The following is a 144,179-nucleotide window of genomic DNA, read 5'->3' on the forward strand; positions in this document are numbered from 1 at the left end:
TGAGCACCTGTAAAATGTAAGGACAACGGTATGCGAGTTAGAGGAGGGCCTTGCTGTCAGGAGGGTACTTTAGTCAGGGTGCCAAATAAAAAATAATGCAATATATGGAGAAGACACTTAAAAATTGTGATCCGTATCTGGAAGAAAGGCCAGAGGCTGACTGGAGAAGAAAAGGAATGCAGGGAAGGGGATACATGTGTGTATAGATAGGTGGCAAGAAGACACAGACAAGTGGTCCATGAAGGAAGTCCTTTCAGAAGAGATGGCATTTGCTTGGAGTCCAAAAGAATAAGGCAATCGAGGCGCAAAGCAGAGGCAGAAGAGCCTCGCGGGTGGAGGGACTGCATGTGTAGATTGTATGGAGTGTTGGGTGACCTGTAAGAAGTATGTTGCATCAGCAGAGAGTGAGGCAGGCAGAGAGGGGGGTTGGGAGGGAGGTTGAGAGAGATGAGGGACCAGGTCATGTAGACCTCTGTGGCTCGGGGACAGGCAAATGGAATTTTAGTCCAAAGGCAATGAGAAGCCACAGAAGGACTTGAAATGGGACAGTGACGTGACCCAGCACACAGATTCCATCACTTTCTCCTCTTTATTTTTCTACTGGGCTGTGAATGCCTCACCAGCTCCTGCGGTGTCTTATGCAGGGAGGTTCTTACCTGCACGTTCCCAGGCGATCTGGTGCTGCCTCTTCTCCCAGGGTAGAGAGGGACACGCTGGCCCTCCTGAGGCCTGACCAATCTGAGGAAGGTGGCCTCAAAGCTGCTGGTGCATTAAGGGGGAGGCCAGGGCTCTGAGAAATGCCCTTGAAACAGACAGGTGGCCTCCCTCCTCCTCGATCATTGTTTGCCTCACACTGCTGGGTTATTGCACCACATTTCCTAGTACCCTAGTGTTGAGTCTGCTAGCTGTTGGATTTTTTTTTTACTGCTTTATTTGTTTTTGGGTGGGTGGGGGAAAGAGAGAGAGAGAGAGAGAGAGAATGAGCGAGCAGGGGAGGGGCAGAGAGAGAGGGAGACACAGAATCTGAAGCAGGCTCCAGGCTCCCCGCTGTTAGCACAGAACCTGACGTGGGGCACGAACTCATGAACTGTGAGATTATGACCTGAGCTGGCGTTGGATGCTTAACCGACTGAGCTACCCAGACATCCCATCTGTTAGATTTTTTAAAATATATGAATAATTGCATGGTAAGTGCACGGGCATGATGAAAATGGGACCCGCAGCTCCAGGGCGCGGCTGTGGCTCTGAATGAGATTCTCCATGCACAGCCCCATCCGAGGGGACCCCGGGCTGTTTTGTGTTACACATGTGGCATTGGAGGGTACAAAATCTCCAAGGGCTTGGGTTGGTCTACCCTGAGGGAAATCTTGGAAGGTGACGATGGAAATGATTTTCAGTCTGAGGCTAAGAAACAGGTCAAATACCTGAGCCCTCAGATCTTCCTTGAAAGGCTGGGATTCTAACCTGAGGAACATTAAAGAGAGCAAGTAAGTGCGTTTATGCCATTTCAGTGTTCTTCAAACATGTGGATTTAAGCCAGCTGGGTTTGAAATCCATTCAGTTGGTGTTTTTGCCAAGAGTTTTGTGGGTGTAGAGTTTAAAAATAGCTATATACACATAGGATGTCTGTAGGGAAATATGGGCAAATTCTAGGCTGGAAAAAGGTTCCGTGAGCAAGTGCCCTCAATGTTTAGCCCCGAATGTTTGTAAAGACAAGAAACATTTTAGAGGTCAGAGTAACAAGTCTGTGTTACTCTTGGTCCAAACCAGGGTGTGTCTGGATCCAAACGTGGGTGTGGATAGAGTGACTCAGAAATACGTAATGGGGAGAACGAAGGGCCCAGAAATAATAACTGAAATTTAAACAGAGGTGAGGAGGGAGGAACAGAGAAAATTCCATACAAACAGATCAGAAAAGTCAGGGTTTTTCAGTCTGGAAGCATAGAGGCAGATGGGATTGAAAACAGAAAACAAAGTTAAAAATGGCGGAGGTTCTGTGTACATCCAGACTTGCTCAGCATGGCCTCGTGAGTCTTCCTCCTTGCATACAATTCCTTCCTCTCTGGGGGCCCCCCCTGCAGGACATTTGGATTGAATAACCATGAAGTGAACAGCCTGAGGCGGGTCAGGAGCCTTGACTTGGGAATGTGAAAATGGGGATTAATCCTGAATGGCACACCAGCGAGGCCGCTGAAGAGCTGTGACAAACGTGAATGCCTCCCTCATGTGTTTGAATCTTACTTATTCAGGTACTGCTTTGGGCCAAGCACTGGTTTATAATTTGCCTGGGTAGATCAGCCTTGTACCCAAACAACAGCAAGACTACCTGTGATTTGTCCTGAGTTACGGGCGACCGAGTGCTTACACAGAATGGCACCAGAAAGTGCTCTGGCAGCAAGAACCGGTCAGACTTCCTGAGGGAGGCACTGTTCGCACCGGCCTTGGTGGAAGGTAGGGTTTGGGTGTTGGATGGGCGGAGAGTTGGAGGAATAAGCTGAGCTTTGGCATGCGGGTGGGGAAGCACAGGGTATATTTAGTGGAGAGTTAAGAGCCTGTTTGGCCAGAGCATAGAATCGTTAGTGCTAGTATGTACAAGGTGATGGGGGCCAGGTGGTGAGAACCTTGAGGGTGTATCTGGGGAGCGGGTACTTTTGCTTGGTTGGCAAGAAGGGGCCATGGCAGGAGGGTGTGTAAAGCACTTCTCAAAAAAAATTGGCAGGAGTGGGGAGATGTGGGGGCCATGAAACTAGTTGGGAGTCTGTGGCCGTAGACGAGGGCAGTGGTAACACGGTTTATAAAGACACTGGATAGTGGGCGTGGCTCTCAGGCAGCAACATCAGGGGTGCAGAAATACTTTTGTAAATCAAACTGATTTGGACGTGGAGCCATCATCCTGTGTGTCGTAGGGAAGTTCCACTGGAGTTACGATTGAGTGCTGCCCTCCCCCGAATGGGGACATACAGGAGTCCAGGAGGATTAATGGTAGGTGAACTGGGGAAGGGTCTCTGGTCTCTTGTGGTCTTACTGACAACCTTGTCATCCTTGCCGTTCAGCCCCAGAGGCGTTCTTGAAGCCGGTTTCTGTATGGTGTAGACAAATTTCTTGAGAGGCGAAGTATCTGACCGCCCTCACTTTACAGATGAGGAAATGGAGTCATGGAAGGTTACAGAACTTGTCCAGGGCTCCACAGCTAGTAAGGAAGGAGCCAGGATTAGAAGACCCTTGCTCTAATCACTAGTCTACAACACCTGTGTGGCTAGGGTTGGGGGGAAGGAACAGAAGGCACGTAAAACCTGGAGAGGGCGAAGAAGCAGGAATGGGGACAGACGTGATGTGAAAATTGAGAACCCTCAAAGTGGCTGGGTGTCTCTAGTTTTACAATCCTTATTTGTTCATTATAAAATTAATAAATGTTTATCATGGAAAATGTGTCAAGTGCAAAAAAGAAAATGAAACAGAAAAAATACCCCCCATGATGATACTATCCGGAAGCAAAAGCTGTTCTGCTTTGACATACTCCTTGGCAGTCTGTGTTTCTCTGCACTGTTTTACATGGTCAAGGGCAATCTATACACATGTGTTCAGGTTGTTTCCTAGTGGTTTGCTATTACAAATTGTACTATGACCAACAGATGCATAAGGCTTTACTTCTGTCTTGGATAATTTCTTTATCCATCCAGGGATAGAGGCCTGGAAATTGAGTTACAAGGCATGAGCATTTGTAAGGCTACTGAGACCTATTGCCATGCTTCTCTCCAAAAAGGTTGCACCAATTACTGCTAAGAGCCATGTAGAAACATAAATTGAGTATTAAGAACCTTTGCTAACTTGAAAAATGAAAACGACCTCTTGCTGTGCCAGACTTGGCCACTTGATCTCGTTTGTTCCTTAGAATGACCCTATGAAGAAGGCCTTGTTTCTTAAAATATTATTAATCTTGCTGCCTCAGTTTGCTCCTGAGGCGAGTGCCCTATGCCCAGCTCTGATTTCCTCCACTTTATAAATGAAGAAACCAAAGGTGAGAAATGAAGGCGGTTTGTTTTTGTCTCTTTTTAAAATTTTTTTAGAGAGAGTGAGCAGGGGAGAGGAAGAGAGAGACTCTTAAGCAGGCCCCACGCTCAGCCCAGAGCCTGATGCGGGGCTTGATCCCACGACCCTGAGATCATGACTTGAGCTGAAATCAAGAGTTGGACACTCAACCACCTGAGCCACCCCAGTGCCCCGAGAAATGAAGTATTTTGATTCGGGTCACACGGCCAGTATGTCTCAGTGATGACATTCAAATCTGGTTTTTTGGATGTGAATGCTGAAGAGAGAAGAAACCATGAACAGAGCTGAGGACTCATACGGCGGAAGGAGCTGGTCTTGCCTGGTATGTGAGTGTGGTGCTAGTTGGGTGTGGGTCACACTGATTTGGGAACCGGATGTGTCCATGTGGGGTATGTAGCAGGAAGCTGAGAGTTCCGGGCTGGCCCACAGGAAAGAGTGTGACCAGATGTGTGAGAGAGGCAGGGTTTGGCAGACCTAGGGCCCAGCTAGACCCAGAGCAGGACCGTGACCAGGCAGAATTCCTGGGGGTGGTCACATGTGGTTGGGTCACGATCCTGAGCCTGCCTCCACAGCTGCCGCCGGTTCCCTGGATCCAGCAAAGGCACAAAGGTGAAGCTGGACAGGGAATCACTCCTGGGAAGTACGGGGCAGGGCTGTGAGCTCGGACACTGACCAAAGAAGCAAAGGGGTCCCTGTGGGTCCACACAGCCAGCTCAGGTCATAGACCCAGACTGCCACTGAGCTTTATGGCTAAGGAGAATTCCAGAGCTGCTGGCATGGAGTGATTTACTTGTATAGGGCACAGGAGGCTCATTTTGCAGGAAGTGGAACATAACTGTTGGAGTGGACATAGGACCAGGACTCTCCTTGCTCAACAGATCGGCTTCCTCTGTTGAGCTGGGCTGCATTTCCGGTCTTTAAACCACGTCCAAGGGCAGAGGACCTGGCGGTCAATCCGTTCTACCCATTAGTGTTGTGTCCTCTCTGATGAGAGTCAGACACACGGCAGGTGATGAGGAGGGAGGCTGAGGGGACGGGGGGCAGTTCTGGTCGTGGCCGGATGGGGGGCAGGCTCACTGCTGAAGGCAGTGCAAACCCAGGCAGTTGAGGGGCGGTTGGCAAGTCGGAGCAGGTGTGGACGGTTGGAGCCTGTGAGTTGCGTGGAAGTTGGCCAAGCAGCGATGAAGGTGGGGTGGACGGGTGAGCCCCCCACCCCAGGGAGGCCGGGCAGTGAGGCTGGGCCAGCGCATGCAGGGACAGGACAGAGGGGAGCGTTGCAGGTGCCACACGGCCTGCGGCGCCCGAAGGAGAGAAGAGGCGGGAAGGCACAACGGGTTGCACAGGCTTGAGGCGTTGGGGGTTGGCGAAGGGAAGCTCAGCTGGAGATCTGGGAGCAGCAGCGGCGGCAGGTGGGCACAAGCACAAGGTCTGGCTTTGCCGGCAGCGGCTCGAGATGGAGGAGAGACAGAAGGCGGGAAGCTGAGGATGTGATGAAGGACAGGCACTTTCCTGTGGGGGGGGGGAATCGTCCAGAAAGACGGTGGCGAGGGGACAGCGGAACTTGTGTTGTAAAAAGCGCTGGGAAGCCAGCCCTCGCCGTGCTCCCTGCACTAGGGAATGTGAGGAGCCTGGAGCCCCGGGGTCAGAACACGTGCCATCCTGCAGCCCCAGCGTAGGAGGAAAGAACCTCAGCCTTCACTCAGTATGGCTGTGCTGTAGGCATCGCAGGGCTTTTATGCAAATCACACAATTTAAGTCTCCTAATTATCCCCCAAGGTAGGTATTGTTGTCCGTATCTTACAGATGGTGAAACTGAGGCCCAGGAGAGTGAAATAACTTGCCCTCAGCTCACACAGCGGGTGATGGTCAGAATTGGAAGCCAGGCCTGCTGGATGCCAAAATCTGAACACGTAGGTACTTGCACCAGAGGTTAATTCCATCAGAGCGATCAGCGGGACTATAAAATCTAAACATTAATGATGGTAGTAGGGGCGGCTGGTTCTCGGAGGGAGAGACGACATCTCTTCCGTTCAGTCCCGGGTCCCGAGCACCCAGCCTGACACGTAGTAAAAGCTCAGTAAATGCTTGTTGGATGAATAAGTGAATCTCTTCAGAGCAATGAAGAAAGAGGTACGGGGACCTGAATTCGTATCCATTCTCAAGAAGCTCGGGGAGGGATGCTGAGGGGATTTGTAACTTATCAGGAAGGGCTTCCAAGTGCCAGGGAGAGGGGTAGAGAGTGGAGTAGACTTTGGAACCACAGAGCACGGGTGAGGATGCAGAGGGGCCTCCAGAAGATGTGGACTCTCTATGCATGTAGGCAAAAACCATGGGTAGAAGCCTCTGCTTTCTCAGTGGGATGTTGGCCTCATCACCTGCCCTCCATGTGCCAAACTATAGATTTGGTCTCCAGAGTGGAGGAAGCCAGCCTTCAGGCCTTCTGCCCTCTCCCGACAGTGTGGCTGGAGATGTCTAGCAAGGCTCAGTCAACCCATGGTTGTGTCTGCTCCTCCAGATCTTGTAAATTCCATCCTTCAATCAAGAAAGCTATCAACTTGGACCAAACTAGTATCCCTTGAGAGAAAATCACTCCTGGAAATCCCTTTCTAAGTGATTTTTAGAAATCTGTGTTAAGGAAAACTTGGTTCCCATTGAGGAATACCATCAAGGCAACTTAAATTATAATGAATATAAGGCAATGTCACTAGATTTTCAAATCCTATGTGAGAACCAGGCTATTCACGTTTCCCTTTTTGCTTTGGCTTCTGGGAGAGTCATCCACGACAGGTTTTTCTTTCTTTATGGTTGGCATATTTACGGACCCTTTAGCCCTTAGCCCTGCTTTTCTACTTCTATTTGCATTGTCTTCAGTCGTGATTTCAGTTGCTGTGATACCTTGTAGAAATAAAATAAATGCAGAATAATAAGTGGAAATGAAATGCTTTCTTGTTCATCTGGGTGGAGCCGTCTTCAACGAAAAGGGTGGTTGCCGGCCCTCCTGGGCATGGCGGCCAGCAGGTGGCACCAAAGCTTTCCCACAGCCAGCTAGCTAGCGAGATGAGTTGGCCTGAAGGATTTCGTTCATCAGGCCCTTTCTTGGACTGTGCCACACACATGTGGAGTTGCTCCTGTTCCAAAATGCTCTGAGCTTTGTTCTAGAGATTGGGCAAGGCTGACCTCAGGGAGCCTGGCTGGCTTCTTCCAGATGCTCAACTTATAAGACCAGTGTTTCAAATAATGGGGTGGTTGCAGCAATCTCCAACTGGACTAGGCCAGTTGGGGCCTGTGCCTCATCTATCTAAGCATTTTTTCTATACCATCTTAGGCAGCTGGAAGTGGGACCCTCATCACAGATGGAGAGTTCAGAAAGCATGTCATAGGGACCCAGAGAAGGGGCCTTTTCAGTTTCATCAAATAACTCTGGAGACTTCTGTCTGAAATGGATATGTTGATCCTAATTTTGGGCACATAATTGGACAATAGTTATCACATCTCTAGAAAAATTATTAAAGACCAAAGTGTGCCAACATTACCATTGATATTTCTTCCGTTATTCACTCAAATTATGTGATTTAAAGACATTTTGTATCTAGACTTCTATGCCCAGGATTAGAAAACAGCCTTCAGTAAAAGTTGGAAGAGTTTAATTATATAAAAATCTTTAAATTCAGGTTCCTGAACCCTCCTGAATCCATTTTTATAATGTAAAGTCAATTTCTCATGTTATTTTTCTCAAGCCCCTACTGTATCTGATCAATTGTATTTCCAAGGAATTAAAGAGAAACAGAACCCTATAAATCATAAGAGGCATTTGTGTTGAGACCAGAAACACGGAGAGATGCGGTGGGCAGGGAGGGGGAAAGAGGACTATTCAGCTCTCTCCACTGCTCTCCTGAAATCCAGATTTGAGATCATTGACCACAATGGCTCGTTGATAGCATTCTGGGGGTTTGGGAGGGAGGAGCTCTTCACGATTACTTTTATTTGTCCTTAAGAACCTCTTCCAGGAATTCTGAATCTACTTAGGTGTTTCTTACCTGATGAATTGGAGAATTCATTCATCTACACAGACTCCAGCAGGGGGAAAGAAAGACTCCTGTATTTCTCCTGATTTACATGGTTTTCCCAATAAAAGTAAACATTTGGTCTTACTTGGAACGTACTTTACAGCACGGTCCCACTGACTTCCATGTGACCGTTCCCCTGTTCTTGGGTCACAGGGCTCAAAGAACACCCAGGACTATATTCCACTTTGTACACACGTCAGCCATCCGATCACAAAATTATCTTTGGTAGCTCACCAACCCACCCCCCATGGGTGACCCAAGATGATTTCTGTAGGGGCTGGCAGGACATTTAGGAACTACCTAAGAAGCATTTGATCTTTCTAGCCCATACTGGGTGGTATTTAGAGTAGACCACGGTGGGACCATAAGCAGTAATTTGGGGAGTCTTTTTGGAAAAGAGACAAGAGATGGGTTGTCCTAGACCAGGACATGTGGCACCATGCCACACCCCCTGTGCAATGCTGGGGGGAGATAGAAGGTCAACAAGAGATTGGGTTCCATTAAATGACAAAAAACTAGGGCTAAAATCTAGATTTCCTACACCACAGAGCCTAATCCAGGAGGGAAATAATTTGAGACTGCCTCGTGTGTTTCAATTGAACAAATTTATTGAGCACTTACAGTATGCCAGCATCTATCACAACAAAAGTAATGCGGCTCCCCCAGTGGGTGTCAGGAGACTTCCTGGATGAGGAAAATGCTGGTGCACAGCCAGAAGTTGAAGCTGGGGCTTTGTCAACATCTCTCTGTGACATTCTTCTGCACAGGGTATATGGCCACTTCTGACCACAGCCTGGGAGGGAAGGGAGGGGGATGCATGAATGTGTGTGGTGGGCTTCCCTCAGTGCTCCCCTTGTGTTACAGGGGCATCTTGCATTTCCTGCTCTTAAATGGCATCACTGACATCCTTTGGGGTCGCTGAACTGGGTAGACTGGACTGTGCTGAGGGTGGGTCACAAAGAAGGGATCGGACCAGACAGCATCAGGGTTGGGCTCCGAAGCAATCCTGGGGGTGCATGCAAGTATAATAAGGGTACTGGTAGGGGGGAAGCCAGGAGGAGCCAAACTTGGCAGTTGGTCCACTTGTTTATGTCTCATGGACCTTTGCTACGCATGAGCTTGCCTCCTGTTCCTCAGAGGCTGCATCGACACCTCGGAGTTTTCTCTTCCCTAACGTTAACGTGTTGTTTCTCATCCTCAGCTGCCGCGAGTCACATTTCCGGAGGGGAGGTACACAGCTAGTGGCTTTCTAGGAACCATCTCAGCAGAAAGAAGTCCCTCACTGCTCTGAGCCCTGTGGTTCTGTAGTCCCTGGCATGACGTGAGGACCCCACGGCAGCAGAGGGCTGCAGACTGAGAAGCTTTACTGTGGACTGTGCCCGAGATCGTAAATCATCCTCAGTCCAGCACGAGGCTTAGGCCGGTTCTTGTGAAGAAGGCTTTACTGGAACTCAGCCACGCCCATTCACCTACACATCTTCCATGGCGGCTTTCGCACTGTGATGACAGAGTTGAGTAGTTGCAACAGAAACCCAATGGCTGGCAAAACCTAACATGTTCATTACCTAGCCCTTTCTAGAAAAAAGTTTGCTCTCTCCTGGCCCAGAATTATAAGAGATGGTGTTTTTATTTACTTAAAATGGAGCATATTATGATTTGGGAGGCCGGGAATATCCAGGATGTTTGGGACAGGATCTGAGCTTCTCGTTGCAGGGAAGGCAAAGGCTTAACGGCAGCTTGGAGGACAGTGTCGACGAGGATTCTGAGGCGGTGTCTGGACTGGTCTGGGCACTTCCAGAGAGGTGAGAGCTGGGCTACGAGTCATGTAGGCGAGGAGCACCAGATGAGGAAATGAGCAAGGCAAATAAATCCATGCCCTTCTTTCCCAAAGGTGAAAGCACTTGGCACTGCTGAGTTTGGAAGTGTAAACATACCCTCACTGGAGTGAGAAAGGTGACGTTGAACTACCATTCAAGCTTGACAGAGGCAGACAACAGGCAGAAAAGGCTAAGGTTGGGCTAGAGCTCCTGCTTCAGTTAAGGCTTCTATGTACTCATGGGAGGCTAGCAATGAAACAGTGTTCGTCCAGGGCAGCATTTCCTATGAAGCTTCCCATTTGGAGAAGACGGGGGCATTTATTAATCTGTGCAATCGCAATGCCGCTTAAAAAACGTTACAAATTATTTAAGGACGAAAAGATCAGGGTGTGTGACAATGCACGTTTATTGGAGAAAGTGGTATAAAATGTGGCTCCTGTCATTTATATAGAGACGTATATACATAGCCCTTGGACTGTGGGTTTTAAAGTTGAAGAATCTTAACACTACCTACTCCAATGAGCAATTCTTCAGTGATCCAAATAAATCCGGGTAGTGGAGTGGTCCTCCGCAGACTCTCCTTGTTACGGTGAAGGTGTCACTGAAAGGTGGATGCCAGTCTGGTTTTGGGAACTCAAATCACAGAGTCTGTCACTCAGGATAAATCCTTCTAAAATATATTAGCTACCTTCGCATAAATCCATATTTCCCGATGTCGCACGGCATCCAAGTGAGACGCTACCATAGTCTGATATATGTTTACTGTTTTATCAAGCTGAGGTTTTTCACTATTAAGCACTCCCTGGAAATTCTCAGGGCCACTGGTCCCTGGTAATGCAAATATGTACGCAGAATCCAGTAAGCCGTACGTTACGTTATTGTGCACTAATCTCTCCTACAGGTCACTTAGTATCTTTCCCACATTCAACGTTTTGGCTTTAATTGTTTTTCCTTCACAGCATGAAAAATTGCCAAATCAGCTCCGGCTGACTAGGTTTTCTTTTCATTTCAAATAATTATAGGAAGCATTTAAATTGTATTAAGTGCACTAGACCGTATCTCAAAGGGAACGGAGGATTCAAAAAATTTTTACAACAGAAGCTTGAGAATTTATTTGCATAAAAACGCTGGTATTTTTCCACTGAGTGTCTAGAAACCTGCCCCCTCTCAGGTAAGCATGGGCCGTGCGGCCAACGTGTGATGAGCCGGATCCCAGACAGACGGGGGAGCGGGGCTGAGAACGCGGGCGGGGTTCGGGCCCCAGCGGGGCCAGCAGGACCCGAGCCAGTGTGTCTGAAAAACAAGGGCAGAGGGTGTTCAGATGTAGAATTCCTCCATGGCATTGTCCACAGGTCCGGTCAACGCTGGGGGCGGTGGGGCATCCCCGCCGGTCTGCTCGGCGCTGGGAGCAGCACAGGGAGGCTCCGGTGCGGACTCTGTGAGCGAGGAGGGGCCGGAAGCAGTGGGAGCAGCAGCAGCTGTCGCGGAGGAGCTGGCGGGCCCTTTGGTGAAGAAAGGGAGGGAAGCCCAGGAGGTGTCTGTGGTCACCCCGCCCCCAGCGGGCAGTGGTCCGTCTCTGGAACCCCTGGGCTTGGACCAGTGGCCGCCGCATCTTGCAGAGGGGAGGGCTGCTTCCCCGGTGCCGCAGAACCTACTGGGCGCGGAATAAGCAGAGACCACAGAGAGGTCCGAGGAGGACAGGCGGAGGCCCGTGTCCACGTCCGTCTCCTGGGCCCCCTCCAAGTCATCGATGGAGAGGAGGCAGCCATGCCTCCACTCTGACGCCCTGTGCCCCGCGTCACCTGTGTTTGAGAACCACTGTGGCAGGGCCGAGGAGCCTGGGGAGGGGTCTCCCGTGGGCAAACAAAACAAGGACTTGCTTCTCTGGAAAGACCAGGGGAGGCTGGGAGGGCCGCTGGCTCGTTGGGGCCCAGGAGGCAGGCCCGTGGGGCCGGACCCCAGGTGTGACCCTTCCGGCAGGGGCTGCTGGCTGCCGCCAGTTGTGCTGCTCGGGGCCGGGGTGCTCGGCGGAGGCGCGGGATGAGGTCTCTGCTCTGACGGGGGCTGAGTTCTGCCGGGTTTCGGAAACTTCCTGTGCACCCTTTGCGCCTGTAGGGGGAAGAGGGCGCATCAGGTTAGCGGTGGGCGGGACTGTCACGAGACACACTTCCTGGTCACTGGAAAATTCCAGCAGGGTCACGGCCACCAAACAAGACCAGGAATTTCCTTCTCCGAACTCTAACGTGAAGACAGAGGCGGCAGAGCTGGGGAGAGTGTGGCTCACACTTCTCAGCCTGAGGAGCCCTCTCTGAACCTGGGAGGAGATGCAGGCCCTCGCCTTGCAGGGAGTAACTGCTCGCTCAGCGGATTAGCCACAAGAATGAGGGTTGGGCTGCGCACGGAGGAGGGAGATAAGAATTACCAGTAAGTGCAAACAGGATGCTGGGAGCGTGTGTTTCTCTCCAACCAGAGCACCACTATTTGCATGTAACTCATGGGAAGATGAAGGCGATCAGGGTGGGGTAGCACAGAGCATCTCGGCTCAGAAAACACGGGACTTGATTCCAGTACATGTGTGATTGCCAGGACATATCCTAGGGGTGGCCCGTGGCTCAGGGCAGTATATCTGTGAAGAGTGAGGGGCTATCAGGAAATTAGCATTTATTTACTTGCCGTCTGGGGCCACTGATCCTCCACAGACCTTGCCTTCCAGGACCTGGACAGGAAGGGGGGCTGCTGACTACTGCCTGACACCGTGGATGCCCCACAGACCTTGGATAAGCGGTCTCCCTGCCTTTAACACCTCACCCTGTTGTGCTATTCCCCCACCCTCCCTGTGGCGTACCAGGAACCTGCTTCCGTTGCATAGAACTGGGGACTTCTCTTTCCGCTGCACATTCCCACTTGGGTCTGCTTCTCTGAGATTCTCCACCTGGCCTAGCTCAGTGCCCAAGCTTACGGGCCAACGTTACTATACAAAGTTTCCATGAAATAATGGTTTTGGGACTAGCAGGTCTGGGTCTATTAAGTACAGGATCATCTGATTTATGAATCCTTGAGATAAGGATTAGGAGGATGGTTTACTATCAGAGATATTTCCTGGCACCCAGCAGGCTATGAGACACCGGCCCTTCCCTACACAACAAGCACCCTTACCTCCCTATTAAATGGGAACTGAGTCTTCCCACAGCCACTTGGGAAATTCAGTTGAATGTAATATACGTTTATCGTGCATCTGTTACAGCCAAAGGAGGAAGGACTGCGATGAGACTCAGTCTTTGACCACCTGAAACTTACATTTCATTGAAAGGATAGGAGACAAAAAAGAAATTGGTCAGACAAGAACGAGACTGTGATGACGGTCACAATACTAGGGCTATGAGGGCAAGACCATGCCTGCCCAGTAGGAGCAGAGGAGTCTTCAGGGGAGGTGGCCCTCAAGGGGAGCCTTTGAGATGGACAGCTGTTCTCCTGGTGGATGGCATGAGTGGAGAGGAGGCTGTTCTGGAGAGAGGCCAACTCAAACAGAGGCTGACTGTTGGCAGGTAAGCAAGGAACTTGCAGGGGGCACTGAGTAGTTTGCCTTGATTACAGTGCAGGTGCATGAAAAGCAGTGATGGAAGATAAGTTGCGAATGGAGTCTAGTGCCATAGTGGTCAAGGAGACCTTGACTAACTGGGTAAGAAATCTACATACTTTATGTTGAAGTCTTAATTGTTGGAGTTTTTTTGACCAACAAATATATGAATATATGACCATTCCTTTCATCGATTTCTAAGATCTTTGCCTAATTGCAGATATTGCAATCTTTTTTTAAAGTTTTAAAATTTATTTTCAGAGAGAGCATGTGCATGTGGGGGAGGGGCACAGAGGGAGAGAAAGAATCCCAAACAGGATCTGCGCTGATGTGGGGCTTAATACCACGGCCATGAGATCGTGACCTGAGCCAAAATCAAGAGTCAGATGCTTAATGGCTGAGTCACCCAGGGGCCCTGATATCTCTTAATCTTATAAACAGACTCATTGACTCATTCTTTCAATCAACATCAACGAGGGTCTTTTATGCAGGGCTTCCTCACTGGTGTGTTTACACTTTGAATGGGTTATCAAAGGCGAGCTGAGATCTGGATCTCTTTCACCAGCAGCCTGTTGCACTATATAAATATTATTATCATTTTCTATGTGCTCTTTGGTGTGAGAAATGTCTGGAGGGCCAGGCCAGATAATTTTGCGTAAGACATGGTCTTAGCAAACAATTAACAATACAATGTTCAAGTATAATAAAGTGAGCTCTGATGATAAAGTGAATGGCAATATACAAGCCATGTTAAGGCACAAAGGAGGGAGAGGTTGAATAGGGGTGAGGCAGCATGGGGAAAGGTAGAGAAAGCTTGCCTTGGTAAGTCACACTTGGATGAAATCTTAGAAGTGGAAGAAGTGTTTGCCACCTGGAGGGCAATAGGTGAAGCATAGAAGCACACTCAGGCACAAAAGCAGCCTGATCAGAGGCTGGAGGCAGGAACCAAAGCCAAGAGGTGAGCTCTGAGAGGCGAGAGGAGTCTTGTCGTGGTGGGCCCCAAATCATGTGTATGTATAAGGCACCTGCATTTCAAAACCCAAAGGCTTGAAAGCAAGATGGTGGCATGGCCAAATCTGTGGCAGCAGGGTAAAGGAGAAAGGACTGGATGGGGGGGGGGGGGCAAGACTGGTGGCAGAAAGAGCATTTGGAAGATACTGCTGTAGTCTTTCACTTTTTAAGATTCATTTTGGGGCGCCTGGGTGGCACAGTCGGTTAAGCGTCCGACTTCAGCCAGGTCACGATCTCGCGGTCCGTGAGTTCGAGCCCCGCGTCAGGCTCTGGGCTGATGGCTCAGAGCCTGGAGCCTGTTTCCGATTCTGTGTCTCCTTCTCTCTCTGCCCCTCCCCTGTTCATGCTCTGTCTCTCTCTGTCCCAAAAATAAAAATAAACGTTGAAAAAAAAAAATTAAAAAAAAAAAAAAGATTCATTTCAAGTAAGCTGTATTTTCAGTTGCTTGCATGAGTTTCTTAAACATCAGTTCAGATATTCAGGATTTTGTATGGCTTTGCTGTCCACCCTTCCTGATCCTCTCCTTAATTCTCAGTCTCTACATTCTGTAGCGTGGATGTGTACCCTTGTCCTGCCGCTTCTAGTCCTGCCCTCCAGGCTCTGGAGAGCATCCTGAAATTCCCAAATCATTCTGCCAAGGGTGGCTTAAGGAGCTAAAGGTGAAAGCGGCAATTGAGATTTCTGACGGTCTGAAATTATTGACGCTTGAAGAACGTGACGCAGAGTGCTTTTAGTGCAGGTTGTAAGTGGGTTCGGTGTCAGTCTTCTAAAGATAGCGCCCACAAGGCCGTCCTCACCATGCCACTTCAGTTTGCAGCAGCCCCAGCTTTTATGTGCACGAAGGACCTTGCTGAACATGGCAAGAAGACTTGGAGCTGAGCTGCTTCCTGCTGGAGGTATGATCCACTCAGTAGGGCTTGCTGCTCCGTGCTCCGGCATCTCCCGGACTCCCACCCAGCCCTTCTGACTCTGGAAGCGTAAGCATGAAGAGTCCTACCTTTGGGATGGGGACAGGAGCAGCCTCTGAAGGCACAGCTGTGCCCAAGAGGTATCACAGCGAGGTGGCTGTCGGGGAGGCAAACTGATCTTCTTACTCGCTGGAGTTTGGCCAAACAAGAGAAGATAAATCATGAAGCTCTTTACAGAAGGAAGTCCTCGGGGATGAAGGATGCTTTGGGAGGGGAGAGGCGATGTTTATTAAAATGTCTATCAGGGCCAATTCCCCGGGGTGCCCCAGTGTATTTTCTTATTTGGAAATTTTCTTACACATTACTCTATGACTTCCATCTTTGGAGCCTTATTCGAGGAGCACGCTCTTGGGGAGCATGTTTGCATTCTCAATCTGCTTGAAAAAGGGAGCCTCTGAATATTACTTCCTGAGAAGCCAAAGGCCAAGGTTCCCAAGAAAGAAAGTGCTAGGAGACATCTCAATCTTTCCACTGTCAGGGACAGAGTGGTGTTAACTTTGACTTAAAACCAGGAACAAGTGGCAGAGGAGGAACACTTGATGGCGGGTATTGTCATCGCTGTGCTTGTTTAACAAACCTACCTGTGCTCTCTTATTTTTACTCCATTATGAAGGCAGGAATTCAGATAAACGCTAAATTATGCTGCTTTGAAGAGAGGAGGAGGCACCTGGTGTTTGTCACCAGAGGGGGGCCCAGGGGCACCGTGGAAGTGCCAGCTGGGCAGGTGGGGCTCCAACTGGACCGGTGTTGGCTGGTGGTAATGACAGGGTCTGGGGGCAGGGAGCTGCAGGAGGGTGGCCGCGAGCCTCCACACCCCAGCTCTCGGGCTGAGCACACGTGGGATGTGTTTGCAGCACATCTGGTATTCCCTGGTGGTATTCCCCGGCTCTGTACAGAAGAAGCAGGGTCTTGTCTGTCTGAAAGACAAGTCGCGTAGACCAAACACGGAGCTGCTTTCTTGTGTCCTCCTGGCTGCGGTAGCTGTTTCCGGCCTCTCTCGTCTGCTCGTCTAACTTGACCAGGAACACTAGAGGCTGAGAATGAGTCGTTGGAGATGTTTCAGGAAACCCCTCCCCAGGTGATCTTTCCAGAGTTGAAACAATACCCTATGTGCCCTCCTTCCTTGGAAGCCTCTCTCTGCCCTGGCTTTTGTCTCTCAGGACTGCCTTCTGTGACAGCAGCAATGTACCTCGGGGTCACCTTCCTTTCTCTTTGAAGCAGTGCAGGCTAGCTGACTCACTGGAAGCCAGTGGTTCCCCCCTTTGCTATTTATGGAACAGAATGGCATTAGATAAATGAATCTGCTTAAGGCAGCTAGCCAGGAGATCTGATTATGTCTCTGAAATCATCAAAAACTTGAAATTGCAGTAATCAACCCAGAAGCTTCGCATGCAACTTTGAGCATAGACAGTTTGCAGTTAGGGAGGTAGAGGAGTCTGAGCCGAAGCATCTTTTTCAATGATCTGGGTGTCAGTAGGTGCATTCCCTGGCACATGGGTAGATTCCCCAGGGAAGGGGTTTCTGCCCCTGACCCAGTGACCCTGGGCAGTGTCACACCGGAGTTCACGTTCATCCTCACACTTCCTCTTTCTGAGAAAGGTCATTTCTTGTTGTGTCCTTGGCACAAACACAACTACTGTGGCATTGTCTGCTATGTAATGAGCCAGCAATAGAGGTTTTAACCCAGGGACTAATAAAAAAAAAAAAAAAATTAGGGGCAATTCAAGGAAATTGGGCAATGGGTTCACATGAGAAATCAGATTTTTGTTCTAAAGAAAAACACATCTTCCTTCTCCTTTCACTGTCCTTTGGGAAGTTTCCATATAACCACTAAGAGGGATACCCACAGGCAAAGCCCATGTTGTTTGTGCAATTCTTTAAAAAATTTTGATTATTTTACTAAAACAATTCTTATTGAAATATAGTTGACCTATAACATCAGTTCCAGGTGTACAACATAATTTTTCGATGTTTATGTATATTGTGAAATAAGCCTAGTTAATCCATCACCACAGATAGACTTTTTTTTTCCTGTAATGAGAACTTTTAATTTGCTCTCTTAGCAACTTTCAGTATACAGCCCAGTATTGTTAACTACAGTCATCAAGCTGTGTTACATCCCCAGGGCTTATTTGATAATGGAACGTTTACATCTTTTGAACAGCTTCACTCCCCATCTCCCAATTCTGACAATCACCAGTCAGTTCCTTGTATCTATGATTTTTTTTTAATCCACATATAAGTAAGATCATATGGTACCTCTCTTTCTCTGACTTATCTTGCTTAGCATACTGCCTTAGCATAGATAGACCGTATGTTGTCATAAGTGGTGGAATTTCCTTCTTTTTCTATGGCTAAAACAAAATATTTTTCTTTACACGTTCATCTGCTGGTGGGCACATAGGTGGCTTTTGTACCTTGGCTATTTTAAATAATGCTGCAGTGTACGTGGGAGGGTGCGTGCAAATATCTTTTTGCGTTACTGTTTTCATTTTCTTTGGATGAACGCTTATGAGTGGAACTACTGGATCACATGGTAGTTCTATTTTTAGTTTTTGAGGAATCTCCATGATGTTTTCCACAGCGGCTGCAACAATTTACATTCCACAGCCTTTACTCCTCATCCTTGAGAACACGTTGTTTCTTGTCTGTTTGGTAATAGCCGTTCTGATTGGGGTGAGGTGGTAGATAGCGTTTGTGGTTTAGATTTGCATGTCCCTGATGATTAGCGACGTTGAGCACTGTATTATGTACCTGCTGGCCATCTGAAAGCCCCCTATAGAAAAATCTCCATTCAGCATCTCTGCCCATTTTTTAATAAGATTTTTTGTTTGCTACTGAGTCACGTGAATTCTTTATCTGGATATCAACCCCTTACCAGATACATATTTGCACATATTTTCTTCCACTCAGTAGGTTGCCTTTTCATTTTGTTGACGGTTGCTTTTACTCTGCTGGACAGAGGTCTTCTAGGGTGCAGCCTCACTGTTTATTTTTGCTTCTGCTGCCTTTCCTTTTGGTGTCAAATCCAAAAAATCATCACCAAGACCAATGTCAAGCAGCTTACCACCTGTTTTCTTCTAGGGATCTTATTTCAGTTCTTAAGTTCAAGCATTTAATCCATTTCGAGTTTGTGTGTGTGGTATAAAACAGTGGTCCAGTTTCATTCTTCTGCATGTGGCTGTCCAATTTTCCCAGTCCCAGTTGCTGAAGAAACTGTCCTTTCTGCATTGTATATTCTTGGCTCCACTGTTGTAAATTAACCAACCACATAAGTGTGAGTTTATTTCTGGGCTCCTTATTCTGTTCCATGACTCTTTGTGTCTGTTTTCATGCCAATACCATACTGTTTTTATTGTTATAGCTTTGTAATATAGTTTGGAATCAGGAAGTGTGAAGTCCCAGATTTGTTGTTTTCTTACGATTGCTTTGGCTATTCAGGATCCTCTGTGGTTCCATACACATTTTAGGATTATTTGTTCTAGGTGTATGAAAAATACCGTTGAGATTTTGATAAGGATTGCACTGAATACGTAGATTGCTTTAGGCTGTATGGACATTTTTTTTTTTTTTTTTTTTGGCAATACTGATCATTTCCTTCCAAACCATGAGCATGAAATACCTTTCCATAATCTGTGTCTTCTTCAATTTCATCAATGTCTTTGGTTTTCAATGTATAGGTCTCTCAACTTGGTTAAATTCATTTTATGTACTTTATTCTTTTGATGAAATTATAAATGGTATTGTCTTAATTTCTCTTTCTGATAGTTCATTAGTGTATAGAAATGCCACAAATTTGTATATATTGATGTTGCATCCTGCAGTATTACTGAATTCATTAGTTTTAACAGGGCTTTTGTTTTTTTGTTTTTTTGTTTTTTTTAGTATAGGCTTAAGGGTTTTCTATTTATAGTATATCATCCATCACTAGTGACAGTTTTACTTTTTTCTTTGCAATTTGGGTGCCTTTTATTTCTCTGTCTTCATTAACTGATGTAAGACTTGCACTATTATACTGAATACATGTGGGGAGAGTGGGAATCTTTTGTTTCTGGCCTTAGAAGAAAAGTTTTCAGCGTTTTACCACTATGTATGATGTTAGCAGTGGGCTTAACTGTTATATATATACCTTTATGATGTTAAGGTGTGTTTCTTCTATACCCAACCCGTTTTTTTTTTTTTTTTGTAAATGTGGAATTCTGTCAAATGATTTTTCTGCATCTATTGTAATGACCATACAATTTTTATCCTTCATTTTGTTAATGTGGTATATAATACTGATATGCAGATTTTGAACTATCCTTGCATCCCTAGAATAAATCCCCCCTTGATCATGGTGTATAATCCTTTTAATGTATTGTTCAATTCAGTCTGCTAATATTATTTTGTTGAGGATTTTTCCATGTATGTTGATAAGGGATAATGATTTGTAATTTTCTTGTGGCATCTTTGTCTGGTTTTGGTATCAAGGCAATGCTGGCCTCGTAAAATGAGTTTGGAGTGTTCCCTTCTCTCCTATTTTTTGGACGAGTTTGAGAAGGATTGCTATTTCTTCTTTAAATGTTTGGTAGAATTCACCAGTGAAGACATCTGGTCCTGGACTTCTATTGGGAAGTTTTTGATTATTCATTCAGTCTCCTTATTAGTAATTGGTTTGTTCAGATTATCTATTTCTTCATGATTTGGTCTTGGTAGATTTTATGTTTCTGACAATTTATCCATTCTTTCTTTTCTTAAAATTAAAAAAAATGTTAATTTTTGATAGAGTGTGCAAGGGAGGGACGGAGAGAGAGGGGGACACAGGATCTGAGGCAGGCTCTGTGCTGACAGCAGAGAGAAAGCCCAATGCTGGGCTCAAAGTTATGAACTGTGAGGTCATGACCTGAGCCAAAGTTCAATGCTTAACTGGCTGAGCCACCCAGGTGCCCTGGCATATAATTTCTCATAGTAGTCTCCTATGATCCTTTTTTTCTGTGGTACTCAGTTTAACATCTCTTTCATTTGATTTTTTTTTTTTTTTTGAAGGATGTCCTTGTTTTTTTTTGTGATGAGTTGAACTAATGGTTTGTCAATTCTGTTTTAGCTTTTCTTAGGTTCATTGATCTTTTTATTATCTCCTTTCTACTAAATCTGGGTTTTCTTTTTTCTTTTTCTAATTTCTTGAGGTGTAAAGTTAGGTTGTTTATTTGAGCTCATTGTGGTCTCTTGATGTAGGCATTTATCTCTATGAACTTCTGTCACAGAAATGCTTTAGCTGTGTCGCACATTTTAGCATGTGGAATTTCCATTTTAATTTGTCTCATTGACAAATGAGACACTATAAAATCATTATAAAATAACCTTTGTCTCTTATTACAGTCTTCCTTAAAGTCTATTTTGTCTGCTAGAAATATAGCTTACCCCTGCTTTCTTTCCATTTCTATATGTATGGAAAATCTTTATCCCTTTACTTTCTGTCCGGAAGCATCTTGTAGGTAGTATATAGATACATCTTGTATAGAGATATGTTTTTTAAAATCCATTCAGCCATTCTGTCTTTGAGGGGAGAATTTAGTCCATTCACACTTGCTTATTTATTTGCTTATTTATTTATTTTGATAGAGACAGAGAGCAAGGAGGGGAGGGGCAGAGATAGAGGGATACAAAGAATCCCAAGCAGGTTCCATACTGTCAGCATGGAGACCAATGCAGGGCTTGAACTCATGAACCATGAGATCATGACCTGAGCTGAAATCAAGAGTCAGATGCTTAACCAACTGAATCACCCAAGTTCCCCCATTTACATTTAAGGCCATTATGGCCAGGTATGTACTTATTGCCATTTTGTTAAAACTGTTTTCTGTTTTATAATCCCTTTCTTTTCTTGATCTCTTCCTTTATGACTTAATGATTTTCTGCAGTGGTGTGTTTAGATTCCTTTCTCTTTATCTTGTGTGTATATACTACAGGCTTTTGCTTTGGGGTACCATGAGGCTTACAAAAAAACAACTTATATACTGTAGTTTATTTTAATGTAAAACAACTTAAGTTTGAACACATCCTAAAGCTCTAAATATTTATGCTCTACCCCAACATTTTGTTTTGATGCCATAATTTATATCATTTTATCCTGTATATCCAATAGCAAATTACTGTAGTTATAGTTATTCCTACAACTTTTGTCTTTTAACCTCCATACTAGCATCATAAATGATGAACCCATCACCTTTACAAAATTAGATTTTTCTGAATTTTACATATATTTACTTTTAGCAGTGAGATTTATACTTTTTTGTTTTCCTGTTACTCATTAACATCTTTTTGTTTCAACTAAAAGTAGTCCCCTCAACATTTCTTGTAAGACTGCTTTAGTGGTAATGAACTCTAGCTTTTGGTTGTGTGAAAAACTTTCTCTTCTTCAACTGAAGGACAGCTTCACCCAGTATTCTTGGTTGGCAGTTTTTTTCTTTTCCTTTCAGCACTTTGAGTGTATCATTCCACACGCTTCTGGCCTGCAAAGTTGCTGCTGACAAATCCAGTGATGGTCTTACAGGGGTTCCCTTGTATGTAAGAAGTTGTTTTTTCTGCTTTTAAGATTCTCTCCTTAACTTTTAACACTTTAATTATAATGTGTCTTACATGGGTGTCTTTGGGTTCATCTTCTTTGAAACTCTCTGGACTTCTTGGATATGGATGTTTGTTTCCTTTCCCAGATCAGGAATGTTTTCATCCATTATTTTGTCAGATTTTCTGCTCCTTTTTCACTTCTCCATCTGGGGACCCTTATAATATGAATGTTAGTTAGCTTCATAGTGTCCCATAAGTTCCTTAAGCTATCTTCACTCTTGTTCTTATTTTTTTCTGTTTGCTGGTCTAATTGGAGGAATTCCAAAGCCCTGTCTTGAAGTTTACTGATCCTTTCTTCTGCTTCATCTAGTCTGTTGTTGAACCCATCCAGTGCATTTTTCAGTTCAATAATTGTTCTTCAGCTCTATGACTTCTTATGTGGTACTTTCTTATATTTTCTTTTTGTTGAACTTCTCCCTTTGTTCATTCATTTTCTCCTGAGCTCAGTGAGCATCTTCATCAGGTAAATAACTTATCTCTGTTTCATTAAGGTCTTTTTCTGAGATTTCATCTTGTTATTTCGTTTGGGACATGTTCTTTTGTTCATTTTCTTTGATTTTCTGTGTTGGTTGTGTTAGAGAAAAGAGCCACACTTCCCAGTCTGAAGGACTGGGATCATGTACGAGATGAAACTATTATTCATCCTTGCTCTAGCTCTTTATCTCAAAAACTTTGTGTTTGTCCAAGCAGCCCATTTTATTCCTAATTGCTCCAAACAATTGAGGGCGCTCTAAGACCTGTGAGTATCCCAGAGGGAGGATCTCAGTCAGCACCTAGATTCAGGCTGATGGAAAGCAAGAACCTCAAGCAGCACATTTGAAAGTATGCAAATATACCTCTTTCAGCAGAAGACTGGGTGACAGGCATTATTGTCTGCTCCCTCTGCACTGAGCTCTGGGATGACAGCCAGTTAAGAACCATTTCTTTGTTTGCTACCATCCCACTGAATCTGGGAACACAAGCCCTGCTGGACACCAGAGCCAAGCTATCAAGGAATGTTTTCTCAGGGTGGCAGTCACAAAACCTAGGGCACCACAAAATATAAAAGCTCCTTTCGTGGAGACACTGGCAAACTTGGGCCAGGAAGAGGAAAAGTGTGAAGATGGAGAGCACAAGGATGGTGCCCTCCCAGTCTCTGGAGAGGACTGTAGTCAGCTCCTATACAAGTGTTTAAATAAAAGCATGCCCCACAGGCCATAGCTATAAAGATATGCTAATAAGCTTATTTAAAGAGTATTTCAGTCTGATGCTTCTTTGCTGTGCCCTGACGTATAGCTGGTTAAGAACTCTTTTTCAGTTTGTTAAAATCCTGTGGAACCCATGAAAGTAAGACCCCCTGGACACTAGAGCAAGCAGCCAAGGAGTGTCTCCTGGATGACAGCTGCAAAAATCAGGGCACTGTCTAGCCCTTTAAGAACTATTTCTCAGGGCGCCTGGGGCTCGGTCAGTTAAGCATCTGACTCTCGGTTTTGGCTTAGGTCATGATCTCATGGTTTTGTGAGTTCAAGCCCCGAGTCAGGCTCTGCATTGATAGTGCAGAGCCTGCTTGGGATTCTACCTCTCTCTGCCCCTCCCCTACTCACACTGTCTCTGCCTTTCTCAAAATAAGTAAACTTTATTTTTTTTAATAAAAAATTAAAAAAAAAATAAAAAAGAACTATTTCCCAGATCACTATAGCCTTGTGGGTCTCATGGACATGAGGCCCATGGTTTTCAAAGCTAGATGTTTTAGGGACTTATCTCCCAGGTTCAGGTCTTAGAAGCTGTAGAACCACAAGAGGAGTTCAAAGCCTTTACTCCACAGGGAGAGATTATGAGTTGTGAGATCCCTCTTGATGGTGGGTTACCTTGCCAGGGCTGAGATTCATTGTGAGACTGTGTCTCAGTCTCTCTGACCAATTTTTTTTTTTTAATTGAAGTAGAGTTGGCACAGCACATTACGTTAGTTACAGGTACACAACACAGTGATTCAACAAGTCTGTATGTTACACCATGCTCACCTCAACTGTAGCTACCAACTGTCACCATAAGACACTATGACAATAACATTGACTGTGTTCCCTATGCTGCGCCTTTCATCCACAGGACCTACTCATTCACTAACAGGAAGCCTGTATCTCCCACTCCCCTCCCCTCTGGCAACCATCAGTTCTCTGTATTAATGGGTCTGTTTCTGTTTTTTCTTTCATTTTAGTTCACTTAGCATAATACCTTCTAGGTCCATCCATGTTGTTACAAATGGCAATCTTATCCTTTCTTATAGCTAATATTCCATTGTGTGTATGTATGCATTTATGTATATGCGCGCACACACACGTATCTTCTTTATCCATTCATCTATCAGTGGACACTTGGGTTGCTTCCATATCTTGGCTAATGCTACACTAAACATAGGGGTGCATATATCTTTTTGAATTAGTGTGTTTGTTTCCTTTGGCTAAATACCTAGTAGTGGAATTACTGGATCATAGGGTATTGGCTTTTAATTTTTTGAGGCACTTCCATACTGTTTTCCACAGTGGCTGTACCAATTTACATTCCCAACAGCAGTGCATCAAGGTTCCCTTTTCTCCATATTCCTGCCAACGGTTCTTTCTTATCATTTTGAAACTAGCTATTCTGATAGGTGTTGATATTTCATTGTGGTTTTGATTTGCATTTCCCTGATGATTAGTGATGCTGAGCATCCTTTCATGTGTCCGTTGGCCATCTTTATGTTTTCTTTGGAGAAATGTCTATTCCGATCCTCTGCCCATTTTTTAATCGGATTATTTTTCTGATGTTGAGTTGTGTAAGTTCTTTGTATATTTTGGATATTAACTGCTTATCAGATATATCATTTGAAAATATCTTTTCTGAGTAGGTTGCCTTTTCATTTTGTTGACAGTTTCCTTTGCTGTGGAAAAGCTTTTAATTTTTGGTGTAGGCCCAGTAGTTTTATTTTTGCTTTTACGAGACATATCTAGAAAAATGTTGCCAAGGCCCATGTTCAGTAGATTACTGCCTATGTTTCTTCCAGAAGCTTTATGGTTTCAGGTCTCACATCTAAGTTCTTAATCCATTTGGAGTTTATTTTTGTGAGTGGTGTAAGAAAGCTGTCTAGTTTTATTCTTTTGCATGTAGCTGTCCAGTTTTCCCAGCACCATCTGTTGAAGAGACTGTCTTTGTTGTATATTCTTGCCTCTCTTGTTGAGATTAATTGACCATATTAATGTGGGCTTATTTCTGGGCTCTCTATTCTGTTCCATTGATCTGTCATTTTTGTGCCAGTACCATCCTGTTTTGATCACTATAGCTTTGTAGTATATCTTGACATCAAGGATTGTGATACCTCCAGCTTTGTTCCTTCCCAAGATTGCTTTGGTCATTCAGGGTCTTTGTGATCCCATACAAATATTGGGATCATTTTTTCTGGTTTTGTGAAAAATCCTATTGGTATTTTGATCGGGGTTGCACTGTATTTGCAGATTGCTTTGGGTAGTATGGACATTTTAACAATATTTTTCTAATCCATGAGCATGGAATAGCTTTCCATTTGTTTGTCTTCAGTTTCTTTCACCAATGTTTTGTAGTTTTCAGAGTGTAGGTCTTTCAGCTCCTTGGATTAGTTTACTGGTACGTATGTATTCTTTTTTTTTTTTTAATTTTTTTTAACGTTTATTTATTTTTGAGACAGAGAGAGACAGAGCATGAACGGGGGAGGGGCAGAGAGAGAGGGAGACACAGAATCGGAAGCAGGCTCCAGGCTCTGAGCCACCAGCCCAGAGCCCGACGCGGGGCTCGAACTCGTGGACCGCGAGATAGTGACCTGAGCTGAAGTCGGACGCTTAACCGACTGAGCCACCCAGGCGCCCCTGTGTGTATTCTTTTTTAATGAAGTTATAAATAGAATTGTTTTCTTAGTTTTTCTGCTACTTTGTTATTAGTGTATAGAAACACAACCAGTTTCTGTGTATTCATTTTGTATCCTACAAACTCATTTAATTCATTTATCACTTCTAATAGTTCCTTTGGTGGAATCTTTAGGGTTTTCCACATATATAGTATCATGTCATCGGCAAGCAAGTAGTGACAGTTTAACTTCTTCCTTACCAGTCTGGATAACCTTTATTTCTTTTTCTTATTGCTGTGGCTAGGACTTTCAGTTCTATTTTAAATGAAAGTGGCAAGACTGGACATCCTTGTCTTGCTCCTGATCTCAGAGGAAAAGCTCTCAGGTTTTCATGAGTAGCAGGTTAGCTGTGAGCTTGTCATATACGGCTTTTATTATGTTGAGGTATGTTTCCTCTAAACTCCCTACTTTGTTGAGTTTTATTATGAATGAATGTTGAATTTTGTCAGATGTCTTTTCTGCATCTATTGAGATGATCATATGATTTTTATTCTTAGTTTTGTTAATGTGGGTATCGTGTTGATTGATATGCTAATATCAAAGCATGCATGCATCCTGGAATGAATCCCACTTAAGGTGAATGCTCTATCCTTCTAATGTACTACTGAATGCAGTGTGCTAGCATTTTGTTGAGGATTTTTACATCTGTGCTTATCAGGGATACTGGCCTATAGCTTTATTTTTTTCATAGTGTCCCTGTCTGGTTTTGGTATCAGGACAATACTGGCCCTAAAGAACATGTTTGGAAGCTTTTCTTCCTCTTCTATTTTTTTTTTTTTTTTTTGGAATAGCTCGTGAATAGGTATTGACTCTTCTTAAAGTGTTTAGTAGATTCACCTGTGAATCCATCTGGTACTGGACTTTTGTTTGTTGGGAGTGTTTTGATTACCAATTCAATTTTGTTACTAGTAATTGGTCTGTTCAGATTTTGTATTTTTTCCTATTTCTCCTGGGTTGTCCTATTTGTTGGCATATAATTTTTTTTGTGTGGTGGTCTCTTAGAATCACACATTCTGTGGTGTTGGTTTTTACTTCTGTTTCTGATTTTATTTGGGGCCTCTCTTTTTTTGAGTCTGGCCAAAGGCTTATCAATTTTATTTATATTTTAAGGAACCAGCTCTTGGTTCCATTAATCTTTTCTGTTTTTCTTTTTCCAGTCCCTATTTCATTTATTTCTGCTCTGGTCTTTATTATTTCCTTCCTTCTACTTAACCTTGGGCTTTGTTCTCTTTCTAGTTCCTTTATTTGTAAGATTAGTTTATTTGGGATTTTTTTTATTTCTTGAGATGGGCCTGTTTCACTATAAATTCCTCTCTTAGAACTGTCATCGTTGTGTCTCAAAGATTTTGGACCATTGTGTATTCATTTGTTTCCATGTATTTTTCGATTTCCTCTTTGATTTCTTCCTTGACCCATCCATTGGTTGTTCAGTAGCATGCTGTTTAGCTTCCATATATTTCTGGGGTTTTTTTCCAGTTTTTTTTTTTCTTGTGATTGATTTCTACTTTTCATACTGTTATGGAGAAAAAAGATGCTGATTTATTTAAACTTGTTTTTGGCCTATATGTGATCTAGTCTGGAAAATATTCCATGTGTACTTGAAAAGAATGTTATTCTGTTGTTTTTAGGTGCAGTGTTCTGTTTACATCTGTTAAGTCCATCTGGTCTAATGAGTCATTCAAAGACACTGTTTCCCTATTTTCTGCCTGCAGGATCTATTCATTGATATATGTAGGGTGGTAAAATTCCCTACTATTCTTGTATTTCTGTCAATTTTTCTCTTTATGTCTGTTAATAGTTGCTTTATGTATTTAGATGCTCCAATATTAGGTACATAGATATTTATAATTGTTATATCCTCTTGTTGGATTCCTTTTACTTATGTAATGCCCTTCTTTAAAACAAAAGATAAAGACTGTAACAAAAGAGAAAGTCTATTTCATCTGATAAAACACTGCTACCGTATGTGTTTTTTTTTTTTTTTTTTTTGCATGGAATAGGTTTTTCAATCCTTTCACTTTCAGTCTTTAGGCATCTTTAGATCTGAAGTAAGTCTCTTGGAGGCAGCATAAAGATGGGTGTTTTTTTTTGTTTTTTTGTTTTTTTTTTTTTTTTAATCTGTTCTGCCACCCTATGTTTTTTGCTTGGAGCATTCAGATTATTTACATTTAAAGTAATATTGGGACACCTGGGTGGCTCAGTTGGTTAAGCATCTGACTTCGGGTCAGGTCATGATCTTGTGGTTCATGAGTTCGAGTCCTGCGGCAGGCTCTGTGCTGATAGCTCAGAGCCTGCTTTGGACTGTGACTCCCTTTCTCTCTGCCCCTCCGCCACTCATGCTTTGTCTCTTTCTCTCTCAAAAAATAAATACACGTTAAAATTTTTTTTTTAAAGGGGGAATATTTATGCGATCTGAAGAGAAACCAGAGTTATTGACATGTATGTCCTTATTGCCATTTTGTTAATTGTTTTCTGGTTGTTTTTGTAGTTCTCCGCTCAGTTTTTTCTCTTGGTCTCTTTCCTTGTGATTGATGACTTTCTGTAGTGTTATTCTTGGCTTTCTCTGTTCTTTTATCTATTGCAGGTTTTGGTTTATCATTACTATGAGCTTTGTATATAGCATCATGTCTATATCAAGTGGATGGTCACTTAAGTTTTAGAATGTGTCCAAAGAACTTTTCTACTCCCCCTCCACATATAAAAATGCTGTCAGTTTTATATCTTTTTATTCATAATTTCCTTCTAATTATGGCCTTTTCCACATCAACATGTCCCTTTATCATTACTTTTAAGGCTGGTTTAGTGGTGATGTACTCCTTTAACTTTTGTTTATCTGGGAAACTTGTGATCTCTCCTTCACTTATGAACGATAACCATGCCGGGTAGAATATTTTTGGTTGTAAGATTTTTTTCTCTCCCAGCTTTTTGCATTCCAGAAGGGAGTAGCATGATACATTCCATTTCTGCTCAAAAATCAGTTAATAGCCTTATGGGGTGTCCTTTATAGGTAACTTTTTGCTTCTTGCAACTTTTAAAATTATGTGTTATGGTGTAGGACTCCATGGGTTTATCTTGTTTGGAACTCTTTCTTCAACTTGGATGTCTATTTATCTCCTTAGGTTAGGGATGTTTTAAATTATTTCTTCAAATAAGTTTTCTATACCTTTCTTTCTTATTCTTTTGGGACCCCCCCCCCCCCATAATTCAAGTTTTTGTCTGTTTGATGCCCAAGAAATCCCTTAACCTACTTCACTTTTCAAAATTATTTTCTCCTTTAGCTGTTCTATTACCTTGTTTTCCAGATCACTGATCCGTTCTTCTGCATCTGGTAATCTGCTGACTCCCTCTAATATATTTGTCATTTCAGTTATTGTATTTTTCAACTCTGATTCTTTTTTACATTTTTTTCTTAGTTGAAGTTCTCATTGAGTCCTTCTACTTTTCTCTCCAGTCCAGATAGTATCTTCATATACTTTACATCCATTATGAGGCATGTTGCTTATCTCCATTTAATTTGGGTCTTTTTCTGAAATTTTTTAATTTGAAACCAATTCTTCTGTCTCCTCATATTGCTTGACTTTCTGTGGATCCATGAGTTAGGCAGAATAGCTACTTCTAAACTCAAAGGAATGGTCTTGGGTATAGTCATCCCCTTTGTAGACTGTGGCGCAAGCCAGGGTGTCCTGGGGCTCTCCAGCAGAGGGCACTCTGGTAGGGCACCTGGAACTAAGGCATGGTGCCGCTGGGGGGTCCTGGGATGTTCTGGCAGTGTAACTAAGAGCTGAGGCAGGCATGAGCTGCTCCAGAGCACTCTGTACTGGGGGTACCCAGCTGAAGTTGAAGTGGTATGAGCCTGGAGTACTTCAGGTTGCTTGTGCCTGTGACACCTTCGTGCAATAGCTGAAAATGTAGTAAGTGCTGAGCAGGGCTGTCCTGGTGTGTGCAGCACTGTGTTGAGGCCACCTCAGGGGGACAGCTGGTGTGCTGTGGGCTAGGGGCCTGGAGGTCACTGAGTTAGGCTGGCTCGGGCACATGGACCCTGCTCCCACCTGTACTGCCAAGCTTAGGGGCGGGGAAGCCTGCCCCTTAGACCCAGGGAGAGTTCCAGCAGCTCTCTTGCCTTGCAGCCGGGTTATAGTGCTAGTTCCTTTGTATTGTAGTTGCTCTTTTAAACTGCAGCCTTTTTTTTCTGTGCCCTAGGACAGATGAATCAGCTCACAGCCCCTTTGTACTAACTGTTCCCACTTCAGTTCATAATGTCAAGGGTTGGGGGGGGGGGGGTTCCCTTCATGCCCCCATCTCTCTTGATATGTGACTTCTCGGTCTTCTGTTATGCAGAAGCTGTTCATTCAGCCCTCAGGGGGGAACTGCTCCATAAACAGGTACAGATTTGGTGTGCCCATGGAGGAGGGTGAGTTCAAGGTCTTCTTACATTGTCATCTTGGATCAGAACTCCCGCTCTTACCCGCTTTGATGTGGGTGTGCTTCTTGTTTGCCTGATCTGGGGGATCTGCTTACCTGGTTTTTGGGTTTCCTTCAGAAGAAAGCAAATCTCACAGCTGTAGTCTTAGTGTGTCCAGGGAAGGAGGTGAATTTGGGACCCTCCTATGTCACCAGCTCAACCTGAAACCCTGTGTTGTTTTTTAGAGTGGTCAATGGAAAGAAATGAGGACGGTTTAGAGGAGAATCTCACTGTAAAGGTAAACAAAACCTGTGCGCATTTGATGAAATCAGTGACATTTCTAGATAGGACATTTGAATAGTGTCAAAGAGATGTTTCTAGGCCATATAAATCTTTGCTAGATGGTCATTTTATCCTGTGTGTCATTCTATAATAGAAGAAAAGTACTTTTTCTCCAGAATTGGCCAAATGGCAGCCAAGTGGTAACCATCCACACTGCCTGGCTTCCTGCTAACAGTCACACAGCCTCCGTAATTTCACTGCACACACCAATCTGCGTGATGTGGAGAAGGACAAATCTGAACGTGTCCCTTGGCGGAACCGACCCAGTAGCAAGCTCTGCAACACTGTACAGTTCCAGAAAGACACAAGACCGAAGGAGTAATCTTTGTGTTTTGCACCTATTTGGAAATGATATTGTTCCCCAACACACCAGGTAGGCTTATATCTCCATGACTTCATGCTTGTCTGCTTAGAGAACACCTGCCCATCTTCAGAAACCAAACTCAAGGTGATGGTGGGAAGCCTCCTATGGCCACCTTCCCTCTTTTGTGAACAATGTGCACTCACTTCTCTTGGGTGTATATCTAAAGGTGAGCTTATTTTTTTAGCATTAGAAGGTACTGGAAAACAAATGTCCAAACTGACTGTATCAATATATACTTCTACTAAGAATTTGTTTCAGTTGCCTCACATACTCACCAACATTTGGTGTTACTGTTCTTTAAAATTTTTGCCATAGATGACTGATGATATTGAGTATCTTTTTATATTGGCCTTTTGGATATCCTCTTTAGTGAAGTGTTTGTTCTTTGTGTATATTCTGGATTCAATTCTCTTTTCTGATGTATACATTTGGATGTAAATATCATCATTCATCATTTAAGGCTGGTACTTACTATGTTGTGTTTTAAGAAATTGTTGCTACCCATCTACCAGCTATGCTAAGTCACAGGGTGGAGAACCTAACACAAAAAAAGCTTGGAACCCTGATGACTGCCACACATAAGACAGAGAAAGCAGCACGTATTTAATAAAGCCACTATTTGTCCTTTCATAAGCCTGACCTTGCAAATCGCCGAAACAGAGACATTCTGCAGAAATGTATATTTATATGTAGTTAGAGGGACTGGGTTAACTGTAAAATCCCGGTGCTGCAAGGCTTTTAGCAACTGGGTTGAATGACTTCTAATATTGGTATAAATGTTCATATTTGCACATAACAGTCACTTAATAAATTCCTACTGAATGAATACAAAAATACATGTGAGGTAAAAATACAGATATTCTAAAAGTGATTATCAAGGGAATTTTAAAGTGCTTATACATACAAACACTATATATATATATATATATATATATATATATATATATATATATATATATACACACACACACACACACACACAAATATTCATAAATGGTTTTTGTAGGAAAAGAAATCATGAGAACTCTGGGATTATGGTAAAGTGGCAGCAGCATCTATGATAAAAATAAATTTTTCAAGTCAAGGAATGCCTCAGGGACCAGCTTTGTTTAATATCAGTGGCAGCTCTTGGGAATATGTGGCAAGTATCATAGAAGATACTACATAGAAAGGGACTATAAACAGCTGGAACTGCTAGGAACCTACCAGGCTATTGGATATATATTAAAAAGCTATCCATTTGAGGAACAATAGAGAAAATCTGAGAAAAACAGATCTGAGGATTGGGAGCTGAGGCTGATACATTTAATGACAGAATCTGTATCTAAAATATGATTCATTAGAGGAGCATATCATGCCCAAAAGTTAGGCTTGGTCTAAGTCCTACAATTTTCCCTGAATGCTTTATGTATTACCTTATTATTGGCTGTAAAGTAAAGAGGCAAACCGAGCTGAGTTTTGTATTAACAAAGGAACGTTAAGAATTTGATTAAGGATTTTCAAAAGAGAAACATCCCTTGTCATAGTTCAAATGAAGACATCTTAGAAGTAGCTGGCTGAAGTGATTACCAACAACTTAAACAAAAATCCCATTTTTTGAAATTCAAAGAAAATGAAGAAATCCTATTTGAACTATGGGGCATGATCAAAGAAACGAACTCCTTCTGGGACTTCTAAAACAAGGATAAGAGAGGGAGAAAGGAAAAGAAATCTTAATGGCTGAAAACTCCCCCAAATCTGGGGAGAAATATGGTCATCCAGGCACAGGAAGCTCGAAGATCCCCAAAAAGATTTAAGCCAAAGAGAAATCTTCACGAAGACACATTATAATCAACTTCTGAAAAATCAAAGACGAAACTTGAAACCAGCAAGAGGAAGAAGAACCATCATTACATACAAAGAACTCCCAATAAGGCTTTCAGTAGATGTCTCAACAGAAACCTTGCAGGAGAGTGGGGTGATATATTCAAAGTGCTTAAAGAAAAAGAAAAAAAAAAAACTCATCCAAGAATGCTTTATCCTTCATTTCTTACTGGGTAAAGACTTTCTCATATAAACAAGAGGTGAGCAAATTTATCACCACTAGACCTGCTCTACAAGTAATGCTAATTGAGTCTTCAAACTGGAATGGGAGGATGCTAATTAGTAACATAAAAATATATTAAAGTATAAAATTTACTGTGAATATATATTGAAATTCAAAATAGTACAATGGCAGTACATAAATCACTTTGAAATCTAGCATACAAGAGACAAAAGGGTTGAAAATAACCATGGCTACAATATTATGTTAATGGACACAATATAAAAAGATGTAAATTGAGACATGAAGTCAAGGGGTAGAACTTTCTCATGCAATTGAAGTTTTTACCAGCCTAAAATAGAAGGTTATAAGATACCTTATGAAAGCTTATGGTAACTGCAGAGCAAAAGTCTATGACAGATAAACAAATGATAGAGAAAGGAGGCAAACCACTACAAAAAATGACAGCAAGGAAGGAACTGTAAGGCGATCAGGAAGCAATTAACAAAATGGCTACAGTAAGTGCTTACTTATCAATAATTAGGCTAAATTCTCCAATTAGAGGACACAGACTAGCTGAATGGGTTAAAAAAAAAATGACCCATCTATATGCTGTCTACACAGGACTCACTTAAGCATTGAAAGACAGAGGCTGAATGTGAAGGGATGAAAAAATATTTCAAGTAAACGAAAACCAAAAGAGCAGAGGTAGTTATATGAGATAAACAGTAAGTCAAAAATTGTAACTAATGGTGAGGCGGTCAATTCATCGGAAGGATATAATAATTTTATTTTATTTATTTTTTTTTTCAACGTTTATTTATTTTTGGGACAGAGAGAGACAGAGCATGAACGGGGGAGGGGCAGAGAGAGAGGGAGACACAGAATCGGAAACAGGCTCCAGGCTCCGAGCCATCAGCCCAGAGCCCGACGCGGGGCTCGAACTCACGGACCGCAAGATCGTGACCTGGCTGAAGTCGGACGCTTAACCGACTGCGCCACCCAGGCGCCCCAGGATATAATAATTTTAAACAGCCATGCACCGAATATGAGAGCACTTAGAAATACTAAACAATTGTTAACAGAGAGCAACAGACAGCAATACAAATAATAGTAGACTTCAGTATGCCACTTGTAACAATGGGCAGATTATCCAGACAGAAAATCACTAAGGAAATGGATTTGATGACACTTCAGACAAAACGGGTATGAGACAGATACAGAACATTCCATCCAACAGCAGAATATACGTTCTGAAGTGCACACAAAACATGTCTTAGCAAATTTAGGAGTAAATAATACCAAGTATCTTTTCTGATGCGAATGCCATGAAATCAGAAAACAGTAATAGGAGGCAAGATTCACAATTCACAATTGTGGAGATTAAACAACATACTCATGAAAAAGCAATGGGTGAAAAAAGAAATCAAAAGGGAAGTAAAAAATATCTATCAAGACTTATGGGATGCAGCAAAAGCAGTACTAAAAGTTCAGAGCAATAAATGTCCACATCTAGAAACAAAAAAAAGATCTCAAACAACCTCCCTTTAACCTCAAGGAACTTGAGAAACAATAAGCTAACACCAAAGTTAGTGGAAGGAAGGAAATAAAGATCAGGGCAGAAATAAATGAAACAGTAACTGAAAAGTTAATAGAAAAGATCAGCGAAAGGGCATCTGGGTGGCTCAGTCGGTTAAGCATCCAACTTCAGCTCAGGTCTTGATCTCAGTTTGTGGGTTCAAGCCCCATGCTGGGCTCTGTGCTGACAGCTCAGAGCGTGGAGCCTGCTTTGGATGTGTGTCCCTCTCTATCTGCCTCTCCCCTGCTTGTGCTCTCTCAAAAATATACATTAAAAAAATCAGTGAAACCAAGTGTGGTTTTTTGTAAGATAAAATTGACAAACCTTTAGCTACACTCACCACAAAAAGGACTCAAAATCAGAAATGAGATGTTAAAATGGATACCACAGAAATATAAAGAAACATAAGAGACTACTATGAACAATTATATGCCAACAAACTGGACAACCTAGAAGAAATGGATACATTCCTATAAATATACAATATACCATGACTGAATCATGAAGAAATAAAAATGGGTTAAAGACTTCTAGAGAAAACATAGGAGGTAAGCTCCTTAACATTGGTCTTGGTGATGATCTTTGAATTTGACACCAAAAGCAAAATAGACCAGTGGGAACACATCAAACTAAAAGGCTTCTACACAGCAAAGGAAACCATCAACAAAAGGAAAAGGTTACCTATAAAATGAGAGAAAATACTTGTAAAAATTTGTACATCATATATCTGATAAAGGGTTAATATCCAAAAAAAATAAAGAAGTCCTAACTCAATAAGAAAAAAAAACAAAACAATCTGAGTAAAAAAGGGGCAGAGGATCTGAATAGACATGTTTCTAAAGAAGACCCACAGATGGCTAGCAGGTATATGATAAAATGCTCAACCTTAGGAATCATCAGGGAAATGCAAATCAAAACCACAGTGAGGTATCACCTCACATCCATTAGACTGATTTACAGAAAAAAGACCAGAGATAACAAATTTTGGTGAGGATGTGTAGAAAAGGAAAACTTTATACACTGTTGGTGGAATGTAAACTGGTATAGCCATTATGGAAAACAGTATTGTGGTTCCTCAAAGTACAAAAGATTTAACTACCATATCATCCAGTATTCCCATTCTTGGATATATACCCAAAGGAATTGAGATCAGTATCTTGGAGAGAGAGATGCACACCCATATTCACTGCAGCAGGTTATTTCCATATCTTAGCTAAGTAACCATCAATGGATGCATGGATAAAGAAAATTGGGAGGATTCCAGGAAGATGGCGGCGTAGGAGGACGCTGGGCTCACCGCGCGTCCTGCTGATCAAGTAGATTCCACCTACACCTGCCTAAATAACCCAGAAAACCGCCAGAGGATTAGCAGAACGGAGTCGCCGGAGCCAAGCGCAGACGAGAGGCCCACGGAAGAGGGTAGGAAGGGCGGCGAGGCGGTGCGCGCTCCACGGACTGGCGGGAGGGAGCCGGGGCGGAGGGGCGGCTCGCCGGCCAAGCAGAGCCCCGGAGTCTGGCCTGCAAAAGCGGAGGGGCCTGACGTTCTGTGTTCCGACAGCAAGCGCGACTTAGCGTCTGGGAGGTCATAAGTTAACAGCTCTGCTCAGAAAGCGGGAAGGCTGGAGGACAAAGGGAGGGAGAGCTGCTGAGCCCCCGGACGACAGAGCTCAGTTTGGTGGGGAACAAAGGCGCTCGCCAGCGCCATCTCCCCCGCCCATCCCCCAGCCAAAATCCCAAAGAGAACCAGTTCCTGCCAGGGAACTTCCTCGCTCCGCGCAAACACCCAACTCTGTGCTTCTGCGGAGCCAAACCTCCGGCAGCGGATCTGACTCCCTCCCGCTGCCACAGGGCCCCTCCTGAAGTGGATCACCTAAGGAGAAGCGAGCTAAGCCTGCCCCTCCTGCCCCTGTGCACCTTGCCTACCCACCCCAGCTAATACGCCAGATCCCCAGCATCACAAGCCTAGCAGTGTGCAAGTAGCCCAAACGGGCCACGCCACCCCACAGTGAATCCCGCCCCTAGGAGAGGGGAAGAGAAGGCACACACCAGTCTGACTGTGGCCCCAGCGGTGGGCCGGGGGCAGACATCAGGTCGGAGTGCGGCCCCGCCCACCAACTCCAGTTATACACCACAGCACAGGGGAAGTGCCCTGCAGGTCCTCACCACGCCAGGGACTATCCAAAATGACCAAGCGGAAGAATTCCCCTCAGAAGAATCTCCAGGAAATAACAACAGCTAATGAGCTGATCAAAAAGGATTTAAATAATATAACAGAAAGTGAATTTAGAATAATAGTCATAAAATTAATCGCCGGGCTTGAAAACAGTATACAGGACAGCAGAGAATCCCTTGCTACAGAGATCAAGGGACTAAGGAACAGTCATGAGGAGCTGAAAAACGCTTTAAATGAAATGCAAAACAAAATGGAGACCACCACAGCTCGGATTGAAGAGGCAGAGGAGAGAATAGGTGAACTAGAAGATAAAGTTATGGAAAAAGAGGAAGCTGAGAGAAAGAGAGATAAAAAAATCCAGGAGTATGAGGGGAAAATTAGAGAACTAAGTGATACACTAAAAAGAAATAATATACGCATAATTGGTATCCCAGAGGAGGAAGAGAGAGGGAAAGGGGCTGAAGGGGTACTTGAAGAAATAATAGCTGAGAACTTCCCTGAACTGGGGAAGGAAAAAGCCATTGAAATCCAAGAGGCACAGAGAACTCCCTTCAGACGGAACCTGAATCGATCTTCTGCACGACATATCATAGTGAAACTGGCAAAATACAAGGATAAAGAGAAAATTCTGAAAGCAGCAAGGGGTAAACGTGCCCTCACATATAAAGGGAGACCTATAAGACTCGTGACTGATCTCTCTTTTGAAACTTGGCAGGCCAGAAAGAATTGGCACGAGATTTTCAGTGTGCTAGACAGAAAAAATATGCAGCCGAGAATCCTTTATCCAGCAAGTCTGTCATTTAGAATAGAAGGAGAGATAAAGGTCTTCCCAAACAAACAAAAACTGAAGGAATTTGTCACCACTAAACCAGCCCTACAAGAGATCCTAAGGGGGACCCTGTGAGACAAAATACCAGAGACATCACTACAAGCATAAAACATACAGACATCACAATGACTCTAAACCCATATCTTTCTATAATAACACTGAATGTAAATGGATTAAATGCGCCAACCAAAAGACATAGGGTATCAGAATGGATAAAAAAACAAGACCCATCTATTTGCTGTCTACAAGAGACTCATTTTAGACCTGAGGACACCTTTAGATTGAGAGTGAGGGGATGGAGAACTATTTATCATGCTACTGGAAGCCAAAAGAAAGCTGGAGTAGCCATACTTATATCAGACAAACTAGACTTTAAATTAAAGGCTGTAACAAGAGATGAAGAAGGACATTATATAATAGTTACAGGGTCTATCCATCAGGAAGAGCTAACAATTATAAATGTCTATGCGCCGAATACCGGAGCCCCCAAATATATAAAACAACTACTCATAAACATAAGCAACCTTATTGATAAGAATGTGGTAATTGCAGGGGACTTTAACACCCCACTTACAGAAATGGATAGATCATCTAGACACACGGTCAATAAAGAAACAAGGGCCCTGAATGAGACATTGGATCAGATGGACTTGACAGATATATTTAGAACTCTGCATCCCAAAGCAACAGAATATACTTTCTTCTCGAGTGCACATGGAACATTCTCCAAGATAGATCATATACTGGGTCACAAAACAGCCCTCCATAAGTTTACCAGAATTGAAATTATACCATGCATACTTTCAGACCACAATGCTATGAAGCTTGAAATCAACCACAGAAAAAAGTCTGGAAAACCTCCAAAAGCATGGAGGTTAAAGAGCACCCTACTAACGAATGAGTGGGTCAACCAGGCAATTAGAGAAGAAATAAAAAAATATATGGAAACAAACGAAAATGAAAATACAACAATCCAAACGCTTTGGGACGCAGCGAAGGCAGTCCTGAGAGGAAAATACATTGCAATCCAGGCCTATCTCAAGAAACAAGAAAAATCCCAAATACAAAATCTAACAGCACACCTAAAGGAAATGGAAGCAGAACAGCAAAGGCAGCCTAAACCCAGCAGAAGAAGAGAAATAATAAAGATCAGAGCAGAAATAAACAATATAGAGTCTAAAAAAACTGTAGAGCAGATCAACGAAACCAAGAGTTGGTTTTTTGAAAAAATAAACAAAATTGACAAACCTCTAGCCAGGCTTCTCAAAAAGAAAAGGGAGATGACCCAAATAGATAAAATCATGAATGAAAATGGAATTATTACAACCAATCCCTCAGAGATACAAACAATTATCAGGGAATACTATGAGAAATTATATGCCAACAAATTGGACAACCTGGAAGAAATGGACAAATTCCTGAACACCCACACTCTTCCAAAACTCAACCAGGAGGAAATAGAAAGCTTGAACAGACCCATAACCAGCGAAGAAATTGAATCGGTTATTAAAAATCTCCCAACAAATAAGAGTCCAGGACCAGATGGCTTCCCAGGGGAGTTCTACCAGACGTTTAAAGCAGAGATAATACCTATCCTTCTCAAGCTATTCCAAGAAATAGAAAGGGAAGGAAAACTTCCAGACTCATTCTATGAAGCCAGTATTACTTTGATTCCTAAACCAGATAGAGACCCAGTAAAAAAAGAGAACTACCGGCCAATATCCCTGATGAATACGGATGCAAAAATTCTCAATAAGATACTAGCAAATCGAATTCAACGGCATATAAAAAGAATTATTCACCATGATCAAGTGGGATTCATTCCTGGGATGCAGGGCTGGTTCAACATTCGCAAATCAATCAACGTGATACATCACATTAACAAAAAAAAAGAGAAGAACCATATGATCCTGTCAATCGATGCAGAAAAGGCCTTTGACAAAATCCAGCACCCTTTCTTAATAAAAACCCTTGAGAAAGTCGGGATAGAAGGAACATACTTAAAGATCATAAAAGCCATTTATGAAAAGCCCACAGCTAACATCATCCTCAACGGGGAAAAACTGAGAGCTTTTTCCCTGAGATCAGGAACACGACAGGGATGCCCACTCTCACCACTGTTGTTTAACATAGTGCTGGAAGTTCTAGCATCAGCAATCAGACAACAAAAGGAAATCAAAGGCATCAAAATTGGCAAAGATGAAGTCAAGCTTTCGCTCTTTGCAGATGACATGATATTATACATGGAAAATCCGATAGACTCCACCAAAAGTCTGCTAGAATTGATACATGAATTCAGCAAAGTTGCAGGATACAAAATCAATGTACAGAAATCAGTTGCATTCTTATACACTAACAATGAAGCAACAGAAAGACAAATAAAGAAACTGATCCCATTCACAATTGCACCAAGAAGCATAAAATACCTAGGAATAAATCTAACCAAAGATGTAAAGGATCTGTATGCTGAAAACTATAGAAAGCTTACGAAGGAAATTGAAGAAGATTTAAAGAAATGGAAAGACATTCCCTGCTCATGGATTGGAAAAATAAATATTGTCAAAATGTCAATACTACCCAAAGCTATCTACACATTCAATGCAATCCCAATCAAAATTGCACCAGCATTCTTCTCGAAACTAGAACAAGCAATCCTAAAATTCATATGGAACCACAAAAGGCCCCGAATAGCCAAAGGAATTTTGAAGAAGAAGACCAAAGCAGGAGGCATCACAATCCCAGACTTTAGCCTCTACTACAAAGCTGTCATCATCAAGACAGCATGGTATTGGCACAAAAACAGACACATAGACCAATGGAATAGAATAGAAACCCCAGAACTAGACCCACAAACGTATGGTCAACTCATCTTTGACAAAGCAGGAAAGAACATCCAATGGAAAAAAGACAGCCTCTTTAACAAATGGTGCTGGGAGAACTGGACAGCAACATGCAGAAGGTTGAAACTAGACCACTTTCTCACACCATTCACAAAAATAAACTCAAAATGGATAAAGGACCTGAATGTGAGACAGGAAACCATCAAAACCTTAGAGGAGAAAGCAGGAAAAGACCTCTCTGACCTCAGCCGTAGCAATCTCTTACTCGACACATCCCCAAAGGCAAGGGAATTAAAAGCAAAAGTGAATTACTGGGACCTTATGAAGATAAAAAGCTTCTGCACAGCAAAGGAAACAACCAACAAAACTAAAAGGCAACCAACGGAATGGGAAAAGATATTTGCAAATGACATATCGGACAAAGGGCTAGTATCCAGAATCTATAAAGAGCTCACCAAACTCCACACCCGAAAAACAAATAACCCAGTGAAGAAATGGGCAGAAAACATGAATAGACACTTCTCTAAAGAAGACATCCGGATGGCCAACAGGCACATGAAAAGATGTTCAGCGTCGCTCCTTATCAGGGAAATACAAATTAAAACCACACTCAGGTATCACCTCACGCCAGTCAGAGTGGCCAAAATGAACAAATCAGGAGACTATAGATGCTGGCGAGGATGTGGAGAAACGGGAACCCTCTTGCACTGTTGGTGGGAATGCAAATTGGTGCAGCTGCTCTGGAAAACAGTGTGGAGGTTCCTCAGAAAATTAAAAATAGACCTACCCTATGACCCAGCAATAGCACTGCTGGGAATTTATCCAAGGGATACAGGAGTACTGATGCATAGGGGCACTTGTACCCCAATGTTCATAGCAGCACTCTCAACAATAGCCAAATTATGGAAAGAGCCTAAATGTCCATCAACTGATGAATGGATAAAGAAATTGTGGTTTATATACACAATGGAATACTACGTGGCAATGAGAAAAAATGAAATATGGCCTTTTGTAGCAACGTGGATGGAACTGGAGAGTGTGATGCTAAGTGAAATAAGCCATACAGAGAAAGACAGATACCATATGGTTTCACTCTTATGTGGACCCTGAGAAACGTAACAGGAACCCGTGGGGGAGGGGGAGGAAAAAAAAAAAAAAAAAAAAAGAGGTTAGAGTGGGAGAGAGCCAAAGCATAAGAGACTGTTAAAAACTGAGAACAAACTGAGGGTTGATGGGGGGTGGGAGGGAGGAGAGGGTGGGTGATGGGTATTGAGGAGGGCACCTTTTGGGATGAGCACTGGGTGTTTTATGGAAACCAATTTGGACAATAAATTTCATATATTATAAAAAATTAAAAAAAAAAAATAAAAATAAAATAATTCCAATAAAAAAAAAAAAAAAAAAAAAAAAAAAGAAAATTGGTACACATACACAAGAATATTATTAAGCCATGAAAAAGAAGGAAATCCTGCTATTTGTGACAACATGGGAGGCCTTTCAGGGCATGATGCTAAGATAAGTTGGACAAAGATAAATATCACTTAGATATGGGGTCTAAAAATAATGAACTTGTAAAAACAGAATACAGTGATGGTTACCAGGGGCTGGGGGAACTGGGGAGACATTATTTAGGATTACAAACTTATAATAGGCAAGTTCTGAAGATCTTACATACAACAAAATGATTATGGTCAACAATACTGTATTATAACCCTCCACGTTGCTAAGAAACTAGATCTTAACTATTCTCAGCAAAAAAAGAATTATGTGATAAAAGTGTTAGCTAATGCTATTGTAGTAATCCTACTGCAATGTTTTCAAAGCAACACATTGTGCACCTGAAACTTACACAATATGTCAATCATATCTCAAAAATATGGAAAGAACTCAGCTTTTGTTATTTTTGGTTTGAATTATCCAAGTAATTGCTCCCGTTCTTCCTTTTAATTGTCTAGTGCACTAATACTAGACTGGGGGACTCAACCTTGGCCAATTAATATACTGCAGGCTATGGGATTATTCATTAAAGTAAAAAAAAAAAAAAAAACAAAAAAACAAAAAACATTTGGGGGCCTGACTAGATCACAGGGATTAGTTTAATTCAAGGTTTCTCTCCTTCAGCACAACTAACATCTTGGGCTCGATAGTTCTTTGCTGCGGGTGGGGGGAGGTGTTCTATAGATGCCAGAAGCATCCTACTCACTGCCCCCACCCTCCCCCCCAAACATGTTACAACCAAAACTGTCTCAGGACTTTGCCAAATGTTCCCAGACAAGGCAGGGGTGGAAAGATTCCCTCAGTTGAGAAGCACGGCTAGTCTTTTGTATTATGGAAACATAATGCCCTTTTATTAGCTCAGGGATCAAAATTCTATGGAATGTCTCTCCATCATTTTTTTCTAAACTAAATTTTTATTTTTATCAACTGAAATGTGGGCAGACTTTTAAAAACAAAGTAGTGCTGGAGCACCTGGGTTGCTCAGTTGGTTATGAGTCTGACTTTGGCTCAGGTCACGATCTTGAGGTTTTTGAGTTCAAGCCCCATATTGGGCTCTCTGCCATCAGTGTGGAGCTTGCTTGAGAACCTCTGTCTCCCTCTCTATGCCCCTCCCCTGCCGGCGTGCGTGCACTCTCTCAAAAATAAACATTAGGAAAAAAAGTTCTACAAAGCTTATGATGGAAAAAAAAAATGTTCTGCTCTGACCCCTGAGTCTCATTTCTTAGAGCAGCACTGTTCAATAGAACTTTATGCAATGAGGGAAACATTCTAGATCTGTACTCTCTGGTATGTTAGGCACTCACCTGTCCGTTTTTCCTAGTCTCCCTCCATCTTTTGCTTTGGCATTTTAGAAATCTGGTAGCTTATATTCTTGAATCCAGTCAGGAAGGACGTTTGGCTGGTGCATGGCTGTCAAGGCCACAGAATTCCACTTGTTTTTTTCTGGGTTCAGTACAGCACTGCTACCCTCCATTAGGTTTGGTGTCCCCCCTTTCCAGAGAATAAACTTCAGTATTCTGATGGAATCAGGAAGAGGCGGCTGATTTGGGGTTCAACTGCTGTGTTTACAGGAAGAGGCAACAGGCCAGACGTGGCCCATGGTTCTGCTTTGTTGAATTCTGTCAGCAAAGCTTTTTATACCAACTTTTGAACCAATTTTACCACCCCCTCACCTAGGTCAGAAATACTGTGTGTGTACTCTGGCCCATTTACCTTGGTCATCCTCCTTCCTCAGGGTCCTGGCAACACTGGGCCATCCAATCTTGGGCATTCAGTGGGTCGGAATGATAGTTTGTGGGGGGAGGTAGGGCGTGTGGTTTGGGGACCCTTGATCCTGTAGGGAGCAGAGGGGATGTGTTCTCCCAAAGATAACCTATTGACCTGACATGCCCCCAGCACTCCTATATGGAGACGGGGGTGGAAGGAGCTCTGGTTCTGCTGAATTGGGCCCCCCAGCATGCTTTGAAGAGGGAAATGGCTGGTTTCACAGTTGGAGCTTCTGTGAACTTCAAGTGTGGGGTACTTATCACCTTCTTTGTTTTTTGGCCTGGACTCCAATTACTAATTTATGGATAAGTGTGTGTTCCTTACCACGTTCTAACATAAACCAATAAAAATGGGTTATCAAAACTCAAAGGCAGTGGTATTTCAAGGCTGAGTTAGCTGTCCATATCCGACAAGGAACTGCACCTAAAATAAGGCAAGACTGAGGCACGTCTACTAACCATCTTCGAAAACCTGAAGTGGGCTTGGCCAATGTACATGACTGCTAGACTACTGCTGGTCATGATGGTCCCCTCCTGGCTGTCTTCAAATTTGGCCCCCAACACCATCATCAGGATCACTGAATACGTGTTTACCAGAACAAATTTAATACATTAATTTTCCAGAACAGAGTCCTTAAAACCCAAGTTGTCTGAAAGGAGAATGTATCATATTGCATAGGTCGGTGGTTTACAATCCTGGCTGTACACACTGGGGAAGCTTTTAAACAATATTCCACTCTAACTGAAACAATCTCTGGGGTGGGCATCAGTTGAAAAACTTCCTAGGTGATTGTAATGTGAAGCCAGGAAAGGAACCGCTGTTTTATTTTTTTAAAGTTTATTTATTTTGAGGGAGAGAGAGAGACTGTGTATCAGCATGTGTATCTGAATGGGGGAGGCGGAGAGAGAGAATCCTAGGCAGGCTCTGCACTGTGAGCGCAGAGCCCAAAGTGGGGCTTAAACTCACAAACTGTGAGATGATGACCCAAGTGGAAATCAAGAGTCAGACGCTTAACGGACAGCCACCTAGGTGCCCCCAGGGACCGCTGTTTTAGTTCAACTTCCTGATTTACCCTTAGCCCTAGCTTTATTTCTCTTGGGCCTGGTCCCATACCTATTTTTATGGCTACTGAAAGTGTATATTTTCAGGGCTGTATACTTTTCAAAACTTTAAAAACCCTTCTTCTATTGCTGGGAAGATGGACCCTAAGCTCATCTTGTCCACGTACACAATTACGTAGCACTCACATCAGTGTAAGTAACCCGGAAAATGACCCAAAGACCGGCAGAACAAAGTCCACAACTAAACTTAGGGAAGAGGGTAGGAAGGGCAGGAGAGGCGGTGGGGAGCTAAAGGATCTGTACAACAGTCTGTGGGAAGGAGGGGCCTGTGGGTGAAACTGTCACACCAGTGAGCCCATGCTGGGAGGATAAATACCCATAACATTTGGCTTTGAAAACCAGAAGGGCTGAATTTCATGAGTTCTTACAAATCAGCAGGACTTAAAAACTGGAATTAAAAAAAATCAGCAAGCTCAGCTCTGGGAGAGCTGGTAGGGCAAGAGGAAACTGAGTCCCTGCCTTTAAAGAGACAGCACAAAAAACAGACTGGGGAGATCACATTAGCAGCAGTTTGAGAAATGCCTGGGGCATATGGGAGGGAGACTTGTTTACTAATTTCAGAGCCTATCCTAGAGGGCCAGAGATCATTGGGAGACTCTTCCAGGAACAAAGGAGCTGGCTGGTGCCATTTCCCTCCTCAGCAACACCCACCCCCCCCCCCCCCAGCCTGGCAGAAACACAGAGCCACCTGCATGAACCAGCAGGCACTGACTCTTGTTACCTAACTTGCTAACACCGCAAATCCTGCTTTACACCGCCCCCCCCCCCCCCACAACACACTTCAGTGGATCCATCTCCTCTAGCCAGGCGTGCCTCAATCCTGGCCCTGCAGGTCTCCATCCCCCAGAAGACCAGCTCAAACCTTGCTAACACTGTGTCCTGCCCTTGCACAAGTTGGGGATCTGCCTTCTTCCATATATTCCTGGCTAAAGCCCATCCAAAGCGATGCTGTTGGCAAGCAGCCCCGACAGGGGCCAGCACCACCTCAAAGTGACTATTACCCCAGGGAGAGGAAAAGATTACCACGGACACCAGTCAGACTATGGCCCCAGCAGTGGGCTGAGGGCAGACAGCTGGCCTGACTGCAGGCACCGCCCACCAACTAAAGCTTCTCAAGGTACAACAGAAGGAAAGTGGCCTGCCGTTTGGTGCTACTGCAGATGGCTGGTCAGCCTCAACTCAAGGCCAGGGTGGCCCCAGACTGGCCCATTAACACAGAGACCAAACCCTGCCCCAAACAGGCGAAAACCATTGCAAATGACTGAAGGCAAAAGTGGATCAGCCACAACAGCAGGGCACAAGCAACAACACATAGGAGACACCCCTGAAGCACCAGGTTCTGGTGAACAGGGACACTGCACTGTAGGGCACTATAGACCCTCTTTTTCACAGGGCCACTACTTTCAAGAGCAGGAGACGTAGCTGACTTTACTAACCCAGAGAAATAGACACAGGGAGTTAAACAAATGAGGAGACACAGGAATATGTCCCACATGAAAGAAAAGAACAAAATCACAGCAAGATACCTAAGCAAAATGAAGATAAGTAATATGCCTGACAGAAAATTTAAAGTAATGACCATTACTTGAGGAAATAGTGGAGGACACAAGTAAGACCCTTAACAAAGACATAAAAAAAGAACCAACCAGAGATGAAGAACACAAATGAAATGAAAAACACACTAGATGGAATAAATAGACTGGAGGAAGCAGAAGAACGAATCAGTGACCTGAAGGACAGAGTACTGGAAGGTCATCAAGCTAAGCAGATGACAGAAAAAAAATTACGCAAAATGAGAGTAGACTTAGGGAACTCAGCTACTGCATCATGTGTAATTAACGTTCACATTATAGGGATCTCAGAAGGAGAAGAGAGAGAAATCATAGCTGACAACTCCCCAAATCTGAGAAGGAAATAGAAATCCAGATTCAGGAGGTACAGAGCTCCTCCAACAAAATCAACCCCAGGATGTCCACACCAAGACACATAGTAATTAAAATGGCAAAAAGTCATGATAAAGAATTTTAGAAGCAGCAAGAGAAAAGACAATTACACACAAGGGAAACCCCATAAGGCTGTAAGTGGAGTTTTCAGCAGAAACTTTGCAGGCCACAAGGGAGGGGGCGTGATATAATCAAAGTACAGGGAGGAAAAAAATGTGCAGTGAAGAATACTCTATTCAGCAAGGGTATAATTCAGAACAGAAGGCGAGAGAAAGAGTTTCCCAAACAAAAGTTAAAGAAATTCATGATCACTAAACCAGCCCCACATAAAATGTTAGAGGGGACTCTCTGAGTGGAAAGGAAAGACCATAAATAAAAGTAAGAAAAGGAGGAAGCAAAGTTTACAGTCATACAAGTATATCTGTAAAAATGAGTCAAGGGACTTACAAAATAAAAAGATGTAAAGTATGATACCATATGCCTAAAACACTGGAGTGGGGGAGAGGAGTAAAGAATGGGTTGAAATTTAAGCAACCATTAACTTAAGATAGACTGCTGTATGCAGAAGATGTTATATACAAACCTAATGGTAACCACAAATCAAAAGTAATAGGTATGCAAAAAATAAAGAGACAGGAATCCAGAGAAATATATCACAAAAAAGCCAACTAATTGTGGGAGAAAAGAAAAAAGGAAGAAACAAAGAACTACAAAATCAACTGTAAAACAAGTAACAAAAGAGCAATAAATACATACCTATTGATAATTAGTTTGAATGCAAATGGACTAAACACTCCAATCAAAAGACATAGGGTGACAGAATGGATAAACAACAACAACAACTCATCTATATGCTGCCTGCAAGAGACTCATTTCAGGCCTAAAGACACATGCAGATTGAAAGTGAGTGGATGGAGAAGCATTTATGCAAATGTATGTGAAAAGAAAGCCAGGGTATCAATACTTATATTGGACAAAACAGACTATAAAACAAAGACTGTAACAAGAGACAAAGAAGGTATTGTATAATCATAAAGGGAACAATCCAACAAGAAGATATAACAATTGTAAATATTTATGTTCCCAACATGAAAGCACCCAAATACATAAAGCAGTCAATAACAAAGATAAAGTAATCAATAATAATACAATAATAGTAGGGGACTTTAACACCCCACTTACATCAATGGACAGATCATCCAAACAGAACATCAACAAGGAAATAGTGGCTTTCAGTGACACATTGGACCACATGGATTTAATAGATATATTCAAAACATTCCATCCTGAAACAGAAGACACGTTCTTTTCAAGTGCACACGGAACACTGTCCAGAATAGATTACATATTAGGCCACAAAACAAGTCTCAACAAATTAAAAAAGATTGAAGTCATACCATGCATCTCTTCTGACCACAATGCTATGAAACTAAGAATCAGCCACAAGAAAAAATCTGCAAAGAGCACAAATGCATGGAGGTTAAATAACATGCTACTGGGGCACCTGGGTGTCTCAGTCAGTTGCGTGTCTCTTGATTTCAGCTCAGCTCATGATCTCACAGTTCATGAGATGGAGCCCCACATCAGGCTGACAGTACAGAGCCTACTTGGGATTCTCTCTCTCTCCCTCCCTCTCTCTCTGCCCCTTCCCTGCTCACTCGTGTATACTCTCTCTCTCTCAAAATAAATAAACTTAAAAAAAAAACATGCTATAAAGAATGGGTCAACTAAGTACTCAAAGAAGAAATAAAAAGAATACATAGAAACAAATGAGAATGTAAACACAATGGTCCAAAATGTATGGGATGCACAAAAGCTTTACTAAAAGGGAAGTTTATACAATACAGGCCTACCTCAAGGAGCAAGAAAAATCTCAAATTAACAACCTAAACTTACACCTAAAGAAGCTAGAAAGAGAACAAAACCCCAAACCAGTATAAAAAAGGAAATAATAAAAACTAGAGAAGAAATAAATGAAACAGAACTAAAAAACCAATAGAACAGACCAATGAAACCAGGATAAAAACAACTGATAAGCCTTTTATCAATTGAAAAGATAAACCTTTTATCTTTGAAAAGATAAAAAACAATTGATAAACCTTTAGCCAGACTCCTCAGAGAGAGTGTGAGAACGTGCATATGAGAGTGCTCAAACAAAATCAGATATGAGAAAGGACAAATGGCAACCAACAGCACAGAAATACAAAGGATTGTAAGAGAATATTCTGAGAAGCTATATGCCAGCATACTGGACAACCTAGAAAAAAAATGGATGAATTCCTAGAAACATACAACCTTCCAAAAAATCAAGAAGAAAGAGAAAATCTGAACTGATTAACAGCAATGAAATTGAATCATTAATCAAAAAACTCCCAACTAACAAAAGTCCAGGACCAGATGGATTCACAGGTGAATTCCACCACATATTTATTTTATTATTTTTTTATTTTTATTTTTATTTTTTTAACATTTATTTATTTTTGAGACAGAGAGAGGCAGAGCATGAACGGGGGAGGGTCAGAGAGAGATGGAGACACAGAATCGGAAGCAGGCTCCAGGCTCTGGGCCATCAGCCCAGAGCCCGACGCGGGGCTCGAACTCACGGACCGTGAGATCGTGACCTGAGCTGAAGTCGGACGCTTAACTGACTGAGCCACCCAGGCGCCCCCCCACCACATATTTAAAGAAGAATTCAAACTATTCCAAAAAACAGAAGAGGAAAGAAAACTACCAAGTTCATTCTAAAAGGCCAGAATTACCCTTATAACAAAACCAGATAAAGACACTACAAAAAAGGAGAACTACAGGCCAATACTTCTGATGAACATAGATGCAAAAATACTGAATAAAATACCAGCAAACTGAATCCAACAATACATTAAAACAATCATTCACAACCTTCCTAGGTTGCAAGGGTGGATCAGTATTTGCAAATCAATCAATGTGTGATACATCACATCAACAAAAGAAAAGTAAAAACCATATGATCATTTCAACAGACACACAAAAAAGCATTTGACAAAGCACAACATCCATTCATGATAAAAACCGTCAACAAAGTAGGTTTAGAGAGAACAAACCTCAACATAATAAAGGCCATATATGAAAGACCCACAGCTAAAATTATATTCAATGGTGGAAAACTGAGAACTTTCCCAAGTCAGGAACAAGATAAAGATGTTTACTCTCACCACCTTTATTAAGCATGGTACTAGAAGTCCTAGGCACAACAATAAGACAAGAAAAAGGAATAAAAGACATCCAAATGGTAAGAAAGAAGTAAAAATTTCACTATTTTCAGATGACATGATACCATATATACAGAGCCCTAAGGTTAGTAAGGTCACAGGATACAAAATCAATGTACAGAAATCTGTTGCATTTGTATACAATAAGAATGAAAGAGCAGAAAGAGAAATTAAGAAAATAATCCCATTTACAATTGGACCAAAAATAACAAAATACCTAGGAAGAAACTTAACCAGGAGGTGAAAGACCTGTTGTACTCTGAGAACTATAAAACACTGATGAAAGAAATTGAAGATGACACAAACAAATGGAAAGATATTCCATGCTTATGGATTAGAAGAACAAATATTGTTAAAATGTCCATACAACCCAAAGAAATCTACATATTTTAATGCAATCCCTATCAAAATATCAGCAGCATTTTATATGGAACTAGAATAAGCAATCCTAAAATCCATGTGGAACCACAAAGACCCTGAATAGCCAAAGCAATCTTGAAAAAGAAACACAAAGCTTCACAATTCCCGATTTGCAGATCTATCGTAGTAATCAAAACAGTATGATACAGGCACAAAAACAGATACATAGGTCAATGGGACAAAATAGAAAGTCCAGACATAATCCCATGATTATATGGCCAATTACTCTTTGACAAAGGAGGCAAGAATATGCAATGGGAAAACGACAATCTCTTCAAAAATGGTGCTGGGAAAACTGGATTGCTACATGCAAAAGAATGAAACTGGACCACTTTCTTACACCACATACAAAAAAGAAATTAAAAATGAATTAAGGACCTAAATGTCATACCTGAAACCATAAAATCCTAGAAGAGAAAACAGGCAATGATTTCTTTGACATCAGCCAAAGCAACTTATTTCTAGATATGTCTTTTGAGGCAAGGGAGACAAAGCAAAAATAAGAGAGTGTGTGAGAAAAATAAAAAGTAAAAAACATCAAATAAAAAGCTTCTGCACAGCAAAGGAAACTATCAATAAAACTATCAGGCATCCTAGTGAATGGGAGAAGATATTTGCAAATGACATATCTGATGAAGGGTTAGTATTCAAAATATATATAAGAACTTAACACCTAAAAACCAAATAATCCAATTAAAAATTAGGCAAAAGACATGAACAGACATTTCTCCAAAGAAGATATCCAGATGGCCAACACACACATGAAAAGATGCTCAGCATTACTCATCATCAGGGAAATGCAAATCAGACTCACAATGAGCTATCACCTCACACCTGTCAGAATGGCTAAAATCGACAACATAAGAAACAAGTGTTGGTGAGGATGTAGAGAAAAAGGAACCCTCATGCACCCGTTGATGGGAATGCAAACTGGTGCACCATTGAGCAAAACAGTACGGAGGTTCCTCAAAAAGTTAAAAATAGTACAACCATATGATTCAGGATTCATACTTCTGGGTATTTACTCAATATGAAAACACTAGCTCAAAAGGGTATATGTACCCTATGGTTATTGCAGCATGATTTACCATAGCCAAATTATGAAGTAGCCCAAGTATCCACTGATACATAAATGAATAAAGGAGAGGTGGCATATATATACAATGGAAGATTATTCAGCCATAACAAAGAACGAAGTCTTGACATTTGTAACAATAGTAATGGATCTAGAGGTTATAATGCTAAGCAAAATAAGTCAGATACCATACAATTTCATTCCTATGTGGAATTTAAGAAACATAACAGAGGAAAACAAACCAAAAAATAGACTAACTATAGAGAACTAATGGTTGACAGAGGGGAGGTGGGTGGGAGGATGGGTGAAACAGGTGAAGGGGATTAAGAGTACACTAAGCCTGGGGCGCCCGGGGGGCTCAGTCAGTTAAGTGTCTGCCTCTTCGTATCAGCTCAGGTCAGGATCTCACAGTTCGTGCCCTGCATCGGGTTCTGCACTAGCAGCATGGAGCCTGCTTGGGATTCTCTCTCTCCCTCTCTCTGCCCCTCCCTCCCTCCCTCTCTCTCTCAAAATAAATAAACTTAATTAAAAAGTTTATTTAAGAGTACACTTATCATGATGAGCATTGAGTAATGCGGAGAACTGTTGATTCTCTATAGTGTACCTCTGAAAACAATATAACACAGTATGTTAACTATACTGGAATTAAAAAAAACACACACACAACAAACCCTCTTTCTTACTTTTTGTGAAACAAACTCTTACAACCTTCCAGCCCCCAAAATTTGTGATTCTAAAACACCACGAAAACCAAGACCCAGAAAATTGAGCCTGGTATAATTTGCACTGAGAAAGCTAGTGGGAGAGGTGCAGCCAGCACACAGGAATATTCTTTTCTCTTTTTTACCCCTCTCATATCAATCAGAACAGCATTCACTTTTTCCTCACGTTATACAATTATTTTGGCTTAAGTACACTGAACTTGTTCTCTCAATTAACCTCTGTCTGGAAAATGATACAGATGATGGAAATTCCGAAGAAAAAGTTTCCACTGCCACCTTCCCCTCTCAGTAAGTTTTTACTCTGTTCTTATCTGAAAATCTGTTTTAATAACAAAATGTGCCTTTTAGCCTTGAATCCTCATCAGTCCCAACCACTGCTGTGGCTTACATAAGTTTCTTCTTGCAGTATTATCTGTTAACTCACTTAGAACAGACAAAACTATTGAATGCATTCATAATGCTTATGCCAGAAACACAAGGCTGCCTCCATCAGAAGAGATCAACTAACTGCCCTACAGAACAAAGACCCAGGCTGAACAAAAGCCCCATCCAGCCTTCCCCAGAACACACAGACGTCATTGGCATTGTACATTCTAAAGAGCAAAGATGGATCTAATCTTTTCCGTGAATCTGCCTCGCTGGGGAAAAACACTGATTGCTGAGATTAGTCTTGTAATAACAATGCCTCCACTCAGCGAACAAAATTTAGGACAGCACCTGAAAGTTTCATGGGTTAGTAACATGTCAAGAACTCTCTATTGCTATTATTTGCAATGCAGCAGTACTATGTCCTTAGGTGCTCTCCTGGCTAGAACTGTGTGTGGGCTTTCCTGGGTGATGAAAAGTAAGTAAAAAAAAAAAAAAAGAAAAAAAAAATCCTGTCTTTGAAGAGCTTACTATTCAAGACACAGATGCAGAAACAGAAGGACCCAAAGATGGAACAACTTGATAGATGTGCAACAAATACGTCAATGAAATAACCACTTTTACTGAAAATAAGATGGGATGCAAGTATCTTCATATGTTGCAAAGGATGAGTCATTTCAGGCTTGTATTTTCAGATACGGCGACAACCTGACATATGTTCAGTTGGCTGTTTGCCTGAAGAAATATTAGCCACTTAACCAGATATCAGGCCTGGAGGACAAATATGGGTCCAGGGTCACTGCTTGGGGTTGGGCCCACCCTGGGGTTGCAGAGGATCATCAAAGGGATGGGCTGGATCCCAATTTCCATGGGATCTTGGAGAGCCCTAAGTAAACAGAACCTCTCCCAGAATGCCATGAGTGGGAGTGGGTCCCCAGAACTGTCTCACTGGTCCTAAACTCACCCAGTTCAGTAGCTGGGCCCTTGGACTTTCTCCAGTCTTGGGGACGACTCCAGCTGTACATGGACTCGTTCTGGCTGGGATTAAACTCATCTTCCATTAGTTACTCACTTAAAATTCTAGAAGTTTTCTGATCTGCTTTTGTATACAGAAAAATATCCAAAACTACTTTCGAAAAATTAATATCCCATTAATTAAAGTTATCAATTTCAAGTCCAATTTCTTCTTAAACTTACTGATTTGAGCTCAACTCCCAAATCTTATTATTCTCCTAATCTATCAAATGTTAACAATTAACACTTATTTTTAAAAGGGGTTTTGCAGCCTAATTAACTAATTTCCTTTAACATCTTAAAATACACTTATATATTTAATGTACTGATTTTCTAAGTAGTTAGTTCAGTGACTGCTGATTTAACAAGAAAAACCTTTAAAATACTTTAAATATTCGTGTAAAGCTGATTAAACATATAAACATGGTGAATATTAAATCCTCTTAAATGTTTCAATTTTACAAATTTACTAAAACTTTACCCTATACCCCTCAACTTAATACTGCAAATATAAATCAATTATAAACTACATTTTAAATTGGAATCACAAAGTTGATCTCTTGCTCTAATAGACCAAATTCTCTAAAACACAACAAATTCTTTTTTTTTTTTTTTTTTTTTTATTTATCTTTGAGAGAGACAGAGTGCCAGCAGGGGAGGGGAAGAGAGAGACAAAGACACAGAATCCGAAGCAGGCTCCAGGCTCTGAGCTGTCAGCACAGAGCCCAACGTGGGGTTTGAGCCCACGAACTGTGAGATCATGACCTCAGTTGAAGTCGGACACTTAACCGACTGAGCCACCCAGGTGCCCCAACAAATTCTTAAAATATCAAACATGAACAAATTATTTCTGAACCTAAAGCAGAAATTTTAATATTATAGATTTTATTTACTTTATTATTTCTGTACTTAATTTTAATTTTTTTCTTGCATTAAAACATAAATATCCACTAAGGGGATAACTATGTTATTCCAAATAATTTGGGGTTGCTTTTCTAGTGGATTGAGGTTACACATGGATAGCTGTTTGGCCAGGAGATGTCCCAACAGGGAAAGAGAAGTAGGACCCTCTTCTATGGTTGCCATACCAGGGATTCCAGGACTTAAAGGGCCCATCTCCCTGGATAAGTTCGCTCATTATGTAATTTCTCTCTACTAAGAGCCTCTGCAACCTGCTCTCAGTCTGTGGCTAGCTTCCATCACTGCTTCGTTAGGTCTCCATGTCTGTTTCTCTGAAGATATTTACATGTTACCCTATTGGATTCCTACCTTTTAAGGCTTTGCTGACTCTACAGTCCCCTGATAACCAGATATTCTTGGGTTCATGAAGCAGAGGAGCCTGTAAGGCCCAGCTATTTGAAATATCCCATGTGAATCTGGTGTTAATGGAACGACCCCAAAGCAGGTGGGAACTGAGGAGAGAGGAAGGGTCAGGAAAGAAAGGTGCTAAGCTGCTCGGGACTCAACTAGCAACCCCATAAAACTTAATGGGATCATGGAAAAGCAATTTGATGCCCTGGCTTCCAGGGACCTAAAAACTTGGCATCTTCTTGTGGCCATTTGTGGGCCCACAGGCTTCTAGAGTCTCTGCCTCCTCCTGAGGTCCCGCTTGGGCATGTTCATGCCACATGGTCCTGCTCTCATTACCTCGGTTACAGAGCCAAGAAAGAACCCCCTCCCTAAGGGAAAGGAAGCGAAACAATGGGGTGAGTAACTGGATTCACTCCTGAACAAATACACACAGCCTAGGGTGGTCACACAAACAGCATAGCAGGAGTCTGAAGTTATGTCTAACAGAAAAAGTATTAGTTCTGACCTTACCCCATTTATTCTGATGAAAAGGAGATGAAAGGCCTTTTTATAGTATTGGAATAGGTTATAAAGTTGTTTCTTTTTTTTTTTTATTTTATTTATTTATTTATTTTTTAATTTTTTTTTTTCAACGTTTATTTATTATTTTTGGGACAGAGAGAGACAGAGCATGAACGGGGGAGGGGCAGAGAGAGAGGGAGACACAGAATCGGAAACAGGCTCCAGGCTCCGAGCCATCAGCCCAGAGCCCGACGCGGGGCTCGAACTCACGGACCGCGAGATCGTGACCTGGCTGAAGTCGGACGCTTAACCGACTGCGCCACCCAGGCGCCCCGTAAAGTTGTTTCTTTATTCAACAATGCCCAAGCTCTGGAAGCTTCCTCCATGATCGTGTTTATTATTTAACTGTTTTCATTGATCCTTTCTACAGCCTTCTCAAAAGACGGTGATCCAAACTGAATTTTGTCCTATAAGACTGAACGTACTACCCTTTAGTTGTCGAGGACAGAAACCCGTCTCATGCTTTTTAATAAAGGAAAATGTAATACTGAAGAAACACTCATAGCTGCAGAAGTGCAGTGAGCCACAGGAATAAGTGGAGCTAAGGATTCACATGCAGTGTGGTCCATTCTTTTCTCTTCTCTGGCTTGTTCTTGTTGGTCAGCACCATTCTTCTCTCTCACAGCGGTGTGGCTTTCTCTATGTGGTGGAAAACACAGCTGCTAACCGCTCCATAGCTTTACATGTTAGAGCTTCAGCCACCTGGAGGGAGACTAACTTTTCTTTCCCAGCCAATACCAGTTCCCCAATGCCAAAATGACATCAATGCACGGTCTAAATAGCTCAACTAGAGCTGGGAGGCAGGACCGGGTTATCCTACCCTGGTGCTCCGCATGTACCTGTGTGAATGGGGGAGACTTGATAACCAAGTACTAGGAAGGGAATACCTTACTTGGTCACGATACAGAGATGACCAGTGCTAAACATGAACAGAAGAACGTCTTAACCCTTATACTTCATATCGTAACTTAGATGGTTCAACATCAGGCTTTGTCTTAAATAAATTACATTTCTCATTTACATTGAATGTCTTTAGAATCTGAAAAGGTAGAACATAAAAGAGAATCTTACAAAGTTAGGTGACAAATAAATGGCAAAACCTAATTTCCTGGAAATGTGTAGGGAGTGTAGTCAATAACTTAATGACTTAGGTGTGATTTCAACCTGGCTGTATTAGGCATTTTCTTTACTTCTCTTTTTAAGGAAGATACCCTTCTCTTTTGAGGTCCAAGGGAGAAAAATCCATTTGTAGTTTCTGACAGCAAGTATTACAGATAAGCGATATATTGGGATCAGACTAAGATGACATGTATTTTGTAATTTTCAAAGTTACATACATATATTGTCAAGCGCACTGGAAGATTCTCTAGGATAGATCACATGTTAAACCATAGGCAAGTCTTGATAAATTTAAGAGTTTTGAATCCTATCCTATCAACCTTTTTTTTTTTTTTTTTACCACAATGATATGAAACTAAAAATCAATTACAAGAAGAAGACTGGAAAATTCACAAATACATGGAGATTGAACAACACAGTACTGAGCAGCCAAAGGGTCAAAGAAGAAGTCAAACGAGAATTCAAAAATTACCTTGAGAAAAACACAAATGTAAATACAACATACCAAACCTGTGAGATGTAGCAAAAGCAGTTCTGACAGAGAATTTTGCAACAATCAATTCCTATATCAAGAAACAAGAAAGATCTCAAATAGCCTCACTCAACACCTCAACGAAGTAGAAAAACAGCAAACAAAACCCAAAGGTAGTAGAGGAAGGAAATAACAAAGATCAGAGCAGAAATACGTTAAAGAGAGATTAAAAAGACAATAAAGAAGATCAATGAAACTAAGAGGTTTTTGGTTTTTTTTTTTTTAATTTTAATTCCGGTGGAGTTAACATAGTGTTATATTCATTCCAGGTGCACGGTACAGCATTTCAACAATGAAGAGGTGATATTTTAGAGATAAACAAAATTGACAACCTTAGACAGACCCACCAATAAAAAAAGAGAGGACTCAAATAAAATTAGACATGAAAGTGGTGTTACAACTGATACCACAGAAATACAAAGGATCAAAGATACTACTGTGAACAATTATATGGCAATAAATTAAACAGTCCACAAGAAATGGATAAATTCCTGGAAACATACAACCTACCAAGACTAAATCATGAAGAAACAGAAAATCTAAACAGATCAATTATTAGTAAGGAAAGTGAATCAGTAATCAAAACCTCCCAATCAACAAAAAAGTCCAGGACCAGATGGCTTCAGTGGTGAAATCTACCAAACATTTAAAGAATTTATGCTAATTCCTTCTCAAACTCTTCCAAAAAAATAGAATTGGAGGGAACACTTTCATTTTATGAGGTCAGCACTGCCCTGATACCAGAACCAGACAAGGGTACGACAAGAAAAAGAAATTACAGGCTAATATTCCTGATGAACGTAGATATAAAATTCCTTAACAAAATATTTGCAAACTGAATTCACAAGATATTAAAAACATCATACACCATGTTCAAGTGGGATTTATTCCAGGATTACAATGGTTAAGCATTAATCAATGCAATATACCACATCAACAAAATGAGATTAAAACATACACGATCATCTCAATAGATGCAGAAAAAGCATTTGACAAAATTCAACTCCCAGTTACGATAAACACTCTCAACATACTAGGTATGGAGGGAACATACTTCAACATAATAAAGGCCATATGGGACAAGTGAACAGCTAACATCTTGCCCAATGGGGAAAACTGAAAGCTTTTCCTCTAAGATCAAGAACAAGGCAAGATGGCCACTCTCACCACTTTAATTCAATATAGTATTGGAAATCCTAGCCAGAGTCATTAGACAAGAAAAAGAGATAAAAAGCATCCAAATAAAAAGGAAGAATGAAAACTGTCTCTTATTTGCAGATGACACTATATTATATATAGAAAGCCTTAAAGACTTCACCAAAAACCAGTTAGAACTAATAAATTCAGTAAAGCTGCAAGATACAAAATCAATACACAAAAATCTGTTGCATTTATATACACAAATAATGAACTACCAGAAAGAGAAATTTTAAAAATCCCATTTACAGTTGCATCAAAAATGAAATGAAATGAAATGAAATAAAATAAAATAGCTAGGATTCAATTTAAGCAAGAAGATAACAAATTTGTATACTGAAAACTGTAAGGCGTTGGATGAAAGAAACTGAAGACGACACAAGTCAATGGAAAAGTATTCCATGCTAATGGGTTGGAAGAATTAATACTGTTAAAATGTCCAGACTATCCATGGCAACCTACAGATTTAATACAATCCCTATCAACATTCCAATGGTATTTTTCATAGGAATAGAAGAAACGGTCCTAAAATTTGGATGGAATCACAAAAGACCCCAAATAGCCAAAGCAATCTTGAGAAAGAATAAAGCTGGAGGCATCACGCTTCCTGATTTTAAACTATATTACAAGGCTAGAGTAATCAAAACAGTGGTATTGCCATAGAAACAGATAAATGGATCAACTGAAACAGAACAGAGAGCCCAGAAAAAAATACATGTCACATGTATGTATGGTCAATTAAGTTATGACAAAGGAGCAAAAAAATACAATGAGGAAGACAATGTCTTTAATAAATAGAGTTGGGAAAACTGCACAGCTACATGCAAAAGAAGGATACTGGACGACCATCCTACACCACTCACAAAAATTAACCTGAAATGGATCAAAGATTAAAATGTAAGATTTGAAACCATAGAACTCCTAGATCTTTGACACTGTTTTGGCAATAATTTCTTGGGTAGTCACCCAAAGTACGGGCAACAAAAGCTAAAACAAACAAATGGGCATACATAAAAACTCAAAATGGATGAAAAACTTGAACGTAAGACCTGAAACCTAAAGCTCTGAGAAGAAAACATAGACGGTAAGCTCTTGACATTGGTCTCGGTGATGACTTTTTGGATTTGACACCAAATGCCAAGGTGACAAAAAAAAAAAAAATAAGACTAAATCGAACTAAAAAGCTTCTGCACAGCAAAGGAAATCATCAACAAAATGAAAAGGCAACCTACCGAATGGGAGAAAATATTTGCAAATCATTTATCTGATAAACGGTTAGTATCCAAAATCTATGAAGAACTCTACAGCTCAATATCAAAGAAACAAACAAAAAACCCAACCTGACTGAAAAATGAGCAGAGATCTGAAAAGACATTTTTCCCAAAGACATACAGATGTGCCAATAGACACACGCAAAGATGCTCAACATCACTAGTCATCAGGGAAATGCAAATCAAAACAATAATGAAATATTACCTTACACCTGTCAGAATGGTTATTTTCAAAAAGAAAAGGAATAACAAGTGTTGGCGAGGGAGGACGTGGAGACAAGGAAACCCTTGTGCACTGTTGGTGGGAATGTAAATTGGTGCAGTCACTGTGAAAAACAGTATGAAGATTCCTCAAGAAGTTAAAAATAGAACTACCCTACTATCTGGCAATTCCTTCTGGGTATTTATCTGAAGGAAACAAAAACACTAACTTGAAAAAATACCTGCACCATGTTCTTTGTAGCACTGTTTATAATAGCCAAGACACGGACACCTTAAGTGTCCACTGGTGGATGAACAGATAAAGAAAAGTAATACACACACACACACACACACACACACACACACACACACACAAGAATATTACTTGGCCATAAAAAAGAGAACATGCAATAACATGGATGGACCCTGAGGACATTATGCTAAGTGAAACCAAGTCAGGGAAAGACAAGGGCTGTGTTATTTCTCTTCTCTGTGGTGTCTAATAGATACAGAGAACACACTGGTGATTGCCAGTGGGAGGGGGTGAGGGTGGGCGAAATGGATGAAACTGGTCAAAAGGTACAAACTTCCAGTCAGGAAATAAGTCAGTCACGGGGATATAACACACAGCATGGTGACTACAGCTACATAATACTCAGTTACCTACTGGAAGTTTCTAAGGGTAGATCTTAAAAGTTCAGGTAATGGAGGGGCGCCTGGGTGGTTCAGTGAAGCATTCAACTTTTGATTTCAGCTCAGGCCTTGATTTCATGGCTTGTGAGTTTGAGCCCTGCATTGGGACCTACACTGACAGAACTGAGCCGGCTTGGGATTCTCTCTCCTTCCCTCTCTGTCCCTCCCATGTCTGTGATCTCTTTCTCTCTCTCAAAATAAATAAATAAACTTAAAAAAAGGTTCTGGTGATGGATGTTAACTAGACTTACTGTGACCATTTTGCGACACATACAAATCATGATGTTGTACATCTGAAACTACTATTATTTTTATTAATTGTACCTCAATTAGCAAACGCCAGAGAAACAAATCATCACCAAGGTTCCTGAAGTATAGAATAGAACAAAACATGTTGGTCCAGATTCATTAGCTTCAGGCAAAAGAACATGAATCGGTAGGTATGATGGTATATGCATTTTTATCAAATACTCTAGGAGATTTTGATGCAAGTGTTCAGAAAAATAAATTTTATATATATATATATATATATATATATATATATATATATATTGTATGATATATTCTGCAAAAGCGGAAAGCGGAAGAGGGCATTTGAAAACTAACATGGTCACTTCTCCCAAAGGAAGTTTATCCAGATGTTTCTAGAAGTTTTTGCTCTGTGTGACAGTGAATCTTAGCATCTATGAGGACAAATACTGCTTGACTAAAGTAAATAAAAATTCTTAGGCTTTGAAGGTTTAATTAGACCTTAGAAGGTTTAATTCTGTTTTGATAAACAGAATCAGCCTTGCACTGCAAGTCTTACAAAGTGTGAATCCATTTGTCCCCCCAAAGTATCTCCTAACATACTAGAGAATTTATTATCTGTCTCCTCCTGCTCGTATAGAAATTTCATGAGGGTGGGGATTTCTGCCTTGTTTACTGCTGTGTTCTGAGCTCACAGTGCCTGGCACAGAGTAGGTACTCTGTAAATTGGGTGAATGAACAACTGGTTAAATTTAGGCATGACGTAAATTCCCTGTGACCTACACATTACAGGTCTGTGTTGACGCCACAAACTGCCGTAAGGATTAATTATGGGAGCGGATGGCGTTGCGGGACTGATCTTATTCCCAAGGGCCAGCACGAGAGCAGCAGCGCCCGGTGGAAGCCACAGGGCCTTGTGTGGGCAGAGACCAAGGAACATGGCCACACAGGAGGCAGGCCATACTCTCCCTAGGTGGGTGGCCTTATCTTTTACTGGGAGAATACTCAAGTTTCTGCTCTTGCAACCTCCATTCCTTATAGACATTTTTACAATGGCTATAAACTTATGGTATTGTAAATCATTAACCTATATCGCCCATAATGGGCCTCATCCCCTTCTTTAGAGTCAAGCTGCCAGGTGCTGCGATAGGCAAACTGCACGTGCTTACTAAGCATTACTGAGCCCCACTCGCTCAACTGGCTTTGGGGTCAGATAAGAGGATTCCTGGTTACTAATGCACGTTAAAATGCTGCTTTAGACATCCAATTCAAGAGTAAAGGAGCACTGTATTTGTTTTATATTTTACCTAGTATATTATAGTTTTTATATATTCTAAATACAAACCCTACAATGTCTATGCAGTAGACTTTAATGAAAGGCCCTCCAAACTATCCCCTAAAAATGACTGAAAATATGTGTATTTTTTGCCAATGTTTATTATTTAACTTTTCAAGTATAGAAAAAATGTTGAAAAGAATAGTACTGGGAATGCCCCACACACCACAGTTATTTTGTCTCATTTTCTTTATTTACATAGGTACAGATATATTTTGTACGTGTGTATATTTTACCCTTCAATTTGTCTATATGTATACACCTATTTAAGAGAATATGTATATGTAGTAGGATCTATATATAGCTTTTTGCTGAACCCCCTGAAAGCAATTTGTGGCTCTCATAACATTTTATTCTTACATATTGCAGCCTGCATCTCCCAAGAATAATGTAGGCATATCCCATTTATGTGGCAGAGGTGAGCACATGTTCATATGTACCAGTCAAGTATCTTGAATTCTTGTTTCAGGCAGAAAGGTGCCAGAATTGTTATATTCTGGAGAGAGGCCCCAGAAGTTGGGAGGTCCTGGCAGCCACCAGTTCAGCTAATGGCAGAGCCACCTGTGTGCATGTGAAACCTCAGTGAGCCACTTATTAGCTCTGGGGCAAGTGGCTTACTAGCTCTGAAGATGATGATAGTGATAACAGCAGCAAACACCTACTAGCTTACTATGTGCCAGGATTTACTATTCTAGATCTTCTCCCTAGGAGGGACATCTCCAAGATGGTAACATAGGTAATTGCTACCTTTATTCCCCTTCACAAGAATAAGCACAACTAACGACTATTTGTGAATGAGACACCACTGAGAAAATCGTAGACCTGGGGGGCAAGGCTGATGTACCCCCTGCACCACAGAAAACAAGACAGATTCATTAGAAGGGTAACAGAAGCAACTACACCTTGACCGCATTGCCCCATCCCCAGGACAGCACAGCACCATGCAGAGAGGTCTCCCTTGAGCCTCCAGTGGGAAGAGAGAGCCCAGGGTGGACATCCCGCTCTGCCAGCATTGTGCGTTGCTCCTTGGGAGCCCCCACTCCTGTCTCACCTCATGAGGATCATGAGGGCATCTGCAGAGCTTGACGATTGGAAATCTGATCATGATGGAGAAGGTGGGAGGGGATTGCAACCACCAGTAGTCGGGTCTTGGCTGAGTTTCTACCTGCAGCACCCAAGTAGTAGTCCCAACCGACCTTGCTCATCTGCAGAGCCAAGATGGTGGCACAGTCTGACCAGGGAACTAAAACACAGGTCTGCCTGATTCAGGACTCAAGCCTTCACAGTTCTGGGGCCCGGTCTGTCCTCTCACCCAGGCAGGGGAGCTGAGTCACAGTCCCGTCCACTGCTGAGTATAGCTCCTGGTCCCGCCTAACCAGGAAGCCACACTGGGACACCTGAAAGCTGCACAGTTCAGCAACACTTGAGTGGAGTCCCACAGGCAGAAGAGACACAGAAGAAAGCCAGTGGCACCATTCAGCCAGGGTACCTGAGGTATGTGTTGACTTGAGTCAAGACCACATAGAGCCTTGTCAGGCTTGGAGCCAGTTCTCTGTTCCACCCAGGTAAGGGGGTTAATTCAGAGTTCCATCAGAACAGCTGGGAAATTACATGAAGTCAGCTCTCCTACTCTGTCTGGAAAAGGGAGCTAATTCATAGCTTCACTCTACTGAGGGTAGCTTTGAGCCCTGCCCAATAGGGAAGCCTGGCCTGAGCACCTGGGTAACAGCTTGGTCCAGCAGCGCTACAGAAGAAAGCCCAATGAGCAGCCCAGCCTGTCTTCAGAGGCAAGCTGGTGACCCAGTCTAGGCAGAGAGTTTGGTGTACAAGTCTGCCTGATTAGCTCCCCAGACAAGAGTCTTGTCAGCTTTCAGGTATACTCTGTGTGCCATGTCCCCTGGCCCCTTACCCCTCTGCGACAGGGAAGCTAACCTGTAGCCCTGTCCAGTGCTGAATACAGCCTCCATCCCTGCTAACCAGGAAACCTAACAAGAGCTCCTGGGAATCTCAGTAGCTCACCCTGCAGCCCTGATTACTGTGGCATTTGAGCAGAAAATCCAACTAGTAGCTCTGTATCCACAGAGCCAATATTGTAACCTCATCTGTACAGGGAGCTTAATGTGTAGGTCTGTGTGATTTGATTCCCAAAGAGCCTTGCCAGACCTGGGGACTGCTCTGCAACCGTGCAGGGAAGAGAATTTATGGCCACACCCAAAGCAGAAGAGCCTCCAGCTCTGGAAACCTAATCAGAGCTCCCAAGAATCTGTATAGCCCAATTTATAACTCCTATTATAGAAGCACTGAGTGGAGAGCTCAGCCAGTGGGCCCACTCATCTCAAGAGCTGGGACAGTGCTCTGTCAGGCCACAGAACTTGGTGCATAGTTCTGACTAATGTGATCCCCAAACAAGAGCCTTGCCAGTCTTGGAGCCTGTATGGGGCCCTGCCTGGGCAGAGAAACTAATTTGTAGCCCCATCCACTAATGAATACAGCTGTCAGCCCACCCAACTAGGAGACCTAAACAGAGCACATGAGAAGCTGTGTAGTCCGCCCTACAGCCCTGCTTACAGTGACACATGAATGGAGAGCACAACACAGGGCTTTGCCCATCTGCACGGCAAAATTGGTAGCCTTGTCTGACCAAGATATCCAGTCCTCAGATAATGAGCAGCATGGGCCTCAAAGCCTATTCTGCTACCCCACCAGGACAGGGAAGCTAATTCATAGCCGTGCCTACTACAGAGTATAGTACCCAGTCCCAATCACCTGGGAAGCCTGACCAGAAAACTCCAGGAATCATGGAGCCTATCCTACAGCCTTGCTTGAACAGGGAGCAGTCCTATCCAGTGTTATCAGCCAGTTAGCACTCCCACCCACCCATGACCTCAGAACCTTGTCAGTGGCCTCATCCAAAGATAGACTCTGATAGCAACCTCCACCTGCTTGAGTATGTTATCAGCTGACATGGCCAGATCACCAAGCAGAATGGTGAAGGACTGTCTGACAGAGTGAATGTGCAAAGTCTGGAAAAGGAAATAGCTTATTCAAATGCACAGACACTAATGTAAGGAATCGAGGATTGTGAAAAATTGGGTAAACATGAGACCATCATGGGAAATTTATAAAGCTCCAATAACTGACTTAAAGAAATGGAGATCCATGAAATCTGTGAACTGTCAGACAATGAATTCAGAATAATCCTCTTAAAGATATTTAATCAACTAAAGCAACGCACACACAACTAAATGAAATTAGGAAAACAATGCATGAACAAAAATAAGTTCAATAAAGAGATGGAAACCATTTAAAAAAACACCCCAGAAATCCTAAAGCTAAAAAAATACAATGACCGATCTAGAGAATTCAATAGAGAGTTTCAAAAGCAGATTTGACCATGTAGAAAAAAGAATCAATGACCTGGCACAGGACATTGGAAATTATCCAGTCAGAGGAGCAAAAAGAAAAAAGAGTGAAAAATAGTGAAAAAAGCCTACAGGATGTGTGCAACACAATCAAAAGAAAAAACATCCACATTATGGGAATTCCTGAAGGAGAAAAGAAAAAGGACAGAAAGTAGATTTAAAAACAATAATGGCTGAAAACTTCCCAAACTTGTAGAGAGAAATGGAAGCCCAAAGGACCCCAGACAGGTTGAACCTAAATAGGACTACCACCACCCCACATTATAATTAAAATTTCAAAAGTCAAAGACAAAGAATTCTGAAAGTAGCAAGAGAGAAGAGACAAGTTTCATGCAAAGTAACTCCCATCACATTATCACCAGGTTTCTCAACCGAAACTTTTCAGACCAGAAGTGAATGGGATGATATATACAAAATAATGAAAGAAAAAACTCTCAACCAAGAACTGTATACCCAGCAAAGCTGTCCTTCAGAAATGGAGAGATAGACTTTCCCAAACAAGCAAAAGCTGAGGAAGTTTATCATGACTAGACCTGTTTTACAGGAAGCTAAAGGGAGTTATTTGAAGGAAAGTAAAAGGACACTATTTAACAGCATAAAAACATAAGAAGATAGAGTGAAATTCACTAGTAATGGTAAATATATAGTCAAAGTTAGATTCTGTAATAGGGTAATTAAAGGTGGTGTGTAATAAACTTACAACTTTAGTTTAAAAGTTAAAAATACAAACAAAATAAAAATAGTCACAACTGCAATAATCTGTTATGGAACGCAAAGTACAAAAATACTAAAATGTGAGTGGGAGAAGAAGTAAAAGTATACAGTTGTTATCAGTTTAAAATAGGGTGCTATAATTTTAACACATTTTATGTATGCCTCATGGTAACCATAAGGGAAAAATCTGTAGTAATTACACAAAGGAGCATGATACAGAAGTCAAGGCATACTGATCCTGAAAGACATCGATATATTTAAATATGTATGTATACATATAAAAATTTATAAAATATGTACATAAAAATATATGTAAAATATATATACTATATATAAATATACATAAAAGCAAAAGAAACAAGGAAAAATGGATATACAAAACAGTCAGAAAACAATGAACAAAATGGCAATATTAAGGATCTATCAATAATTATTATAAATGTAAATGAATTAATTTGTCCAATCCAAAGGTAGAGAATGGCTGAATGTATATATACATGTATATATAACCCCACAAGATCTAATGATATGTTACCTACAAGAGACTGACTTAAATTAAAGATACATGTAGACTTGAGAGTAAAAGAATGGAAAACGATATTCAAGCAAATGTTAATTAAAAAAAGCAAGGATACCCATATTTATGTCAGACAAAACAGACCTTAAACAAATAATGGAAAGACGATACAAAAATGGCCATTATAAAATGATAAAGAGGTCAATCCTTCAAGAAAATATAACAATTTTGAGTATTTATACTCCCCATATTGGTCCACCTCAATATATAAAGCAAAAACTAACATAAATAAACACCAATAAATAATAGTTTGGGTCTTTGTAAAACCCTCTCAACAATGGTTTGGTCATTCATACATTAAATTAATAAGGAAACAGAAGATTTGAGCAAGACTATAGACCAAATGGACCTAACAGTCACGTACATTACAGCTTATCTAACAAAGCACGATACACATTCTTCTCAAGCACACATGAAACATTTTCTAGGACAGACCATATATCGCATCACTAAACAAGTCTTAGCAAATTCAAGATGAAATTATACCAAGTATCTTCTCTGAACACAATGGTATAAAACTAAAAAATCAGTAACACGAGAAAGCTGCAAAACTCACAAATACGTGGAAATTAATGCTCTCTTGAGCAACCAATGGATCAAAGAATAAATTAAAAGAGAAATTTCTAAGTATCTTTAGACAAATGAAAATGAAAACACAATATATCAAAACTTACGGGATGCAACAGAAGCATCTGTAAGAGGAAAGTTCTTAACAATAAATACCTACATAAGCAACAAGATAACAAACTTAAGTCTATGCCTCAAAGAAGAGAAAACTAAGTCCTTCAGCTGGAGGAAGGCACTAGTAAAGAGCACAAATATATGAAACAGAGAGAAGGAAAACAACTGAAAAGATTAATGAAATTAATGTTGGCTCTTTAAAAGATAAACAAACTTGACAAAACTTTAGCTAGACACCAAGGAAAAAAGAGGGAGGACCCAAATAAACAAAAGTATAAAGGAAAGAGGAGACATTACAACAGATATTACAGAAATTTAAAAGATCACGAGAAGCTACTATGAACATGACAAACTGAACAATCTAGAAGAAATGGAAAAATTCTTACAAACATACAACCTACCAAGGCTGAATCGTTAAGAAATAGAAAATCTGAAAACACCAATTGAATATGTACATTGAATATGTAATAAAAAAAATCCGCCCCCCCCCCCAAAAAAAACCCAGGACCATATGGCTTCACAGGTGAATTTTACCAAACATTTACAAAAGAACACCAATCCTTCTCAAATGCTTCCAAAACACTGAAGAGCAGGGGACACTCCCAAACTCATTTTACAAGGCCAGTAGTATTACCCTGATACCAAAGCCAGAAAACGACACCACAAGAAAACTATAGACCTATTCCTGATGAATATATATCCAAAAAATGCTCAATAAAATAGTAGCAAACGAAATTCAGTGGCATGTTATAAGGATCAACCACCATGATCAAGTGAGATTTATCCTTGGAGTGCAAGATGTTTCAACATATGCAAATCAACAAATATGATACATTAATAGAATGAAAGAAAAAAAATCATATGATCATCTCAATAGAGGCAGAAGAAGCATCTGACAAAACTTAACATCCATTTATGATAAAAATTCTGTTTTCTTCAATACAAATTCTTAACAAATTAGGTATAGAAGGAACTACCTCAACATAATAAAGGTCACATATGACAAACCCACAGCTAACCTCACACTCAGTGGTGAAAGGTTGAAAGCATTTCCTCTATAATCAGGAATTAGACCATGGTGCCCACTCTCATTACTCCTATTCAACACTTTACTGGAAATCCTAGTCAGAACAATCAGGCAAATAAATTAATTAATTAAATAAAATGAAGATAAATAAGACATTAAAAAAAAAGATAAAAGGAATCAGCACTGGAAAGAAAGAAGTAAAATGGTCTCTAGTTTCAGGTGACATGATTTTACATATAGAAAATCCTAATTATGCCACCAAAAAAACTGTTGGATCTAATCAATGAATTCGGTAAAGTTGCAGGATACAAAATCATATGCAAAAATCAGTAGCATTTATATTACAGCAAATTATCTGAAAAAGAAATAGAGAAAACGATGACATTTTATAATAGCATCAAAACCAGCAAAATACTTAGGGATAAATTTAACTAAGGAAATCAAAGTTCTCTACACTGAAAACTACAAGATAATGAAAGAAACTGAAGATTACACAAACATAAAGGGCTTCAATGTACATGGATTAGAAGAACTAATATTAAAAGTGTCCACATCACCCAAAGACTTGTATAGATTCAATGCAATCCCTATCAAGATTCTAATGCCATTTGTTATAGAAGTAGAAAAAACAATCCTAAGGTTTACATGGAACCACAAAAGACCCTGAATATCCAAAGCATTCTTGAAAAAGAGGAACAAAGCTAGAGGTATCACACTTCTAGGTTTGAAGCTATTTTATAAAGCTATGATAATCAAAACAGTATGGCACTGGCATAAAAGCAGACACAGAGACCAACAGAACACATCTGAGAGACCAGGAATAAACCCATAAGTAGTCAACTAATATATGACAAGGGGGCCAAGAATACTCAATGGAGAAACGATAGTTTCTTCAATTAATGCTGTTGAGAAACTGGATATTCACATGTAGAAGAAAGAAATTAGACCCCTATCTTACCACTCACGAAGTAACTCAAAATGGATCAAAGACTTAAATGTAAAATTAGAAACCATAAAACTCCTAGAAGAAAACATAGGAAAAAAAGCTCCATGATATAGGTTTTGGTAATGAATTTTTGGATATGATCCCTAAGGCACAGCAGCAAAATAAAAAATAAGTGAGAGTACATCAAACTAAAAAGGTTCTTCACAGAAAAAAAATTAAAAAGTGAAAGGAACACCTATGGAATAGGAAAAAAATTGAAAACTACATATCTGGTTATTTTTGTATATTATTTGTATATAAAATATAAATATATGTGTGCGTGTATGTATATGTGTATACACACATTGATATATATAAATATAACATATTTATATAAAGATATATATAGTAATTATATATAAATAATATATATTATATTTATATATATTTATATAAATTTATGTGTCATATTTATATAATATTAAAAATTTACATTTTACATATATACATATATACATTTTTACATTGATTTACATATAAATATAAAAATATTACAAATATTTACATATAAATTTACATTTATATAAATATAAATTTATATAAATACGATATATAAAGATATGTTTATATAAATATAATGTATATAAAAATATACTTATGTATATATTTATACATCTATATATTTATATAAATATATATTTATACATATATTTATATATACAAAATCACTCAATAACAAAACACCAAATAATCCAATTTAAAAATGGGCAAAGAATCTGAATGGTAATTTTTCCAAAATGGTACACATATGGCTAACAGGTACATGGAAAGGTGCTCAACATCACTAGTTATCAGGGAGATGCAAATCAAAACCACAATGAGACAATGCCTCATGCCTGTTAGGATGGCCATGCCCAAAAAGACAAGAGATAACAAATGCTGGCAAGTGTGTGGAAAATTCCTTTGTGTACTGTTGGTGGGATTGGGAAGTGGTGGGCCACCATGGGAAACAATATGGTGGTTCCTCAAAAAATTACAAACGTAATTACCCTATGACCCAGCGACTCTACTTCTGGGTACATATCCAAAGGAAACAAAAAATCATGATGTCAAAAGATATCGGAAACACCATGTTCACAGCTCTATTATACACAACAGCTGAAACATGGAAACAACCTAAGTGTCCATAGTGACGGACACTTCTTTGAGTAAAGAAGTTGTGGTATATATCCACATTGGAATGTTACTGAGCTATTAAAAAGGAGGAAATCCTGCTATTTGCGACAACATGGAAAGATTTTGAGGGCATTATGCTATGTGAAATAAACCAGACAGAGAAAGACAAATATGTGATCTCACCTATAAGTAGAATCTAAGAAAAAGCAAGCTCGTAGAAAAAGAGATCAGATTTGTGGTTCCAGGGGTTGGGTAGGGGGATGTGTGTGGGAACTGGATGAAACTGGTCAAAAAGTACCAACCTGGAGTGATAAGAAAAATAAGTACTAAGGATGTCACGTACAAAATGATGGCTATTCACAACGCTATATGGCATGTTTGAAAGTCATTAAGAGCAAATCCAAAGAATTCTCATCACAAGGAATAAACTTTTTCTTTTGGTAACTATATGAAATGCCTGGTGTTCACTAAACGTCTCAGGGTGATCATCTCACAATACATGTAGGTCAAATCACGCTGTATACTTATATACAGTGCTATACGTCAAATATATCTCAATAAAACTAGAAAAGAATAAAAATAAGATCCTTCCCTGTATTTCAGTGACTTCATCCCATAATCGTCACGGCTTTGCATTGGGTCAACTTAGCTATGCGGAAACTATGTTTCCTGGAATTCCCTTCTCCGTATGATTCTGTGTAACGTTGGTCACAAGAGAAATGTGCTTGGGACGTGAGGTGGAAACGAAGGAGCGGCCACTTTTCACGCTCTACAGGTTGGAGCAGGGTGCTAGGCACCGTGGCGGCTTGTACATGCAGTGCTGGTCTGCTTGCTTGCCTGGTGGGCATGTGGCTGCCCCTGGGGCCTGTGGACTCCGGCTCCCACTGGACCTCCATCGTCAGCTGCTCCTGGCCCTGGTCAGGTGTCAGGTGCATTTCAGGTCCATTCCAGCACGCCTTTGACCTTGACTTCCCCTCAGCTTTTTCTCCCAACTGTTGATCAGATCTGGGGAAATCTCAGGTCCAACACCAGGGGCACAGCCTTCTCTGCCAGTTCCCATGATTATGTACAGTCCTTATGGTAGGTCACTCATAAGTCTGAGTGAGCCCTGGTTGATACAGCTGTCCTATGAGGTGCTTATTTTTATTACCCTCCTTGACAGATCTAGAAACTGAGGCAGAGAGAATGTAACTTGCCCAGGGTCATAGAGTTAAGTTTCTGGAAGACATGGGATACAAATGCAAACTGTGGCTCAGAGGCCAAACCTGGGATAATCATTTTTCTAATATGCAAAATGGTAAAAAAAAAAAAAATGATTCTCAGCTTTTGGAGATTAAAGGTGATATATATCCACAAGAGAGGCAGATATATGCTTATTAAGTGGAAGCCATTGGTTTCAGCAGAGACACATCTTAAAGCATGAGCCACCAAACCCAGTGACAGAAGGGGACTGATATGTGGGGGCAGGGGGTGTTGGGTAGGAGTGAGGATTGAGTCCCGAAGGATGTACCAGCAGAAGGTGACTTGGGTTTTGAGGGACCCTATGAGAACAGGAACAAGGACAAGCGGCAGGGAAAGAAGGTGCCTCATGGGTCCACCTGAATGGTTGCTCCCATCCTGCCACTATAAGGTTTTATGTACGCCATCTATAATTTATTTCCTCTTCCCAAGTCTTTGACAAATAACAAGCATTAAAACACTTCCAGAGCAAACAGGACAGCATCTCTCACCTAAACACAGCAATGGTTACAGCGACTAAAGTCATCAGTCATCCTCGACTTTATCCCTGGCCACACAAAAAACATTTCTGCATCTTCTAAAAGTCATAGCTGAAGACCATCCACTGTTATCTTGACTGATTGTTATAAAAGGAACCTGCTGAAATTCAGCACCCAGAAACGTTTGTGTTTTCAGATCTGGATTTTTTTTTAAATCAAACAATGAAAATTGTACTTCTCCTTCTGCTTTGGCTTTCAGGAAGCTCAACGATGAATCCCCAATTCCTTTTTCTCTGCCCTTCTCTATATGTTTTCTGATCTCTCAAGACAACTATTCTGCGATATACACACTTACTTAAAACACTTGCAGAAGTAAGGCAGTACATAATTTATACATACCAAATACAGACATTAAGAAGTATTAACGAAATAAAAAGTAAAACCAAGCAGGATTATGTAATATTATCAGTAAGTAGAAGTAAAATGAGGGATACTGCTTGCTTGCCTCCTTCCCAAAGTGATTGGAGATATTTGTGGGCCCAAGTGGAATATTACACTAGTTTTAACCACATCCCCCCTACTTACAAGTCACTGAGTCTAAAGCCCGTTTAGAAAAGGCTCACTTGGCTGAGCAAGAGCCTTACTGTGAGACCCAGTAGAGATGTGTCTCTGTCACTTGTTAATCACAGTGGCTCTTCAGCCAGGGGATGCCTGACGGCCTTTTATTTAACAGGGAAGGACCCGGTGAAGAGGCATCTTCAGGGATACGGTGAGATCCAGGGGCCAGGGAGGTGGGCAAAGAGGCCGGGAACCATTCAGATCCCTTTTGGACAGAGCAGGACAGTCGAATCCAGGCATCTTCCTCCTGCACTTGCAGAGTGCTCACGGAGAAGGCACTCTACCCGATCTGGAGTCACACTTGGTCTCCTGGGAGCAGAGCTGGCACTGGGGCACGCAGGCCACCAGCTTTCAGCAGCAGGTGGAGACAGAGCCCTGTGGGCCAGGCCTGGGGGTTGTCCAGGCTCTTCCTCCTGCTGCCACTGCCCCTCCCCGTGACTGAAACCCTCCACTCCTTCCTGCCTCCCTTCAGGACCTACTGATTACCCTGCCTGCCCTTGGTCCACACAGCAGAAGGAAAGGTCACAGCCCAAGGCCACTCAGTAGGAAAGGTTAGGGCTCCCACCCGAGGGTCTGCAGACCTTCTGGCTCCCACGGACATCAGCAGGGGCTGAGCCCTCTCTACTTCACCATGGCCCTGGGCGGGGGGGGGGGGGGGGGGCGGTGATTCTAAACTTCTGAGGCCAGTTGGTACTGGCAGTGTGGGGCTATTATTTAAAAGCAGGTATTTACTGGAGCCTGCTGTGAGTGGGCTCTGTGACAGCCACTCTGGTACATATTAACCGGATCCTCCCAGATGTCCCCTTCCAGACCACCTTGGGAAGAAAGTGATTCCTCTTAGGTGACAAAAATCCAAACTAGTGGAACCTAGACTTCTCAGGTGGCAAAACTGTATGTGAATACAAAGAGGGAGATAGAAATTCCCTCAGCATAAAGTTTCAGAGGGTCCAGGGGCTCATTCTCCCGGCATGAAGCCAAGCATCAGGCAGAAAGTTCCTTAAACTCAAAGTAACATCTGAATTTCCATTTCGTTGGGTAGAAGGTTGGAGGTGAGAGAGAGAAAATCAACCAAAAGATCTGAAGCCCTTTAGCAAGATGTCTTTGCTGACATTTTTTTTTGAGGACAGGTGAGAAAGAGAAAGCGAACAAAATAGGTTTTTAAAGAAAATGGATGTATACGGTTTACGTGACCAAAACCCCAAACAAAATAAAACAAAAACCGAAAGCTGAAAGAAAATGCACAAAAACGTTCCATTATGGTGGTAGCAACAGCGTCGTTGAGAAAAACTCTCACTTCCAAAAGTAAATTTGGGGAATTTGGTTTCATTACTTTCTAAGGAAACTTAGAAAGCAATGGACACATCAAAGAATGCCTAATTGGAAGGTGACAAAAAAGTCTATTAACACAGGAGGAAAAGTCACTGGAGACTAAAGTAGGTGTTTGGTGTGGTGTTTCACGGTTTGGCCAAGCTGACAGGGCTGGCAGGTTACCAGACAAACAGGATTCGGTCTGGATCTGTGAGATCTGCAGCCCAAACTCCTAACGGCTGGCTCCCAGAAGGCATCGGCCGCGGTCTTGTTGTCCCTGGCCCCAGAGGGAGGCGCCCCAACTCCGGAGCATACACACCACACCCCACTTGGCCGCACCACACTTGCACACATCCTGCTCCACGGAATGTTCTGGACTGGTTGTGCACTTGGAGCCCAGGGACTCTCCTGGTCTTGAGAGGAGACATTCAAGGTGTTTGCTGACTCAGACGGCTCCCCAGAGTGCCAGACCATCCGTTTCTGTTGCAGTTTACTTACAGACACAGTGAGGTTGGCCTGGAGCGGACTGGCCCAGCTGGCCGGGAGCCGTTTGCCAGGTGCAGAAACAGCAGCACTTTCTTCCAGATCTACCACCAAACCTGACTCCTTTGGGAGCACAGCCCTGGACAGACCAAACTAAATAAACTAAGTGAGACAGGCAGGCCAAAAGGAAAGGTGCTCTAAGACTAAGAGCAGAAAACATGCTTAAAATTCCTCATTCTCTTCCCTCTGCCTCAGAGAGCTGATTCTGAGTCTTGCCAAGGCTTCAAATCACAGTTTGCTTCTCTCCCCCCCCCCCGCCCCCCCAACCAGGAGAAAATTTACTCTTCCTTCCAAGCCTGAAAGAGCTATGATGTCACTTACACATTCTGCAGAAATACCAAAGCCAGACGATGCTCTGGGAAATGATTTTCAGGGGGCGACTTTCAACCACCCTGGGTAGTCTGCACAGATAAAATAGCCCAGTATCGGCACTGTAGTTGGTTGAAAACAGTAATTTTCTTCAGAGTCTGGACTGGGAGCCACAAACCTTGTGAGTAGAGCCAAGTGGCATGCCCGATGGCCTCTGGTTCACGTGGTGTGAGTAGATACCTTGCCCCTTGGGTCACTGCACCCCTACCCTGAGAATACTAGAGACCAAGGGGGAGGAACTAATGTTTACTGAGTGGCTGCCGTGCACTGGACATCAGACTTAGCGCTGGGAACAGGATAAAAACAGTTTTAGGTTTTGCACAGCAAAGGAAACCATCCACAAAACAAAAAGGCAACCTACTAAGTGGGAGATCTCTCAAATCATATGTCTGACAAGGGATTAATACCCAAAATATATAAATAACTCATACAACCCAATATCAAAACAATAAACAATCCAATTAAAAAATGGGCAAAGGACCTGAATAGACATTTCTCCTAAAAAGGCGTCCAGATGGCCAACAGACACATGACAAGATGCTCAACATCGCTGATCATCAGGGACATGCAAATCAAAACCACAATGAGCTATCACTTCACACCCATCAGAGGGCTATTTTCAAAAAGACAAGAAATAACAAGTGTTAATGAGGATGTAGAGAAAAGGGAACCCTCATGCGTTGTTGGTAAGAATGTAAATTGGTGCAGCCACTGCGGAAAACAGTATAGAGGTTCCTCAAAAAATTAGAACTACCCTATGACCCAGCAATTCTGCTTCATGGGTGTGCATATGAAGAAAACAAAAACATTAATTCTCAAAAATATATGTATCCCTATGTTTACTGCAGCAGTTTTTACAATAGTTGTGGAAGCAACCTAAGTGTGCATTAGTGGACAAATGGGTAAAGATGTGGTCAACGTAAGTATGCGCGTGTGCACGCATTGTGCATGCACACACACAGAGAAATATTACTCAGTTACAAAAAAGAACGCAACCTTGCCATGGGCAACAACATGGATGGACCTAGAGCATAATATGATGAATAAGTCAGAGGCAAATACTATATGATTTCTCTTCTATGGGACATGTGAAATAAGAAAAACTAAACAAAACAGAGGGGCGCCTGGGTGGCTCAGTTGGTTAAGTGTCCGACTTCAGCTCAGGTCATGATCTCTCATGGTTCGTGGGTCGGAGACCCGCAGGGGGCTCTCGGCTGTCAGCACAGAGCCCGCCCGCTTCAGATCCTCTGCCCCTCCCCTGCTCATCTCTCTCTCTCAAAATTAAACATTAAAAAAAAAATGTTAGGAAAAAAACCAAAACCAACCAAACAAAGCAAAAGCAAAACAGAAATGAACTCATAGACACAGAGAACAATCTGGTGATTGCCAGAAGGGAGGGAAGTAGGGGATGGTCGAAATAGGGGAAGAGGATTAAAAGGTACAAACTTCCAATTACAAAATAAATAAAACATGGGGATGCATGGGGAATGTAGTCAATAAAACTGTAACAACTTTGTATGGTGATAGATGGCAGCCAGATTTCTCGTGGGGATCACTTCATAATGCACATAAACATTGGATCGCTGTTGTATACCTGAAGCGAATATGTCAATCACACTCCAATAAAATAAAATAAAAAATACCCTCAACAAACAAATTGGCTCCAGTGGGTTTCTTGTCACTGAGGGGAGGTAGAGAATATATTTTTTTTAAGAGGAAAAAAGCACAGTAGCAATTTCATTCTGATGAAAACCAAACCAAACCAAACCAAACCAAACCAAACCAAAACAGCGTGAGGAAGTTCTGCCCACTCTCCAGATACTTCCTGCGATTTGACTTTTTTTTCCTTTAAAAAAAGAATGATACACAACTGATACGTAACATTATGTTCATTCCAGTCGTACAACACAATGATTCAATGCGTGTATGTACTGGGAAATGATCACCACAAAACTGTGACTTGTGTTCTTGGTGTTCTGTCCCAAGCCTGCTATTAAGTACAATATACTTTAGAAAGTGGACATGCCCCAGGCAGCAATAATCGAACACAAGCGGCCACTGGGTAGTCCTGCCTTATAATATCCCGCGTATGGTGAACAGAGAGGGTGTTACCAGCCGCAGCACCCGGGAGCTGGTCAGAAACGCAGGATCTCAGGCCTCACCCTGGACCTCCTGGACCACAGTCTCTGCAGGCACGCCCCGACAATCTGTGATTTTCACGCCTGCTGAACTTAGAGAAGCACTGCTAGAGGGAATGCCCAGGCCCCCACCGGGTCCCTCGGACAAGGACCAATGTGTGCTCGTGAGTCAAAGGTGCCGAGGGCCACTGCTAGTCCCCCCAGTTGCTGTTGGTGATAACGCCCCAGGGGGACGGGCAGGGAGAGGCCAGGGGAGGCCGCCCACCCCTCCTCTTTGCCCTCTGCCCAGTGTCCAGTGGCCTGAGTCCCACCGCAGTCAGCTAGGACATTCCTGTCTCAGTCTCCTCCTCCGGGTCCTTGTCTCTCTACATCCCCCTCGCCCCCAACCTCCTAACAGCCACGTGCGGGCTTTCCACCACTCAGTCTGCCTGCACTGGGCAGGTCCGAAACAGCCCAAAGTCTCCCACCTCTCTCCCCTTCTGTCTTTCCTTCTTTTATTCATTCAAACACTGAGCGTCGAGTATAGGGCAGACACTATTCTGGACGCTAGAGATTCACCAGTGGGCAAATCAGAGAAAGTCGCCGCCCTCAAGGTGCTTATGCTCAGTCACTAGAGAGCAGGTTAAATGGTGACAGTGCAGTGGAGACAAAGAAGGCAGGGCAGGGAGCCGGAGCATCTGTGTGCGGGAGAACAGGAAACGGGTGATTTTCATTGGGTGGCTGGGGAGGCGTTGCTCATGAGGGCACGCTGAGCGGAGACCCGAGGGGGCTGAGGGAGCAGCCACAGGGCCCTTGTGTGGCTCCAGGCAGAGGGGACAGAGCGGAACAGTGTGTTCCACGGGACAGACAGCAAGGCAGGTGGCCGGGTGGAGTGTGGCAGGCGAGGCAAGAACAGTGGACCTTGGAGAAGCAGGCTTGTGTTCCACGTGGGGCGGGATGGGCAGCCCCCAGGGGCTCTGAGCAGAGGACTCCCACGGTGTCACTTATGTCTGAGAGGGCCCTCTAGCTGTGCAGTGGAGAGTCAGCTGCAGAAATCAGGACACTACTCAGGGGCTCCCGGGGAAACACCAGCGGCTGAGCCGGTCTGAGGTGGCAGTGGTGAGAGGTAGGCAGAGTCTGTGCGTATTCTGGAAGTGGAATAAACAGGGACCTCCTGAAAGGGAAAGCCCCAGAATGACCCTGGCGTTTCTGTCCTGAGCATCTGAAGAGTGGTTTGCGTTTCCAGTAGCTGGTTTCTCACCAGCTGCCTCCCTGCCCTCAGGACGGCAGCTCGGAACCCTGACCACTGCCCTGGGCCCAGCAGCCCTGCCTGGGTCTCTGTGTCTGCTGCTGCCCTGGGGCTCCCCTGAAACCCCCGGACCCACGGCCACCCTCAGTCAGCTCAGCTCAGGCATCAGTTCCTCTAAGAAGACTCTCGTGACCATCTGACCCCTGTGTAACAATAGCCCCTGTTCACTGATTCATGGGTGCTGATTGAGAGGTAGCTCAAAGGCATTCTTTCCAAATGTCCAACCTTGCATGGTTAAGAATTATAATTCTGTATTTGCAGATTGGAAAACAGAGTTTTAGCAACGTAATGCCACGTGCCTGGAGTTACTCAACTCGCAAGTAAAAGAGTTAGGGTCCGATCCCAATACATCTGACTACAAAGCCTGTGTCGTATACTGCCCTGTGTATTTCAAATCACAGCATCCGGAACATTTTACTGGATATTTTGGTTTGCATGACTGCTGCCTCCACTGGGCTGTGAGCTACTGAAGGGAGGGGGGGTGGGGTGCAGTGGTGGTGACGGGGATACTGTTGGCACAGAGGGGTTATCTAATAAACGTTTGCCAAAGTTTGCTTTCAACGGGGGATCACAACCCAGACGTAAGAAGCTATAGGGCGGTCATGGACCCATTTGAGATTCCAGTAATGGCTCTAGGCCCTCTTGCCCAACATCACATTCGTTCATATACTTATTCATTTGACAGTCTAGTAATAGAGATAGATAATATAGAGGTAAACAAATATACAAAATAATTTTAGATGGTAGTAAGTATGTGAAAAAAAAAAAAGATAATGTAATAGTGCTGGGGTCAGGCAAACAGAGCTACTTTAAGTGAGGCAGCAGGGAAGGCATCTCTGAAACCCAAATGATGAGAAGATCTTGGAGGAGATGATTCCAGGTGGAGAGAACACTGGGTGCAAAGGCCCTGAGGCAGGAGTGAGCTTGCCACATCGGAGGAACAGAAAGCAGGCCAATATGGAAGGCGTGAGGGAGCAAGAGGAGAGAGAAGTGGGAGATAAAGCTGGAGACGTAGGTAGTGACCAGCTGATGTAAAGCCTTAGGCCTCGGTGAAGGTCTGGAAGGGCCACGAGACGCCTCTGCAGAGTCTTAATCTTGAAAGAGACAGATCTGATGCACCTTTTCTAATGATGCACATAAACACATGCATACAACCTGTGCATGGCGTCCAAGGATGGCAAGTCAAGAATTTCTGCTGTAGAGTCTAGTTCTAGAGTACATGGGGCACATCATAATAAGACAAGCCTCACTTCAATGTTTGCTCTATTCTTTCCAACCTCCTAGAGCCGAAAATGACATGCTGTGGCCTGACAAAGAGCAAGGCTTTCTCTTCTTTGGCAAAAAATAAGTCTTACCCTGTGCGTTGTTGGTGGAAATAGAAAATAGTACAGTTGCTACAGAAAACAGCATGGTGGTTCTTCCCTATAAAAAAATGAACACAAATTACCATACGATCCAGCAACTGCACTTCTGGGTATACGCCTGGAAGAAGCAAAAGTAGGAACTCGAAGAGATATTTGTACACTCACGTTCACAGCAGCATCATTCGCAAAAGCCCAAAGGTAGAAGTGACCCCAGTACCCATCAGATGAGTGGATAAACAAAAAGGCGGCATGTTCACGAGGGAATATCGGTCAGACTTAGAAAAGAAAGAAATCCTGACATGTGCTACCACGTGGATGACCCTTGAGGACGCTATGCTGAGTGAAACGAGCCGGTCATGGAAAGGCAAATACTGTATGATTCCCCTTATGTGAGGTCCCTAAAGTAGCCGAATTCACAGGGACAGAAAGTAGAGTGGTGGTTGCCGGGGGCTGGGGGAGGCGGCACGGGGGTCGTTGTGTGATGGGTAAAGTTTCAGTTTTGCAAGATGAAGAGAGACCTAGAGAAGGACGTGGATGCACTTCACACTACTGAACTGCACATTTTAAAACGGTGAGGATGGGGGCGCCTGGGTGGCTCAGTCGGTTAAGCCTCCAACTTTGGCTCGGGTTCACGACCTCACAGTCTGTGAGTTCGAGCCCCGCACTGGGCTCCGTGCCGACAGCGTGGAGCCTGCTTGGGATTCTCTCTCCCCCTCTCTCTCTGCCCCTCCCCCAATTGCCCTCTCTCTCTCTCTCAAAATAAATTTAAAAAATAAAGACAGAAAAAATGTTTAGGATCGTAAATTTTATTATGTGTCTTTTACCACAATTCAGCACTTTTAAGAAGTCTCTGGAGCCCTCTCAGTCCCTCAACTGCATCCTCAGCAGCCTCTGTCCCCATGACCTCACAGCACCAGTGTCCCCCGTGTCCCGAGACTGGTGGTCCACTCAACCCCCTCACTATGTAAGAGGACAAGTAAAGTAGCTGGCACGGATGAGGCCTTAAAAGCTCTCCAGTGAAGAGAGTCTCAGAGGTTGAGCCTGGCATCTCAACAATTGTGTGTCTGATTTCTTGCCCATTTTTAAAAGTTTATTTTCTTTTGAGAGAAAGAGAGAGAGCGTGCACACTCATGAGCAGAGAAGGGGCAGAAAGAGAGGGAGAGAGAATCCCCAGCAGGCTCCATCCACACTGTTGGCACGGCGCCTGATGTGGGGCTCGAACTCAGAAACCGTGAGATCCTGACCGGAGCCGAAATCAAGAGGTGGACGCCCAACCGACCGAGCCACCCGGGTGCCCCTGATTTCTTGCCCTTCAAATCTTACCTGACCCATTTTGTCCAAACGGATTTCCTCTTTTGCCTTTTGCGGACACAAAGAACAGCTGGTGACCATCCCCTATGGAATAAGACTCCCAAAGCCTTCGACAGCATTGTTCAATTACCTTGCTTCTTTGAAGATGCTGTCAACATTCCCCAGCCTGAAGCTGCAGTCACTTGCTCTTGAGGAACCGAGCCTTGCGCCCTCAACTGTGCTTTGCGTGTGAGTTTGGGTGCATCCCAAATCATTCCTTAAGGACAGCTCTGGCCCTGCCCATGGCAGGGCCTCCAAAGGAGGCAGGTGGCCCTCCATTCAGGCCTCAGAGAAACAAACTTGAGGAGACTGCTTGAAGATGTATCCCTCCTTTTAGAATTAAGCCAAGTGTCCAGAGGCTGCTGGCAGAGACTGCCTTGTTTTGCCCACCCTCTATGCGGTGGCTTTTCCACACTGTGCTTGGCAAGGTACCCTGGCCCACTCTGAGGACACCGTATAAGAAAGAGGTCTGTAAGGTCTCGGTGCAGTTATACTAGGGGTACAGGTGAGGGCGGGCTGTTGATCCTACCGTGGACATGAGAAGGTGTGGGTGGCACTGCTCCCATGACTCAAAACGAGGCAAACCTGCACATCTTAGGCATGGCTTATTTTTCTCCACGGACTCTAAATCCTGTCACTGATGAGTGTCCCCTGTGTTTCTGCTGCTAGAGAACTCTAAATCAAATATGAGGACTACTTCTGGAAGGATGCTGTCCAACAGAACTTTCTGTGATGATGGCAATTTTATGTATCTGTGCTAGTCAATAGTGTAGCCACTAGCCACGTGTGGTTACCGAGTCCTTGAAGTGTGTTGAGATTGAGAAATTGGAGTTTGCATTTTAATTAATTCTGATTTTAAATTTAAATGGCCACATGTGGCTAGTGGCTACCAATCAGCTCTAGATACTATATGGGAAATGCATGCATCCTGATATCACCTTTGGCTTATGTGATTTTCCTAGCAATATATTCTGTCTACTTCAAATCCCTTTGCTGTCTAATCATTTATAATAATCTTGTGTGGTATATATCATTGTCAGCTACCTTAAATCTTTTTAAAATTTGAGATCTTCTTATAAGTACAAAAAAAAAAAAAAAGATAACATACCCACATTCCCAATTTCTTGGACTAGATACTTCTCCCCCACTTGCTGCAAAATGGAGTAATTAATATGTTCATTTGCGGGAAGGGCCTTGCAGGAGGGGGGCAGAAGCCTTCTCTACCGTTTCTTCATCTGGATGCTGCTTACACAAATGTTCAATTTGTGAAAACTCACTGAGCTGTGCACTTAGGATATATGCACTTTTACTATATCATTTATTCTTCAATAAAAAGTAAAGGGAAACCTATAAAGAGAACCTGCTGTGTCCAACATACAATGTTAGTTTAGCTCTAGGGGATGCGGAAAGATTCAGACAACTCGGATCGTGACTCCAGAAAACTGCAGTTTAGCGTCACTGAGCACGAATGGAAATTTCTAGGATGCATTTTCCAGAGGGATCTCGGGCAACTTGTGCTAGCAACTCCCCACCCTCCTCTTCCCTGCCTTCCCCCGCCGAATCAAGCAGTGCCAAGAAAGGAGAGAGGAGTTTCAGGAGGAGGAGGTCTTTCTTTCCATCTTATCGTATTTTAGTAAAAGACATTTCCAGGAGTGCCTGGCTGACTCTGTGGGTAGAGAAGGTGGCTCTTGGTATCAGGGTCATGAGTTCAAGCCCCATGTTGGGCGTGGCGCCTACTTAATTAAAAAACAAACAAATAAAAACCAAAAGATTTCCAAATTCTTATGAAAGGCTAGGTAACTCCCAGAAAAAACCTTCCGTCTCTTCCAGGGGAATTAAATCAAAGGAAGAGTTCTCTGGAATACGGAAAGTTAATAGGGCAGGATGAGGAAATAAAATGCAATCTGTATTTTAAGAAAGCAACTAAAAACTACCCAAGCTTTGCTTCAGTGTATGGTAACTCCACCCAACTGAACAAAAGCATTTATATTAGAAATTATAACTGAAAATATAACTTGGGAGACATACACTGCTAAGGATGATGTGGCTAAAAGGTACTCTTCCAGGCAGGTCCCTCTCTCCATGACTTAACTATCTTAATGTTGCTAAAGACTGACACATAATTTTTTTTTTTTTTAACGTTTATTTATTTTTGAGACAGAGAGAGACAGAACATGAACGGGGGAGGGGCAGAGAGAGAGGGAGACACAGAATCGGAAACAGGCTCCAGGCTCTGAGCCATCAGCCCAGAGCCCGACGCGGGGCTCGAACTCACGGACCGCGAGATCGTGACCTGGCTGAAGTCGGACGCTTAACCGACTGCGCCACCCAGGCGCCCAAATTTTTATTTTAAAAGTAACTTAAAGAGATGGGCGGGTGCATATTTCATGCTAGAGCAGAAGGTTGCTTTCTGCACTGATTCTGTCACAGTAACCTGTACAAATGGCCATAATCAAGAATTATGGGGGGGCGAATATTAGTCATTTCTGTCCACATTAATTTACCTCCTCGACATATTACTATATGGAACAAAGGCCTGCATTCCTGAGACCCAAGATACAAATCTTTTTTCTTACCTTTTTCACACTTTGATGCTCTAACTTCAAAAGCCTGCACCTGTGCAGATTTTATAACCATTTAAACGTGTGAATCTTTGAAATATTCTTTCAATGGTTCCTCTGAGCACAGTCCAGGCCAAGTTTTTATACTTTGTTCTTTCACTTCCGTTATTACAGGCATCAAGAGAAAAAGTATTCTAATTACTGCAAAAAAGGAAGAAGTCCCTTCAAAACAATCATATTCATTTTGGTCTTTTAGCATAAACAAAACCCTTCCATTTACTTTTACTTATTCAACTGCATTATATTTTGCATACAAGCATCGGCAGTCTTCAAACACAAGTTTTTTTCTCACATTTCAAAAGAGACAATGGAGCAAATGCTAGCTAGCATTCAGTTCACTGAATAATAAAGCAATATTTAGTTTCTTATCTGTATAGTTCAAAGAAAAAACTGAAAAGTATCTGTGTCCCATAAACAGTAAATATCTCAAGGTGATCTTTCTGACTTGAGCAGTGTGGCCCGCCTAAAGTTTTAACCAGCTATCTGACATGTGCCAAATTCTCACTTCATTTTGGGATGTGTGGATTACAGTTCTGATGCTTACCGTCAAAATCAAGAACAACTATGAAGCTGTACCTGTGATTCGAGTAACTACAACCAGCATCTTCAGGAGGTGATTTCAAGATAATGGCCCCTAATTCGCTATCAACTTTCTCCTTCTAGGTAGCCAAATGTGAAAACTGAGATGCCCAGGCCAGGGGTTTTTCAGAAAAACAAAGTCCTGGGGCACCTGGGTGGCTCAGTCAGTTAAGTGTCCAACTTAGGCTCAGGTCATGACTCACAGTTGGAGTTGGAACCCTGCATCCGGCTCTGCAGACAGTTCAGGGCCTGGAGCCTGCTTCCCATTCTGTGTCTCCCTCTGTCCCTGCCCCTCCCCCACTCGCACGCGCGCTCTCTCTCTCTCTCTCTCAAAAATAAATAAAAATTAAAAAAAAAAAAAAGAGAGAGAAACAAAGTCCTATGTGCTTGGAACTGATTTACATGTTAATTCCAGAAAGCCTGGGTTTGGAAAGCACTTATCAGGTAGGGCCAAGTGCAGGACATTCTTAAATCTACCTGCTGAATTTTGAATTCTAGAGTATATGATTAATGATCCTGAAAGGGTGTCAGACAGCCACTGGAAGGATGGGAGGAGAAAGGGATCCAGTAACTGAGTGAAGGATTAACCACAGAACGGGACTGTCTACTGCGTCCGTTTCCTTAACATGTATTCACTCGCCTCCTCCCAGACTTAATGAAACCAAAAACTCCAAAGGCATCACTTACTCCTTACAGTATTTATGAGAAAGTAATTTTTCAAGCGATCACTGGATTCTAACAACCTACTTACTGCCTAGTGGTAGAAGGGATAGAAGGTGGGGAGGCACTAAAGGGAAGAAGAAAACGAGCACATCCTCTCTACGGAATGTCAATATAGCTTACAATTTTCAAAGAGCTGGGTTTTCCTGGAAGTCCTTTGTGGAAGGGAAGAATGCACTGGTAAAAACTCCCTACGTGTGAGGGAGTCGATTCAGGAACCTTCCATAACAAGCAAGGTCCCTGGGATATAAGCTCATGTGAAAACCCCAGGAGTCACTGGCATTTAGCGGATGCTCAAACAGTGGGCGAAGAGGGGCGCAGAGGACCGAGAAGTTGCTTGCTGAGGCACAGAGCCAAGGCGGTGAAGTGAAAACAACCCATGCAAAGAGCCCTTGATGCCTCCTCTTGTGTTCGGGCACAGTATGGACGCCTCGATTTCGTCTAAGAGCCAGACAGGGGGCCACTGATCCCTCCTTTTTGTTTCTTAGCTCATTGCTCTTTACCAGGTACTAACCAGAGTTTCTGGCAGAGCCAACCCCCTGGTTTCTCTGTTCCCCCAAACAGACAGGGAGGTAGACACAAAGACCTTCCCCCCCCCCGCCCCCCACAAACACCCCCCTCCGCCCCAGGTACCTGCAGGAGGATCTTGTTCCCGTCGAGGTCCTCCGTCTGCCAGCGCCCCTCACTGATGGGGCTGCAGGGGTTGGGCAAGAGAGGCACGAGCTCGCCGATGTCCTTGACCCGGAACTCCAGCACCGAGGAGTCGGTGGGGACGGGGGTCTGGTCACAGGGCAGTCTCTTCAGGGAGAACTGGATGTCCACATCCAGATTGGAGAAAATGGGGAAGATGCAGAAGTCCGTCTTCTTCTGGCTGGGGCTGCGCCGGAGGATCAGCTCGTAGAACTTGAGGATGTCGGCGTAGTTGTCGTGGCGACAGTAGATGGTGAAGCGCACGATTTCCTTGCCGTAGTGCACGGGCCGGATGGCCCACAGCGGCGTGCCGGGGGCCAGCGTGAAGAAGTCCTGGCTGCAGGGCAGGTAGGGCAGGAGCCTGCGCGGCACGCGCTCCGTGTGGTGGTGGCGCCAGGGCGGCCGCTGCAGCGTGCGGTGCAGCTGCAGGATGGGCTCCTCGCCGTACTCCTCCTGAAGGAACAGCACCACGGCCAGCGCCGGCTGCGCCACCTTCGAAGGCTTCCTCCGCCGCCGGGGCGCCCGCCTCTCCGAGACCCGGAAGAGCTGCAGGTCCGGGTGGATCCAGGCCAAGACCTTGTCGATGGCCTCCTGCAGGGGCTGGGATTCCCCTGGGTCTGCGATTATGTGGATGCTAACCAGGAAAGGGTCCTGCGCCTCCTCCACGGAGAGCTCACCTGGGGGGCGCAGAGAGAGAAACGAAAAGGCCGTGTCATTAAAGGCGTCCCGTGATGACATGCAAGGCTTTCACGGGAGGAGAGGCTAAATCGTCACTGCGCCGACTCCGTGATCGTTCGGAGCCGAGAAGCAGAGACCTGACTACTGCTGGGAAGTTCCCATGCCGGCCGGTGCTAGGAGGTCCCCGGTGCCGGACTTCATCGGGTCCAGTGTTACTTCGTGTTAGGTGGCAGAAAGTCCAATCTCCCATTAGAAGAGACGCGGCCGCATTAAGCGCACGTAGGCCATTTAGTATTTCCGGAAGGAGCTGCAGGGCCTCGCCCCACGAAAGGTCCCTGTAACACTGCACTCCTCTGATTGGCTTGTTTTGCTGGTTTACATTGTTCATTCATTTAACAAACATTTATGGAATCCTTTCTTTACACTTCCTGCTAGGTGCTGAGCCAGGTACTCACTCTCACAGATAAAGCCCTGGCAGGGGAGGCTCACTGCGTCCTTCGAGTAGGCTGATCAGGTGGGGTGGCCTGGTCCTGACCACCTTGCTGCTGGAGCAACCATGGGGGTGGGGGAGGGGACTGTCCACGGGGAGCACAGTGTTCTCACAGTGTTCTTGCTGAGGCTGCTTACTGGGGCTGTCGTTAGGGATGGGGGGGGCGCATGATGGGGCCACTGCTGCCTGCTTAATGCTATCTTATGGGCTTCTCCTTCGGCAACGTCCACTCAGGGGCCCACACATCCTGAACGGGTTGTGTACCTTCCCGATGTCTCTGGCAGAAAGAAGATCTGAGAGCATTGAATTCAAGTGTGAGGTTGGCCATTTAACTTGGCAACGCTACCCCACAGGGTGAAAAGTTTGCTGGCCACACTGGTGTATTTCTAATTCGGAAATATTGAGCACATTTTCTCAGCCTGATATAAGACTTGTTCTTGGGGCGCCTGGGTGGCTCAGTTGGTTGGGCATCTGACTTTGGCTCAGGTCATGATCTTACGGTTTGTGAGCCCCATGTTGGGCTCTGTGCTGACAGCTGAGAGCCTGGAGCCTGCTTCGGATTCTGTGTTGCCCTCTCTCTCTCTGCCCCTCCCTGCTCACACTCTCTTTCTCTTATAAATAAACATTAAAAAAATTAAAAAAAAGAGACTTGTTCTTTTAAAAGGTAACTCTATTTGCATTTTTACAGGCTTTATGACTCATCCAAGGGAAATCAAGAAATCTTTAAGTCCACTGCGACTTGGGGGGAGCGGCTAGATTCATCTAGAATGTAGATCTGTCATCACACACATGCCTCACAATGTCCACTAGGGTATTAGACCGAAGTCAATCATGCAGTCAATAATGTTTGAGAAGCGTGATGTGCTTTTAGGAACAATAAACTCGATCAATTCACAGGATGAAAAGTCAATTTTTTTTTTCTAGGTTCGCAAGACATGCCAAATGGGCTTGCAGGTATATTTCATTATATTCACCTGTAATAACATGGTTTTAACTCTGTTGGATCAAAACCTGTCTGAATTTCCATCCCAACTCTGGCTGTTAGATTATTTCACTTGGGAACAGTTAATTCAGTCTGTTGTGGCCTTTCTTATTTACTCATTTATTTACGCAGTTGTTGAGCAATCAGTATGTAGCAGACCCTTGAGAGACGAGGAAGCTGGTGTCATCGAGTACTATGGGAGTCTGTCGACGTAGACCCCGGTGTGAATACTGCTGCTCCCCTAGAATTGTGCAGGATATAACCCGACAACCACAACAGCAGCCCTCTAAAGAACCATTCAGTCACAAATGAGAACGTCGTAAATACAGTCATAAAAAATTAAAATTCAATCTGATATATGCCTATAGGAAACACAACAGAGTAGCATTTTAGGCAGGGGTTAGAGTCTAAGGTTACCCTGAGCTAAAAATTACCTATAGACAATATTACTATTGAAAAGTCCCTTAAATTTCCAATATGGCACTGAAGGTCCTGCTTGTAACAAGACAGCATAGTCAGACAGGTGTTCCTCTGGCTGAACCCCAGATGAAATAACAGGCTTGCTGCATGGCTTATGTTATAAAAGAATAGTCTTGTATCAGTAAGCACCAGATCCCTACTCAGCAGGCTGTGCCTTTCCCCCTGCGAGAGGCTTCTGGAACATAAGGATGGCCAAGGTAAGAGCAAAGTCAAGTCTCAGCACTTCCATGATCATGGACTAGACTGGTGGGTGAAATTATATAACTCCAGCCCCTTATGGCTGAGCATGTATTCTTGAACTTGTACCAGTTAAATATGAGCGTGATGTCCTTCCAATTTACTGCTGTGTGACAAAGGACGGAGCAACTTTTCTTCCAGACTGCTTCTGGGAAGGTTTTCTGGAGTTTTCTGAACTGGGCCTTGGAGGGTAAACAACATCTCACTCATAATAACCTCTAATGTGGGGGAGATCACTGCAGGAAGAGGGAAGACTGTTTATGAAGGCACAGAATGGTGCAAAAAAACAAGCACATTTGGAAGGGGGTGGTGAGTAATTCTGAAACGTGGTAACAGACGCAGCGGGGAAAAATGGACTGGAGCCAAGTTGTACAGGGCTTCAGCTCAATTTGGTAGTGATAAGGGGCAGTGGAAAGTTTTAATAAAGGGATGCTGGAATCCAGTCAGGGGGAAGCCAAGTGAGAAGTCATAAAATGAGTAAACAGCCTAGACAACAGATAACAAGACTTGGCCTTGGAGGAGATGGCGTTACTGGCCCTCGTTCTTTTCCTGCCCTGTATCCTTGCTCTCTGCCATGGGACTTTATAGTTCCTCCCACTAATGGGTGAAGTGCTTTCCCTTCCCTTTGACTTCGGGTTCGACCATATGTCTAACTCTGCTCAACAGAAAGACACAATGGTGACGTGTGTTGGGGCCTGCCTTCTTGTGCTTCTGACATTTCCCTGAGAAGAATGTGCTCAGGCTAGCACATTAGTGCCAGAAAGCAGGATAGGAGACGCATGGATCACAGCCGCCCCAGCTGAGTCCGGCCTGTATCAGCCAATCTCATACACCCACAGAAGAAACATGGTAAGAGCCACCTAGCTGGGCCTGGTCTGGAGCACCTAAGACATGTGAGAAATAAGAATTGACTGTTGTTTCAAGCCAGTGTTTGGGGGGGTGGTTGTTACACAGCAATATTTCCAGGTTCAGTGGATATACAGAAAAGGCACAGATTCACAGGCTCTTGAGGAGGCACAGGGGACTAGCTTTGGAGCCCACAGGCCTGGGATGGGAGGCAGGGAAAGCAGGAGAGGAGTGTACCATGATGTTTCTGGCTTGAGTAACGGGTCAGTTATCGATGCTTAACTAAGACACACAAAACAGAGGAAGAAGGGCAGATTTGTGGGTAAAGATAAGGAGTTCCACCTTGGCCATGTTGGTGAGACGGACAGCCGGAACGGCTGTCAGGAGGGATGTCCTGTTAGCAATGGGACCTATGCGCTGTTGAGGTCATGGGCTGAACTGAAGGATGGATCAAGTTACCTTTCGACTGTATTCTTGCTTTCATGCAGTTATCGGATACATGTGTGCCCCCATATAGATCTGAATCAGTGGAAATCATCATGGTGGCTTAAGAAACAAATCAGAATTCATGGGCTCTTGCGGTTTTTCTCTTTGTTTGCTCTTCTGCTCACCTGGCTGCTTTCGGTTTCGCTGAACAACCACTATCAGCAGAAGCGCAGCACAAGGCAAACCAATGAAATTTCCCACTGGTCAGCAACTCCAGCAAAGGTAGGAGAAGGTACCACAGCCAAGTAAAAGGCGTATTTCACTTTTCCGTGGTCACTTGATCTCCCAACAGTGGGGACACGCGACTTTGCTGAACATTTATGAATGTTCAGTATGAACAGAAAGAGGTAGAAAGGCTTGGAAAGACTTAGGGGATGAAGAAATGTACTTGAGAAAACTACAGATGATTTCTGCGAGAGGAGAAAAGGATATATGGAGTAGAAAAAATATTTGAGAAAAGGAGCTGTCAGAACGGTGAGGCAGTCCCGCTGAGATACTGAGCCCACTCTCAGGGGGTGTGCCTAGCCACGTATGTGGAGAGACGTTAGCTAAGACACATATGATGTTCTCTGTGGGCTGGCACTTTCTCAGTGTTCTACGTATATAAACTCATTTAATCGTTAAAACAACCCTGGGGGGGGGGACACTATCATTGTCTCCATTCTAGAGAGCAGAAAATCGAGGCACAGAGAGGCGAAGTAATCTGCCAAGGTCGCACAGCATCTGAGGCGCGTCTGCACAGTCACCAACGGTTCTGCAGGGAAGTGTGCTTACCCTCCAGTGCTGTATTCGTTTCATAGCAGGAGGAGAGCGGCCCCGCTCCATCATTTCTGGTCACACTCCTAGTCACCGCTCTCCACTGCTTTCCTGCCTCCTTGTGGCCAGCTGGCTTCTCAGACACTGGCCACCAGCTCTATATCCTGGACACTCATTTACGTCTCTTTCTTCTGGGTGTGTGAAGAAGAAGAATCCAGAAACCACCTCCCCGATGGCACACACCCAGGTCTTTACATCTGAGTGCTGCCCTCTCATGCTTGCAGGCGAGCGTGAGGCCTGGGTGTGGAGAGGTCGCGGGGAAGGTGGCTTCTGAGTCCCCGAGACAGAGTTGTCAGGGCGCCTGGCGTCAGGACACCTCCATCCGCCACACAAAGGTTTCTCAGAGAGAGCAGTAACAAAGGCCATGCTGAAGCCCCCGCGGATGAGTGCATGTTGACAGCTTTGCGGAAAGGCAAGATGCCCAGCCTTCGAGCAGGGTGGGGGCACGGCGAGAGGCATCTGACCGAGCACCAGCTCGCCTGGGCAGCCTGGGATGCAGCCAGGAGCAAGCAGGGAAGGAAGATGAAGACCCGACCCCCGAGCTCCCTTTGCACTGCGTGCATCAGGGCGATGTAAGTCGATAAAATCCTACCCTGAGAAGAATGAGGAGAGTGAGCGGTGGCATTAATAGGCTCCAGCCATCACCAGCACGTGCCCACTGCGCGAGGCCCTAAAATAAACGGGCCCCAGGAGCCACAGTGTGCAGCTCCAAACCGTCACTGGGTGCTGGGTGCTGGGGTTATCCACACCCCAAAGAAAACGTGCCTCCTGGAGCTGGATAGGAAACCAAGTATTTGAGGGGAAGGAGAGGAAATGTGAATAATTAATTGTCATGGAAAGCCTCTCTGCCTCCCTGGAGAAGCAGGGATGTTGCGACTGTGGGAGATGCTCTGCCTTTATCGTATCTATTACACGTCTTCTCGGAGGGCCTCAGACCGGACCTGTTCACTTAGGGTGAGACACAGACCAGACATGAACTGGGCAACAGACAGACTTCCCCAGGGCCGGTTAGAGGATCGGAGCTGTTCACAAATTTACAGGTATTACCAAAGCTGTCGGATTCCTTCCCATGTGATCATACACAGTTAGATTTTTTTTTTTTTTTTTTTTTTTGATAATGTAAAACAAAAAGCAGCTCTAAGGAAAGCACTGTCAGAGTCAGGCCTTCTATGAGGCAGAAGGTGTACTATGAATCTGTGTATTTGTTACATTTCCCCCAATATTTCACCTCTCTTGTATATCCCTTGTCTCTTACTTAGGTATTAAGAAAAAATGTTTTTTTTTTTTTTAATAGAAATTTCTCTTGAGAGAGAGAGAGAGAGAGCGTGCAAGCAAGCATGACTAGGGTAGGGGCAGAGAGAGGGAGAGAGAATTCTGAGCAGGCTCCGTGCTGTCAGCACAGAGCCTGATGCCAGGCTCTAACTCATGAACCGTGAGATCATGACTTGAGCCGATATCGAGTCAGACGCTTAACCGATTGACCCGCCCAGGTGCCCCGGGCCTCTGAAGTTCAAAAGATAACAATTTAGACAGTAATAACCATATATGAAGCTCTTATTTGCCAGACACTGTCCTAAAAGCTTTACATATATTATCTCACTTAATTTAAAACAATACCATGATAAAGGTGTATTCTCCCCACGCCGCAGGTGAAATACTCATGGATCTGACAAGGGCCCACCCAGAACAGGGTCTCCGTGCTCTGCACCTGTGCGCTTTCTCGCTCTCTAGCTCACCGTCCTTGCTTTGCTTGGCTGGGCCCTGAAAGTGTGGCTCAGCTCCTTCAGGCAATGCGGCAGGAGATTCTGCCGTGAATGGGGGAGGACCATTATGCCTGGGCAGTTTCTGGCAATCCCGGGCCTGCATGGACGCGTTAAGCTGGAGGCTGGTAAAGTCTGGGCAGGGACTGAGGTCCTTCTGCCTGTTGACAGACATCCTGATGCTGGACCTCCCACTCAGCTGTCTCAGTGCTGCCTGCACCGGGACGCCTGCCATCCTTCGCACCCGGGGGGCTTCACCCCATTCTTGCCTGTGCTGTCTCCCACTGCCTGGGGCCTGCCAGGCTGGCCCTCCTCCCAGAACTGGCAAACTACTGTGTGTCCCCAAAGTATTTCCTTCCCAGCAGCAGGTATGTCTAGTTCAAAGTCCGGATCTCTCATTTCAAAGGCAAGGCCCAGCCAACTCTCAGGATACAAGTTCAGATGCCTCCTTCTAGAAGTATTGGACGATGGCTGACGTCTCTGTCATTTTATCCACCGTTTATCACTGACAACTTACAATACAAATCATTTACTGAACCAGGCAATGTTGATTGAACACCTACTCTGTGCTGGGCACTGCAGGATACAGAAGACTTTCTGCCTTCCTGGAACTTAGAATCTAGTGGGGGAGTCAGAGCAAGCAAATATAGAAGACGAAGTCAGGCAGCTAAGTGCAAGGGACAGACACTTCACTGAGCAACCTATCCTGAATGTGGTACCGTAAGAGGTTTCCAAGGCAACAGCCATAACCAGTTAGCATCACTTGAATAAACTACCATGTGCCATTCTAGTGCCACAAGAGGCTAAAAGAATCAGACCAAGGGCACCTCCAGCTGCTGCCGGTTTAGGGAATTTGGCCCTGGAGCTTGCCTGGACATTTCTCGAACCGCATATGCAAGAGGCTGAATAAACTCCTTATTTGCATTTCTAAAGCCCCTCTCTGTGGCACTGAGCCGTTCAGGGACTGGGATCCTTGGTCTGGTCAACCAGACCCTCATGACTGAGTGGCAGAAAACCCAGGTGAGACGGCGGATCGGGTGTGCAACAAAGGCAGGCCGGGCGCAGGCGGACGCTGGGAAGAAAAATTAGGTCAGGAAGCGGGAGGAAAAGAGGCTCCAGGGTGACGAACACAAAACCGACTCCATTGTCAAGTGCCACAAAAGAGCCAGCCTCCCCCCACTAAGCTGCCTGGTCTTCCCGGGAATGCCTGCCTGAAGTGAAGGCTCTCAGAAAGGGGCTTCCAAATTCCTTCTCCAGAGAGTCTATTCATCCCGAATGTAATGAATAACCTGCCTTCATCGTTTTTTTTTTTCTTTTTTAACAGTTTTCCTTTAAAGCTAGTTCCTCAGACCTCTGAACTAATGAACAAACTGAAGCAATTCCCTTTGCCCCTGCCAATAGCTAAGATAAAATCTCAGGCTTTCTCAATCCTTAGTAGTTTTAGGATTTTGACAAGGCTTTTGGTTGACCTCCAATGCTGGGCTGTGAAAGTGGCAAGGCTGACCCCAGCGCCAGCCCCAGCCGAAGCCAAAATTAGAGGCAGGGTGGGAATAGCGAGAATCTGGTGGCAACAAGGTGACACGCAAGGTTTTTTAACATAGGGGATCCGAATAATGCAGATAAAATTGTGCTCCTCTCGGGGCACCTGGGTGGCTCGGTCGGTTGAGCGTCCGACTTTGGCTCAGGTCATGATCCCACGGCTCATGAGTTCAAACCCCACGTCAAGCTTTCTGTGGTCAGCGCAGAAACCACTTGGGGTCCTCTGTCTCTCCCTCTCTCTGCCCCTTGCCCACGTTTTCTCGCTCGCTGGCTCAAAGATAAACAAACATTAAAAAAAAAAAAGTTCTCCTCGGGGCACCTGGATGGCTCGGTCGGTTGAGCGTCCGACTTCGGCTCAGGTCATGATATCACGGTTCGTGAGTTCAAGTCCCGCATGGGGCTCTGTGCTGACAGCTCAGAGCCTGGAGCCTGCTTCAGATTCTGGGTCTCCCTTTCTCTCTGTTCCTCCCCTGCTTGTGCTCTCTCTCTCTCTCTCTCTCTCTCTCTCTCTCTCTCAAAAATAAAGAAAGATTAAAAAAAATTAAAAAAAAAGTTCTCCTCTCTCAGCCTGAGTTCACAGTACTTTCTTGTAATTGAAAAATGGAATATAGGCTGAGGTGGTTAAGCCAAAACCTATATTTTCATTTGGCAGAGGAAAACAATGTGGAATCTTTCTGATCCTTAGGCCTTTTCCAGCCGTAACGATAGCTGCCTGCCTTCTCTATTCTCACCATCTGCTGCAGGAACGATGTCAGGGATCTGGAAGTGTGGCACTGGCGTGCCAGTGTCCTGCTACACTATTGAGACCCTATTAAGGACACTGTTAAGGACGAAATAATAGAGAAAGTAAGACAGGGTCTTTAGACACCCCGCATATTTTTTCCCCTTGAAAATGAAATATGCATTTTATTTTGTACGTACTTCTAAGTTTCATTCTGAAATAAACCTCCAGATAGGAAGAAGAGGGGGAAGCAAAGGCCAGCCGCTCACCAGAGAGCAACGACAAAGACCCTTTAAATTCCAACACAGCCTGGCAAAAATTCTGAAAGGGGACTAGGAGGTTGCTAGGTCATTAGCGTGAGAAGGTATACAAGCGGTAGGAACGAGGGCCATCTCTTGATGGCAGAGTTGTTATCTAAGTCCTTACGACTGTAGTGATTTTGGAAGTTTATGAGAAGGTAACACAGGTCTGTTGCCCACCAAAGTCTGATGCTTAATACTGGACAAAGACCCTCGGAGTATAAAAGGTAAAGGGCTCGACATGACAGAAGCGATGCTAGTATTTTACACAGAATCCTTTCTTCTACTCAGGAATGTGCACTCGTTTTCAACCGCTTCATATATACCTTGTCATTTTCAGCAGTAGCAAAGTCATCCTGAGAGCCAGGACCTCAAGAAAATTCTACAGACTGGGAGATGAGGCAGCAGGGCTTGCAAACAACGGGGTTAGGATATTCATTGTGTTTTGAGAGGTAAGATACATCTACCACAACGGAACAGACAAAAGCGGACGACGGTGACCAAAACCTACCCCAATGATTTGTTCATCAACCAACCCCAGACCTCTAATAACTGGAGCTGGTGGGAGAAGTCCTCACAATTACAGTAATTAAGGCTTATTTTACAAAGGGATTTATTCTGGCAGGATGTTGAAAAATCAAACGTTTAGCTATTGCAACCGTTTTAGGAAAAAGCACTACGTAGGTGCTCATAAAATAGATCCTGACCGCCACAGGGGGAAGACCAGTGATGAGATCTGGTGCTGGCTTTGCTCATGATCAAACTAGCAATGCAGGGAAGGGAGCCTGCGGACTTTTTTTTTTTCTGGTTTAAAATTCGATCAAATGTTCCACTGCTTGACCAATCTCAACATGATACTGACACGTTCCTGGTCCTTGTTTCCATTTCCTTAGAAAATATGTACCTTCCAACCCCCTGAAGAACAAGCCTACTGGACATGACTAGAAAATGAAAGATGGAGGAGGCATTCAGTCTAGCCTCCTCATGTCACAGATGAGGTCCAGCGACTGGCCCAAGTTGACCGGCCACTTAATGGCAGGTCTAGAAAGGAGCAGACATCTCCCAGACTCCCAGTTCGGGGCTCTGCTTCAGCTCTCCTGTAAACAGCCCCAACGACTGCACAGCAGGAGGCCACATGCATGTCCCTTCTGGAGCTCACAACCTAACTGAGGAAGCAAGGTATTCACACATGACAAAGAGAAGGAAAACAAAGTGGGAGATGTGTTCTAAACGACACAGCAGATGAATTTTAGAGAGAATAACCAAAGTTCCCATTTACCACAATTTTCTTCTTGCCTTGTGGCCCTCCACCTGCACATTCGGGGCTGTTCATGGCTTCCAGGAGGGTGGGGGCAGATAGGCCCATGAGTCAAGTTCCTGAACTCGTATATAGTTTCCAGATCACAGCAGAGAAAACAGTCTTGAAGGGCAAAGGCTCTCTATTGCAAGGGCTGGGGCTCTGGAGACAGAAGAGGCTTTCTGAGCTAAGAAAAGCTAAAAACCTAGAGCAGAGAGGGTTTCCCCCCTGCATCACCCGTGCCATGTTGCCAGAGTGGCCTTTTCAGCTCAGATTGTCAGGTTTGGGCTTCCGGTGGAAGGAAGAAGACTGGAAGGGACCTGACCGACGTCTGGATGGCAGAGGGTTTCCGAGAAAGGATCATGTACCGAAACTTCTGGGCCGAGGCCTGCAGGGGTGGAGGTCCCACAGCAGAGAGCACCGTGCCTTCAGCTGCTAGGCGTGAGGGCAGCTCAGAGTGAAGTTCAGCTTCAGTGTAAGTACAGTGGTTCTAGTCTTATGCCCGAGCATGTGACTGTAAAAATTCATACTCACTATAACAGGAGGTTCAAATAGAGTTCTCAACAGAGAGTAGAAAATGCTAGAATGTGACTCCTGAAGCATGCCATCTCATAGAAAGATGCGTCCAAGCTTGAGTCCAGGTTATCCGTGACCTACACACATTTTAGCCTCGCTGTGCTCAAGCCTGAGGCTGTGAAATAAAGATGAATCACAGAGGAAGCCCAGCTCTCTCTGCAACAGACAAATGAAGGACTTCTCACAACGGCTCTTGTTACAAAGGACAGAGAAGCCTTCCAGTCACAGGCTGCACTGCCTTTCTGTGCTAACAATAGTGGCAGGAGATGCCAGGTGAGATAAAGACAAAAGGGGGAGGGAGAGCAGATGGAATATTCCTTCCCTCCCGTAACCAGCGGGTCGTACAAAATAGACGTTTGATCGACGTGGAGGAAGGAGAGAAAGTTTACAAAGAAGAAACGAAGGAAGATGGGCAGGATCCTCTTTGCCTTCCTAATCAATTCTGAATATCGTAAGCTTTAGTGGGTACGACCTGGCTTTTTGCACAATAGTCCCCAAACACTTCCAACTTGTCATAACGCCTGTGCAGAGTACTGATGGATTGCTGGCTGTTCCTGCTGCTAATGTCACAGTGGGAGTGTAATCAATACTGTACTTTTCAGGAGAAACGCAGAAAAGACTTCAGGTTGCAGGTCTCCAAAACCCGAGGGTCTCCCCATTTATCACCGACTCTTCAGAGCACTTTTGACCATTGTCATTGTGTGTGTATCCGTCAATATTGTTTTTCATTCACAAAAATCAGTTTTTATGAGGCCCTGGCACCCTCATCCATGCCGGCGGGGGTGGGGGAGGGGTGGGGGGCGAGTGAAATGGTACCCCTGGAGAATGAGCTGACAGTAAGCATCAAAACCTTTACCTGTTTATAGCAATTTCACTTGTAGGAATTTATCCTAAGGAAATAATGAAGGATACACACAAGGATTTAGTATAAAAATACTCCTGGCAATGCTGTTTATAATAATAAAAATGTGAATATAACCTATGGTGCCAACAACTGGACACTGGTGAATGTACAGAAATATAATGGAATACTGCACAAACTATTGTAGAAGTTTACTGACAACAAAGAAGTTCACATATACTTATTGAGAAAATTAGACTATAAAACTATACTATTTTTGCTAATAACATATAACTATAGCAATATAGACGCTCAGAAAAAAATCTATAAAGGCAAATTACGGCTGTTGGTTATTTCTAGATGGTAGCAATCTGAGTTTTCTTCTTTTTGCTAATATGTATTTTCTGAATTGTCTACAATGACTATGTATTATTTGAGTAATGATAATTACTTAAAATTGAGAAAAGCGCCGAGCATGTCAGGAAGGTGGGATGGAAACTACTCACTGCAGACCGTGTTCCCTCCCTCCCTGGGGTGGGTAGTCCGGACGACCCCGGTAGACCAGCTGTCCCTGAAGGGTTACTTCAGCTTCTAAAGGAGAATGTGGTTGTGAGAAGTCGGCCCCCATTTTTCCTTCCTATCCTGGACAGAAACTGACACCACCTCTAGGAGCTGAAGTCACACAATTAGAACTTATCTTTGGACCCATAGGACTGCACCCTATTTGGGGGGAAGCGGATGCCAGCGTAACAGAGCATCAAAGGAGCTGTTTAGGTGGTAGATGGTCTTCACCGCTTGATTTCCTAATGTGTACCTTTGTTTGTTGCTTTTTTCTTACCAACTGCCAAATACCAGTGTTTCCCAGCCTTCCGGATTCCCATGCAGAGGACTTTGGCCGTACAGAACCCACACTGTCCAATGACGTCTAAGTGCACTGGTTTTCAGCTCCAGTACCCTCGTTCATCTCAGGCTTCATTCGCTAGTCTGTGATCTTACAGATAAGGCCGGTGCCTGCTTCTCAAAAACGAACAAACAAAACAAAAACAAAACAAACAAAAAAACCCCAAACACACATCTCTAGCTTGCTTGATGAGGACAAACTCTATGTTGTAAAACAAACTACTCAGGAGATAAGGACAAAATTCTATGTTTTAAAATGAACTACTCAGGAGAGGAACACAGTTTTCTTCTTTTAAGTGATCAATAATCTATAATTTAAATATTTGTCAAGTGAATTTTTTTCTCATGTAGATATTATACAAGTCCTAGAGTATACAGATTATGCCATTAAAAATCAGAATCTAAAAGAAATCTGGATAGACCATACCTACCTTGCTCACTGGGGAGATGAGCTAGATTAGTGCCCCTTAAAACTTCAGTACAAACAACTCACATGGCTCAGGGGGTCTGGAGCGGGGCCTGGAATTCTGCATTTCTAATAGTCTCCGGGGCGATGTTGAAGCAGTGGTCTGTGGACCATACTCTGAGTAGCAAGTTTTCCAGTTTGGAGATTTATGTGCTCTGCCAGACCAAGAATACCTTCTCTGGGCAGCTGACAAAATGCTGAGTGAGTGGACCCCAACCTGCACCAGCCAGCATTCTGTGGCTCTCAGGCTGCGGCTAAGCCTCCACCTGAGTGGCTTCAAGACCCAGACTTGCCAAAAATGACGCAAGTGGCCTTTTCATTAGAGTTTCCTGCAAGCTACATGCTAAGTGGCTCCAGATCTAAGAGGAAGGTCCAGGAACATAATGAGCGTCTCAAACCAGGAGCCATGCTTGTCACAGAAAGCCTCGACGCTTGGAAGCATGAGAAGAGCCACCAACAGCAGGGCCCTCTCTCTAAAAGTCAGGGCAAGCTGGAGGGAGGCCAGAGCATTCCCAGGAGGATGGAAGAAGCCTTAAGGGCTCTTTCTCACGTAGTGACAGGAGCAATGGCTGTAAGTGTACCAGATGCCCATTGCCAGGGGATACAATAGAGACTTCTGAGTCCAAGCTTTAATCCTACAGTCACCGTGGAAGGCAGAGCCACAAAGGAGGACAGAATGGACAAAGCAAGCAGACTATCTGTCCACATGCAAAACATCTTCATGATTTCCGATTGGTCTCTGCAGCCATGGCCACATGTCTAGGAGGGCTGTGTTATCAGGGCCACCAGTGTCCAACACAAGGTCACTCACGGAGACCCTGCCTAGGGTTGCAGATTCATTCCAGCTATGTGGCAGGTCACCCTGAATCTCCTTCGAGAGCAGTTCTGGACGCGAGCGTGCTTTCAATGCACACTGAAGATGGAAATCGTTCTTATTTAGGGTTCATTTCTGGATGCTGCAAAATTAAGAGCTCCTGGCTCAATGGAATGACCAAGTAGGAGTTCAAAACCCTGACTTTCCTCTACTTGGAAATAAGTATAGTGTTTCTCCCATGCTTTGTTTTATGTCACCTGTTGGCTTTATGACAGTATATCAAACATCATTAGTATCACTAATGAGCCCCGAGGACACTGAAGATGTGGGAAATGGATGACAGTCGTGATAGTCTTGAATGAAGCTACTTAAAACACTTGTCAGATTAGCCCCACAGACCATATTACCATCCATAACCAACTTTGCCTACAAGGCCACATTCTGATCTAGAGAAAATTCGTGACTTTTCTTCTGATGGTTTCACTGCAATACGAGTGTTTAGCTGGGGATGGACAGGTGGATGTTTTAGTCTCTTTGCAAAACTGTGCACATTGCCAACTTCATGCTGGTCACAAGATTATGCACATGCAATGGCTAAAATGGTTCTTCATAAGGATTAATGAATAGATCTGGGGTTTTCCCGGATCTTAGGAAATAAGAGCCTACAGGAGCAAGCATTTATTCTGAAAATCATAATGGAGAAAGTATTGTACACAGAAGAAAAAAATGAAAACTATGAAATGTACCCATGGATCAAAGTTAAATTGGCTACCATCACCTTCTCTAAGATACTGACCATCCTTATTTGCACAACTGGCTTCTTTAAAACATCCGTCAATAACTTGTCTAACAAACCCAGAAAGAAAACAATGAATATTTCATTATCCCAAGTCTGAAGTTAGCTCTTGGATACAGAGCCACAGATCATTTTTATTTCAACCTTCCCCACCAGCAACAAGTTCCACAGGGCACCCCATGTCCTTTCAGTGTATTGCCTTCAAGGCTCCTTACTTTTACTAATTAAATCGCAATGAGGCGGACCTTTCCCTCTGTGCTGAGGGGAGGCACGGATGTGGCCAAAGACAAAATTAAAACGTGGGGTATTTTAATACCTTAAAACTTCAAGGAAATGATGACACTATGAAGACATGAAAGGGAGAAGATGGTATTTATGTGGAACGATGTGCCTGTGAGACGAGGCAGCCTTGGGAAGGGATAAGATATCCTCGCAGACAGCAGGAAGGCAGGACCCACAAGCCCCTGTAGCAGCTCTAAACCAGCCACAGGGCCTTGTGATGAACTGAAGAGGCCTGACTTTCCTATTTGAAAAATGCCTGGGATCACTTGACCCTTTTTCCTCAAGAAGAGATTGTGTCCAGAGGCCCGCAGCATCAGGTCACAGATATGGCGGACCCAGGAAAGCTAAGAGGACAGAACTCCACCGGACTTACAGCCTGTGGGAGCTCTGGACCAGCAGGGAGAATGCAGGCAGGAAACCGGGAAGCTGCCTGAGTCACGGGAAGGACAGAGCAGGGAGCTAGGAAAAGAAAGCTGGGGAAACAACAGGAGAGCAGGAATCTGAGGCCTGGGTGGGTTGAAGAACAGATTCCGTGACTCCTGCCCACCCCATGATGTGTCCCTTCCCTACCTACCTTGGTATGCGGTCCTGGGCTCAAATCAGCAGAACACGCTGTACATGACCCTTTCTCCATAATTTCAGATACGGGCAATTCCTCAGGGCATTGCCAAGGGCCTCGGTATCACTTCAAAGGATCTTCTACCATTTGCATTTTGAAAAGTATGAAGTGGCACAAAGTTGTGAGGCATTTCTGCTGCCACTGGCAGTTTATACGGTAAAGAGTTAATGACTATACCTGAATTGTGAGAAGGAGCAGTTTCAAGGCACAGATTAGGAGGGCAAACAGAGGAGGCTGTTGGAGAACAGTCTCCAATAAAGAGAACTAGTTAATTCTTTGACCCCCTTCTCCTGGCATTATCCTGGGGCTAGAGATCCTCAAGAAATGTCACATTGTCCTAAAGATACCATTTTTAAGCTCTCAACGTATTCTAAGAATAATTCTCCAAGTATGATTATAATCTTTATTTGAATGAAAATATTCAATCACACATGATGGGAATTTCATTAGCATAACCTGGCACCGTTGATTTTCTTCTCCCAGCATAATTATTGTTTTTATTTTATCCTGTTTATAAATTTTTTTTATTTAAGTCACTTAAGAATGCAAATTGTACATACTGGCTTGATGATCTCCTAACCAGGTTTCAGGAAAAAACCACCTAAAATTCTGGGAGTATAAATCAAATTCACCTTTCCTAGGAAGTACTGTGATTTATTGAGATCTGAGTGTTAACTGTATTTCACTTTGTAGAAAGTATGAAGGAAAAGCTTGTCAGCTCTGTCAATCTAAAAAAGGCAAAGGGACCCATTGCAAGTAGACAAAAACTTACCCAAATTGACATTTACCCCATTTACAAAACTATCCATTAAAGAAGCCTCCTCAGCCCCTTCCCCAAGAACTGAAAGTGACACCAAACACGATCAATGGAAATGTGATTCTGTGATCCTTGAGGTCAAGGGAAAACAGAATGCCCACTGAGCCACACGCCCTCCCTGACTCCATTCCGGAAGTAGGATCTAGGAGACCTAAGTCCCATACCACTGCTTGACTACTTTCTCTTGGTGATGACCTTTCTTCTTCTGCCATCAGGGGCGGGCAGCATGAGGAAACAGCCCCTGCATTCTGAGGGAAAAGAGGACACCTAAATAGCAACCAGTGCCCTCGGAGGAAGCTTTCCTGCCAATTCTAGCAATGATGAAACCTGACTGTGGACAAACGGACTCTAACCCTAGCTCAACCCACGCAAGTTCTCACGTCCCTGTGAACTCAGGAATGAATGGGTAAAAGAGCATCATGTGAATGTTGAACAGGAACCACTAGAAGACAGAAAAATCCATTTCCTAACAGTGAATGGTTAGAACCAAGGCTCAGATCCCAGCCAGAAATCAGAACTGAGTCATTCAGAGAGACTGCCCAAGGGCAGGGGAATGACGATGAGGTGCAGGGTCAGGACAACAAGTGGGAACTGGGACCAGTCAGCTCTGTGGGTCCTGCCAGTCACATAGAGGGTGTTGGCACAGGTGGGGCTGTGACAAGGAGCGACCCTGGAACTGAATCCTTCAGGATGGACAGTAAAATCTCTCTACTCAGTCCTCTGAATGTGATTATCTCATTCTTGGGGAAATGAGGTTTTTAACATCTACCTGGAAAATACTTTTTATTGTTAGAGCACTGTCAAACTTATGTTTTTAAAGGACAGATTTAAGGCTTCAGACTTAATTTTTTTTTCTTTTCAGAAAGGGCCCACTCTGTTACCTTTCACTGACTGCTAAAGGGGCCTTCTCCTACATCTGGGTGTGGCCAGGATTTGTGCTCCTGGCTGGGAGGAAAGACAGGCCAGGCAAACACTAGGCAAAGACAGCCAGGGACCCAGCAGTATCCACTCACCCCTTCTTCCTGCCCAGAACAAGGATGTGATGCCTGTGGTAGAGGCAGCCATGTTGTAACTCTGAGGCAACCCTAAGGACAGAAGCCAAAAGCCAAGCAAAACGATAAAAGAAGCTTCCCTATCAGACCTGCATTGTCTCCTCTGAGTTTTTTTGTTTTTTTTTTTAATGTTAGAGGAAAACAAACCCTTACTTAAGTCCTTATTTTTTTCTCTATTATTTATAGCCAAATACATTTCCTAACTAAAATATGAAATGCATATACATCCTCACTTACCTAGAGGTCCCAACACTGAAGACTGAGGCAGGAATCACCAAACATTTAAAGAGAAAAGGAAGAGCAATAAACGGCTATTGATCCCAGTTGCACTGAGAGAAATTCCAACTCAGAGATCGCAATTAAAATAATGGAGAGGAAAGCGTCCCAAACCCAATTACCGGTTTCGCTGACAAGAGAGGTACTTTGTTGTGACCCAGAGGACTGATTTGAGAGCTAAGAATTGAGCAAAGGCTTTAGGCAAGTATTTCATAGAAATCATTCTTAAAGAAATGTAGCTTCTGGGCAAAACTGAGTGGAATGAGAATGGCAGCATAGAGAGAGAGAGTTCAAGACAGGCTTCCCTGATTTGTAGGAATCCAGAAGCTTCTGGGAGGGAATGCAAATCACTGGAGCATTATTCTCATTATTACTAATGGTTCTTAATAACTAAGGGGCAATGTTGGGTCTCCAGTTGGCTGAAATGATCACAGATTATTTGCTGCAGTTATACTAATAACTAAATATAATTTGACACTAAATTACAATTCCAGAAATACAGCTTTCTGCACAGTCTCTTATTGCAAAGGAAAACTAAGCAAGAACATCAATAAATAGAATAATCCAATTAAGTGGCCTTCCATTTGAGTACTAGTCAGAATTGAGGCTTAACAGGGAAGTAAGATAGGAAAAACAATTCAGTACTTACTGATTCAAATAATCAGGGCTCTTATTGTAAGACAATTTTTTGTTATTTTAAAATAGGTGTTTAATTAATCTGAATGGCTTTGGTCATTTATGTAGTGATCCTAATCACTGCAAATTGTTCCTAGATATAAGGCCTAATTTCCCATGAGTAGATTTACTTGTAAATTAGCATTTAATACAGGCATATTTTTCTATGCTTACAGTGTGTTTATAAACATATTCCCCATCACTTTTTTTTTTTAACCACATAGGACAATCACCTATGACATCTGTCTGCAGATACAAAACTACAAGGGAGGACACTGACCCAACAGATGAACCGAGGCCACCCCAGGCATGCTCTGAGCTGTTAGCCTTTGGGCTGTAGGTTTTTGATAAATGTTTGTTGAATGAATGAGTAACCTCAGATTATTCAGAGAGGCTGTTTTAGAAGCATCCGTCCTAACGGAGCCTAGGCTAGTTCCTCTAGACTCAGTTTCCAAAGGGAAAGTAGTGGCCTTAACAGAAGAACCACCCAAGGTATCCTTGCCGAAGAGCATGATGCAGGATCCTCTGACTCTGAAAGTTGGGGCTTTTCCTGGAGAATTTAAGAACTAGTTAGTTCTTAGAGCTAGTTAGTTCTGAAATCAAGGTACAATTAAATTCTCCAGGAAAAGCCCCAACTTTCAGAGTCAGAGGATCCTGCATCATGCTCTTCGGCAAGGATACCTTGGGTGGTTCTTCTGTTAAAGCATGGGTTACACGCGTAGGTGGGGCTGAGAGGCCGGTGCTGAAGGACATTTAAACCATACTTACTGCTGGTGGAGGACATGTGGCTGTAGTCAGACCTGAAACACAAAACCTTGGTGTTAGTAGGATTAGACATTATTTTTCTTTATCCAAATGATTTCTTCATGCTAGAATTTTAAAAAAACAGTCTTAACAGTGGTAAGTAACCATTTAAATGTGAGGAAATGGCACAAATCAGAAATTGTAGTGCAGAGGGATTTTGTGTAAAATAAAGTTATGTCTGAATGTGAAGGCAAAATTTTATTTTATTATTTTTTTTTTAATTTTTTTTTCAACGTTTATTTATTTTTGGGACAGAGAGAGACAGAGCATGAACGGGGGAGGGGCAGAGAGGGAGACACAGAATCGGAAACAGGCTCCAGGCTCCGAGCCATCAGCCCAGAGCCCGACGCGGGGCTCGAACTCACGGACCGCGAGATCGTGACCTGGCTGAAGTCGGACACTTAACCGACTGCGCCACCCAGGCGCCCCGTAGGCAAAATTTTAAAGGCATTTTATTTTTTAAAAAATTTTTTAAATGTTTATTTTTCAGAAAGAGAGAGTGAGTGAGAGAGCGCGAGAGCACGCGTGCGAGTGGGGTAGGGGCAAAGATGGGGTGGGGACAGAGGATCCAAAGCGGGCTCCATGATGAGAGCAGAGAGCACAAAATGGGGCTAGAACCCATGAACTGTGAGATCATGACCGGAGCCGCAGTTGGACACTCAACCGACTGAGCCACTCAGGCACTCCTAAAGGCACTTTAGAAAGCGGGGTTCCTTCGTGTGGGCTCTCTGGATCTCCAAGATGGCAGACCAGCTGGGTCCTGAACCATCTAAATTCACTGGCAAATTTTTGAATGGAAGCTTATTTTTCTGGGGAGAAGGCTCAAAGTTTTCAACAGATTCTCAAAGGGGTTCATGATTCTCCAGAAGGTTAAACCTCCGCAAATGAGCACCCTTCAAGTTAGCTCCACACCACGGGGAAATGTTTCTTGGCTGCCATCAGCAGGGCGATAATGGAACCTGGTGGCAGTGTGAAGGGACCCTGGCTTGTGAGGGCTTCCACAATCAGGGTGGGGCTGGCCCTCAGGAAACACAAAGGCACGATGATGCTTGGCTGATTTCAGTTCCAGCTGAGAAGAAATCCTGCTGCATATTAGAGTAACAGGATGTGGGCTGTGATAGGGAAAGGGAAAAAGGCAGGGTAAGGGCCAGGGTGAAATTACCCATCAGTTTCTAGGCTGAAAGACCAGCTCCTGGCACTCAGCCTCTGCGAGAATGGGAATCTGGCCAAGGATCTGCCTGCTTAATCTCTATGAAGTTTCTGCTCTACTTGTGTGGCTGGGAAGCCTTCCCTCTCTGGCAGCATCTATGGTATAGAAGCTCTTGGTTTTCTCCCCCCAGTGTCCCAAAGTCATTCTCAGTAGGAAATTAATCTCTCAAGCACGTAGGGATTTATTATGCAAGTGGTAGTTAGGGGATATGGTTATGCAAATAAAGTAGTTAATTATGTTTAATTTTCCACATACACCCTCCTTTTATTTACTTAGTCTCATGTTGCCTTTCTTAAATTATCCAATTTTCATTCCACTGACTTTGTTACCACATCAACAAAGCATATACAAAGCTTCAAAAAACATCACAAGAAAGCACACCTCTTACCAGTTGAAATAACCTACATCTCTCATGCCAAACGATGCACTGATTTATTGGTAGAGGAACAAAATGGAAGGAAAACAGCATGTAGTTTCCCCTTTTCAAATGAAATGCTTTAGCAGTTACAGAATCACTGAATTTTAAAGCTGGAGAGAATAGCAACTACTAACATTTGCAAATCCCTTTATGTATTACAAACTGCATCCGCCTACATCTAATCCAATTTTTTACATTCCTGGTTAGGAAACTAAACTGATACTATTGGCGAGGAGATCAGGAGGTGAGCAATGATAGGGACTTGAAGTACGAGGGCAGGGTGATGGCAAGACAGGAGCTGAAAGGTGGAAGGACTGGCTGGGGCATGGTGACACGCTGGCTAAGGAAAATGCAAGAGAGGACAGTCAGGATCATTAACCCCAGTGTTGGGGCATTAAATTCTTTCTGGAACCAGGCGGGACTAAATTAACTTTAGGACAAATCTTAGAAATCTAACTGTAGGGCCGCCTGGATGGCTCAGTCAGTTAAGCACCTGACTCTTGGTTTCAGCTCAGGTCCTGATCTCCCAGTTTGTGAGATTGAGCCCCATGTTGGGCTTGGCACTGACAGAGCAGAGCCTGCTTGGGATTCTCTCTCTTCCTCCCTCCCTGTCTCTCGCTATCAAAATAAATAAACTTAAAAAAAAAAAAAAAAAGAAATGTAATTGTATATGAATGCAACAAATGGTCAACAAGCATTTTGCATCGACCAAACAATCCCAATCCAATATGATCATCTTAGGATGGTCAGGCTTTAAAGAAATTTCATGACAATTCAAATGAAACATTCAATGGCAATGTGTGATCGGACTATGTATTAAAAGTGTGTATTTTCAGCTAGGATTTTCCAAATACTCCTGAGGCAGATGCGTTTCACAAATGCATACAGGCATGCATGCAGATGGATATGAACGTAGAATGGAATTTACATGCGACACCTATTTCGAGAATCTTAAGGTATAACGGCAGTATTTTTAGGCTAGGTGCTTGTGTAACAAAGGTCCCGGCCGTGCATCTCTCTGTATGTAGTTCTTGCGACTAAAGGCACCGCCTGGGTCAGGCCTGACAGCTGGTCAGTCTCCTGACTGTCACTCTCGTCTCGCTCCAGTTCCTTCCCCAAACAGCAGCCAGTCTTTTCGAAGCACAAATCTGATCCTGTCACTCTCTGGATGAAGCCCCAGCTCAACAGTGTACCACATAAACCCCTCTTTCCGTGAATGATGGCCTCTGCCCAGCTCTGCAGTCTCATCCATCACCCCAACCTCCATCCCTGTCCACCATCAAAACGGAAATCAAACAGGAAGAAAAGTCACCTCAAGACTCACAGTGCTCTCCAACCGCTGATCCTGTTTATGTAATTTGTACACAGTTGCCATAATGATGGAGATACAATTCTAAACTGCTCTTTTCACCAAATACCGTCACAACATGTTGCTATAGTTCCTGTAATTATAATTGTAAAGTGATGTACTATAATTTATTCAACCATTTGCCTGTTGTTTGCTATATGATTGTTTCTGATTGTTCACTTCTGAAAGCACACAGAGATGAGATGCTCATAAATATAGCTTGAGATTTACTTTCTTTTCCTTACAAAAATTATCATGAGGGGAAACAGGAACGGAGTCAAGCTATGGGCACTTTTATAGCTCATAAAATACATTCCAAATAACTCCAAAAGATTATTTACTGCAATTATTATATTGCTGGTGAAAGACAAACTGTAAAGCCTAAAACAATTTTGTGCTTAAAGAGGTTCAAAAAGTTTCAGCTAATGACTACAGTTCTCTGGAGGGGCAGATAATCTCCAGCTTTTTTAAAAAAATTTTTTCTTAATGTTTATTTATTTTTGACAGAGAGAGACAGAGCATGAGCGGGGGAGGGGCAGAGAGAGAGCAGGACACAGAATCTGAAGCACGCTCCAGGCTCTGAGCTGTCAGCACAGAGCCCGACGCGGGGCTCGAACTCACGGACCGCGAGATCATGACCTGAGCTGAAGTCAGACGCTCAACCTCAAATGACTGAGCCCCCAGGAGCCCCTCCCCAGCTTTTTTTTTTAAGGTAGGAGGGAACAGTAGTGAATCCTGTTTATTGGTCTCACATCCTAAGAATTGATCCACTTGGTCCTGCACAAGACATTCAACTCTACAAGTATAAAGCATGCAAGGTGAATCCATGAATTTTAGGAAGAAAATGTATGGGCACATGGCACAGATAAGTAGAATAATGCAAGGATTGTAGATCTTCACACATCTGACACATATAGGAGACACATTTGCAAATATTACACTTATTTGGTACCTGTGCCAATAATAACCAGAAAGTTAGATGCAGTCCCTTCACTGTAGTTTACTTACAATTATACATATAGGGGTTATATATAAAAGGGTCTGCACTTAAGACAGGTTATCACTGTCAGCAGCCATATACCTTCTTAAATTCTCTTTTCCAGGAAAATCTTGGCAGAAGAATTGATCTCGGCATTTTAGTAATATTGATCTTGAGGTTTCTCTAAAAACATCAGCTCAGTGCATTATGGATCTCATCTGTTAGCTCTCAGTCCATTGAATTAGATGCCATGGTAATTTAGAGCTAACTAGCCCCACCTTGAACACAAAGATAATAGAGTGCCTAATAGATCATCCTGTCTTCTCTGCAAGATTTCACCTTTTACTGTTCTCTAAACCTGTCCCATCTTCAAATTTATTCCCCCTAACGTTTACCATTCACCTGCTTTATAAACAGTAGACCTGTGAATTGTTTGCTATCTCTTAAATCACACTGAAATGTCAGGTGGAGGTCACCCAAAGGGTATGGTATGACCCTATGTTTTCAGAAGCTCAGTGACAGGTGACATGGAAGTGGAGGTTCATTAGTGCCAGATCAACCTTCTGAATGAAAATAATCCAGGGCGCCTGGGTGGCTCAGTTGGTTAAGCATCCAACTTCACCCTAGGTCATGATCTCATGGCTCATGAGTTTGAGCCCCGTGTCGGGCTCTGTGCTGACAGTGCAGAGCCTGCTTCGAATCCTCTCTCTCTCTCTCTCTCTCTGCCCCTCCCCCGCTCACCTCTCTCTCTCTCTCAAAATAAGTACACAAACGTTTATACAGTATTAAAAACATAATTCATCAGATAACGGTCATATTTGAAAGAGGGTCTCAGAAGCCAAATCTGGGAGACACCACTAATGAAACACCCGTTGTAAAGCATTTGTCTCACTCTGTGTCTTTTATTTTGGTTTACAACAACACTGCCTGTCCCTCTGTTAAGGGATTCTGTTTCTTAAGATAGTTTCTTAAGATAGTAACTGGCTTGCCAGTTTTTTTTCCTAACGAAAAGTACACAGAAGCACAAAGCTTGCTTTCACATGCATTTGGAAAAGGAGAGCTTCAAAATGACATCAATTGCCACAGAAGAATACTAGTTTGCCTTTAATCTTGGCCTGTACTTGGTGGGTCACACAGCAGAGATAGCATTTCGAGCAAAAGACAATGCCTGAGCAGGAAACGAGAATTAATTGCAGATCGATGGCTCTTTGAGAGGCACGAGGTGGGAAGCATGCTGGAGACCCAGGCTTCCGTTTTCGGCCACTAACTAGTCGTGCACCCTCTGAACCTCCATTTCCTCCTCTGTAAAATCATGACATTTGTCCTATCCTCTCGCAGATGTTCTGAACGATGATCAAATTTCTTAGGGCATTGAAAAACATCAGAGCATCCACTGCGATGAGTATAAAGAACATATGATCTTGAGGGCACCTGGAAATATACATTTTTATTAAATACAACTGTAAGTTTGTCATCTGGAGTGTTGTTCGTAACAGCAGTAATAGCATGATGAGAAATAACGTACTGAGGGTTCACTTACACCAGGCACTGTTCTAGGGGCTTTAAATGTAGAGGCTAATTCTCACAAGCACCCTGTCAGGTGGGTACTTTTATTGTCATCCCCGTTTTACAGCAGAGAAAACTAAAGGCACAGAGTTGAACCCCAGTAATCCGACTCTTTTGACTGTCACTTTTTAAAATTATTTTTATTTGTTTTTGAGTGAGTGAGAGAGACAGCCTATGAGTCGGGGAGGGGCAGAGAGAGAGAGAGAGAGAAGGGGACAGAGGATCAGAGAGCCCGATGCAGAGCCTGAACTCATGAGCTGTGGGATCATGACCTGAACCGATGCTGGAAGCTTAACTGACTGAGCCACGCAGGCACCCCTGATTGTCAATGTCAAAGTGAGCAGCACAGTGTGCCCACCGGCAGTTGGGACGCACAAAAATTCTTAGAGCCTTCTCTTTGATCATGCTGCCGAAAGGATTGATAGCTCCGTCAATACCTCCAAATCCCTTGCTCCTATGTTTTGTTCACACTGGCCTGGCAATAGGCCTTCTCCCCCCAAACCTTGATGATCTCAACCACTCACCGTCTCCCTTACTGCCTGTCCCTAAGGAGCTGAGCAGGAAAGTAAATAGCAAGGTGGAGCGGTCCCTTCATCCAGTCACAATCACTGATCCCAGTGATCCCAGGTGGGTTCTCACTCAGCGGTGCCCAAACTATTTCAAACCTCCATTTTCCTGAGGGAGGGGGCCGCACCTGCCTGGAACGGAAAGCCATCTTCCCCGCCAGGTTGTAAGAAGAGACGGGCCTCCCCTTCTATGCAAAGCCCATCTAACCGAGGGGTCTGAAGTCCAACATATCTCCACCTTTTCAGAAAGTGGACGTCACAAACCATCGGTTTTTCTTTATCTCTATTCTTTCCCTTTCACAGAGTCTTTTCTATAAACACGTATTTAAATTTTTTTTTTCAACGTTTATTTATTTTTGGGACAGAGAGAGACAGAGCATGAACGGGGGAGGGTCAGAGAGAGAGAGAGAGAGAGAGGGAGACACAGAATCGGAAACAGGCTCCAGGCTCTGAGCCATCATGAGCCATCAGCCCAGAGCCTGACGCGGGGCTCGAACTCTCGGACCGCGAGATCGTGACCTGGCTGAAGTCGGACGCTTAACCGACTGCGCCACCCAGGCGCCCCTATAAACACGTATTTATAGGAGACCGATTACTGCCTATGTTTCGGGAATCCTTCCTGCACCCCCTCTACCCTCCTCCTGCTACGGCCTCTCCTCACCCCTCCCTTTCTCGGACACGGCACTCTAGCGACCTCCTCTGCAGCACGTTCTGCTCCCTCCTGAAGTCAGGAGGAGAGGACGTGGCTTCTGCCTCCACCACTCCTCTACTCCACCCTTCCTTCATTACCTCCGTTTGAGGAAAAAAAAACACCTCGCGTTCCTGCATCTCAATGCACTTCTCAGTGGCACAGCTGACGCCTTTCCCTTCTTCCCCTTGGCCTCTAGGAAACCACATTCCTCCTTTTCGTCCCCATGCCTACTTTTCCTGAGGCCCCTTTATTAGCTCCTCCTCCTTCACCCACTTCTCAAGGCTGGTCTTAAATAGTTCCTGCTTCACAGCGTTGTTGAAGGATGACGTAAAAGGCTCAGCGCAGTACCCAGCATGGAGTAAATGCTAGTAAGGGTTTGCTATTTACTGCCTTTAGTTGATTTAAATCTGCTCCCAGGACTGCAACTGCCATTTTTAGGCCGACGGTTCCCCGATGCAGTGTCATCAGGCTGACCTCCTCTCTAAGACAGATACGCTCAACGGCTGGCTCATCACCTTTCAGACGTCTCCCAATACCTCAGACACAACACGTTGAAAATGAAACTTCTCCTATGCTACCCAACTTCCTTTGGAGGGGATCACAGGCTACTTCGAGCATCTGATGAAAAACCAGTCTCTTCTCACAAAAAGCCACAAAGAACATCATTTTGCATAAAATGTCAAACAATTCATGGACCTCAAATTAACGATCCCTGCCCGAGCATATGTGTCACTTGAGCTGAGTCTGGAATGAAGGTAGAGTTTCACCCGGTGGGCAGGCATGCCAGGTGGAGAAGGGCATAGCTGGCGAAAAGGGTGGCCCAACAAAGGCAAGGAATCAGAAACACCTTGCTCATGTGGCTTGATGCCGGGTACGAGGGTGGTCCTGCCAAAAAATAAGGCCAGAGAGACAGAGGAGGACCCCGTAACACCAGGGGGACTCATAGGCCAGTCCAAGCTCTTTGTTATAGATGCCAGAGCCGCTAAAAGTTTGGAAGGGAGAGGGAGAGAATCAGGTTTGTATTTTAAAAATAGTCATGATAGCAAACACGTATTAAGTGCTTTCTACATGCTTGGTAGATAGTCTCGACAGGTAGCTTTAGGAAAGCGAGAGAGGGCTAGAGGGGGCAAACTCTGCAAAAGCCAGAAAACTGCGAGCGGCTTTTTCGTAACCAAACCAAATTTCAGGAAATATAGGACTATGTGGCCAATGCAAGATTACTAACTCTACATCAAAACTCTTTTCAGTGTATGCCATTTTACTCTGATCTTTAGCTTAAGGATGCTACTAAGGCCATAAGTAAACAATTCTATTCTGTTACAACTACACACTTCAGTGACAGAAGCAGTGAACAGAAGTTCTGGTGTCCGTATGTTCAGCAAGCCCCTCCCAGGAACCCTGGCAGCTGTCATGTTGTTTGCGGGGATCCCAGGGAGTTGTCACTCCTGGGTCAGGGCCTCCCCTCCACTTCTCCGGGACAGAATCTTTGGGGAAAACACCTGTCTTAGGTGAGCTCTGCAAACTGAAAATGGATGAACCTGTTAGTGCCTTATTTAACCCAGCTGAAAACGAGCTAGTTTGTTTTGCTTTGTTTTCTTCTTCTATTCATGGCCTAGCTAACTAGGGGCAGAAGGAAAAAAAAAAAAAAGCCAAGGATCTTCAATTAAAGTTGATAAATGCCGTATACACTACGTGTGGGGGGAAAAAACAAGGGAGTGCAGTGTTTGGAATCAGGTTACTTCACCAGAATGTAACTGGGCTCCACAGTGAGCCATAAATGATTGCAAGTTGGGATGACAGGGAAAGCCCATTGCTGTAGGGTGTAAGGTCCCAGATTTGGGCTAGGAATGGGTGGAGCCTGCAGGGAAGGCTGGGGCTGGGTCCGCAGGAGTGACTGCCTAGGAAGCCTAACCCCTTGTGCCCATTCTGGGACTGGACTCTCTTCCTGTCCTCACAGGGCTGCCAAGCCCCGAGATTATAGTCTAAATGTCCTCAACTTTCCAGGAATGAGGCTTTCTGTAATCTGGGCAGCTCCAGTCCACCCCCAGGGTTACTCCAGAGAGGAAAGGACATCCTTTCCTCCTGGGTCAGAATTCGCATCCTGGATGTTTGCTGACTCTGCACAGGGAAATCCTCTGGCGATAGGAGCTGGGTGGAAGCATTTACAATGACATTCATCTCCTTAAAGATACTCGGTCTTTTGTCCCACTCAGGAAAACCGTATCGTTGGGAGAAGGCGAATTAGTCCCCAGAGATAAAGGTCTGGGCTACATGTTTGAGTCCGATGGAGCTGTTTCTTTAAGCAGGGCTGGATCACAGCACCATTTTCATCCCACCTGTACCCAAGGCTGGGACAGGTGCGCAGAGAGAAGTTCGGCGGAGAAATAGGAGTCGAGAAGCGGGTCTCAGCAAGCACAATAAAGCCGGGAATGAAAAATGTCACCCTCTTATAGGACTCTGAAAGAATTTTAGGTGCCGGGTGTCCTATCCTCTTCCCGTCCCCAGCCCCCAGCCCGGACTCCAGAGAGCTGCGGGGCTAGAAGAACGAAGTCCTCGCAGAAGGTGGAAACAAGTGCAAGCGCATCTCCTAACGATGATCTCAGGGGGGCACCGCATTTGCCGGGCACTCGACATCATCTCCGCGATAACGGGGGGCAAGGAGGGGCGGGATGTGGTGGTGTGCGGGGGGTGGGGGGGGTTACTCTGAACCTTGAGTCCTTGCACTTTCCTCCCCCGGGGGGTGGGGCCCGCCCTGCCCGGGGGCAGCTACCGACCACGCTGCGCTGCCCTCGGGGACCGCCCAGGAGGAAGCCGGCCCGCCACAGCCCGTCTGCCTTCCACCGGGGGTCCGGCAGGAGGGGCAGCCCGCGCGGCCCCGTCCGGCCCCAGCGGCTCCTGTTCTGCCGCGGGGTCCGGGAAGGTCCCGGGCAGGGAGCAGCCGCAGCGCAACTCGGAGAGCGTCCCCCGCCCACGGCCCGGCCCGGCGCGGCTCACCCTCCGGTCTCGGCGCCCGAGTCCACGCAGTCATCCTCCTCGCCACCGCCCGTTTTGGGGTCCATGGCGCGCTCCCCGCCGCGCTCGGCTGGCGGGCGCCGGCGTGACCCGGGGCGAGCTCCCTGTGGGCCGCCCCGCCCGGCCCCGCCTAGCCCAGCCCGGCCCGAGCTGGCTGGGCTCACTGCGAGCGTCTCGCGGCTCCGGGCTCCGGGAAACAACTCGGGCGCCAGCCGCGCTCCGCAGCGCCGCGCCGCGCCCTCTCCTGGCGGCGCCCGGCCGCGCACTGGCTGCCGCTCCCCGCCCGGCCCCGCCCCTCGCCGCTCGGCCGTGTGAGCGTGTGCGTGTGCGCGCGGGGGTGCGCCCGCGTGTGTGCGGGTGAGCGAGGGCACGTGCGCGCGCAAGAGGGTGGGCGCGTGGGGCGTGTGCGCGTGTGCGCGCGCGCGTGCCGGCGAGCGAGGGGGTGGGCGCGCGCTCGAGAGGGTGTGTGCCCGGGGTGTGAGCGTGTGCGCGAGCCTGTGCCAGCTCGTGTTTTGCGCTTCCGTGTGCGGTTTGAGTGCAGGAGCGGGCGAGGCGTGTGAAGTCGCGTGCCCCTTGTTGTGTGATGTGGGTGGTTGGGCGAGGTAGATGTTTGTCGGTGCGCGCTTGCGACCGCGGGTGGTGTGTGAGTGTGTGTGTGTGTGTGTGTGTGTGCGCGCGCGCGCGCGCTTAGGAGCCGCCCCTCTCGCTGGGGCCCACAGCCCCAGAATTCTGCGTCCCCGGGATTGCCCGAAGGTGCCTGAGCCCCGTAGCTGGGAGCAGCACCGAGGAATAACCCGACCCCGACCGCACCGTGAAAGCAAGGAGGGATCTGGTTCACTACTGGGACCAATTGGAACACCTAGGTGTTTTCGTATAGTTTCCTGAGAATTGCCAACACTGAATTCATTATCGCCTTGCGTAGCGCGGGTCTGAGTGGCTTCCCGCCACCCCACGACACTTACAATCTGTGTCATGCATTCTTTTGCTATTTTTAAAAAATGCCTTTAAAAATAAAGACCATTCCATGTACCTGCAGGGGTTGTTGCAGTAAGGGTATGATAATGGATGTTTGTAAAGGACCCCCACCAGCGCCTTGGGGGGAGGTAATGATCACTCTTGGAGGGGCACACCTCTCCCTAGTAGGTAATGTGAGGCTGAAAGGAAACTCGAGGGGAGGCGGGATGAAAACAATTCGGATTTCATTCTGACAGCCCTCTCCAAGGCACTCATTTCTACTTTCTTCTGTGTTAAGGCCAAGTTATTTAACTTCTTTGAGCCTTAATTTAGTTATCTAAAAGATGGGGCTATTGATATCTATTTTAGAGCCTGTTGTGAGTTTAATGAGAACATGCACGTAAAAATACTTAGCATCGGTCCTGATAATGTCAAGTACTACTCACCGGCAGCTATTGTTACATTGAAAGCATGAGCTAGCTACATTTCCAATCCTAACTTGCAAAGCAGTGACAAGCTATATCTTGAAGAGGAATATAATTTCTTTCCTCTCTCCTTCTCCCCTCTCTTCTGTTCTTCCTTCCTTCCCTACCTAAATATCACTCTTTTTAATTTGTATCTTAATTAAATTACACAAAAGAGAAATCCAATTAATAAAAGAATACAAGTGCAACCTCATCAAGAAAACGAGCACAGGTAAATATGCCAACGCCAAATCTTAACTGAATTATCTTTACTGAACATAAAATTCCTTGCATGGAAAACAGAAATGGGTGTATTATACTCAATTTGTGCTCATTAGCTGGAAGAAAGAAGAGTGCCAGTACTTTAGGGGAAACTCCCCTCACCCCACCCTATGCACTGACTTTTAAAAGAAAATTCTCACACGAGGCAAAATTACATTGTGTGAGGAGTACCTGAGTGGCTCAGTTTTCAGCCCAGGTCAGGATCTCTTGGTTCGTGAGACTGAGCGCTGCGTTGGGCTCTGTGCCGCCAGCATGGAGCCTGCTTGGGATCCTCTCTCTCCCTCTCTCTGCCCCTCCTCCACTTGTTCTCTCTCTCTCTCTCTCTCTCTCTCAAAATAAATAAACTTAAAAAAATTACACTGTGTAAGTGATCTGCCCAATGCCATTAATAACCATTTTCAGTGTATCAATTCATTCAATAACTATTTAAATATCAGACAAGAGGGTGAAATCTGGATACACAAATAAAAGAAAATGGGAACAGATAGGACACCTGCCATCACGGGGTTTATAATCCAGAGGGGGAGACTAATTAAATTCCATGTTAATATAAAACACACAAATGGAGAAAAACACTCCAAGGAGAATGGTGTGTCCTGAGAGAGAGACAATTTAAGTTGGGGTGTCAAGGAAAGCTCTCCCAGGAAGGGATATTTTAGCTCTCCTCTGCCTCAGGCCCTTTGCACGTGCTGTTCCTTCTCCCTGGAATACTTTTTCTCAGATTTTCTGCAAGATTCCTGCCACGTGTCCTTCAGGACTATGTTCAGATGGCCCTTTCCTTGGAGAACACTTCCTAGCTAAACCTGAATCACGGTATCCCCTTATCCTGCTCTTTCTTAAAGCTCTACCAGCCATGGGCATATGAGAGATTTATTTACTAATTAGCTGCTCTTCCCTCCCCTACCCCCTGAATGCCAGCTCCATGAGAGCAGGGACTCTGTTTAGTTCACTGCCACATCCCCAATATCTGGAGCAATGAATATGTGTCAGTGAATGAAAGGGAAACAGCCCCAGGGTGGAGGCAGGAGTGAGGAGAGCTTTCCAGGTAGAGAGACCCGGGGGTGTGAGGCAGGAGGGGGCGCTAAGCATTCAGTTAGAGTGGAGGAAAGCTGGGTGATGAGAAGAACACCAAATGGCAAAGGCAGGGAGGCATTTCAACGTAAACGCGACATCCCCGGGAGGTCAACAGACCATTATAGCCTATGTGCAAAGTAGAAGGACAAATTGTGCCAACGCAACCAGATCTAAAAAATTGATAAAACGGACGGAATGTGTAAGTAACAGACATTCTACCGTGTTATCATCCTTAGAGCTGTGAGGAAACCTACTTGGTCAGTTCTGTGTGGGGACGATTCATTTTTGTCCCCAGTGCCACCTCATTTAGTCGTCAGTAAAGGTCGGTGAGGTACGTTCATTTTTTCATCCTACAGTCGAGGAAACTAAGCCTCAGCAAGTCCAGGCGCCTTGCCCCAGGCCACCCGTGGGGAGCAGAGGAGCAGGGTGCCCATTTAATGTGGACGGAACCTACGTCACCTAACTGGAAGGCCGACCGATAGGCCAGGCACAGCCTCGAAGGATGGCAGGAGAAAAGCGCGGAGGAGAAAGGGTGAACTAAGTATGGCCCCAAGAAGGAAGGCCATGGAAAGTGGGTGCCCCTTGAATTACTTCCGTTTTCCTCCGATATCTCGAAAAAGGTCAGAGCAGGCCAAAAACCCGGGCTGCACCTCAACATGATGCACTGATTCAGGCCCCCTCAACCACGGGGGCCGCAAGTGCTGCTTATCATTGGCACAAGGGCTCATGGTAACTCAGTGATGCGTTTGTTATTGGGAAGAGAGCTTTGAACGGTAATCGTGGTCCCTCTGAGCAGCCGTGTCTCAGTTACAGGAGGGCTCCCACGTCAGTCCTCGGGTCTTAGGAGCCTCGTTTGGTTTATTTGGTACAAGAGTCGCCAGCAGGTAATCAGCATGAGGACCTTGTGGCAACCACACAGGGGGTGTCTTGCCCGTCACCTGTACATGCTTCCCGGGCTCCACTTCCAGTCACTGAGCATCGATGGCTTTGGTCCTGGGGCGCAACGCCCTCCTCCCTCCCCCCTGTAAGATGGGGGCAGGGGAGTATCCGTGGTCTTCTGAAGGTGGTGTGCCTGCTGCCCGAAAGACATCAAGTCTGTCTGAGGATGGTGTCATAAGCCAGGAAATGTAAACCCTGGGTTCTGGACCTGAACGTCATGTCACTAGAAGAGAGGGTGCCTTGCAACTGTTTTAAAAGCTCTTCCCGCGTGCCGGGCATTGTGCCAGGGGGCTTTACATACACAATCTTTTTTTTTTTTTTTTTAACGTTTATTTATTTTTGAGACAGAGAGAGACAGAGCATGAACGGGGGAGGGTCAGAGAGAGGGAGACACAGAATCCGAAACAGGCTCCAGGCTCTGAGCTGTCAGCACAGAGCCCGATGCGGGGCCCGAACTCACGGACCGTGAGATCGTGACCTGAGCCGAAGTCGGCCGCCTAACCGACTGAGCCACCCAGGTGCCCCTACACGATCTCTTTAATCCTCACAAAATTCTCGTGAGGCTTCCTTCGTCCTTAAACTAGGGCTGTTGGTGTCAATCTTGCAGGAGACTTGAAGCCCTCTAGAAATTGCGAAGCATACCAACACAAGATACCCCTGCTTTTTTAATCACTCTCTCTCAGACGAATTGAACAGCATTCTCATGTTGTATTTCACCTATAATGCCCGTTTCACTCGCTGTTGATGTTGTTGCCTGTGTCGGTGTGTTAGAAAATAAGGCCACTGATCCATTTATTTATTGGGCACTCACGGTGTGCCAGGCAGTGGCTGGATGCCAGGGACAGGATGGAGAACGAGCCAGAGGTGGGGCCTGGCCTAATGGAGCTTTTGAGGTCAGGAGAGGGCAGTTTATCAGGTTCCGGGCCCCCAGGGAAGAGCTGGTTTCCTACCAAGCCTAGCCTCCCTTAGAGGGCCCCTCAGAGCCCCACAGTGGGACCGGAATATCAAAGCCCTTAACCAGAGGGGGAGGGGAACCTCAAACTAATCTGATGGTACGTAAGAGCATCAATTTTACTGATGGAAGACACAGATTAGTAATTAACAAGGTCACAAGTAATTGGGAGGGGCTGAGGGTTTGGAACAACCGGAAGATAAGTAGCTTTAAGAATAAGAACTTGAAGCAATACAGATTGGGAAAGATAAACATTTAAATCTCCTGGGCATGGGATTTGCCTGGGTTTGAGTTTCAGTTTGGAGGGAAGCTGGGCCACACCTTCTGTGAGTGTAAACCTTCCGGACCATTTGCTGTGAGGCCAGCCCAGATCTAAGATAAGCTCTTGAAATGAAATACTAGTTTAGGTTATCCAGAAGCAAATAGAACGGGAAGATATGTTGGTGTGGGAAGTTTTGCTCATTCTTATTTATTTAGTTAGCTAGTTAGTTAAAGAGAAAGAGAGTGAGCAGGGGAGAGGGGCAGAGGGAGAGAGAGAGAGAATCTCAAGCAGGATCCATGATCAGCATGGAGACTAAAGTGTAGCTCAATCCCACGACCCTGGGATCATGACCTGAGTCAAGGTCAAGAGTCAGACGCTCAACTGACTGAACCATGCAGGCACCCTATTCACTTTTATTTAATACCTTATTTATAAACCACGTGTTCCAGAAGCAAAAATTTCAGGTTAAAGAGAGATATGGGGTGGGGTGGGGGGGGGGGTGGAAATCTCTTTCTTCCAAGTCTCCAGAAGAGTTTGTCTGATGTGAAAAATAAATATTATGATCATGACAAGAAAAATTATCAACTATTGAAAATCTACTGAGACAAAGAAAGCCACTAGCCTTACATGCAAGCATAAGGGGACCAGATGGCCAAGGGATAAAGGAAACTAAAGATAAACCGGTTGAGTTGGAAAATAATCTCATTAAAGTATAAATGACTCGGCTTGGATAAGGGACAGCAGAGACAGTGGTCTGGCCTGGGAGGCTTCTTAAGACTCTGAGCCTACAGTTCCCGGTGTGAGCTCTGGAGTTTAAGATCAGACACCCCACAGTATACGCACGGTTACCCCTCCAACCGCCAGGGGTGGCCAAAAAGAGACAGGGTGGGGAAAGATCTCTGGAAAAGTGCTGTGGAAATTCAAAAATACAATGAAATCCGGGACTCAGGACACTGAGGATAGCCACACCTCCTGGGAATTATGGCCAGGTCACCCATTCGTCATCATACTAATGATCTAGACTTGGAAAGGTTGGCTGTCTGTCCTCTTCACATTTTGACACTTTCCTTCAGTGACCCAATCTTCCACAGCTCTGACCGCCTGCATTAAAATGCTAGACCTGTCAGGGTCACCTGAGTGGCTCATTCTGTTGAGCCTGACTTTGGCTCAGGTCATGATCTCACGGTTCATGAGTTAAAGCCCCACATCAGCCTCTCTGCAGTCAGCACAGAGCCCAATTTGGATCCTCTGTCCCCCTCTCTCTCTGCCCCTCCCCTGCTCACACACTCTCTCTCAAAAAGAAATAAAAACATTAAAAAAATCTGCTAGAACTGTTATAATAACGTACCACAGACCAAGTGGCTTAAAGAACAGGAATTTCTTACAGTTCTGGAGGCTACGAGACCCGGATCACAGTGGTGATGAGTTTGGTTTTTCCAGAGGTCTCTCTCGTTGGCTTGCACATGGCCACCTTCTCTCTGTGCCCTCACATGGTCATTCTTCTGTGCATGCACATTCCTGGTGTCTCTTTCTGTGTCCAAATTTCCTCTTTTTCTAAGGACACCTGTCTGATTGGATTAAGGTCTACCCTAATGGCCTCATTTTAACTGAATTATTTCTCTAAAGACCTTATCTCTAAATATAGTCACATTCTGGGGTGCTGGGGGTTAGGCTTCGGTCTATGGATTAGAAGGCACACAATTGAGCCCATCACACTGCCTTTGAAGGAGTCTCATGTAGGACGCAGGATAGTCTGTATAATGGTTAAGACTGAATTTTGATGCCGGCCAGACTGTCCAAGTTTAAACTGTCCCTCCATCACTTTCTAGGTTTGTGATCTGGGGCAAGTAAACTCTCTAAGGGACAGATCCCTTGCTTGTATCTCGGGCATACTTAGGGCTTTGGGAGGATGGAGAAGCTACCTCGCAGAGCTTGTGCCTGGTGTGTGAGAAGCGTTGGGCGTTATCATCTTGCTCTACAGTCAGGTTTCAAATCCGTATCTCTCTTTGTGAGCTCTCTTGGGTTCCATGTATGACCATCCAAATGCCCTTGACTCTCTCCACGCAAATGCCATGCACTCACTCACTCCTCAAAATGATACTGACTTGGGGATCCTGTAGGATCTGGTCCACATAAGAGAGAGAGAGATCCTGCCTTTGAATCCTGACAGTCATTAGTGGGAGATCCAGGCAAGTAAACCCTAATCCTCAACACGATGTAATGAACGTTATGACAGACGTGTGTGCGGTTCAGTCTAGAAACACGTACAAAATGCTGTTAGAGCCAGTGGACGTGAGTGAACAATACATCCTGAGCAGCGTGGGAGGGGCGGGGGAAGGAGGGTGAAGTGACAGGGAAAGGTTTCACAGACTAGAAGATGTAGGTTGATTAAGTATGTGGTGTGGATTCAGGAGTGCCCTTGTGATCAGCACCAAGTGATGTATGGAAGTGTGAATCACTATATTGTACCCCTGAAACTAATATAACACTGTTTATTAGTTTATATATATTAATGTTGATGATTAATTGATTAACTAACTGGAATTAAAATAAAAACTTTAAAATAGAATAAACTTTCTTCCGTAAAAAAACAAAAAGAAAAAGATGTTTGTTGAGATTGAAGGAAGGAATAGAGTTCACAGACAGGGAAAGGGCAGGTTCACAGACAGGAAAGAAGCCTTGCTTCTCGGAGGCTCCCTTCCCACTCCCTGGACCCCGAGGAGTGGACATTACAGACATCTCGGTTCCTCCCCTGGTCCAACAAGGACCCTAGTATTTGCCCACATTCATCCTTTCTACCCCAACCCTGTCTTCATTTTCCACCTGCTCCAAATGCAATCGGCAATTCCCAGATGCAAATCTATGACTGCCAGTTCCAACCTTCCCACTCTCGTTTCTGTCTCCCGGTCTGTTCCTTAGCCTCACAAAGACTTCTATTTTCACATCTTTAAGTGAAACCACCCTGAAATGGGTCTGGATAGATCTGCTGCTATCGCCCGACAGCACAGCACTTAACTTTCATCACTACCGCCTGACTCATGGAATACAGGCAAACACGTCGACGTGACACTTGTCTTTCCAGCCTCATTTCTGTCTCTACCTTCTTTCTACTCCCTGTGATGAATCTTTCCTGGTCCATCAACTGCTCTGTATCAGGTACAGCACTGGGCATTGTGAACACACACATGGGGCACAACCCATGCCTTTAAGCAGCTACCAGCTGTATCCAAGAATTAAAAAGGAACTAGACAGTTTGGAAACCATGCGATAACCTTTCTCAAATCCAAAGCCAGGCTGAGGGAGTTCTCCTTACCTCTTTGACCTCCCAGACCTTTTATGTAACACCTATTGGTGTACTTACCTTGTTCCCTTATTTTATTTTATTTATTATTTTTTTTCCAGAACTATGTCTGGACCCCTGGAGACTTCTGTGAGATATGTTTACAAGTATCATGAACCACAGAATGAGAAGATTGCTCTATTTTTTGGGCTGCCTGGGGTTGTTGAGCAAAGCTCAGGCTCAGGCAACCACCGTCCTGGGTAGACCAGTAGACAATGCCCTGACCAGACCGGCTGTGCTCAGTATGGCAAGGACAAGATCAACTGACAGTATCTTTGGGATTCCCTGACGCTGGCAACAATGCTATTTGCTCTGGTAATGTGGTCATTGTTTTTTTTTATAGTCTAAGAAACTGACCTTGTCAACACCCACAATGACTACCTTCAAAATATAGTCTTTCCACTTAAGGCTTCTATCCCCTCTAGCCTTCTCAGAAATTGTTCTCTATTGCTTGCTCCTTCTATCTGTTGTCTCTTCAACCTCTCATGGGTCTCTCCACTGACATTGAAATACACTCATCTCTCTCATGTTGAAAAAGAGAAAGACCAGGGCACCTGGGTGGCTCAGGCAGCTACGTGGCTGACTCAATCTCAGCTCAGGTCTTGATCTTAGGGTTATGAGTTAAAGCTTATGTTGGGTCCCATCCTGGGCGTGAAGCCTACTTAAAAAAAGGAAGGAAGGAAGGAAGGAAGGAAGGAAGGAAGGAAGGAAGGAAGGAAGGAAGGAAGGAAAGAAAGAAAGAAAGAAAGAAAGAAAGAAAGAAAGAAAGAAAGAAAGAAAGAAAGAAAGAAAAGGAAAGAGAAAATCCCCATCCTGTTTAGCCTGTTTACCGCCATGTTTTCTCTCATCAACTGCCACTCCTCACACAGCACATTTTCAGAAAGCATTATCTCTGTTTACAACCTCTGTTTCCTTTCTACTCTAGGTAGGTTTTCGTTTCCCTAGACACTGTTAACTTGTCATTTCTTCTTGGACAGGCTCTTCCCTTGGTATCACACTCCCTGATTTTCTTCCCATCCCTCTGATCACATCTGCTTTGTCTCCCACGCGGGCTTCCCCCTCGGTCTTCATCGAAGGTCTCAGCTCTGTCCCTAGGCCCCCTTCTCCTCTTCCGTTGCATTCTCTCCCTTGGCCTATGGTTTCAGCTGGGACTTCTAACATGAATCTCCAGCTCTGACACCTCCTCCGTGCCTCAGGCCTGACCACCTTACTATCTCTTTGGCATCTTTTTTTGGATGTTTCAAAAGCACTTCCAATTAAAGGTATACAAAACTTAGCTCATGATCACCTCCCCCACCCTCACCCCTGCCATGATGCTCCCATCCCTCATCCCGGTGAAGAGTACCAGCATGTATCCTACTTGCCAGCCAGAGATCTAGGGGTCCTCCTTGAAAACTCTCTCTCCCTTAACTGCTTATCAATGCCTCACCAAGTCCTGTCGTTTCTGCTTGTTAGAGGTGCCCTGAAATCTTCATCTTGTCTCCAACTCCACTGCCATCACGTCAGTCCTTTCTTCCTCCTCTCTAGGCTAGCCTCCAAATGGCTCTGCACATCCATTTCCCTCTGTCCCATCGAGTCACCATACTCTTCCTGAAGGACAAGCCTGGTGGTGTCACCGCCTCCACAGCCTAAAGGATTGTAATAGCTTCCTGTTGCTCTTAGGACAGAGACCAGAATGGTACCAAACCTCCAGTCACGTGTCATCACAGCCACCCCTACCCCATTCTCTCTCCACTCTCTGTGCTCCAACCGCACCGGCCTTCGTTACCTCCTCAGATGACCAACTGTGCTTCCTCTCCCAGCCTAGAGCATTTGCATACGCTGGTTTCTCTATCTGGAATACTCTTCCTGGCCCATCTTTACCTACTTGGTCATCATCAGATCACCTGTCAATAATTATTTCCTTCCTGACTAGATGGATCTCCCTAGTTATGCCTTCAGAGGGTCTTAACGAAGAGGTGATTTTGCATTTGGTTTGGTGGTTCCTTGATCATTCCCTTTTTCCGCCTGTAAATTATGAGCTCCACGAAGACTAGGCTATTCTGCTCACCCCTGAACCTTCACGGTCTAAAACAGGGCTTCACACGCAGTGAGTGTTACTACAACAGATACTTCTGTGCCTAGCATTGGATACTGAGTCTGGCACACAGCAGGCATTCAGCAAATGTTGCTGAAAGGGTGACCGAACACAGGGGCTGTGAGTGTTCTAAGCCCTTGGAGGAAACCAGAAAATTCTCAAAGCTGTTCACCTTGTTTTAAAAAAAGAGACTTACAGTTTTATTAAAGCATTCATCATGGGCAAGGCAGAATACGTAACAGAGCAGACATGGTCCAAATAATTAAGTTTCATCCCACTGGGAGATTTACTTACTGGAAGAAGTCTGGAAAAAGGGTACCATGAGTGACAGTGGTTAATTCCCACAGCCTTTCAAGAGTTGACCCAAGTGACCTCTGGACTCTTCCAGGCGTGAGTAATATAATGTGGAAAACATTACATTGTGAACTGGCTGTGCTTTGATGCCTTCACTGTTCCATGATGTTTTCCAGAATTCAAAGTATTATACGGAGTCATCTTGAGGTAAATTAGGTCATTTTCTTCCCATTCTATCTTTGGTTAGCGGTCTTCAACTGCAATGGTCGCTTTGACATGGCACCTAGGATTCTCACAGGGTAGAGGTTGCTAAGCACAGAGAACTGTTTGCCAGAGGTTGTAGAATCTTCTCTTCTGAAAGGGAAAGCAGCTCTTTTAAATACAAGGATTCCTTAGTTCCTCGGGGTCAGGTGAGATGTTCTCCCGCTGAAGGGGAGTGTATTGACCCCGTGAGTTCCCCAGGCCTCCCTCTGCATTATGATTCCATGATCCTATTAATGTTTGACAGAAGGGCAAGTCTAAATGTGCAATTCCATATAACCCTTGAGTTTTCTCCTGGGGATGAAATTGAATAGAAAATGGAATATATCATAGTGATGGGAATCTAGCCGTGTGCTTTGGAATAGTAACTAACTGCACAGCTTCATCACCTTGGAAACAAGCGAGGCCTGATATGGCGACCTCAGAGGGCGTGTGTGGCTGACTCAAAATTGATCTGGATTTGGCTTCACGGTGGGAGGAAACACATGTGATGGTTCATCTGTGAGTCTGGGAACATTGACAAATGGTGTTCCAAATGATTTAAGAAACCAACAGTGCATTAACCCAAAAGATCAAGGCGCAACCCCCTGGTTTTATGCTAAAAGGAAGGGAATGTGGGTCAGTGTGCTGTGGAAAGTCTTGGGTTGTTTTGCACATGATGCTAAATATCGGGATGATTCATGGAAAAAAAAAAAAAGACTGTCAAACATCTGCCCATTTCGTTTATATGATGCCAAACACTGAGATATTTGGAAACATTGAAATGTGTGACATCGCAGTGACCAACTTTCTGGATGAACAATTATGTGAGGGTTGTTTTTTTTGTTTTTTGTTTTTTTCAATTCCTTATTTTGGTGCTGCAGAAATCATTTTTGAAAAGTTGCTTTATTATATGTAACTAGGATTTACATTGCATTTCAAAACATAACCTAGGGCTGTCCAGAGAGGTTTTTGTTATTGTTGTTGTTTCTTTTAATAAGTGTTTTCCAATCCTATCATAGAATTTTTCCCAACAGAAAGACTATAGAAACTTTTTGACCTCTCAGCAGCAGCCCACACAGGCAGCCACACCCTCCTCCCTGGAGCACTCCCTTTACTTGATATCGTCCCCTGTTGGTTCTCTTCCCACATCTCTGAAAATTGCTTCTCAGATTCCTGTGCCAAATCCTACAGATCAATCTGACTTCCTGTATTAGAATCTGTCCTAATTTCTCTCTCTCTCTCTCTCTCTTTTCTCATTCTCCACTCGTTACCTTGGTGACCCTATGCAAGCTCACAAATACGAGCACTATCAATATGCTGATGACTTCTAAATATGCATCTTTAAAAAGAAAGTTTGTTGACTTATTTTGAGAGAGAGAGCAGGGGAGCAGCAGAGGGAGAGGGAGAGAGAAACTCTTAAGCAGGCTCCGCCCTGTCGGCTTGGAGCCCGATGTGGGGCTCGAACTCAGGAACTGTGAGATCATGACCTGAGCCAAAATCAAGAGTCTGACACTCAACAGATTGAGCCACCCAGGTGCCCCCTAAATTTGCATCTTTGACCCATTTCTCCTAGCTGAGCTCCAACCTGAAGTTCAATTCCCTACCTGGTATTTTTCCTTCAGATACCTCAGAGATGTGTCAAATGCAACATGTCCAAAACAGAAATTATGATCCTTCTCCACAAACCTGCTGCTTTTCTTAGTATACAATCCCACCATCCACCAGAAACCAGGGAGTCATCTTTGGTACTTCCATCTGTCCCACCTTTCACATCCAATCATCATAAGTACACCTTGTAAATGTTTCTTGAATTGTCCCCTTTTCTTCATCTCCAATGGAAAGAACTCAGTCAACATTGTTGCTAATTAGATGATAGAAATGGCTCTCAACTGGCATCCCTGTACCCACTCCTGCCCTCTAACAATATATTCTCTACACCAGGTAAAGAAATTTTATAGAAATGCAAACCAAATTATGCTACTTCTCTGCTTAAAGCCCTTCCATAATCTCCCAGCACCCTTAGGGGCAGAAGGAAGAGTAGGATTGCAGGACAAGACTACATACTATATCTTAAAAATGTTGAGCCTTGACATGTCTGTGGGATTCAGTTAGGGTTCCCTGGCAGATAGAGGCCACAGCAGGAGATGTAGCTATGGTAGTCGCTACAGGAACTAAGAACCAAATGGAGATGTTATAAAGGTAAACCAGGTGGATCTCCATTAGGACTTACAAAATGGCAATCAAAATTGAACGTGGCCATGGCATTCTAGAAGCTTCAGAGGATGAAGAACTCTACTTTGCCGGGCCCCGCAGAACTAACCAGTGTTTTAGGGGCTGTTTTGTATACAACTAACTCACAAGTGATTGATGTATGACCAACACGTCAGTTCATTAACTTAGAGTGAGAAATAGGACCACTAAGTTCTCCCAAAGACTTAAGTTCACTGCTCAGTACGTTCTCTGTCTGAGGACAAATCAGTGTAAGACACACTATAATCAGAAGGCTGTTTGGTGAGTATAAAACCCATGATAGAGAAGTGAGGTTAATGATTCTTTTTGAATTGTTGGTCCAGAACAATCACATACAAGTTTTTAGGCACTGTTTGAGGCTGTGTCTTAAAGTGTTGTTTGTGCTTTTAGCTAAACTTGAGGTTGGGGTGAAAATAATGAAGCAGTTTCTGTCTATACATGAGAATTATTTTCTACAGATGGTTTTTGCTCCCTTATAAAAGCGAAATAGCAAACAACCAACCTAGAAGACACTAGGCTGCAGAAATGTTCAGCATTTAGATAGAAATATTTAGCTCAAAATATATCATAATTCAAAAGGTAACTTTGTACTCTCCACAGGAACCAGCTGGAAGAATGTTCTAATTTATTAAACTTTTTACCCTGAGGAAGATAAAGCAGTTGAGCGAGTAGTTCTTTGATTCCTTTCTTCTGCTTGGGTCTTAGAAAAAAATAACCAGAGAGAGAAGCGCCATGCTTCTGATGTAATTGCCGTGGGGGGAAAAGAATCAGTGAGGAGGCAAGCTCTGCTCTAATGAGCAGAAATTAGGAGAGCCACAATGAATGTTCTGAGCACAGGACTGCTGAGATTTGTGGTATTTCTCCTGCTCCTCCCTGCCCATTAGGAGGATAGTGAGACTTTAACTCCGAGCCAGGCACTGTTCGACACGCTTCAAATATATTAACTCATTGGATGCTTAAAACCCTGTGAGTTAGATGCTCTACTTATCCCCAGTTGACAGACCAGAAAAATGAGGTACCGTGAGGCAGGTAATTTGCTGAAGGCATATAACCAGTCAGTGGATGAGCTGGGATTTGAGCGTAGGAGGTTTGATTCTTGAGTTAACAGTCTCGAGATCCCAGCCTCTTCCTTTTGCTCTCCTTGGAAGTGACAGAATCTCAAGTTGATGATTTATGGTCCTGGAAGAGCCCGTTACCTCTGCTTGCAGGAAGCCACAATCAGTTTGAGGGGACATATGCCTGCACCCAAGGAGGGGTTCCACCGGAGGACCAAGATAAGGAAGGGGCTGAGGTAGGGGCTGGGACATTGGTGCCTTTTTGATTTTTTTCTTTCTTGCCCACATAGCAAAAGATGAGATTCTTTTCTTAAGTACCCTGGCTCTGGGCTGCTTACTTCAGGCAGATTATGGGATAGGGGGGTGGGAAAACAGGGTATGAACCACGGCAGTGAGCTCTCAGATCTGGCCACAAGGGTTCCCTCTCCTCTGGTCTGTGTGTTGGACACGTGGACAGATTGGCATTGTCTTGTTACTCTTTCTTTAGGCCACCTGCTAGCCACACCCTTCTATTCAAGTCTTTCTTCAGGAAGAACAAAGTGCGATAGTTCAGATTTCGGCTTTCTTAGTTAAAAATCTCCAGTTGTGCCTTTTGGAGGGGAAGGTACTCCCAAGCCAGTTTATTGGGCTTGGACAGACACAAACAGCTTTAGTTTTGTATTTATGCGCCATCTCTCTATTTTCTTCTATATATGGTTAATATTATTCTCTGCGTTACTGACTTTTCTGTTTAACGCTGAGCAGGTGACATTACTCATGAGTTATGTTGACAGTGGTGGTGGGGATGGGGTGGAAATTGTCTCACTTCTCCCAGTGGATTAATATAGGAAGAATGCTATGAGCATTTAATTGAGAGCCGTTGCCAGGAAGAGAAGGAAAAGAGTCCAAGAGACCCTGGGAACATCACTGTTTAAGAGAGGAGCACAAGAAGGAGGAAACTTGGAAAGATCTAGATTAGTGGGAAACTATCTTACAGAAGCCAAAGTAGAGTTTGGGCAAGGACCTTTGTCATCAAGAATGTCAGATAATCTGTAAGAACCAAGAAGGTATGCAAGTAGGCCAAGTGTCCATCGATAGATGACTGAATAGAGATGTGGTACATATGTGTGTGTGTATTTATATGTATATAAAATATGTGTAAATTATAAATATATAAAATATGTACACAATGGAATATTATTCGGCCATATGAAGAAGGAGATCTTGCCATTTGTGACAGCGTGGGTGGATCTGGAACATAATATTTTAAGTGAAATAAGTCAGACAAAGAAAGACAAATACCCTATGATTTCACTTATATGTGGAATCTAAAAAACAAACAAACAAATAAAAATCTAGAATCCTACTCACAGAGAGCAAACCGGTGGTTGGTTGTCAGAGAGGAAGGGGGTCAGGGATGGGCAAAAGAGGTAAAGGGGATTGAGAGGTACGAATTTTCATGTATACAATAAGTAAGTCATGGAGATAAAAAGCACAGTGTAGGGAATATAGGTAATAATATTGTAATAATTTTGTGTGGTAGAGACGGTGACTACAGATATCTTGGTGAGCATTGAGTCACGTAAAGAATTGTCAAATCACTATGTTGTACACCCGAAACAAATACAACATTGTATGTTAACTATACTTCAAAAAAAAAAAAAAAAAGAGTGTCAAATATCACGAGGAGGTCAAGTAGAATGAGATGAAGAGGTTGCTGAGAGAATCAGAAAGCCCTGGCAGAAAAGCAAAACAAGGTGTTACCACAGTGATGGAGAAGCTATAGCTCATAGTCAGACAGGCTGGGAATCAGGTGATGGAGAGGTGGATTAACACAGGGAGAATGTTATGAACATTTAATTGAGAGCCGTTGCCAGGAAGAGAAAGAACAGAGTCCAACAGACCCTGGGAACATCACTGTTGAAGCGAGGAGCACAAGAAGGAGGAGACTCAAAAAGATCTAGATGAGTTGGGAAACCATCTTACGGAAGGTGAAATAGAGTTTATTGATCCCAGTCCACGGGGTTGCAGACCCAAATCAGACTTGAGAACTAGGCAATGTGAACCCGAATCCAGGTATGAGCTAAGAGATTACTCCATTACACCAGTGTGGACCGGGTGTCCTTACTGGGATAATGTCCATAAAAGGGTGCTCAAATCTTGTGGCTCAGGGTCATTTGCAAACCTGCCCTGCATAGCTGCAACTTGTTAATAGGCAGCTTTGGTTCTCAGGAATCACCCAGGATTTCTCGAGTCACCCCAATTCTCTTGGGATAGTAACCTCAGCTCTAATCCCCTGAGAACAGTAATCTCCATGTGCTTGAAATAACAAAACTATTTACTTGGTTAGTGTGTTTAACTCTGCGAATTAAAGAAATGATGAAATACACAAAATCTATTGTATTCATGTTCGTTCGTTAAGTTTTAAAGTGATCTCGCACACATGAATGTAAAATTTGAAAGAAATTCAGCATATTCTTTGATCAACCTCTCCTACCTCAGGACCCTTGCACTAGCCACTCTTCTGCTTAGAAATCTCTTACTTCCAATAGTCTCATGCCTTGCTTTACTCAATCCGCTGTCTTTACTCAAATATCAACTTATCGATAAAACTTCCTCCAATCACCTTTTAAAAACTTATACTTTATTCCTCCCAACCTCCTCTCAATTTTCGTCACAGCACTAGCCACTGTCTGCCACACTATATATTTTCATTATTTATTTGCCTTCGCTGAGCACGAGGTACTGTTCTAAGTGCTGTGAGATACAATGATAAGCAGGCAAAACAGACTTGCCCTTTTTGGAAGAATGGTTCTGGTTTACTGCTTGGGGTTGGAGTGAATCTAAACAGGCACAGTTGAGTAACGGATACTAACTGAAGGCACAATAAAAATGAACAGGACAAAATTGTCTAGAAGGACTTCGAGCATCTTACACGATTTTATTAAGTTATATTAAGCTATGACTGAGTCATTGATGTGATTTCTTAAGCTTTAGGATAGATGCATATGGTAAAAAAAAAATTCAAATAGAACAAAACCATATAAATGCAAAGTCAGGTTTTTCCCACCCCAAACATCTTGTCCTTTTGACCTAACTCCCTCCACCAGTTTTTCTGCTTCCTTTCAGACATTTTTCATGCACATGCTCACATACAAGAATATATTTTTTAGGTAATTTGCAACATTATTACAGGCTGCACTGCCTTGATCTTTGTCACTGAAGGTATTTTAGAGATGTTCCTATATAAATACATACAGGCATACCTACTTCTAGAAAAGCTTTTCTTTCAATAGAGCATTACATGGGTTGCCGCATTTTAAAGGAGTAACCTATTGATGAGCCCAAACAATACCTCGATGAACATCCTTCTAGCACCTCTTTGTTATTTTGTCTGGTATAAATATACCTGTAGGCTCAGCTATAAGAAGCAGAATTGCTGATATGAGTGTAGAAGGGCACATGACACAAGAGTTGAAAGCTTTTCCTTCCCAAACTCTAGTTTGAATGAATTAAAACTTGGTTTTACTTCTAGCATTCCCACTGTGTTAGTCACACGCAGGGATTGACGCTTCATTCCTCCTGCCCAGTTTCCTATCCTAATGACGAAGATATTTAACAGCTATGCAAATAACATGTCAGAGATGTAATTTATTAAAGTGGCACCAGAAAGTACCACTTACGCACTGGGAGATTTGACTTAATAATGCAATTCCACCAGCCTTTATCAAAGGCTCAATTCACGGGTTTGATTCATCCTTTTGTGCGCGTCTCGGTCCCGTGTGTGGTCCTTAGCCACCACAGGGGGGGATGGAAGGCCCCTGTTGTGCCTTACCATCTGAAACTGCAGCAGTGGCCATGCTTTGAGTGGCTCGGCTGTGGTTAGCAGGAGAGCTTTCTATGAACACATTGAGTGGGGGGAGGAAAACCCCTGCGTCCTAGGGCATCACAGGGCATCCAGCCCCTCCCAGAACATCTGGGCTCGCTCCGCCTCTGTCTGTAACCACGTGTCAGGTACACTGGAGGGATGGAACAGCCCATGTGGAAGTCCTTGCAGAGAATATTAGAGTCGGGGAGCCGACCTACAAGTTTCAGTCTCACGAGCAGCTCTTACTTAGAACATCACAGGCTTAAGAGCAGCCTTGGGAGAAAAAGTGCCGATGAAGTCAAACTTATTATTATTATTTTTTTTTGCAATCAGGTGGAAATATTATTATCAAAAAAAAAAAATGCAGCAGCACATTTCTAATGGTGTGCTGCTAAGCCATTGCTCCGGAGGGGGAGCAAAAAGCCCTAATTTGTAGTGCTTGCCAATTCCTATGGCGTAAGTATTTCCACTGTGGCCAGTCTGGAAGGTATGCACAGGCTCATAAGCCAGTATGAACTGCCCCTGGCACACCACAGCACATTGCCTTTACACGGAAGTGAAAGAACGGTTCACGTCGCCAGACAGAAAGAACCCTTGTGTGCAGATTTTCACAACTGTATCAACATTGCCACTTGTCCAATTGATAGAGGTTAGGGATCATTTTATAACTAACAACAAAGAATATCAGTGTTCCAGTGGCCATCGCTGCTAACAAAACCCTAAAACATAATGGCCTCGAAAACCTGTTTCATTCAGGGGCACCTGGGTGGCTCAGTCGGTTAAGCGGCCGACTTTGGCTCAGGTCATGATCTCGCGGTTGGTGAGTTCGAGCCCTGCGTCGGGCTCGGTGCTGACAGCTCAGAGCCTGGAGCCGCTTCAGATTCTGTGCCTCTCTCTGCCCCTCCCCCACTTGTACTCTGTCTCTCTCTCAAAAGTAAATAAACATTGAAAAAGAAATAAAGTCCAAAAACTGTTTTATTCAGTCAACAAGACTAAAAGGCAACTCAAGGAATGGGAGAAGAGATTTGCAAATACATGCTGGATAAAGACAGATACCACATGGTTTCACTCTTATGTGGATCCTAAGAAACTTACCAGAAGACCATGGGGGAGGGGAAGGAAAAAAAATGGTCAGAGAGGGAGGGAGCCAAACCATAACAGACTCTTAAAAACTGAGAATAAACTGAGGGTTGATGGGGGGTGGGAGGGAGGGGAGGGTGGGTGATGGGTATTGAGGAGGGCACCTGTTGGGATGAGCACTGGGTGTTGTATGGAAACCAACTGGACAATAAATTTCATATGAATAAAAATAAAGGGTTAGTATCCAGAAGCTATAAAGAACTTACCAAACTTAACCTCCAAAAAACAAATGATCGGGTGAAGAAATAGGCAAAAGACATGAACAAAGAATTTTTCAAAGAATACATCCAGACACACGAAAGGATGCTCGACATCACTTATCATCGGGGAAATACAAATCAAAGCCACAATGAGACACCACCTCCCACCTGTCAGAATGGCTAAAAGTAACAACTCAGGAACCAACAGATACTGGCCAGGACGTGGAGAAAGAGGAACCCTTTTGCATTGTTGCTGGGAATGCAAACTGGTGCAGAAACTCTGGAAAACAGATTGGAGGTTCCTCAAAAAATTAAAAATAGAACTACCCTACGACCAGCAATGGCACTACTAGGTATTTATCCAGAGGATACAGGAATGCTGATTTGAAGGGGCACACTACCCCCCACCCCCATATTTATAGCAGCACTATCAACAGTAGCCAAAGTATGGAAAGAGCCCAAATGTCCATTGACTGACAAACGGATAAAGCAAATGTGGTATATTTATACAATGGAATAGTACTCAGCAATCAAAAAGAAGGAAATTTTGCCCATTTGCAACAACGTGGATGGAACTAGAGTGTATTATGCTAAGCGAAATAAGTCAGAGAAAGACATCATATGATCTCGCTCATGTGGAATTTAAGAAACAAAACAGATGAACACAGGTGAAGGGAAGGAAAAATAAGATAAAAACAGAGACAAAGGCAAACCGTAAGAGACATACAGAGAACAAACTGAGGGTTGCTGGTGGGGTGTTGAGTGGGGGGATGGGCTAGATGGGAAGGGCATTAAGGAGGGCACTTTTTGTGATCAGCACTGGGTGTTGTATGTAAGTGATGAATCACTGGGTTCTGCTCCTGAAACCATTATTGCAATGTATGTTAACTAACGTGGACTTAAATAATAAACAAACAAAGAAACAAGCAAACAAACAAAAATACCTGTTTTATAATGCTCACAGATTTTTGTAGATCAGGAATTTGGACAGGGGAGATTTGGGGATGGCTTACCTCTGTGATATTATTGGGACCTCAATTAGGAAGACTCCAAGGCTGGGTATGATAACTGGGGGAATGGGATCATCTGTCAGGCTTCCTCACACATCTGGTGGCCGACATTGGCTTTCCTCTGCTACTGCATCTGAGGCTGTTGGCCAGAGCATCTGTTAACGGCCTCTCCATGTGGCTGCTTGAGCATCCTCGTAGATTGGCAGCTACGTTTCAAGAGCAAGCATTCCCAGAGAACTAGATGAAAGATGAACTTTTTTTAAAAAAGTTTATTTAGGGGCACCTGGGTGGCTCAGTCGTTTGAACAGGTGACTTCAGCTCAGGGCATGATCTCTCAGTTCGTGAGTTCAAGCCCTACGACAGGCTCTGTGCTAACAACTCTGACCCTGGAGCCTGGAGCCTGCTTCAAATTCTGTGTCCACCTCTCTCTCTGCTCCTCCCCTACTTGCCATCTGTCTCTCTCTCAAAAATAAATAAGCATGAAAAAATTAAAAAAAATAAAATTTATTTATTTTGAGAGACAGCTCGAGTGGGGGAGGGGCAGAGAGAGAGAGAGAGAGAGAGAGAGAGAGAGAGAAAATCCCAAGCAGGCTTCATGCTGCCAGTGCAGAGTGTGATGCAGGGCTTGAACTCACAAAACTTTGAGATCATGACCTGAGCCAATATCAAGAGTTGGGCGCTTAACTGACTCAGCCACCCAGCTGCTCCAAACCTGTAGTGCCTTTTATGATGTAGCCTTGTTTCATATTTGCTTATTTCTTCAAGGGAGTTTTTAAGACACAATGTCATTGCTAAAATTATAAGCCCATCAGGGTTCAAGGGGAGGGAATATAGATGCTACCTCTCAATAGGAGGAGTATCAAAGCCACAATTCAAGAAGAGTATGTGGAATGGGAGGTATTTTAATGGCTATTTTTGGAAAAATACAATGGGTCAGAATTGGCATTTAGGGAACTCTTCAGAGAAGTAGACTGGGAATTACTCCCACCCAGTTCTCCCAAACTCCCTTGAAGCTTTGATCCTTCAGGGAGACATCTAAAAGCTCTGTTAACTATCCATTTTTTTGAGGTGTTCCAGACTCTATGTTCTAGACTCAATCACCAGAGAACAGTGTGGGGGGACTCTTAGCTTAAGAAGCCAAAAGAATCATATTCATCTATCCAACAAAAATGTAGTGGCACCTGCTATGTGCCTGGCACCATTCTGGATACTTGGGAGAACAGACAGATAGGGTCCTGCACTCCAGGTGATTGCCTCCTACTGAAGGAGGCAAACAACAAAGTAACAGATAAATACGCAAAATGTTGATAACTTGCAGCAAATACTACAAGGACAATAAATAGGGTATATGATTGAGAATGACTGGCAGGGCCCTTGCTTATGCTGGATAACGCAAGTCTAAAGTCCCCGAGGTAGGAAGGAGGGAAGTGTGTTTCAGAGGCACAGTGAGAAAGGGGGAGTCAGATATGACCAAGGGGCTGGGTGGAGATAACACTGTGAAGCCATCAACCCAAAGATGACATTGACACTTTGGGGAAGTAAAAGGTGACCCAGAGAGAGCGGACGGGGGGCAGGGATGGGGACACCTGGTTGTTTGGAAGTATGAAGGGGAAAGAAGAGGGAGGGAGGCAGGGCAGTGATGGAAGAGGGGAACTAGAAACCACAACGACACAAATGCTACCGAAGGGAATGCTTCCAGAATGCGAGAGCCGCCATCTGCTGAATCCCTCGCTCTCTGCCCCTCCCCCACTAGTGTGCGCACGCACCCTGTCTCAAAATAAACATTTTTTAAAGCTTTACATTTACATGAAACCAATTATTACTAAATGTGTCCCCCCCAAATTCACATGTTGAAATCCTAACCCCCACTGTGATGGTAGTGGGAGGCGGGATCGTTGAGGGATGATGAGGTCAGAAGGGTGGAGCCCTCATGAGTGAGATCGGTACCCTCCTACAAGGGACCCTACAGAGCTCTTTCCCACTTTCCCCACCACATGGGAATACCATGAGAAGATAGCAGTCTGCAACCCGGAAGAGGGCTCTCTGCGCTGTCAGCACAGAGCCTGACGTGGGGCTCCATCCCATAACCGGGAGGTCGTGACCTGATGCTTAACTGACTGAGCCACCCAGGTGCCCCGCAAACGAAAAGTTTTGAGAAACGTAGCTCTAAAAACAAGTCTTTACGACCTACCCTTATAGAGCCTTGGCAAGCTAATGTGCATTATGACTTTTCCTCCTTGTTTGATCACAGAAAGCTTTCTTTATCTTTAAAATCTTTTAATTTCTCTTTTCAAGAATTGCAATTACATTTTAATTAACCTTTCTTTCTTTCTTTCTTTCTTTCTTTCTTTCTTTCTTTCTTTCAAATTTTAATTTTAATTGTATTTTGCAACCAAGACTAATGGAACAAACTTTAGGAAATACTGAGTTGACTTTTACTTTTTGTCCTCAAGTTTTATGCGAGGAGGTCATGAGAAAAGCTTACTAAACGTGCATTTCTTTTTTTTTTTTTTTTTGACTATTTTCTTTTTTTCTTACTTTTTAAAATTTTAACCATGTTTGTTTGTTTGTTTTAATTTATATCCAAGTTGGTTAGCATATAGTGCAACAATGATTTCAGGAGTAGATTCCTTAAGCCCCTTACCCATTTAGCCCATTCCCCCCTCCCACAACCCCTCCAGCAACCCTCTGTTTGTTCTCTCTATATAGGAGTCTCTTATGTTTTGTCCCCCTCCCTGTTTTTATATTATTTTTGCTTCCCTTCCCTTAGGTTCATCTGTTTTATATCTTTTTTTTTTTAACGTTTATTTATTTTTGAGACAGAGAGAGACAGAGCATGAATGGGGGAGGGTCAGAGAGAGAGGGAGACACAGAATCTGAAACAGGCCCCAGGCTCTGAGCGGTCAGCACAGAGCCCGACGCGGGGTTCGAATTCCCGAACCGTGAGATCATGACCTGAGCTGAAGTCGGACGCTTAACCAACTGAGCCACCCAGGCACCCCTATTTGGAAATCTTAAAGTCCTCATATGAGTGAAGTCATATGATATTTGTCTTTCTCTAATTCACTAAATGTGCATTTCTTTATCCTTTGCAAAATGATAGTAAGCACATTATCAGTTAAGTTAGTCAATGTGCCTTATATAAAGAACTTTGTGACAAATTTCCTCTACAAATCAATACGAGGAAAAATAAATTGCTTCTCTGGATGAACTGGGGCAGTTAAAAATACCTATCTGTGAATCAAGGATGAATCACAGCATTGTAGATCTAAAAATGACCTGAAGTTAACCTTGTCAATCCCACTACTTTTACAGAGGAGAACACAGTCCCAGAGATGTTAAAGAACCTGCTGATGTCCTGGGCTCCTCAGCAGCAATCTCTCCGCCCAGCCAGTCCTCGGGTCATGCCCAGTGGGGAGATGCTAGGAGATGTTTCTTCACCATACAGACCTCCCAGGAGTCTTTGGCAGTAACTCTTGTTCTCAACCACAGTAACCAATTTATCCTAACCTCCTGATAACATCTACTATACTTTCTTAAAATTATTGCTTTTTCTTCCTGTTTTTAAAGAGTACGCTTTACTTGGCTTTTAGTTAACAGCTCCAGATACTCTTAGAAAGCATAATCATAACTATGTTAATTAAAAAAATGAGTGCATAGAGAAATTTACAAGTTTCATGTGTCCAGAACCCAGAAAGTAACTTCCTGTATAAACCATGTTAAACACGATGGTTAGTTTCTACCACCAAAATCCTGAATCCGTAATGGAGTTGAAGTTTATCCACCTGTTCCCCCTTGGGCTGGTCCATTATTGCCCTGTGAAGGGTTGCATGGTAAACCTTTATTCCCGCCTGTTAGGACTGAGACTTGTGAAGCAGCAGTGAGCACAACAGTGCCCTCTATGGGTCACACGCAGCAGGGCAAGCTGAGATCTGTACTTTCCTGCGGACCCGCCTTTGCTTACATGGTTTTAAAGGCATGTTATTAATTTGTATAAAATAACCTGTTCTCCTATAAACCACCATTAAAACCCACAGTGTTTTGGTTTGGTATTTAAATGATATTTTTGGAGTGAAATAGTCTTTAGGGTTCTGACTACTGTACCCAGGGGCTGGTTATGTTAACCTAAAATACAGTCGTTACCCAGAAAAAAAAAAAAAAAAAAAAAAAAGAAAACTTTAGAAAGTAGCAGAAGAAGTATACAGTAAGAAAATCTCAACCTACATTAAATCAGACCAAAAAAGAGTGGAGAATGAGGAAGAAGCTCTACTTCTTGAGACAGTGACTATTTTCTATGGAAGGACGCCAATCACATATTTAAGGATTGTATGACTCCCAAGAAGGAAAGTTAAAAGGATGCCACACCTAATACAGCCCTACTTTCACTGGGGACCCAGAGCCAAGAAATACTGACAGAAAACTAAAGACGAAGAGGCTATCTCAAAAGCGATTAAAGAAAAAAGACATATTGCTTTTAAAGAATTGATGGCAATACTTTTCGTGAGCAATAAAAGAAGTCAGAAAGCAGTGAACTTACTTCCTCAATGAATTAAGAAAGTCTAGATGTCTGTATCTAGCCAAAATACCCATAAAGTAGGAGTCTCAATAAAGATATAATCAAACACACACACACACAAATGAGTTTTTTACTATCAACCTTACAGATAACATAAACAGTAGATTAATACATATTTTGTATGTTATATGTATTATATGCTGTATTCTTACAATAAAGTGAGATAGAGAAAAGATAATTTTCTTTTTACTAAGAAAATCATGAGGCAAAAATACATTTACAATGCTGTGCTGTATTTATTGGAAAAAAAATCTGTGTGTAAGTGGGCTCACACAGTTCAAATCCATGTTGCTCAAGGGTCAACCATATTATATCTGTTTTCTTTTAGTGGTTACACTAGAAATTACAGCATGCATTGTTACCTTACCGAGGTCTAATGTTAAATACTTTTCGTCTCCTTTTGGCTAATATAAGGACATTGGAATACTTTAAATACATTCACACCCTTTCTGATTTACATACTATTTTCGTTGGGTGAGGAGGGTGGAGGCCTCTTTGGGAAGGTCTGGACTTTGGAGAACAGTAATTATTATACCATATGGGATGTGACCTTTCTGCGTGATTTCACAAAATCTTTAGCGATGACCTCAGAAATCCTGACATTCTTAGGCCATTTGATTTCCTATGGAAACCGCAGTAAGGCTGAGTTCATGTTCTGACTGATTTCACCTGATTCAGGGTCAATAGGCATGGACGAAGGAGTACAAGTCTGACCGATAAACGATTTTTGCTAAGAAAGTGGGAAGTTGGCCTTCAGGGTGTCAGAGGTGGACAATGCCTGTTGATGGCCTCGTCCGTCCAGGGTCTAGTCATGGGAGAGGTTATTGAAAGGGTGTGGCAGAAGTTTCTGGAAGTGAGGAAGCAAAGACACAGAGGCAGAATTCATTCATAACAACCCTCATATTTTGATTATCATTGCTTACTCCGTATGGCTTTCATTATAACCAGCCAATTACTTTTGGGTGTATGTTTTCAATCTACTGCCTCTATATGACATCAAAATATCCAGATGAAAAGTGAAAAGTTGAGGACCACTCAGAAGGTGGTTTGAGTAACACCAAGCATGCAGCAGTGGGAAGATAAAATGTCACAGTGATTGATGAATCACCTTTATCCAGACATTTTGAAGTCAAGTAGGAACAGCCAGAAAATGGATATTGACAATTTCCTAGAGATGAAATTGAGTACTTGGAATAGGTCGTTGCATCTAGCCTGAGAGCCTACAGAAAATGGGGTCTCCATATTACCCAAAATTAAAGTTGGTCAGTAAGATGAAAGGCAAGAGCCTGGGAAGTCTGTCAAAGGAACGATTTTGAAAATTTAGTAGCAGAAGATGAAAGACAATGTCACGAACAAGATAAAACAGCCTTGGAAGTAAAACCTACATGGGAAGCAAAGGTCAAGAAATACAAGAAGATAAAGCTCAGGACGCTTTCGTGGTCCAGGCCTACAGGGAATATACTTCTGAGAATAAATGGAATGAGACATTAAAGAGGACCTTTACAAAGTTTAAAGCCTATTCTTCCTGTGGCCTAAGATTGGATTTAAATTTTGTTGGAGCAAGGTACAGATGAAGAATAAATCAAATTGAAGGGCACTACATAATATTCTTAATTAAGTAGAAGTCAGGATTTTTGATAATAGGAGTGGAGCGGTGAGGGAGCAGTTCTGTTGACCGTGATCTGTAGACGCTATTTGACACTGATGTGCAAAGAATCACATGGGGATTTTTGTTGCAGATTCTGATTCAGCATGGCTGTCGTGGAGCCAGAGATTCTACAGTTCTAAAAAGCCCTCCGGTGATGCTAGTGCAGCTTGTCCCTGGACCACACCGTGAGTGACAGGCTGTAGAGGAGAGGCTTGCACACCTGGATTCCAAAGCAAGCTCCCCAGGTAGTACTGATACACAGCGGGAGTTTGGAACTAAACCGACTGAAAACCTTGGAGATTAATTAATACGGGAACAGGAGGAATCAGGAAGGAGAATCATAAAGCCTCTTCAAAGAAAATTATTATTTTTTCCCTAGCAGCATGTAGAAAAAATATTGTAGATGATTGTATAAAATATCTAAGGCAGCCATCAGAAATTTGGAGAGGGGCTGGTATGTTTTTAGTAAACCATACAGTGTCTGTTTGGAAGATGTTAAAGGTCTGGAGTGGATAAAAAAGGAGAGATGGAATGAGTGAATCTGTAGACACGTTTACACTTTTGAAAGTCTTTAATTATACTTTTAATCTTTTGGATAATAAATGTGGCCGGTAACTCCTTGTGTTTAAAGAGCCAGGAATGGAGACAGAGAAGGAGAGGGAGAGAGTATCTGAGCTGATGTGTGTATGAGCATGCATGTAGTGAAAGTGTGTGTGTGTGTGTGTGTGTGTGTGTGTGTGTGTGTGTGTGTGTGTGCATTTAGTCAGAGAAGCCCTACTTTCACTGGGAACCCAGAGCCAAGAAATACTGACATCCTGCATGAGTGCTATGCCTCGTGTTACATTCAGGTGTTGAAAATATAATGCTATTCACACATCTACTCTCATCCAACTTCACCAGACTCTTATAATTTCTGTAGACTCCCTTTCCTCTTCAGGACTGAATGGGATTCAGTCTCTGCCACCTCCCATTTTGTTCCTTTTAGTAAAACGTAATTAGATGCAAATATAAATCACAACTATTGTCAGAATTCAAATGGGTTCTGATGAGAATTAATATTTTCCATTCATAGAAGTACTAATTCAGAACACACAATAAGGCAAAAATTCAAAATTAGGCAGAAACCACTCATTTCTCAAGCAGAAATAGCTATATTCTAGTCATCTTATAGAGATTAGAATTTTGCAATGGAGATATCAGGGCTTTATGCTATAAACGATGTCTTATCCTCTTTCCCAAATCTTACCCTTCATGATGACAATTGAATAAATGAATATGTGACAGAATTAATTGAATGCTATTATCTTCACTTTAGAGTTTTAATTTCAGATCTTGTCTCATTAACACAATTATCTAGGAGAGCATTACGTCAAACGAACACACAACTGTGATGTACTGTATATATTAATCAGAATTCTTGGTTTGCAAGCGACAAACTCAACTCATACTGATTCAGATCAAAGGAAAATGAATGTATTGGTTCATGTAACTGTAGAACTGAAGTCCACTTGAGGGACATTTGGACCCAAAGAGTTGATTATTCAATCTTTTTTCTCTGTCTTCTTCTTCTGTTTCCTTTCAGTGTTGGCCTTATGCTTCCCATAGCAGACAGCTTTTTCCAATCAAGGAAGCTGTCTCAAAGCAGCTTGAATTTATAGATTTTAGGACTCAAGTTCCCAGAACAAGAAAAAGAAACTTTTTCCATATCCGCGGCAGAAAAATCCTTGGGAAGACTGTGCTTCAGCCTGGCTTACACGTCTTGTCTCTGAGACCATCATGATGGCCATAGAGCTGGAGCCTTCTGATTGTCCTCGCTTGAGTCACATGCCCATCCCTGGCACTAAAGTGTGGTCAGCATGGTCCCCACCTTGACAACTTTGATTGTAAGGAGAACGTTTCTCCTGAAGGAAGGAGTGATAGGCAGGTTGATGATGTATTTCTACGCCATTATAAGCCTCGCTTGAACGGTAGGTAAGCTGAGACTCATGCGGGGGCTGCCAGGAACAGGAAGACAAGTACCTGGAAGGGGCTCAGGGAAGGCTAAAGGACAAGACATAGAAATAACAGAGGAGTCTCAAATTAACTATTAGTCATAGTAAGATTTCTGTGTATTGACAGCAGATTTCAGAAAAGCTATCAAGGCTGTAATGACCGTAATAGAAGAAAAAGGTTGTCTGGCTACAGTGGGCCTTCTTAGGAGACCTAACAAGCATAAAAGCATG

At 43.7% G+C, this 144,179-nt stretch overlaps 1 protein-coding gene across 3 annotated transcripts; it reads right to left on the reverse strand.

Annotated features, from left to right (window-relative positions):
• Positions 1-8,703: 8,703 nt before the first annotated feature.
• FAM124A (family with sequence similarity 124 member A) lies at positions 8,704-115,614 on the reverse strand. Of its 3 annotated transcripts, none has more exons than XM_045475204.1 (4): positions 115,333-115,613; positions 105,525-105,556; positions 85,955-86,688; positions 8,704-12,043 (listed from the first exon to the last, which is right to left on the reverse strand). In XM_045475204.1, the coding sequence occupies exons 1-4, from the start codon at positions 115,395-115,397 to the stop codon at positions 11,252-11,254; spliced, it is 1,623 nt and encodes a 540-aa protein (XP_045331160.1). In that variant the 5' UTR covers positions 115,398-115,613; the 3' UTR covers positions 8,704-11,251. The 3 variants fall into 3 exon arrangements, with proteins under 3 accessions (XP_045331160.1, XP_045331168.1, XP_045331178.1); XM_045475222.1 differs by lacking the exon at positions 8,704-12,043 and adding an exon at positions 78,034-80,109 and having other exon boundaries at positions 115,333-115,614; XM_045475212.1 differs by lacking the exon at positions 105,525-105,556.
• Positions 115,615-144,179: the final 28,565 nt, after the last annotated feature.

This window comes from Leopardus geoffroyi, chromosome A1, assembly GCF_018350155.1.
Source record: "Leopardus geoffroyi isolate Oge1 chromosome A1, O.geoffroyi_Oge1_pat1.0, whole genome shotgun sequence".
NCBI lineage: Eukaryota > Metazoa > Chordata > Mammalia > Carnivora > Felidae > Leopardus > Leopardus geoffroyi.

Coding starts and splice junctions, on each gene's coding strand:
- FAM124A (XM_045475204.1), bottom strand. CDS start 115,397: ATGGACCCCAAAACGGGCGGTGGCGAGGAGGATGACTGCGTGGACTCG. Junction 86,689..105,524: donor CCACATGTCCTCCACCAGCA/GTAAGTATGGTT, acceptor TGCGCCCCCCAG/GTGAGCTCTCCGTGGAGGAG. Junction 12,044..85,954: donor GGAACAAGATCCTCCTGCAG/GTACCTGGGGCG, acceptor TTCCCCCTACAG/GCGCAAAGGGTGCACAGGAA.